The following is a 144179-nucleotide window of genomic DNA, read 5'->3' as shown; positions in this document are numbered from 1 at the left end:
CCAGCCCAGACCTTTACAGAGTGCTGCAGAAAATGTGTACAGCAGTGTCTGCAGAGACGGGGAAGCCACAACCCAAGCTTTCAGTGAGGGATGAGGAGGGGCTGGCCTCGGCCCAGGATATCAGGGAGACCTCCTGGAGGAGGTGACTTTTATTTAAACTGAGACCTGAAGGAATTAGTCAGGCACAAGGGGTGAGTGGGGAGAGCACTGCTGTCTTAGGCTAGAGCGTATGTCAGAAGTAACAAGAAGGAGTCCCCTGGAGGCTCAGTGGTAAAGAATCCCCCTGCCAACACAGGAGGCACAGGTTTGATCCCTGATCTGGGAAGATCCCACATGCCTTGGAGCAACTAGGCCTGTGAGCCACAACTACTGAGCCTGTGCTCTGGAGCCTGGGGACCGCAACTACTGAAGCCCACGTGCCCTAGAGCCTGTGCCCTGCAACCAGAGCAAAACCCGGGCAGCAACAGAGACTCCCACAGCCAAAAATAAATAACTTTATTTTTGTTTATTTTAAAAAAGAAGTAACAAGAAGACCAGTTTGTTTAGAATATACCGTTCCCTCAGGGGGAGGGGATGAGTGGACGAGGTGGTCATGGGGCAGGTTGATCCAGAAGGGGTGCAGTGAACATGGCATGTCCAAATATATCACCCAAACTCCAAGTCTTAACCTGAACGGTTAGACGACACTGAGAAAAGAGGACCCAGGTTTTTTTTTGTTTTTACCATATTCAGTGTTATTAATTAACATATACTAACTTCACATAGTCTAAATAAAGCCTTTTACAATCCATTCTGTGATCCTTGATCAAAATACAGATTATAAGCATACAGAAAGATTGTCATTCCTCTGATGTAATGATCTGAGAATTGTGACTTCTGTGGTTTACAAAATAGAGGCTAATCATTTAGTAAATATGAACATAAATTAATTATATGATTTTCCCAGGAAGGGTTTTTTATACTTTTCTTGGGTGTTAATGAATATGTCTTTATTTCAATCAAGTCAACTAATATTCATGACTTCTCTCTGTTGATATTATAAAGATACGTCAGGAGTTTAGTGAACTCTCCTTGTTTTATCCTTAGAAAGCAAGTGATGTAACTATTTAGAATTTAGAACAAACCTCTGCCCAGTCTTTGTCTGAAAGTCACAGTCTTCATTCTCAGGGAAGAAGCTCCAATTTCTGGCTATGAGAGACTGATCATAACATTAGCTGTTTATGAAGCTCTTGTGATGTGCCCAGGCCCGTGGTAAATGCCTTCTGTATTACCTTGTTTCAACCTGACAATAGCCCTATCAGGTAACTATGGCAAGCTTGTTCCCAGGTGAGGAAACTGAGTGACTACAGAAAATGGCCAAGGCCCCGGGAATGTAAGAGGCAGGAGCAGGATTTGGCTCCAAAGTTGAGCCCCTGATCCCTCCATCAAACCGCCTCTAAAGAAAACCAAAAGCATTAGAAATATTGTAAAATTCCAACAGCTCAGCAATATCACCCTCCCTGCATGGTACTTTGACAGAAAGTCAGTTTACAATGATATTCCTTTTCCTTAATGTGGAAGGTGAAGGGGAAACTCCAGGGACCCTTTTATTTTCTTTCCCATTCATATCTGGGCTTTATGCCCCTGCTGTTTTGAATTCCATTTCAAATGAAAAAATAACTAAAAACCACACTCAGCCAAGCTATTTGGATTTAAAACAGACCGGCAGAAACCTGGAAGGAGTCAGGATTCTCCCTAATATATCAAATGTAGCAGCCAGCGCCGATCTGAGAGACTCTGCTCTATTCTGTAAAGAGAACAGGCCGCATTTTGAAAATGGATGAGTTGAGTTCACTGTTGTGACTTGTCTGAAGGTCTGGAGGCCAGGTCTGGTTTTGATCTGACAGGCCTGGGTCTCCAAACAAGGGTTATTCCCTTGCAAAGACTCTGAGAGTCGGCACGTTTGCCAGGTACAGACCTGGAACAGTGTCCCTTTGAAGACTTCCCGGGTGGATCTTAAATGGGATTTGGTGCCCATTGTGGAATCACAGTAATGAGCTGAAAAACAATGTTTTTCATTATGCTGGCAAATCAGTTAGCTCCTCTGTTTGCTCAGGTGTGTGGCTGTGTGCCCCATGCCCTGATCTCTATATAGTAAGAAAATAAATATTTTTAAAGGGAGAAAGGATTGAAGATGAAAGAATGTCACAACTGGTGGGGTGGGAAAAGTGAGAGAGAGGAGACTCTAGTCTCTTTAAAGTAAGGTAATGTATTTGACATCACTACAGACAGTGACTGCAGCCATGAAATTAAAAGATGCTTGCTCCTTGGAAGAAAAGGTATGAAGAAGCTAAACACCATATTAAAAAGCAGAGATATCACTTTGCAACAAAGGTTCGTCTAGTCAAAGTTATGGTTTGACCAGACTGCTAGGTCCAGTACTAGGTCATGGATGTGACAGTTTTACCCTAAAGAAGGCTGAGTGCTGAAGAATTGATACTTTCAAACTGTGGTGCTGCAGAAGACTCTCTAGAGTTCCTTGGACTGCAAGGGGATCAAACCAGTCAATCCTCAAGGAATTCAACCCTAAATATTCATTGGCAAGACTGATACTGAAGCTGAAACTCCAATAGTTTGGTCACCTAATGTGAACAACCAGCTTATTAGAAAAGACCATGATGTTGGGAAAGATTGAAGGCAGGAGGAGAAGGGGGCGACAGAGAATGAGATGGTTGGATGGCATCACCGACTCAAGGGACGTGAGTTTGAGCAAACTCCGGGAGACAGTGAAGGACAGGGAAGCCTGGCTTGCTGCCTCCGTGGAGTCGCAAAGAGTTGGACACGACTGAGCAAATTCAGACTTAAACTGAAGAAAGTAGGGAAAACCACTAGACCATTCAGGTATGACCTAAATCAAATCCCCTATGATTATACAGTGGAAGCGAGAAATAGATTTAAGGGACTGGATCTGATAGACAGAGTGCCTGATGAACTATGGACGGAGGTTCGTGACATTGTACAGGAGACAGGGATCAAGATCATCGCCATGGAAAAGAAATGCAAAAAAGCAAAATGGCTGTCTGAGAAGGCCTTACAAATAGCTGTGAAAAGAAGAGAAGGGAAAAGCAAAGGAGAAAATGAAAGATATTCCCATTTGAATGCAGAGTTCCAAAGAATAGCAAGGAGAGATAAAAAAGCCTTCCTCAGTGATCAATGCAAAGAAATAGAGGAAAACAACACAATGGGAAAGACTAGAAATCTCTTCAAGAAAATTAGAGATACCAAGGGAACATTTCATGCAAAAATGGGCTCAATAAAGGACAGAAATGGTATGGACCTAACAGAAGCAGAAGATGTTAAGAAGAGGTGGCAAGAATACACAGAAGAACTGTACAAAAAAAGATCTTCACGACCCAGATAATCACGATGGTGTGATCACTCACCTAGAGCCAGACATCCTGGAATGTGAAGTCAAGTGGGCCTTAGAAAGCATCACTGTGAACAAAGCTAGTGGCGGTGATGGAATTCCAGTTGAGCTATTTCAAATCCTGAAAGATGATGCTGTGAAAGTGTTGCACTCAATATGCCAGCAAATTTGGAAAACTCAGCAGTGGCCACAGGACTGGAAAAGGTCAGTTTTCATTCCAATCCCAAAGAAAGGCAATGCCAAAGGATGCTCAAACTACTGCACAACTGCACTCACCTCACACGCTAGTAAAGTAATGCTCAAAATTCTCCAAGCCAGGCTTCAGCAATACGTGAACCGTGAACTTCCAGATGTTCAAGCTGGTTTTAGAAAAGGCAGAGGAACCAGAGATCAAATTGTCAACATCTGCTGGATCATGGAAAAAGCAAGGGAGTTCCAGAAAAAACATCTATTTCTGCTTTATTGACTATGCCAAAGCCTTTGACTGTGTGGATCACAATAAACTGTGGAAAACTCTGAAAGAGGTGGGAATACCAGACCATCTGACCTGTCTCTTGAGAAACATGTATGCAGGTCAGGAAGCAACAGTTAGAACTGGACATGGAACAACAGACTGGTTCCGAATAGGAAAAGGAGTACGTCAAGGCTGTATATTGTCACCCTGCTTATTTAACTTAAATGCAGAGTACATCACGAGAAACGCTGGGCTGGAAGAAGCACAAGCTGGAATCAAGATTGCCGGGAGAAGTATCAATAACCTCAGAGATGCAGACGACACCACTCTTATGGCAGAAAGTGAAGAGGAACTAAAAAGCCTCTTGATGAAAGTGAAAGAGGAGAGTGAAAAAATTGGCTTAAAGCTCCACATTCAGAAAACTAAGATCATGGCATCCAGTCCCATCACTTCATGGGAAATAAATGGGGAAACAGTGGAAATAGTGTCAAACTTTATTTTTTGGGGCTCCAAAATCACTGCAGATGGTGATTGCAGCCATGAAATTAAAAGATGCTTACTCCTTGGAAGGAAAGTTATGACCACCCTGGACAGCATATTTAAAAGCAGAGACATTACTTTGCCAACAAAGGTCTGTCTAGTCAAGGCTATGGTTTTTCCAGTGGTCATGTATGGATGTGAGAGTTGGACTGTGAAGAAAGCTGAGCGCCGAAGAATTGATGCTTTTGAACTGTGGTGTTGGAGGAGACTCTTGAGAGTCCCTTGAACTGTAAGGAGATCCAACTAGTCCATCCTAAAGGAGATCAGTCCTGGGTGTTCATTGAAAGGACTGATGTTGAAGCTGAAACTGCAATACTTTGGCCACCTCATGCGAAGAGTTGACTCATTGGAAAAGACCCTGATGCTGGGAAGGATTGGGGACAGGAGGAGAAGGGAAAGACAGAGGATGAGATGGCTTGATGGCATCACCGACTCGATGGACATGAGTTTGGGTAGACTCCGGGAGTTGGTGATGGAGGCCTGGCGTGCTGCGGTTCATGGGGTCGCAAAGAGTCAGACACGACTGAGCGACTGAACTGAACTGAACTGAACTGAACTAAGCAACTGAGTAACAACAATGTATTTTATATCTGCTCTCTTTACTAATTGGTCACCGTCTAATCCGTGTAGGAAAAAGGAATCTGCTAATGCAGTAGCAAGATTCATTATATTAGTTACTGAATATATCACGACTCCTCTCGGAGACGCCGTCAGACTCTCAACAGTGCCAGTAGATGGCGCCAAAGGGCACGCGCAGTGCTCTGCTTCTCAGGGTGTTTAGATTAGAAAAAGCCCAGGCAGCAAATTTGGCTGAGACAAAAGTAAGGGCATCGTTTTCCTTCGGGGGGACCAAGCATAAACACAGTTTTACAGAATAGGGAAGCATGTGCACTTAAAATGTTCTTACACCACCAGCCGGAGTCCAGGAAGTAAGCAGCAGATATTGTTTACAGGGCAGCTCTTATTTCAAAATCAGTAAGAAGGCTCAGCAGGTAGCGAGCCCTTGAGGATGAGCACCGAATTTCTAAGAAGCCCAAGCCGCCTTGGAGCTGCAGAGGGCTTGGCTCAGGGGATTCACTGGATTAGACAGCAGAGGTTGTAGAAATAAACCCATCTGTCTTATTAGAGAGACCAGATTGGTATACTGGGGGGGAAAGTTCTGGAGTTGGACAAAAATGAGTTAAAAATCCTACTTGTGTGACCTTAGGCAAGGCTCTTTCCCTTACTGAAAAACAGTTTACTCATCCTTGGAATAGATGTAATAGTTGTAAAGCATGGTTGGGGAAGGGGTGTGGAGAGTTGATTTATGGAAACCACTTAACACAACATTCACTATTCAGCAATCTCTGAAAAATTCTTCCAGCAGTGGCACTAACCCGTTCACGTGGGAACCCAGACCATTCCAGGTAGACAAGACAACTTTCCCATTTGTGTTATCACGGTGTCGATACACCCTGATTCCCTGTGGGCTTATCACGCTATTTTTGCCTCTTATTTATTTATATAGATCATTAGATTGTGTACTGCTTTAAAGCAAGGGGTGTTGTAAAAAATGCACCTTGAATTCCCAGAACCTATCAGGGCCTCTGCAACATAACATCTGTTGAATACATGAGTTTTTCTTATGAGCAAGTTGTTCCAACCCACCAAGTTGAGTGATTCAGTTACAGTGATATAACCACATCTCACTTTTTTTCTTTATTGTGCTCGGGGAAGAAAACAGAAAACACTACAAACTCAGTGATGAAAATAAATTTTGAGGGTTTTTTTGTTTTGTTTTAGCCAAAGACCAAATAGAAGCCAGATGCTAAGCGGCCATTTTCAGTATTGGCCAACTCAACCAGCCAAGACTCAAATTCCAAGACAGAATTACAATATGAGGTGTAATTCTATGATTTACTGTCATAGCTTAAGACTTGGACATGCAGATTGCAGTTTGTCTAGGCCAAAGAGAGATGCAGAGGGATGGGAGGAACAACCTGGATGGAACCAAATGACAGGAAGCCAGCAGGATGAGAAATACCATGGTGGCCAGTACCAAAGCAGATATGCAGACCACAGAATTTGGCTTTTGTGAGTCGGATAGACTTGGTCACTAAGTAGCCCCTTTGATTAGGGCAAGTTACTTAAATTCTGAAAGATTCAGTTTTTTTATTTATAAAATAGGGTACCTTAATCAGGATAGGTTAGCCTACAGTATAATAACAAACTCTGAAATCTCACTGACTTCGCAAAACAAATCTCTCATTCACCCAAAGTCTCGCAAAAGGTAGGTTAATGGAAGCTAGTCTACATCTGGAGACTCAGGGACCCCATTTTTTTCTGTCTTGTGACCCTACCACCCCATTTCATTGTGTGGCTTCCAATGATGCTGTGATAGGGAAGAGAGCGCTGGAGAGGGCACACTGGCTCTTAAATGACACATGTCATTTCTGCTCAGAGCCCATTGGCCAAAATTAGACACGTCCAACCCAGCTGCAAGGTAAACGGAGAGGTAGAGGAGCATAGAGGAAATTGGAAAGCACTGTCTGTGTCTGCCTCATGAGATGATTATTAAGAGAATTAAAGCAATCAGGATTAGGTCCTACTGAGTAAAACAGAACAGTCAAATAACAGAGACTTTAAAAATGCTAGACATCTATTTCCTCTGTTGCATAAAAAAAGAGAGACGGTGTGGCCGCTCTCAGTCTTCAGAAGTATGGGTTCCTCGGTGCTCCCCTGTTGTTTGCACATGGCTTCCACCCTAAAGTCACTTCATGGCGATAAGGTGCTCACCAGCTCTCAAGCCCCCATTCCCACCAAGACAGAGGAAACTATCAGGGCAATAGAAGGCACCCTACTAGCTTTAAAGAGCTTTCTCAGAAGCTCACCTAGCAATTTCCATGTGTATTTCATTGTCCACTTCTAACTGCGAGGAAGTTTGGGAAATACAGTCTTTAACGTTTGTGAATGGGTGAATGAGCACTGGGTAGGCATCTATCAGTCTATGCCAAAATAATAATATTCAATGCGTAGGATAATAGTGAGCACTTCACAAAAGATCTTTGCCCATAATCTGGCCATTAAATGTAAGTGTCCAATAAATGTTAGCTATTTGCAATGCATATATGCTAATTCGCTTCCATCCTGTCCAACTCTTTGCGACCCTATGGACTGTACCCCACCCCCCAAGACTTATCTGTCCATGGGATTCTCCAGGCAAGAATACTGGAGTGGGTTGCCATGCCCTCCTCCAGGGGATCTTCCTGACCCAGGGATCGAATCTGCATCTCTTCAGTCTCCTGCATTGGCTGGTGTGTTCTTTACCACTAACACCACCTAGGAAGCCCCAGTCAGCTATATATTCTAGTACAAAAGAAAGAGATTTTTTTAAAAGGACTGAATCAACCTATTAATACATGATCACCATGTGAGAATAAATGGTCTTAGTCAGAGATTTAAGAACTACTTTCTTTGATATTAACTATGAGATGTAAGATTAAAAAAAAACTTTCTGAAGTCTCCATTCCACAGCACCCCTGCTAGTTTAAGAGCTAGCTTTGATTGTTAGCTGGCATGAAAGTGAAAAACCCTTCTAAAATACTGCACCCTCCCGTCTGCTTTCCAAGCAGGCAGTCTTGTTTATATATCATTTCTCCCAGATGAATCATTTGTAGCAAGAGTACAGCTTCCACTTGTCCATGAGAAATTGTTCAAAACAATCCTTCCCACTCCGCACAAAACTTGAAGAGTAACAATAGATGTTCAAAATAAGACTATTTGTCAGCCTCTCAAAGTCAGGGAACAAATGAAAGTACTATGTGCCATCAAGAATCATTTTGAAAGAAAAAACGAAACCCTCCTGGTGATTGCTTATTTTTTTTTTGAGCTCCCACCCTCTACCTTCTCCAAAGTTAGCTTTTATGTTATACTTCCTGCAGAAGCCTTCCAGTTCCTTTTGTTTCAGGTTTCAAGGTGTTATTTTCACATGAAACTTTATGAAATCCGTGCAGACTTATCATGGGGGTGGGGGGAAGGAGCAGGCTGGTTTAGGAGCCAGAGTTTAATTGCCCTTTGCATCTTAGGGATCTGAATCCGCAAATCAAGGTTAGGTGGAAATGTAGAGTCATTTCTCAATACGGTGTTTTTCAGCATATCTGATATGCTGAATTTATGTAGTGCTGTACAAAGACCTTACAAAGAAATACATTTTCTGCAAATCCTTGTCAAGCTCTCAGGAACAGAGAAGGGGTAGTTGAGGAGACAAGGGCTAGAGAAGATACCAGAAGTGGAGAATGGTGTCTGGACCATGGCGTGTGCATAGATACTGTCCCAGAGGCTTTATGTTAATTCTCACAAACCTCTTCAAAGTGAGTGTTTTTATCTCCATCTTACGGGTAGAGAAAGTGAAGCTCAGAGAGATTAAGTAACTTGCCCAAGATCACACAGTAGAGAAATGGCAAGTGGGGCCCCAAATCTAGGTTGACACTGCCTAGCACCTGTGTTCTCTAGGTGTGCCTCGCTGCCTGCAAGAGCTCAGTTTCTTTCTTGTTAGAGGGACAATCGGCAAGACGTGGGGAGTAAGGAGAGAGAGGATCTAGCCCCAGCATGGCGCCATGGGACAAAGCATACCGTCCTCCTGGGCTTTAGCATTCTCAGCTCTGGGCTAGAGAAAGTAGAACTAGATGGTTCTCAAACGGCTTCTGCTTTCTGCTAGTCTGGGCTTTCATATCTACTTTCATCAAAGGCATCCAACAAAAGCATCAAAATAACAGGAAGGGTGAGCCACAGGCAGGATCCCTCCCTGGGGGTCAGGAGTCCAGGAAAGGCCAGAGACAGCCACTGCAGAATAAACAAACGGAGCCTGGTGCTCCTTGCAGCCTCTCGTTTTCTCACCAACTTCCCCAGCCCCTTCCCCCACCATCCAGGTACTCTACTCCTGGCTTTACCACCTCTAACTCGCCACCGCCCCACCCCACCCCCCAACTTATGGCACCCCAGCCAGGTTTGCCTGAATGCCTGCAACGCTGAGTTAAAAGGTCTAGTTCTTTTTAGTGTTGCCAAATGAATGGCTTCTTTTTGCAAATTTTAAGAAAATCCTCCTCCAAACTGGGTCAACATAGCCCTGAATCGGGATGTGCAGCTTAATGTTCAGAGTACAGGCTGACTCCCATTGCCTGCCTTTCCCACTCAGCCAGAGGCCTTGTGCAGTGTACAACTCACACAGCTGTCTGTGGCAGCCCTGAGGCAAGGCCAACTGTTGATTCATTTCAGTGAATGATATTCCATCCATCCAATTATGCTGGGCAGAGAGGAACCTCAGACATATCCTGGATGCTCAAATTCATTTCCCATGTTCTATCAACCATGTTATTGATTTAACTCCAGCTAATCTCTCCATCGTCACCACCACCTTAGTCGACAAAACACAGCCTTTCTTCTGAACTACAACACTAAGTTCCAACAGTCCTCCCCCTTATCTATAAAATACTGCCTTTATTCACATTGTCACAGCCAGAACGTATATAAACTCAACTAGTCCAACACTGAGGTCTTGAAAACTGGAGGATCTTTTTAAAATATAAATTTGATCATTCCCTTCCCTGCTTGAAATTGTCAGTGGCTTCTCCCGACTCTTTTTTTTTTTTCATTTATTTTTATTAGTTGGAGGCTAATTACTTTACAATATTGTAGTGGTTTTTGTCATACATTGAGATGAATCAGCCATGGATTTACATGTATTCCCCATCCCGATCCCCCCTCCCACCTCTCTCTCCACCCGATTAGGAGAAAGACAGAATTCTATGGCTAGGGCTCCAGCATGATCAATCCCCTCCCTATGGATCTAGCTTCAGTTTGCCTCACTTTCCTTTCAGATCTCTCTCCAGCGCCTCTGGAAAGTAGCTCAGGTGCAGGCTATTGCCGCTACCTAGAGCACTGGTCCTTCCCCTTCATCCCTATGAACTCCTGTTCACACTTTAAGCATGTCAAAGTTTAAATGTCAGCAAGACCTTCCCTGGCCCCCCTCTTGATCAGCTCCCTTTATGATAAGTTCCTTAGGAACAAAGGCATTCTCCCCTTCTCTACACTCATCAATTACAATTTCATGTGTATCCGTGAGATCATCTGACACCATCTCTTGTCTTTCCAGCCACCTGTAAGCTACATAACAAGCACACTGCCTGGGCTCATTATTGTATTTCTGACTCCTTAGCATCATGTCTGGCACACAGTTTATAGCTGATAAATATGTGTTGAATGAGTGCAGGTTTGTCTGGCTTGGAGAAACCAACATTTAGCAATGACTGGTTTTGATAATCCCTCAAGAAATTTGCAAGTTTAACTTCCCCAGACTGATGGTGTAAACGGAAGAGGAAGAAGAGCAAATCACAGAAAATTAGTAATTGACAAACAGCTCCCTCATAGCTAGGCAACTCTGAAGCCACCGTCTGTGACGCATTGTGGTTAACTGGTTTCTAGCAAATATTTGTTGAATTGATGGATAAAATCCAATCATTCAAGGCCCAGACTAGATGCTACATCTGCTAAGGAATCATGTCTAATGTGTACCAGTCTCCAGAAGTAATCTCTCTGTTTCCTATATGTTCAGAGCATTTCATCATTCCCCCCAATGATAGTTTTTATCTTGCATTAGAGTTATCTGAGTATCTGTCTCATCTCTTAGAACACATCATTGTGACTGTCTAACTTATTTCCACTCTGACCCTCCAGCCCCCAAAACAGTGTCTATCTATAGTAGTGCTCAAATCAAGTTTGGTGAATGAATGAATGAATGCACAAATGGATTATAAATAATGCTTGAACTAGTGCTCTGTTTCAGGGATACAGACTGCTAGTTTGAGTGTGTTCTGACTTTCCTGATCTTGTATTCTCTTCAAAAAAAAAAAAACTGGGAGAAAGGATTGCTTAGGATACTTCCAATTACTTTAATTGTCTATCATTTATTAAGATTCCCTTCTGAGAATCAGGTTTTCATTTCCCTTCTCCCAATTAAGCATCTTCTATTAAGGTGATCTTGACAGTTTTCTAATTTAAATCAGAGAACTTCCAGTTTCAGATAGGTGCTCCAAACACTCCTAAGGTTCAAAATCCAGTGTGGGAGAGCTCAGTACCCACCATATAACCATCTAGGTAAATGTCCTTATGGTATGGAAATTCCATTCAATAACTGTCAGTGCTTCCCTTGAGTCTCTTATTTGTACCAGTTGGAACCATGCATTGATACATAGAAAATTTACCCTCTTTACATATCTCCCAATTGAAAGGCAGTTTAGATGATTTGTCGGGGTGGTGAGAGTCTCTTTCCTAACCATGAGTTATCATTAGGATTCAAATATGTGTACAGCAGTATATTGATACCTTAGAGTTATCAAGTTTCAAAGCAGAGAGAAACCTAAGGGATTATTTAATCTAAACATCTATTTTACAGGTGATGAAACTTAAGTCCAAGGAGAGGAAGTGACTGGTCAAGTGGCTTCTGGAGTTGAGATTCAAACTCAGGTTTTTGGAGTCAAAATATGTTTTATATCCCAATGAGGTGCCAAACTTTCTAATACTTTATCACTAGTTATCTCTAACCACATCCCAAGAAAGGTGTATCACTCACATTTTACAGATGAGGAAACTAGGCTCAGAAAGCTGAAATGACTTATCTCAAGGTTTTCTGGCTAATAAGAAGTCCTCTAAATAACAAAGTTGGAATTGAAACTCAGGTCTCTTTAAATCTGAAGATAGAGTGTGTTCCACCACATTACAGTGGCAAAGGTCATCAGAGCTTTGTGAAGAGCACCTTGCTACTGAGTGATGGATCTGAGACTAAAGAATACAAATTCCAGACTAGAAAATTCAAGACTAGAGATACCATATGCTCCTGTGTCTCCCAACCCCACCCTCACTACACAGCACCACCAGCTCCCGGGATACCTGCACCAATATATTCGTATCTTTATTATGTGTGCAGAGCACCTGGGCATCTTTAAAAAATGCGGGCTATGATTGAATAGGTCTTGAGTGAGCCCTGACTTTCTGCAGATTCTGAGATGCTCGGGGGAAGCAAATGCCCCTTGTTCTGGACCCATACCTTGTGTCACAAGCCTCCTAAAGATATGACTCCATCCTCAGAGGCTGTATCTCCAGACTGCCAAGCAGCAAAATTCAAAAGGTCAAGGCAGGGCAGCTGTGGTCAAGTAGTCGAAAGGGCACAATGTTTGCGTACTTGTCACTTGTTGAACATCTTACTGTATGCTGGGCATGATGCTAAGGACTTCACAAGTCTAATCGCATTTAATCCCCACTGTCATCCTCTGAGTAGCTATCGACATCTGTATTTTACAGAAGAGGAAGCAGACTCAGAGTTTAAGCAACTTCTCCAAATTCACATGGTTCTGTCTGGTTTAACAGCTCATGCTCTTAACCACAGTGCAAACGTCCTCCACAGTGAGTGTTTTCCTTTACACCCAGAGCAAATCTGAATGGCTCTTTCAAGGAGGAAGGAGTCTTTGAGTAGATATTAAAGAGCTGATGTGGACATCACAAACCCAACCCCAAGGTGCCAAAGCGTCTCTTAGACCAGATATTGGTCAACTTGCTAGAGAAATGTGCAAAGGATTCATTCACAGACAGGCATAAGTAGCTTGAGTGAAAAACTAAAAATAACTTGCATGCTCAACAAAGAGGAATGGCTAAATAAAACAGTCTATTAGGCAATGAGCCTGCTTATCATGCAATGGGTATACAGATTGCAGATAATACATTTGTTACTACAGCATGACCTGAATTTTATTGGAAAAAAAGATGTGTGTGTATGTTTATACATAGGAAAAGATTGAAATGACAGATTCCAAGAAACTAGTATCAGTAACCTTTGAATAGTGTTAATATTCATTTAAAAAAATTTTATTTTTATACTTAATCTGTACTTCTCAGTTTTCTATAAAATGGCATAGCATATGTATTTTTTTAAAGAAAAAGTAAATATACAAGACAGGAAAAAGCTGAAAAAGGATAAGAAAAGTAGTTATACACTAAAATATATTATTTTTATATTAAAACATTTATTTTATATGTTAAAATGCATTATAAAGTTATAAATATTAAAACAATTTGGAATTGGGAAATAGTAGAATAAAAAATCAGTGGAAGACAATAGAAAACAAAGTAAAAGATTCACACACATAATAATTTATTTTTTCTCTTGTAGTGAGAACACTTTCCTAAAACTAATACAGAACTATGTTATGCCCCCCCAAATATGATATATGCAGGCAATAGATAATTGACAGGGTAGGAAAAATATCTCTAACACAGAGAAACATATTTCTAACACATATGATAAGTAAATAAGACTAATTTTCCTCAAATAACTTTCTGTAGACAAATTTAATAATTTGTCTTTTAGAGCACTGATAGATAAAATGTTCTTATAACTGAAGTGAAAAATTGGCAAAAAACATGAACAACTATTCAAAAAAGAGAGAAAAGAGTGTGAGAATGAATGCCAGTTACAGGAGCATTTATAGAAGGGCACTGTTCATGCCATTGTTCACCCCGCTGATTAAAGTTTTTATGTAATAATCAAAGTAGAAATTCAAATCAAACCAGAACAAGAACAACCCCATCAGAACAAGAACAATCTGAACACTAAGGGCTTCATCAGTAGCTTAGTGACAGAGGGATAGGAAATGAATACCCAGCTCCTACTGTGCACGATTCATAGTCCGTTGTATATAATTAGGCTTATACTGACTGCATAATAAAACATAGCAGTAAGGAAAGTGAGACGGCATGAGGAATGAAAAAGAGACTGATGAGGGACTACAATCCCAGCTCTTCTAGCTGTGAGTATCCTGGAACAACCTCGGTAAACCTTCCTTCCATCATCTCTATAAAATGGATACAATAAATCCTATTTCACATATGTAAAGCACTTAGCACCCTCAGTGAGCACTGAATACAGTAGTAACTGTTATTACATCACCAGGATTATTAGTAGCACCCATGCCCCAGATGGCTCAGTGGTAAATAATTCACCTGCCAAGTAAGAGACACCTGCCAAGCAGGAGACACAGGTTTGATCCCTGGGGTGGGAAGATCCCCTGGGGAAGGAAATGGCAACCCACCCCAGTATTCTTGCCCAGAGAATCCCATGGACAGAGGAGGCTAGTAGGCTACAGTCCATGGGGTTGCAGAGAGTCAGACATGACTTACTGATTAAACAGCAGCAGGGCAGAAATAGGGCCCTATGGTACTGAGCACAGAGCAAGTCCTTGTGATGGCTGAGTTGGAGGCTGGTTTGGGGACGACAGAGGATGAGATGGTTGGATGGCATCACCATCTCGGTGGACACGAGTTTGAGCAAACTCTGGATGTTGGTGACGGACAGGGAAGCCTGGCATGCTGCAGTCCATGGGGTCATAAAGAGTCGGACATGACTGAGCAACTGAACTGATTCATGGAGTGCTTTCTGTGTTCTGAGAATGATACTAAGTATTTCACCTGCATTGTTTCAATAAATCTTCACACTAGATTTATGAGAGATAAGGAGATACTCATCCCCTTTCTACAGATGGGGAGACTGAAGAGTACGAAAGGTAACTATAGAAGTTAAGGAATTTATGGTTTATAAATGATGGTGTAGAGCCTGGAACCCAAGTCTGTCTAACTAGGATCTTGGCTACCATGTTGCCTCTCTTGAAATGATTTTGCAGATGTGTATCAAGAAGTGAGGGCTTCCCAGCTGACTCAGTGGTAAAGAATCTGCCTGCCAGTGCAGGAGAAGTGGGTTTGATCCTGGCATCAGGAAGATCCTTGGAGTTGGTAAGAATACCCACTCCAGGATTCTTGCCTGGGAAATCCCATGGACAGAGGAGGCTGGCGGGCTATAGCCATGGGGTCGCAAAGAGTTGGACATGACTTAATGACTAAACAACAGCCCAAGAAGTGAAGTGACCTACCCAGGATCACAGAGCTTCTGCTGCTGCTGCTGCTAAGTTGCTTCACTCGTGTCCGACTCTGTGCGACCCCAGAGACGGCAGCCCACCAGGTTCCTCTGTCCCTGGGATTCTCCAGGCAAGAATCCTGGAGTGGGTTGCCATTGCCTTCTCCAGATCACACAGCTAGTAGGTACCAATACTGAGACTGGAATTGACAGTTTTCCAAGTGCAAAGTCACGTGCTCCCATGACACCACACTGCCTTCCCCAATCCTGTAAAGACTAGCTTCTATCTAAGTGCCTCTTCTCTGAGCCCAGAGCCTACTGCTGACCCTGCCCATTGGTTGGTGTCCTGGAACCATGCCTGACTTTTCTCAGCTCCTTTCCCTGGGGACTGGGTTCTGGAGTCTGTCCTTGCTGGTCGACACCTCCTGCATGTGGACAGATCTTCCCCAAAGGTGGCAAATTCCTATCTGGTTCCAGAGAATGCAAACTGGAGTTCCCTCTCCAGACACACCCACCTTTGAGAAAGAATGTAAATGGGTTAGAAGCAAACTAACCCACTCCCTTGCCTTCTCTGTTTGGTCGCCTCGGTTGCCTTGCTCCTAAGCTGGCTTGAGTGGGGCTGAGAGGTCAATCCCCCCGTCTTGCCTTCTCCCTATTTCATCTTCCTGTTCACTCAGTCGTGCTAGGTATCCATAGCGCCTTGTACTCCAGCCTGACTGTGACAACTGTGAGCTGTTGCTTTTCATTATGTTGCTCATCTCCAATTATAAAAGCAACATGCTCATTGTGTCATTTCCCACTGTTATGACAAACCGTTCCTCTCCACAGCAAATGCTGCAGAAGCATCAAGGGAGGACTTACACTTGAAGTTTTATAACCGACATAAGTACTAATTAAAAATCCAAGGTGTTCAAAGGATGCTACCACCGGATCAATTTACAACAGATTCAACAGAGGAAAAGCAGACTAAGAAATAGAACATTTAAACCCTGCAAATCATTTCCTTGGAAAAGTTTTCTGTATCTTGTCAGAGAAGCGAGTCATCTTCCTGCATGAAGTGTTCATACTCACTTCCGCTGAGTCATGAGAGGGGCATTCAGGTCTGGACACAGCCATTATGCACGTGGTGGAGCCCACGGCACTCCGGCTTCCTTTTCGGAAAGCAGAGGTGCTGCCTCCAGGGCCCCATTGCTCCTGGCTTTTCTCCAGGCTTCAAAACAGCCAGAGTTTCCGAGGGGCACCTGCTGGTGGCATCTGCCAGCTCTCCATCCAGTGCATCGTGGTGTCTGTGACTGAAAGCAAGTTCCTACCGGAAGCCATTGCCCTGTGTCTCTGTGTTGGCTGAAATTCATGCCAGCCCCAGGAAAGCCCTGTGATGCTGGCAGGCAGCAATCACGAGCAAAGGAGGGCTGCAAGGACCCAGCCTTAGCCTGGGCTGCAGTGGCACCTAAGGGCAAAAATACAAACCGACACAAACTGATTCATGTGATGAATGGGTCAGTCTATTCGGTAAGCTGGAAAACATGTACCACAGATCTGGTGGAGAATGCAAACACATGCCACACACAGAGAAGGCTGTATGTTATCTAGGTCAAGCACGGTATTTCCAAAGAGATAAGGAAGGAAAAGAACCCATTGCTTGGAACAGTAGATGAAGCAGGACAACGGGAGACTTGATGGGTTAGAAACTCCCATCCTGCCTCTAATTTAGGTTAATCATAAAACCTTCAAATGACCCTATAGAAACAGCCTGGGAGGGCAGTTTTGTCCCCTCCATCCTTCAAAACTCATTTTGTTCTGATAGATTTTTATCAAAAACCACCTGTATGCAGTACCCAAGCTTGGAGCAGACATCCTCATGAGATGTTGAATGAAAGAAAAAAAGAAAGGGAGAGAAGATGCCCCACCATTTTTGCTTTCCAAGTGTGTGACCTTGAAAGTGAAAGTCAGTCAGTCACGTCTGACTCTTTGCAACCCCATGGACTATACAGTCCATGGAATTCTCCAGGCCAGAATATTGGAGAGACCCACTGCATGCCTTTCCCTTCTCCAGGAGATCTTCCCAACCCAGGGATTAAACCCAGGTCTCCCACATTGCAGGTGGATTCTTTACCAGCTGAGCCACCAGAGAAGCCCAAGAATACTGGAGTAGGTAGCCTATCCCTTCTCCAGCAGATCTTCTCGACCCAGGAATCAAACAGGGGTCTCCTGCATTGCAGGTGGATTCTTTACCAACTGAGCTATCAGGAAAGATCTTGAGCAAGTTGCAAATAACCTGCCACCACTCTTGGGTATCCTGTGATGCACAGGGAACCATGGGGAGGGTGGAACCAGATCTTGACCTGACTCCATGAGCAACCAGAAGGGGGAGGGACATCCAGGGGGTCACCAGGCCCCTCTGGCCTCCAGTTGTTCACTTGTAAAACAGTGGACTTATCCATAAGGACTCTTCCACCTCTGACATGGTTTTATTTTATAGTCGAGAGGTTGAAATTAGATTATTGTAAAAATCTAATTTTTGTTGTAAGATCCCCATCATCTCAGATTTTCTCCATAGATGCGGTGATAGACTAAAGACGTTACCATGATGTAAGAGATTGCCCCCTTAACACCCAACACTTCACAGCTGGGCAGGATGGCCGCCTCTCCCTCCTTTGCTGCTCTGGCGTTTCCTGAAGTCCTGGGTGGTGTCTCCTCCAGCTGGGTTAACACACAAAGCCACTCTCACCAAGGCCACTCAGATTGCTGCAATTTTTGAATCAAGGCCCATCTCTGATCTTTAAGGAATTACAGCAATATATGTAGGGAATTCTATGGGAGTAACATCTGTGTCTGTTATCCAGCTCCTAGCCTGTGTGTAGCAAATGCTACTACTGCTGCTGCTAATACTACTACTAGTAATAGTAATACTCCTATTACTGGCCCAAAGCATGGCAAATCTGCTGCTAATACTACTACTAGTAATAGTAATACTCCTATTACTGGCCCAAAGCACGGCAAATCTGCTGCTAATACTACTACTAGTAATGGTAATACTCCTATTACTGGCCCAAAGCACGGCAAATCTGCTGCTAATACTACTACTAGTAATGGTAATACTCCTATTACTGGCCCAAAGCACGGCAAATCTGCTGCTAATACTACTACTAGTAATGGTAATACTCCTATTACTGGCCCAAAGCACGGCAAATCTGCTGCTAATACTACTACTAGTAATGGTAATACTCCTATTACTGGCCCAAAGCACGGCAAATCTGCTGCTAATACTACTACTAGTAATGGTAATACTCCTATTACTGGCCCAAAGCACGGCAAATCTGCTGCTAATACTACTACTAGTAATGGTAATACTCCTATTACTGGCCCAAAGCACGGCAAATCTGCTGCTAATACTACTACTAGTAATGGTAATACTCCTATTACTGGCCCAAAGCACGGCAAATCTGCTGCTAATACTACTACTAGTTACTGGCCCAATGCACGGCAAATCTGCTGCTAATACTACTACTAGTAATAGTAATACTCCTATTACTGGCCCAAAGCACGGCAAATCTGCTGCTAATACTACTACTAGTAATAGTAATACTCCTATTACTGGCCCAATGCACGGCAAATCTGCTGCTAATACTACTACTAGTAATAGTAATACTCCTATTACTGGCCCAAAGCATGGCAAATCTGCTGCTAATACTACTACTGCTATTACTCCTATGCTGCCGCCGCCACTCCTACTACTGCTGGTTCAGTGCATGGCAAAGACTACTGCTAGTAACTTCGACTGCTGTTACTACTGCTACTATTGACCCAGTGCATGGCAAATACCACTACTACTACTAGTAATAATAATAACAATAACAACAGCATCAGCAACAACGGATTTAGAGTTCAATAAGCACATATTAGGGCTTCCTGGGTGGCGCTCGTGGTAAAGAACCCACCTCCTAATGCAGGAGACAGAAGAAACACAAGTTCACTCCGTGTGTCGGGAAGAGCCCCTGGAGGAGGCCGTGGTAATCCACTCCAGTATTCTTGCCTGGAGAATTCCATGGACAGAAAAGCCTGGAAGGTTACAGTCCATAGGGTCACAAAGAGTCAGACATGACCGAAGCAACTTAGCATGCACACATGCCCACTAGCATGCAAGCACGTATTAAATGCCAGCCTTTATGCTACTTGCTTTATATGCATCATCTCACATATTCTCCTTCAACAACTCTTGGAGGGAGGTACCATTATCATCCTGGCTTTACAGATGAAGGAATAGAGGTATGAAAAGGTTAAAATGCCTGCTCAGAGTTACACATCATCAAGTGGCAGAGTTGAGATTCAAACCCAGAGAGCCTGACTGCCAAGCTTGTCCACCTAGCCTCCAATGACACTGAGCTACATTTTGAATAAACAAGTGAATGTGGGCAAGGATGGGGGGAGGGTAGGACACAGGCTTAGAAGGCACGCAGTCCTGGGGTTTGAACGTCAGCCCTGTTACTTACTAGCTAGGACTGAAATACAAGTCTCTGTTGCAGCAAACTTTGGAAGCACTTCTCCTTTTCTACAGTTTTTGTTTGAAGTCCCTTTCCAAATCTGCCTCTTCTCAGCTAAAGGCAAGTTTACAAACACGTATGATATGCCCACCAATGTTGAGTATGGCCCTGGGCCCTGGGGAGAGATGCGCAAGTGAATGGGACAGAGTCCTTGCCCTCCAAGAGCACAAGCATCTCAGGTGTGAACACGGAAACAGCCATTCACCAGGCACGTGGGGTCCACTGTGCAGGACATGGGTGCAGAGGAAGGGCTGATTAACACTCAAGGCTCCATCTTTGGACCACAGCTGCCTTCTGGAATTACATCTTGGGTCCTTTGGGCTTACACGACATTGTTGGGTGATTTATTATAGAATTTAGAGTGAGAAAATTTTGAGACCATTCTAATCCAATCTTTCATTTCACAGGTGAGAAAACTGAGAGAGAGGTGAAAGTCATAAGTAGGAAGGGACAGGAAGGATCTGGTTCAGACCCAGACCTCTCGACTTGCCTGTCTTGCTAAGTTTCAGCAGTTATGAGATGCCCCAATCTTCCTCTCATTTATCCTTCCTCCTGCATTCATACTGTCCAACCTCATTCAACTGGGTGTGATCATGAAGGACAGGGACTGAATACATATAACATTTCTCAGTGGGATACTTGAAATTAAATAAACATTATTTTTTGGACTCATTTCCAGAAATCTTTCCAGCAAGGACCTTTATTTATCTAACTGAAGTGCCAAAGACTCAGTTAACATTAAAATCTGCCTCAGATAAATCTTGTTTGTAAAATGTAGTAGATGGAAAAAGTCCTGATCCAGGATTTGGGAAGCCCAGATTCTAAGGTCAACTCTGCCAGGAGGTGGCCCAAGGCCGTAGGCACATTACTCAGCTCCTGGAATCTCCAGCAGTTTAGGAGCAACCTAAACCAAATGGAAGCTCCATGAGGTTGGGGACTTGGTCCAATTTATTGTCTCTCCAGGGCCCAGAGCCATCTCTGGCATATGGTAGGGACTTAACACATACTTCTTTAACATGTGGACTATCTTCAAAGTCTCTAACTTTTGGTAAATAGGAATCCATAAAATCACTTCCAAAATCTAAAGTTCATCTTTTTGTTTTTTCCCACCCCAACCCAGTCTCTTAGCAACAACGGGAAAGAGTTGCCGGTTCTGGAGCAGTTCTCAAGTTGTGTGACCTGGCAGCTGGGAGTTATTCTGTGGACTCATATTATCATATTGGCATCACTCCCCAGGCCTCCTGCTCAAAACCACCCATTCAGCGCGGGGTGCAAATCCCAAATTTGAAACCGTAAGCATTTCCTTGCATCTTCCATGTGTCAGTTGATTGCACACCAGATTAAACATTTTTTAAAGCAACTAATCATCACAACCATTTACCCAGCACCTACTATGTGTCAAGCAGATTCACACACTCCTTCCTGCTTAATCTTCTCAATAAGCCTGGAAGCATCCCCTCTTACAAATGAGAGAGTGGAGGCTCAGAAATGTCAATGAACTTCTCAAGATCATACCGTGAGCAAAGGCTGTGACCAATATGGGACCTCGGTCTTCTGTCTGATTCCAACCTTCTAGGTTTTAAAATCTGGTTTAGAAGAACCTGGAAAGTGTTCTAAAAGGCCCAGGAGAACAACCCAGTGAAAAAGAAACAAAATGGCATTTACAGACCATCCAGTTCTTTCTCCACCCACTTTAGTTCCACTCCTAAAGCTGAAATAACTTGTTTTCTCTCGCTCCAGTATCCAGCGTTGACACTAAGAGTTGGGAGTTAGGCTCAAGAGAGTTCAACTTGGAATGAATCTTTTAGCCCATTCAGTCTAGCCCCAGTATTTTAAACTGTAGCCCAGAGAGCTTAAGAAGATCACCCATTTAATCAGGCAGAGTCAGCCTTGTTTCTACCAAATACTAAGCTTTTTATCTGGAAGGGGGCAATAACACCTGTATATTAAGCTGTGACTATGAAGACCAAGTGAGATAGTGTCTTCAAAGGGCTCAGCCTGGTGCCTCAGCAGGAAAGAACCCACCTGCCAACCAGGAGACACGGGTTTGACCCCTGGCTCAGGAAGAGCCCCTGGAAGAGGAAATGGCAACCCATTTCTGCCAGGAGTATTGGCAACTCCAGTATTCCTACCCGGGAAATCCCATGGACAGTGGAACCTGGTGGGCTTCAGTCCATGGAGTCACAAAAGAGTCGGACACAACTTAGTGACTAAAAACAAAGCGCTTAGCAAGGTTGGGGCCTGGCCCTTGGTAAGTCCGGCAAATGGTAGATGCCACTGACCCTGATCCTCTCTGAACCTCAGATTCTTTGTCTGTAACTGGGGCTGGCGAGGGCCCCTAACTCATACATTAGTGAAGGAAATCCAGTGAGCTCTTGGATGTGGCAGAACTTTGCTGTGTTTGCTTCATAAACGCTAGCTTCAGTCTTCCCGGCGCTGTTGGGTAAATGTTGTCACATGTTTCTAGATGATGTCCCAGGTGGACAACATCAAAGTCTGGTTGACAGCATCTGCCCCAGCCTCTGATGATTCTGGATGATGATGAAACCGGAGAAAGGAAAGACAGGAACAATCTTAAAATTTGTATCCCCATATAAATTTTACCTTCTCAATCTTCTCTACTTGGCATTGCTTAGATTTCAGCAAAACCCCAGGGGGTTGCAAGGAAGGCACTGAACTGAAAAGGCATGGAGGGATTGGCACTGTCTGTACTAGCACCAGATAGTTTGATAAAGCTTGATAAAAGCTTGATAAAAGTTTGATAAAAGCACCAGATGGCTTGATAGAAGAAGTCAGGTGCTGCCACATAAAAGGCTCATGATGCAGGAGGGAGCTGTGTGCAAGTGAGTCATGAGCCTAGAGAACTTATGGGTTTTGCCCACCACGTGAGCTTGGATTGCACGGAGGGCCAGCAGGGACTGGGCCACCATGGTCTTTATCATCTCCTCCTCTTTCTAGACCTGCCTTGGCACTTTTTCAGGATCACCCCTGCCTGCCCTTGTGTCTTTCACCTGGCTTCTTCCAAGTTCCCAATAGTCAACCTACTTTTTAAAGGCTACACCATCAGGAGGAGTGAATGGGAGATGGGGAAGGAGTCATAGGTTGTGTAGACAAATACACTAAGGAGTTTGATGATAGAAAGATGGAAAGAAAATGAATGGCTCTTGGGGAGTGTTGGATTAAAGCTGTTTTCTTTTTTAATGAAGTGGTGTTTTTTCTCAGGTGAAAGAGACAGGAGCCCATTTAAATGTTTTTGGAGAGGAGCCAGTGGAGAGGAAAAGGCTGAAGGGACAGGGGCTAAATCAATAGCACAAGGTCCCTGAAAAGAGGGGAAGGGGTTCAGAGCTTAGGGGCAGCCACCAAGGAGAGAGCACGCTCCTCCGTGGCAATAGGAAGGGAGGAGGGAAATAGGGAGTGAAGGGAGGCACCCTCAGTCCAGACATCCAGACACACACGGTCCAGAGCTCAGCACAGTCTTCCTTCTCTCTTTGCACAGCTGTGGCCTCCCACCGGGTGCCATCTCTGGTGCTCTGAGGGCCTGAATTGACCTCAGCACAATCTGCAAAGTAGGCACTTCTAACCCCCGTTGTATAAGCGTGCACATCACGTCTCAGAGAGCACATGAAATTGCCTAAACTTACACAACTAGTATTCTTAATGAAAGCAGTGCTGAGGGGCTTCCCTGGTGGCTCAGTGGTAAAGAATCTCCCTGCCCATGCAGGAGACGTGGGTTCGATCCCTGATCTGGGAAGATTCCACATGCCGTGGAACTGAGCCCATGTGCCACAACTACCGAGCCTGTGTCCTAGAGCCCGGGAGACACACTACTGAAGACTGCATGCCTAGAGCCCACGCTCTGCGACAAGAGCAGCCACCATGATGAGAAGCTCACGCACCACAGCTAGCCCATGGCCCCGCTCTCCCCAACTAGGAAAAAAGCCTTGCAGCAGTGAAGACCCCGCACAGCCAAAAGTAAACACATATTTAAAAAAAATACTGCTGACACCAATACAGTCCTAGGTATGTGTCACATTCCCTTCCAAGTCCTTTATATTCATTAACCTATTTAATCCTATGAAGTAGTTCCTATTACTATCCTGATTTACAGATGAATAAATTAAGACACTGGAAGATGAGGAGGGTTTTTGCCCAAAGTCAAGCAACTTTAAAAACTGAACCCAGTCCATCCGCCTTCCGGGTCAGTAGTGTGGACCGTGTTGATTACAGGACACACAGAAATGGCGATTAAACTCAAACCCTCTTTTGTCTGACTCCCAAGGCCATACTTTTCTCATTATGTCAATGCATGAGGCTAGGTAAAGAGGAATCAGCCTTTTTTTTTTTCGGTTTGGCCATAAATTAGTTTCCTGACCAAGCATTGATTGAATCCATGCTCTTGGCATTGAAAGCACAGAGGCCTAACCACTGGATTGCCAGAAATCAGCCTTTAGAATCGAATATTCTGTATCAAGAGCCAGTTAGGACTCCTGAGGACAACTAAAAGACACACAAGTACCTCCATCAGACTTCCCCCAATTTCTCATTGGCCAAAACTGGGTGATAGGAATCTCCCAAATTCCCTAATAGCTGAGGCTGTCTCTATGGTGGCAGCAGATGAGTGGTAGGTTGAAACTGGCATACCTTTAACCAAGCCAGTGTCTGCCACAACCATGCAGGGAGATAGGTGTTTTACTTAAGGCTTCATTCATTCATTCAGTAAATCATTGATTAACCATAAATTCTGCGCAGCACTGTGCCAGCACTGGGCATACAGAAGGGGGAGCTCCTGGTTCTCACTTTTTAAGGATCTTAAAGACTCTAAGACTGATACTTAGGGTGGATACATGAGTAGACTCATCCACCTCATCGTGTGGCAGCATCCTATAGCGAGCTGTGTGCAATGGGTGCTGGAAAGGGGCGATACTCTGTCTGTCCAGAGGAGGGGGTAAGAGACAGGCTTCACAAAGAAGCCACCACTATTAAGAAAAAAAAGTTTGCCGGATGAACAAGGGAAATGAGGACTTGTGACTCAGGCTGAGGGGACACATGTGCACAGTCACGGAAGCAGGGAGAAGGATGCAAATTCTAGAAGCTTGGAAGGGTGAAGTATGGCTTTAGCAGAGATACCAGCTTTGGGGGAAGGGAGAGTGTGAGGTGTAGCTGGAGAGGCAGGCAGGAGCTAGACTATGTCACAATGGGTACTGTGTACCACATATAGGAATTTAATCTCTAATTCTTACTACCACCCTGGGAAGCTTGTCTATTCCTACTTCCAACTTCAGATAAGAAAATGTCTTCTGTCCACAGCTGATAAGAACTAAGGCCAGGATTTGAATCAGGCCGGCCTGAAGCAAAGCCCACACTCTTTCCCCTACATCGTAAGGAATGAGGCTTCTAAAGCTATTGCACCCTATTATGTAGCCAAAAATAAATAAATAAATGAAAGCCTTTTTGCTACAGTGGCAGTGGCCACGTCATTCCAGAGACTAAGATTTGTTCGCTTACAAATGAGGGGTCAGTGTATTTTTTCCCTCTGCTCATTATAAAGGCCTGCTTCCTACCAGAATGAATAATGAGGTTGTAGCTGTCTGCATTCAGCCAAAGGAAGACGCATAATTGTATTTCTTCCCTGATGGAAGAAGCAGCTGTGGCACTAATAAAAATGACTGCTTTTCAATTCTTTCAACAGAGTAAATAAAACTCCCTTGTGATTAACAGCAAATTGGTTTCCTACAGAGTTGTCAAACCTGAAGGGATGTGATAAGGGGGGGAGGAAGAAGATGGGGGAACGCTTGGTTAGTGTGCTTTCTTTGAGTACATGTTCCAAAGGTGCTTTGAGTTGGAAAGATACTTTTAACTTCTTTCAGGAAATTCCCAAGCCTGGCAAAATAATGGCAGGGGGACCAAAGCGGAAAGGGGGGTCTCAGTTGTTAACAACTACAGTTTCTAAGGCTTTGAAATGTGGGGAACCAACTCTTCCCCATTCATTTATTCTATTGAATATTTATGAAGTGCTTCCTAGTATTTTATTCAATAACTGAATATTTACTGAGTGCCTGCTATACCTAGGCACAATGCTGTGCTTCCAGGGAAGAAAGGTGAAGAAAATCCAGTTCCTGCCCTCAAGGAGTTCACAGTCTAATGAAAAGAGAGATGCGCATTGCTAGGATTCTAGTGATAAGATCTACATACTGGAAATAAAAATAGTGGATTTTCATAGTTTTTTCTGTCTCTTGACAAATAAGGTAAAGAAGCTGTTTTGCCCCCAGTTTCATGTGAAAGAGTTACAAACCAAGGCCAGTGAAAGATCAATCAGAAATGAAGATAATATAGCTTTGAAATGGTAACAGAAGGAAATGTTATTCTGTGTGTACAATACTGGTGGATGAGAACAGCATACTTTGAGGAAGTTAGGAGTGAGTGGGATGTAGGAGACCCATAGGGGCTCTGCAGGTACCACCAGGGCTAGTAGTTGATATCACCCCAGCTCTTGGTACCACCCCAGGTCCAAAAGAATAAGGGAGGGAATTGACTACAGGGATCTGGAAGGGAAAGAGTTGTGTAGAGAAGATGACCTTGAGAGGAATAGTGACTGAGAGTTGAGAGTCAAATCTAGACTAAGGCAACCAAACAGGAAAAGTGTCAGGGAAACAAACACCTAATCTCATTCTCCTCCATCCCAAGATTTTTTTCAATCTTGGTCAGGAAAGGCTTCCTGTAGTGGAGACAGCACTTGAGCTGGATCTTGACAGATGAATGAGAATTCGGTATGTGATGAGCAGAGTGAAAAAAAACCTCAAGTCAGAAAATATAGTCAGAGTAAAAGTAGGAAGTTGGGAGGTAGACTGAAACCAGATCCTGAGAGGGACTTTTATTTTATGAGCAGAAGTTTGACTTTTGTACCCAGAGCATTGGAGAGCAATTGAATAATTTCAAACCATGATCATATTTGCAGTTATCTAAAAATTTTCTTGGCTGTAGCATGGAGGATGGATTGCAGAAGGGTAAATATTGGAGAAGAGACAAGCTGGTACAGTAAACAGCAGATAAGAGGTGAGAGACTTCCCTGGTGGTCCAGTGGATAAGACTCTGCACATCCAATGCAGAGGATATGAGTTCAATCCCTGGTCGGGGAACTAAGACAGTAGTCACATATGGATGTGAGAGTTGGATCATAAAGAAGGCTGAGTGCCAAAGAATTGATCCTTTTGAACTGTGGTGTTGGAGAAGACTCTTGAGAGTCCCTTGGACAGCAAGGAGATCAAACTACTCAATCCTAAAGGAAATCTACCCTGAATATTCATCAGAAGGACTAATGCTGAAGCTGAAGCTCCAATACTCTGGACTCCTGATGCAAAGAGCTGACTCATTGGAAAAGACCCTGATGCTGGGAAACATTGAGGACAGGAGGAGAAGGGGGTAACAGAGGATGAGATGGTTGGATGTCATCACCAACTCGATGGACATGAGTTTGAGCAAGCTCCAGGAGATGGTGAAAGACAGAGAAGCCTGGTATGCTGCAGTCCATGGGGTTGCAAAGAGTCAGAGACAACTGAGCAGCTAAACAACAACAGCAGCAAAGGGGTGAGAGCCTGGACCAACACCAAACTCATGGAGACAGAGAGACGCGGATAGTTTTGAAACAAACGAGGACGTAGAAATGATGGTTGGTGGAATGGGAGAAGTCTATGCAGCACAGAGAGGCATAAAGATTGACTCTCAGTGCCAATGGATGGCATGCTTACTTGGGGTAGAAACAAAAGCAGAACAGGTTTGGGGGAGGCAACAAGATGGCTTTGGTCTAAGACATATTGTTTCACAAGCCTGCAGGACACCTAGGTGGAGAAGCCCAAGGTGACTCAAGCTCAGGAGAGGGAGAGAGCTGGGCCCAAGGAGAGACACAGCCACGTGATCACTGTGCTGATTAGGCCACAGACACACACAGGGAGAACCTGAGAGCATGGGGAGAGAGAAAGGAGAGCGCTCACAGGCTAGATGAGCTCCCACTCTCATCTATAGGATGAAAATGAGCATGCCTGCTTTCTTGGGTTGTTGTGACACTGAAAGGGAAGACGTATGTGAACGTGCCTTGGGCAGAGCAAAGACTAAATACATTTGCAAAAGCAGAAAAAAGTACAGATGCTGAGAAATTAGATTTTATACTGTGTTCAGAGAACAAAGCAACAGCTTCCTTATGCTTAATGAACATCACAATATGATCTCTGTTCTTACTTCCTGACATTATCTGTCCCTCCTTGCCGCTTGGACAGTAAGGGAAGGGCGGTGAGGTCCCAGAGCTGTTTGTATCTCACATTCACCTAAGCATTTGTAAAACAACTAGCACATCATAGGTATCCACTAAATGCAGAAATGTGGCTGATTGATTGTCTGGCAGGGAAAGCAAACAGAAAAAAATAAAAATGAGAGAGACCACAAGCCAAATATAGTCCCAATCACCCCAGCACGTCTCCATAACTGATAAACCACTCGCTCTCAGGGTCCTGTCCCTCCCCCACTGGGGACACATGATTAATGCCCTTTCTCTGTTGGAGAGTGGTGGTCCGAAGATTAATGAAGTCAGAATCCCTTAGAGATACTTGAGTAAGAAATGGGGCGTATTGTTGTCGTGTTTTAATTAATTTGAAAATTATCCTATATTGTTCAAATGGCAACTGACTCATCAAAAGTGGGTGTTTGGAAGTGATAAATGGAAAGTCTGAGGATTTTCTCATTAATTAATTTGGCTGTGAAAATAAGCACTGGCCCACATTCCCAGTGAAATAAAAACAGACCAAAAGGTAACCAAGAAGCCGGGCTAGTGTGGAATGGCATCAATTCTGCCCCGAGGCATAGACTCACACTTTAAGCAGCCAAGAAATAATTTTACATATGTAAGATGTAATACATGATTTTTAGTATTTTCCAAATTTTTTGCAATGTGCATATGTCATTTTACAATACAAGCTTAATTAAAAAAACATTAAAATAAAAATATTCATCATACATATGTAGCATATAGAATACATATCTCATATGCAATAAGTAAAGTAATATAGAGTAAATTCTACATTTGCTTTTCTCTTTGTATATGCTTTGAGACTTTTTAAAGTTAACACTCCACAGTGTGATCTGGTCCTTTATTCTGTTTACTGTTTAGATAAACCAGGAATCTTTACTCATATGCAACAGAAACTGCATTTGATGGATACATACCAAAAGTCACTGGAGAGAAGAATGTGAGGAAATGCAACATTTCAAAAGGAAAACAGAGGAACCAGGCTTAGGAAGAGGAAGCAAGTAGTTCGGGGAGCTCGTCAGGAACTACACACGGCTCTTCCAGGAGCTCCTGTGACAACCAGTTAGCTCAAAACCACTCACGTGACCAATTAGGAAGGGAAGACCTGGTCAGCTCAGCAAAGGCCATGCTTCTGCCTGTGGCTAGAGGAGAGGAGGGCCCTTTGCTAACTGTCCTAGCCAGCCTATACTCAAAGGACTTTGATCATGCTCCCAAGTGAATCATAATCCTGGAGCCAAAGGAAATGGCATGGGTATTGGAGAAACAAAAGCAGATGCCCGTCACATTGGTAATAGCTCCCTCTCCCCATCCCAGTTTTTTAAGGTATAATCTACATAAAAACAATGATCATTCAAATCGAACACTGCCCCATTGCTGAATAGCTCTGATTGTTGGAAAATCCTTCTGAGGTGTTGACTCCACTGCTGTTTTCCCATATCAGAGAGGAGTCCGGATGGTGGTAAAACTGAAAACTGTCTTGTTTGAGGATCGGTCGAGAAAGCTGGGGGAGAGGGGAGTTTGGAGGCAACAGGAAGACACAGGGGTGAAATGAGCTGTCATCACTATGCTGCCAAAGGGCTGGCTGCCGTGAAGCAAAAGAATGAGGGCTGTTCTCTCTTTTCCTGAAGATCACGGTTAGAACCAAGAGTTAGAAGTTCAGGGGAGGCAGATGTCATCTCAACAAACGGTTTTAACTTTTAGGAATTAGAACTGCCCCTCTCTGGAAGGTAGGAAGTCCAGTATCTCAAGAAGTAGGCAAGCAGGAAGTCCAGCCCAGGCTGGGGTTGGGTTATATGATTTCTAAAGGAGTCATTGAACCGTAAGACTCTATGCTCCTTTATTATTTGCAAACCTAGTGAGTCCTTCTGAAAGGCTTCCTCACCTTTCACAGCTACTCGGTCATATCCATGCCTCAGGTGGGCCTCGCTTCTCCTTTTCAGTCAGTTTGCTTGCAAACCTGCGTTTGTGGAAGAATTCCCCACGCACTACTCACTGTGGGGAATGTTGGGATTCTCACCTGGGCATGGCAAGCGGGAGAGGAGAGGAAAAGCACAAATGGTAAATTAGAAGTAACTCTGAGATTTCAATTCCAGCTCTACCACTTAAATATTGTGGGATCTTGGGCAAATCACTGGACTTTGTGACTTTCACTTTATTCATATGTAAAAAGTGGATGATGATACAACAATAATAATAGCCTGCCTTTACAGAGCTGATTTTAAAAATAGGTAACACCTGGTTTTCATAGTATCCTAATGTTGTGCTAGATTACTTAGATACATTGTTTTCTTTAATCCTTCCAACAGTCCCATGAAGTGTAGATTCCATTATTCTTACTTCCCAGATGAGAAAACTGAGGTTTAGAGTGTGTAAAGCCTTTCCTTAAATGTTGGAGCTAAAATGAAAATCAACAGGTCTAACTCCGTAGGCTGAGTACTTTGAAATGCCAGCCCACGATTGTCAGAAGGACATGAAATAGCACATATCATACTGGATTTATTAGAGGATCTGTTATCCTGATAAGAAAACCAAGGCTCAGAGGGGTTTAATTAATCTGAATCTGTCCAGAGTTTGAGGACAGGGGTAGGGCTGTAGGAAGGAAAATGCAAATGCGGGGTAGATCTCGAGGAAAGAAAAGGCTCAGGACTGTGGCAGGGTAGGGGAAGATTCCAGACCATGGTTTTTCACCTGCACTGCACGTTGGACTGACAGAGGTCACTTGAAACAGCACTGATGACTGGATCCCACCCCTCGAAATTCTGTTCACTCAGTCTAGCAGGCAGTCTGGGCATCGGGATTCACAAAAGCACTCCAGGGTATTTTAATGTGCAGCCAATGTAAAAACAACTGATTTAGGACAAGAGCTATTGGAATGTGGAGGGATTGAGGCCACTCCAGGCATAGGTAGCAAAGACCCTATATGTCTGTTTTTCCTCAATAATGCCATCATCTTTGCAGGATGTTTCATGTTCCAGGCATAACTGTGCCCTCAGCACTAACATCTAGTAGGCAGTCGCCATGGAACGGGATGCTCTACTCAGAGAATGAATAACTTGCATACAACCTCCACCAGGTAATAGTGCTTCCATTAGACAGATGGGGAAACAAAGGCCCAGAAATTTTCAGGAACTAAATCTCTCTGGCTTTGTACTTTCAAGTTCTGTCTATCTGCCCAAACAATCGGGAATCTGAGAAACAAATCGGGGGCCTTTCCTCTCTCCTTCCTCCCTCCAAAGCATTGCCTTGCCTCTTACTGTTTCCACCCTTCTGTGGCCCCTCCGCCTGCTTGGGAACATCAGCCTCCCAAGAGAGAGGAGAAAAGGGCTGAAGCTTCCTGACTGAAGTGTGGGCAGGAGTCAGGACGAATTGCCATTTTTGAGAAACCCTATAACCCTGTAAATTGGGTTTCTAGCTTGGTCTCAGAGCCTCACTCTACTGTGAATTTGAGTAAGCACTTCTTGTATCTAGGGCCTTTTCTTCTCTGCTGTAACATGCAGAAGGTGGACCAGAATCTGCAGGTCAAAAACTAAAGTACTTTGGGGTCTTAGGTAGATGATGTACATCCATGGGGCAGGCTCGATGGGGGCCCTGGGGAAGCAGCAAGCATATGCCTTGTCTGAAGGGGTCAGGATTTATTGAACTCCAGCCAGCTGTCACCACATAGGCATGTAGGCTCAGAGGTGCCTACATGTAGGCATGAGGTCTGATTTGTTACTAAAGAAATGCTAAGAAATCTTTATTTATGTGCAATCTCCTGCTTAATCTAATGTTAGTCTAACAATAGTAGTAGTAGTAATGCATAGAAAAGAAAACGTGAATGTGGACTGAATCTAGCCCACAGACGGCTTCTTTGTGACCCGAGGGTTAGATAGTCTGAAAGACTGTCAAGTTCTGTGATTTCTAAACAAGGGGACCTGACCCAATATTACAGATCACAAAAATTGGCATTTCTGCACTAGTTGAAAGTTCTCTTTAGGAAGTAAACCTAAATGGCATCCTCCTTATTATTAATTCCTAATACTTTGGCATGCATTTATTTTTGTGACCCTTGGGAAATTGTTCTTCCTCCAAAATCTGACAACCTGTGTGTTTGAAAGAGAAGGACCACCGGCTTTATAGAGAAACAGTGCCCTCTGCTGGGAGAGTAAAGCAGAAATCGCCTTTGGCTCTGAGGTCACCTAATACTTGAAAGATTTGTTTGTTTTCACTTGAGATAGATTTAATGAAGAATAATAAATAAAAATCTAAATGCATATTTATGGATGGTTTGATGGATGTTAGGCAGAAATTGAGCTTTCATGTATCCATTTGGGAGTAATTACTCTTAATCTATTTTTTTTAAAAAAAGTCCAGGATTAGAGAAAGGAAGAAAACATTTGTTACATCAACTGACAACAATCTGGAATGCACAGACAAGGAGAGGAAATTGGAGTCTAGGTCTCCAGACTATGTTCTGGAAAATCAGAGCCTTTACAATAATGTATTGCAAATTTATGGGTTTCTCACCGCAGCCGCTTAATAAATCCTCCCAATAACGCTCCAAGGCCGGTATTATTGTCCTCATTTGACAGATAAGGAAAATGAAGCACAGAGAGTCTGAGGGAGCAGCTGGGAACTTTTTATCAATTAAATGATAGAAACAAGCTTAGGCTAGTTGAGTAGCCCCTCTAAGCCTCAATTGCCCTATTTGTGAAACGTGGATAAAAATACCATCTATGTTTGCAACAAAGATTAAATGCAAAATACGGTGAGGCACTGAACACAGTGCTTGCCCCAGACTTAGCCTGGTGCCCAGCGCTAGCGACTCACTGCAATGATCAGAGGCAAGATCATTTATTTATTTACTTTTGGCTGTGCTGGGTCTTCATTGCTGCCTGCAGGCTTTCCTTAGTTTCAGCGAGCAGGGGCTCCTCTCTAGTTGTGGTGCCCAGACTTCTCATGGTAGTGGCTTCTCCTGTTGCGGAGCACCGGCTCTAGGGCTTAGGCTCAGCAGTTGTGGCACACACGCTTAGTTGCTCTGTGGTGCGTGGGATCTTCCCAGACCAGGGATCGAACCTGTGTTCCCTACATTGACAGGCAGATTCTTTTTGTTTTTAAGATAATTCAAGTTGTCTTTTTTCAGCTTTTTTTTTTTTTTGAGTGTTTTTTTTTTAACCAGAGGAAATTTGCTTTATAATGTTGTGTTGTTTCTGCTGTACAACCATGCAAAACAATCATAATTATATATATATCTCCCCTCCCTCTTGAAACTTTCTCCCCTCCCCCTCACCCCACCCTTCTCAATCATTACAGAGTACCAGACTGGGCTCCCTGTGTTATATAGCAGTTTCCCACGAGCTATCTATTTTACACAGACGTAGAGAATGGACTTGTGGCAGGTGGATTCTTAATCACTGGATCACGGGGGAAGACCCAGAAGCCCAGATCTTTTAACTGCTAGTCCTGTGACTTGCCCACTATGTTCCACACTGTCTTGTATGATCAAAATAGTGACCACAGTGCTGCTGAGATCTATAACACTGGCCCCAAACCCTAAAAACATAGCCCAGATTTTTTTTTAACGTAAATGGCTTTGTCAACAGCTATGAAGATCTTTATTTGCATCATAAAGATAGAGTATTCTAAGTGAGGGGTGTTGTGTTTCCTGTGAATTGTTCTCCTATGTCCAACGACTGGTCTGGTAGATTCCTGAGCTCTGCATTTGAATAGGAATATTATTATGTTGGATTTCCTAGGTGGTGCTAGTGATTAAGAACCAACTTGCCAATGCAGGAGACATAAGAGATGCCAGTTTGATCCCTGGGTCAGGAAGATCTCCTGGAGGAAGGCATGGCAACCCACTCCAGTATTCTTGTCTGGAAAATCCCATGGACAGAGGAGCCTGGTGGGCTACAGTCCATGGGGTCGCAAAGACTCAGACACAATTGAAATGACTGAGCACATTATCGTGTTGAAGTGAAGCTCAGTTGTGTCCAATCCTTTGCGACTCCATGGACTGTCCATGGAATTTTCCAGGTCAGAATGCTGGAGTGGGTAGCCTTTCCCTTCTCCAGGGGATCTTCCCAACCCAGAGATCGAATCCAGGTCTCCCACATTGCAGGCGGATTCTTTACCAGCTGAGCCAGAGGGGGAGCCCATTATCATGTTGGATGATACCCAAAAGAAAGGGGTGAGGGGTCCAGGACCCTCATCAAAAAGGAAACATTTCTCCACTCATCCCTTCACTTGTTTACTTATTCTTCAACATTTATTGGGTGCTTGTTTTGCCATGTGCTAAGGATAGGTGCGTACATGCTAAGTCACTTCAGTCCTGCCCAATTCTTTGCAACCTTATGGACTGTAACCTACCAGGCTCCTCTGTCCATGGGATTCTCCAGGCACAAATACTAGAGTGGGTTGCCATGCCCTCTTCCAGGAGATCTTCCTGACCCAGGGATTGAACTTGCATCTCCTGCATTGGCAGGCAGGTTCTTTACCACCAGCCCACCTGCGAAGCCCAAGGATACAGCCAGGAGCAAAACAAACATAACCTCCGGTCTAATGAACCCAAATCTAGAGAGGATTCCTATGGTCAAAGAGTAATGGAGGGCATCATGTGAAGAATGGATTTGGGCCAAGGATTTGGGCAGAACTTTTTTAACTGACTGGAGGGGCAGATGGGAGGCAACTGGTTCAAATGTGTGAACTCCTTATTGATCAGCATTCCCAGGAGGAGTCTAGAAAGCTCCTGGGAGGTGTTAGAGGAGATTCAAGATGGAAGTGAGTTGGAGCAGGGTTTGGCCACTTTGATTTCTCTCAAACCTAGCTAGACACCATGGAGATGTCAACATTGACCAGTGTGTTCTGGAAAAGTTCCCAGGAGCTGCCTCCATAGTGGAGGAGAAAAACAAGGCCCTGAGTCCTTGGACTTTGGCTTTCTCTCCTGAACCTCCATCTTCTTGATGGTTCAGATCTTTCTTGGTCATAGAGAATTCTTCTGAAGTATGTCCCTCAACAGAGCACAAGGGTTTTGTGCTTGCTAAGTCACTTCAGTCATGTCTGATTCTTTGCCGACCCCATGGACTGCAGTCTACAAGGCTCCTCTGTCCATGGGATTCTCCAGGCAAGAACACTGGAGTTGCCATTCCCTCCCCCAGGGGATCTCCCTAACCCATGGATCAAACCTGTGTTTCCTGCATTGCAGGCAGATTCTTTTTACCACTGAGCCACTGGTAAAGCCCAAACACAAGGGAATTGGCAACAAAAGTCCTTAGTGCAGGACAAAGATGTTTCTCAAAAGCCCACAATGGGGCAAATTCATTTTCATTGTTTATTATGATGTAAAATATAAGCAACAAGAGTGAGGGGGGAAAATCACCCAAAGATAACCACAGCTAAGAGGACTTCTATTTTTTCCTTCTGTTTAGTATTCTATTTTTTTTTTTTCAGTACATAAAATCACACCAAATCCTGCTTTTTCACTTACCAACATTCAAAAGGACTATTTCTTTAACATTTTTATAAGTTCTTCATTATAATCATATATTGAATTGTGTAATTATTATTCCATTATTTTTATTAATATATAATGTTACACAGAATAAATATGCCATCATTTACTTATTCATTCTTCTATCATTGGCCACTTCCCATTTTTGACCCTATTCTGGTACTACGGTAGAAGTTCATACAGGACACAGATTTGGGGGAATAAAGGCAGAAATAGTGTGCTCAGTGGGGAGAAAGCAGGTTGGCCTTGGGTGGAGGGTAAGAGAGCTGATAAACAGAAACGGAGGAAGTGACATAGACTTAAAGATCTGTGGCTGTTCCCCTGTGTAGATGTTCCTGGTGAGGGAAGTGAATGTGCAGTCAGGTATACAATGATAAGACATCCTCCTTGGAGATCAGTCCCACACCAGTGACCAGCTAGGGACCTCAGGAAAGGACCTCTGAGCCTCACACGATGGCCGTAAGAATCACAATGAACTGGTAGATACGAGGGTTGTAGAAAATGAGATGATGTGCAAAGGGCTCAGTGCCATGCCTCGTCCTCAGCATGTGCCCAGCAGAGGCCAGTTGTGCCAGAGAGTCTCTTGGTGACTCAGAGCCACTAGTCCTTGTAAGTTCTCCCTTATACCATGGGGGCTGGAAACCTGGCAACTGTGCTTTTATAAAGTACCTGATCCCCGAGTGTGTTAGTTTGCCAGGGCTGCCATAACAGAGAATCGCAGACTTAACAACAGAAATGTATCTTCTCACAGTCCTGGAGGCTGGAAGCCTGAGATAAAGAGAGGCCTCTCTCAGAGTGTGAAGAAAAGGGATCCCTTCCTACACTGTTGGTGTGAATGTAAACTGGTGCCATCACTATGGAAAACAGTATGGTGGTTTTTTAAAAACGTAAAGTAGAATTGCCATGTGATCTAGGAATCCCACTCCTGGACATATATCCAGAAAAGACAAAGACTCTAATTTGAAAAGATATGCCCCAACATTCATTGCAACACTATTTATGATAGCCAAGACATGGCAGCAACACAAGTGTTCATAAATAGATGAATGGATAAGGAAAATATGACATAGGAATATATACACACACACAATGGGATATTACTCAGCCATAAGAAGAATGAAATAACACCATTTGTGGAAATACGGGTGGACCTAGAGATGATTTTACCAAGTGAAGTAAATCAGAGAAAAACAAATATATGATATCACTTATATGTGGACTCTAAAAAATAGTACAAATGAACTTATTTGCAAAACAGAAACAGGCTCACAGAAATAGAAACCACACTTACAACTACTGAAGGGGAAGGGGTCGGGGAGTGATAAATTAGGATTAACAAGTACACATTACCATATATAAAACAGATAAACAATGAGGATTTACTGTATAGCACAGGGAACTATATTCAATGTCTTATAATAACCTATAATGGAAAAGAATTGAGAAAGAGAATATATATATATACACACATATGATTGAATCATTTTGCTATACATCTGAAACTAGCACAATATTTGTGTATTGTAAATCAACTATACTTCACTAAAGTAAAGGGATAACCCTCTCTCCTTGGCTTGCAGTTGGCCACCTTCTCCCCGTGTCTTCACATGATCTTCCTTCAGTGTGTGTCTTAATTTTTTCCTGCAAAAAGACAACAGTCACATTGTTTAAGTTCCACCCATACCTTAAATATCTCTTTAATGACCTTATCTGCTATCACTCACATTCTACTGAGGGTTAGGACTGCAACATATGAATTGGAGGCAGGGGATTCATAGTTCAGCCTCTATCCCAGAATATGGGTTAGAGACATAGGTAGTATTTGGAAGACAGAAGAGAAGCAAAAGACATTTTCTTGGTCTTTGGTTGGCATAAGATTTCTCCAGTGTCTGCAGCTTCCAAGAATCTTCTTGAAAATCACCCATTTTCTGCTGCAGACAGCCCAAATCATTAGCAATGGGTTCCTACAGTTTCTGCACCACTGCTGTCTTGAACACTGGCAGTGGTTTCTTCTAATAGCTTTGGAGGCATCTAATTTCCTGTACAAATTCATTTCTATTTGAGATACCTACAGTGGTCTTTGATTTATTGACTGAATCTTGAAGGCTACAGTAACTATTATTTTAAACGGGGTGGGATGGTTGGTGAGTAGAGTTTCAAGGAAACCATTAAAAAGAAGACAGTGGCAAGTCAGACATGAATAGATCCTGGAGAAATTGAAGATAGGATATTTGGAATTCATTCTACGGTCTAGGACACTATAGATTTTTCTCACTGAAACATCCCTAATAGCAGAAAGCATAAGCCGCCATGGATTCTGACAGCAACTGCTACAAGTAAGAAAATTCTTTGAAATCTTTAAAACTCACCCCAATTTTTCATATGTTCATTTGTTTTAATGTAAAATAATATTTTTAATTATTAACCATCAAATAAAATGAACATTCTAGAGTGATGCCACGTTTATCCTATGGTTTTGAATACTGTCCAGACCTGGTCACTAACCACAGCTTGAGAGCACAGCCCAAGGCAATATGGAATCACTGAATGGTTCTAGGAAGCAAAGTAAAATAAAGCAATTGCTTTTGAATGGTCTCTGTGCTGCTGTGTGGAGGGTGGAAGGAGACAAGCATGGGAACAGGGAGATATGTTAGAGCCTGTTGTAACAATCCAAGTGAAAATGTCAAGACACCAAAATAAGGCTCTGGAGCCAAGGTACCTAAGAGAGTTTGTGCAGGTCACTGTCACCTCTGACTTCAGCAGAAAAAAAAAAAAAAGCAGGTCAAGACATGTGACAGCCAAGGTCCTTCCCAGTCCAAAGGTGTTGGGATTTCTTTCTGCTTCTCTTCACCTCGTGCTCACCTCTTAATCCATTATTAATTTGCATAGTTTGTTTCCTGCAAAGGTCAGGCTCACTTAAAGAGAACTTTTGCTGCTAGTTTGCTAATGAGACGAATATCTGTAGACTTGTTTGTTTTAAAGCGGAAGAGGAAGTTCTAGATCTAAGAAAAATTGATCTTTTGACAGAGGTGTCTAGTAATTTCTAATTCTACTTTGACGTATAGAATATGCCATACATACCTGGCACGTAGGAGGTGCTCAATAAATACCTGTTGAATTACCAAGTGAATGAATAAATGACAAGTTCCAATGCATTCACATGCATCTTATCACAAGTCTTCCCTTATGCTATCCTGTGTATCTTACATTATCTTGGCACTTCAGCCCACAGTTTAAGGCCTTGTTCATATATGTGCTGCTTCCTCTGCTTACAATGTCTTTTGCCTCTTAATCCATCTGGAAAATGTCTGCTCACTTGTCACAACTCAGCTTAAATATCACATTGTCAAAGAAGAGAATAGATTTGTAAGTTGAACACACACATTTAGAGTCACACAGACCTTGATTCAGATCCAGGCTTTAAGATATATATAGTGAGAGGTGTTCCAATAATCTTTTCTCATAAACTTTTGGTTTCTTAAAATGTAAGAAAAATGAGAAAGAAAAATCATTTTGCCAGATCCAGACATCATTTTCCATGGCTGTGAACCATAGTTCTACAGGCAGCCCAACTTGGTAATAGTACCAAGCTTCATGTCTTCTTTTGCTGAATGTCTCAAACTTCTGCCCACATGGAAACATGGCCATAGGCTGGATAGCAAATATATCTGATGACACAAAATCTCAGACATATACTAAAAGTACCAGATCTTTAACTCCATCCTCAATTTGACTTGGGTCAAAAACATTCCTGATGCTTGTGCACTATATGCCCAGAGGATTGCATGCTTTGGGGTTGACCGAGGCTGGCCAGTGCTCCTCAGAAAACTTGAAAACTGTTGTTATTCATATGTGGTTATTCAGGGTTCCATGTGGAATTCATGACAAGACTGTAGGGAATCAATTGAAAACGTAGAACTCTTTCTTCTTCCACCAAATCCACACCTTTGCGTTGCACCTGAGTCCACCTGGATGACCCACCAAACAGGGCTCATGGTGTGTTTTACCCACTGTCAACCTGTGGGTTTTGGGGCTCAGAGGTATGTCACAGGTATGCCTAGCTACAACCTTCACTCTCAAGCTTGTTTTCCATAAGAAACCCTGAAGTACTTAAATTGTACTTCTGTCATCACACATCCAGAGGCCTAAACAAAATGAAATGTATTTAGAAGGCAGGAAACCATGGGTAGCTTGAAATAAACTTCAAAGTGACACCAAACCCATTAATATACAACTTGACTTTCACATCGCAAACTAGCATCAATATCATCCTTCACAACAAAATAAGTTTTGAGACTTGCTAGATTTCTGCCCTTAGGCAAGTTTCCCAAACTCTCTTAGTTTCAGTTTTCTTATTATAAATTGTGAGTAATAATTCCCATTGTGAGACTTCAGTACAGTGTATTAACAAACCTGGCACACAGGAGATGTTTAGTCAACAGCGTCTGTAATTATGTCTCCAAAAACTCTTTCGTTCATGGGCTGTGTTTCCTTTCTCAGTACCGTGAATACAGAATTTCCTCACCTATTGACTGGGTAAAATAATACCAAAGTTATAGGACTGTTAGGGCTTAAGTAGATAAGACACATAAGATTTACCATCTCATCACAATTCTAATTTGCATTATCCTAAAATTGAACATGCTTCCACTAGAGTCTTTGACTGTTTCATGTATGTCTTTGGGAAGGATGGGTGAATACCATGTGTTGGGTGCCTACCACAGGCCAGGCGTGTATAATATGCTTTTGATACATTATCTCCTTGGATCTATCCCCAGACTCTGTAAGGAGAAATTGAACCCCCATTACAAGAGGAGAATATAGATGCTATGGAAAGGCTGAGGAACTCACCAGGTGTGATGCCATGTTCTTCGCATCATTCTACAGCTTAACTGAGGCCAAAGCAGATGATCCATAAGTGTCAAAGAATGCTCCCACGGATGATGAGACCCCTCCTCTGAGGCCAAATGGTCACTGAAGTTCAGCACTTGAGAGCACCTTGGGGCCAAATTGCCTTGGCTCTGTCGCTTTCCAACACTCTAACTTTGGATACATTCTTAACCACTCTGTGCCTCAGTTTCAATCAACTGTAAAATGGAAATCACAATAGCATCTACTTTATATTAGTGTGTTTTTTTGAGAATAAATGCACTAGTGTTTGTAGATTATTTTGCATAGTGCCCGGCACATAGTAAGTTCTCAGTTAATGCCTCTCCTAAATAGATAGGTCTCAGAGCCCCTTCAGTAGCACTGCTGGAATGACTCAAGAAACCACCCACCAAGCTGTGGTAGGTCTGGGCCTTGGGAGCCTGCAGACACTTGGATGCTGTTGCTGGTAGGAAGCGGGGCCCATTTCCAGCTGTAACAGCCTCACAGTTGACAAAGGGATGGTGTTCATTTCCTTCAAAAGTTGTTTGGCTCTCTTTCCAAGGCTTTAGGGCAACTGCTGTTTCAATAGGAAGCTCTCTGAAGCTGTGAGTCAACAGTCGCTCATCCTGGGAGGTGATTCACACGCCAGAGTGTGCGGTCCACAAATGGTGTGGGGGTGGTACCTCTGGGGGAGAGATTGACATGCCCCCAAATGAGTTGTTTGTGATCACAGGCTGCTCATGAGCAGACATGAGAACAGATGCACCAATTAATTTCTTGTCGTGTCCCCTGCACACTCCTTCAGGAGGGGCACAAATGTTGCTCAAAAAGATGTCTAACTTGGACATGAGAACAGTCATTCCCCCACCTCACAGTCCTTTACAAAATGAGGGCTGTTTAAAGAGTCAGAGTGAGGAATGAGAGCTTTGGGTCGTTCCAAGATTTATGTTATTCATTTTGAGGTAAGACAGGTGAATTCCTGAGAAACTGGAGAAGGACTTTGAAGCTGAAGGCAGTTTCAGTGGGGTGAGAGTTTTGCTCCTAGTTTTTTACTTGATAATGAAAACTTTAAGATAAAAAAATAATTAACCTATTACTTACCTGTCAGTTTCCTCCAATAGACTGTGTGCACTCCAGGGGTCCTAATCTTAGATTCAGGACTGGGAGTCCTGCATTGGCCATGTGCCAATAAACCTGGATCTAAATCTGAGTTCTAGACAAGTTACTTAACTTCTCAGGGCCTCAGTTTTCTTCTCTATAATATGGAGACTCAGAATAATACAAACCTGGTAGAGTTGTTAAGAACATTCATTGATCTAATACAGTTCTACTCAAAATGGGATCCATGGACCAGAGCTCATCTATCAACTGTTACCAGCCCTTGGTCAGGTACATACAAAAAGTGAACATAATCTTTTGGGACCCACTACAGCAATTGCACATTACAGCAATAATTTTATTATATTCAGTGAAAGTATCAGCTCATAGTAGATAAAATTTTAAAAAACAAACTGGTCCTTCATCACAATGAAAACTATTAATAGTTAAATGTAGATATATTTAAGCATCTCCTTTTTAAAATACATATTGTTTTATTATAAGTATCTTCCTTTTATTTTTTCTTTGTGGTTTCTTTTGAGCTTTATGGGTAGGTAGTATGGTTTCCATTTCAGGATTTTTAAAGAGAAATTTTAAATATTTATTATTAAAAGTGGGTATCATAGACTTAAGGACACTAATTAAAGAACTTAGTAAGCATAAGGATTTTGGATTTGATTCTAAGATGGTTCGAGAGAGTTGGGGTTCTAAGTGGGAACCCTGGGAGCATAGTGAGGGAGGGGCTTCTGTGAAATCCCATTCTTCAGCAGTGTGGTTCATGGTAGACTCTCCTCCTTGGTTCTGCTGTTGGAAAAGCCTTCTTGATGAGCTCTTGGTTGACAGCAGTCCTTCCCACCTTATAGTGCATTCCACAAGATAGAGGATGAGTTTTGCTTAATATCAACTCATTTAATATTGGGCAAGAACAAATACTGGGCCACTATAACTGCCATAAAAGTGATTCTTTTGAAATCTGCCAGTTCACAGGCATTTAAGGTGCTCTTGATGTGCTTCATAAAGAGAGATGAATGACAGCACTGTTGTTGTTCAGTCACTAAGTCTTGTCTGACTCTCTGTGACCGCACGGACTGCAGCACACCAGGCTCCTCTGTCCTTCACTATTTCCCAGAGTTTGCTCAAATTCACGTCCATTGAGTCAGTGATGCTATCTAACCATCTCATCCTCTGTCTTCCCCTTCTCTTTTTGCCTTCAGTCTTTCCCAGCATCAGGGTCTTTTCCAATGACAGCATAATGTAGCAAAAAGAACAAAAACTTTGGAATCAGGCATAACTGGGTTTGATTTTTAACTCTGCCACCTGGTGTCCAGCAAGTTACCTAATTTCTGGACCTCAGCTGCCTCACTAGTAAAATGGGGGTTATAATCCTAATTATTCTTTGTAAGAATCAGCAGTGGTATTTGCAGTGTGCTCCTGACATAGAATATTTCAATAATTGTTAGCTTCTATCTCCCCCATTTTTCCATGAAAAAACTTCCATGAATAAACTAATTTCAGTTCAGTTCAGTCGCTCAGTCATGTTCAACTCTTTGTGACCCCATGGACTGCAGCATGCACGTTTCCCTGTCCACCATCTCCCAAAGCTTGCTCAAACTCACGTCCATTGAGTCAGCGATGCCATCCAACCATCCCGTCCTCCATTGTCCCCTTCTCCTGCTGCCTTCAGTCTTTCTCAGGGTCTTTTCTAATCAGCTGGCTCTTCAAATCAGGTGGCCCAAGTATTGGAGCTTCAGAGACGGCCACAAATTTTGTACTATTCCTCTCAATGAAGCGGAGTTTAATTTGCCTCCCCTCAATCAGAGCGGGATTCATCTCTTATTTGACTATGGAATGTAGCAGAGTCATGTTCTAGGACTTATAAAACTAGGTTGCAAGAAATCTTGCAGTTTTCACCTGGGCCTCTTAAAAATTTTTCAATGCCATCTGCTATGTGAAGTGAAAGTGAAAGTCGCTCAGTTGACTCCGAATCTTTGCAACCCCATGGAATTCTCCAGGCCAGAATACTGGAGTGGGTAAACTTTCCCTTGTCCAGGGGATCTTCCCAACCTAGGTCTCCTGAATTACAGGCAGATTCTTTACCAGCTGAGCCACAAGGGGAGGCCAAGAATACTGGAGTGGGTAGCCTATTGCTTCTCCAGAGGACCTTCCCAATCCAGGAATTGAACTGGGATCTCCTGCATTGCAGGCAGTTTCTTTATCAACTGAGCTATCAGGAAAGCCATCTGCTCTGCCAGTATCCCTTCCATGCTGTGAAGAAGCCCAAGCCAGAAAAGCCGAGGAGGCAATGGATGAAGTGTCCCATCATTCTCCCGCTGGACCACTCATCCCAGCCCAGGTGAATTAAAGAGGTCTTCAGATGACCCCAGCACTAACTGCCATCTCTAATGATAACCAAGTGAAAGACTGTGTGAGAACCACTCAGCTAAGGCTATCCATTTGATAGACTTCTAAGAGAAAATCCTGTATTGTTGTTTTAGCCACTACATTTCAGGGTGGTGTGTCAAGCAGCCATAGATAGCCAGAACATTCTGCTAGAGTATAATTTCTGGTCTTTCTACGCCTTACTAACTTATCAGTCAGTGATTGGTGCTTTGTCAATAGTTTAACCTCCATTAGTCTGTCTACAATCCTGTACTGACCAAGGTTAAGGTATTCAAGGTTGCTGTTCACACATGGCCAGCCCTGTTTCCTTTTATAGTAACCTGTGAGCATTTTCCTCCTTCTCTTCTGTGAAGTGAGTAGGTTCTTGGTGGGGAGGGCTGCTTGCCTTGCTGATCTTACCTGTGATTTGGCTGATAAGTAAAGAGGAGTCTATTTGGTTGGCCAAAAATTTCGTTTGGGTTTTTTCCCATACCATGTTACAGAAAAATCTGAACAAACTTTTTTGGCCAACCTAATAAATTGAGTCTATTTTCTCCAGTCCAGATCTGATATTTTCATTGCCTTCTTTTTGACTCAACTGGTTTAGAACCAATAGTGGGGAGTGTTGGGACTGGCATTGCAGAGAGGATCCAAGCTCTCTAACAGTACTGATGTTCAGAAGAGTAAATGATTAGGTACTAAGTAGGTTCCCAACTTGCCCTGTACTCTTACTGATATGGAATTCTTGCTCATGTTGCTAATAATGTATTTAATATCCTCAAACTTAGAAACAAGCTAAAGCACTTATTATCATTGTTGGCAAATTGCTGGTTTTCTCTTGACATGTTTGATGGTTTGCTTACATTACTTCTCTCTAAAATCAAGACAACTTTCAGCCAAAGCCAAGCTAATAACAAAACCCGAGAGAATGCCATCATATCCTCTATACAACTCAAACACGACTTCTAATTTCCTTGGCCCCTGGGAAGCTGACAGTGTGTATATGCTTTATTGAATTTGTTGGGCCTCTTTTTTTTTTTTTTTTGGTTACTGTTGTGTTGATTCCAGTTATCCTTGCAGCTCAAGACATAGATAGAGGACATTCTGTTAAGGTGACAAATGCAGTGTTTCCCACCTCTTCCTCATGATTATTTTAACTCATTTATACCTCATCCCTCAAGTCATTCATTCCACATGTCTTTATTGGGAGCTGTCTCTGAATCAGGACCTGTTCTAGGTCCTGGACATACAACTATAAATGAAGCACTTTCAGACCCTTGCCTCATAAGCAGTGTGTTGAACGATGGAGCAACGGAGCAAGCAACTGGAATGCTATTGTAGAGTGCTCCCATGAAGAAATACATAGGGTTCTGAGGAAAGAAAGCAGACGTACCAAGGACACAATTTTCTGATAACTGTCTTCATTGAACATTCAAACGCAAAATTTGAAAAAACTTTCTGTCTTAGCTTATGGGTGAATTTTGCCATTGCATTTGGTATTCCTCCATTGCCTTATTAATAAAATCTTAGGCAAAAGAATTGCTGAAGATGGAAAATGAATGTCTAGTAATATATATTAATGTAGATTGCAATATACATTATCTTAGTTAAGCCCCACCACCTCCTTGTGAAGGGACCTATCGTCTCTGTTTTACGGAGGAGGCTGAGACTTCTACAGGTTAAATAACTTGCCTAAGGTCACACAGCTGGTATAAGGTAGAGACAAGGTATAAAGATAGGTCTGTGTAAGTTCAATTTCATCCTCTCACTACCATATTGCATAATAGGAAAATATCTAGAGAAATCATACTCACCCATAACATTTTGCTGTTAATTGTGAACATGTTCATTTGACATTTGATCTGAATGTTTCTGAGAAATGAGGTTATATCTGTACATTAATTTGTAAATCAAGATTCTGTTCAGAAATCCTGTTTGAAGTGGATTAAACCAAAAATCTAGGGGTGGCGATTACTGGCTAAACCCCAGAAAGGAGAGGAATGAGTCTGATCACAGGAAAGACTGCAGCCACAGATGCAAACCTCATCAGTGCTGTCTCTCTCTGTCTCTCACCCCCATGGGATGACGTCATGTTTTCTGATCAGCATTCTAGGTGGTGTATTCACATTCTAGCAGCTCCATAGCCAGAGGTTGAAGGGCTACTTCCCCAAAGCATGTTTGAAAACGCTCCAGAGAAGGACTCCTACTGATTCTGTTAGGGTTGTTCTGACCATGAGGATGGACTACAATGATTGGTTCTGCTTGTAACTGACATAGATAGTCATTGATGAGCTAGATCAAGAAAAAAAGTCCATTTATAGAGTGCAAATCACTTTTACAAGGAGCTCTAGGACCGGTCACCAGGAACCAAGATAATAGCAAGGAAGAAAAGTGAAATGCTATTTGCTTATCAGCCTCAGGGACAAAGCAAGTGAAATGGAAACAATTATATTAATCATGAGAGCACCATAAATACAAACATAACCATAAGGACATAGCCATTAAAGTAGACTTCAGACTGTAAATATTTAGAATGGCAGAAAAAAACCACTGAAAATGACCTAAAATGTCCAACAATGTGAAAGTCATTAGGTAAACTCTAGTTTATATTGCCTGCTGATGTTATGCAAAAATATGTTTACACAGAATTTTGAATAATAGAGACAAACCTGTACACAAATGTTGAGAGAAGCATTTTTTATAAGAACCAAAAAATGGAAACAATTCAAATGCCCATCAACTGAAGAATGAGTAAGCAAACTAATACAATGGAATGTGCGTGTGTGCTAGGCAAGAACCCTGGAGTGGGATACCATGTCCTCTTCCAGGGGATCCTCCCAACCCAGAGATCGAACCCACTTCTCCTGTCTCTTGCATTGGCAGGAGGGTTCTTTACCACCAGCACCACCTAGGATGCCCATACAATGAAATATTGTTTGACAATAAAAAATAATGAAGTACTGATTCATGCTACAACATGAATGAACCTAGAAAACATTATGCTAAATGAAAGAAGTCAGTTACAAAGGACCACATATTGCACCATTCCGCATATATGAATCCATATATATGAAATACCAAGCATAGACAAATCTGTAGAAACAGGAAGTAGATTAGTGGTAGTCTAGGGCTGCTTCCCAGGTGGTGCAGGAATAAAGAATCCACCTGCAATGTAGGAGACACAGGAGACGGGGGTTCAATCCCTGGGTCAGGAAGGTTCCCTAGAATAAGAAATGGCAACCCACTCCCAATATTCTTGCCTGGCGAATCCCTTGGACAGAGGAGCCTTGTGGGCTACAATCCATAGGATCGCAAAGAGTTGGATACAGCTGAGAACACACACACACACACACACACACACACACACACACATGCAGGGTTGGGAAGAGGAAACAAATGGTAAATGATTGCTGCTGGATGTGGGGTTTCTTTTTGAGATGAAGAAAATGTCCTAAAATTAGATAGTGGTATAACCGCAAGCAAAAGAATGAAATTTGTCTCTTATTTTAAACCACTCACGAAAACTAACTCAAAATGGATTAAAGAGTTAAGCATAAGACCTCAAACTGCAGAACTCCTAGAGGAAAACATAGAGAAAATTCCTGGCAGCAATTTCCTGACGTGACACTGAAAGCGCAAATAACAAAGGCAAAAATAGATACGCTGGACTATATCAAACGAAAAGTCTCTGCCCAATAAAAGAAATGATCTACAAAATAAAAATTCATAAGATCAGCAAGTTCTGGGGACCTATGATTACAGCTAATAATACTGTATTATATTTTTCTTACCACAAAAAAAGAAATAGTAGCTTTTTGATGGGGTAGAAGGGTTACTGTGATGATAATTAATTTGCCGTAATGTATCAAAGCATCAAGTTGTACACCTTGTACAATACTGTTTATCAATTATATCTCAATGAAGTGGAAAAAACAAAAAAGTAAGAATCCTTACTGGATCTTAAAGCTAAATATACATAAATAAATAAAATCAGTGATGATGCTTACACATTCTACGACTTTGATAAAAACACCTTAAAGAGTGAATTTTATTGTATGCAAAATATGTCTCAGTAAGATTATCATTAAAATAAGTAAAACTCTTATTGGAGAAACAATGACAAAAAATAATGAGAAGAATGTTAATGGTCTAATAACACTGAGACAAAAAGCAGATGACATGGACTGAATGCTAGTGTCTCCCTTCCCATTTTTTGCTGAAGCCCTAGTTTTCAATGTGATGGCATTTGAGTGGAGCCTTTGGGAGGTGATTAGGTTTACATTGGGTCCTGAGGGTGGAACCTTCATAATGGGATTGAAAACTGAAGTGAAAGTGCAGTCACTCAGTCATGTCCAACTCTTCAGGAACCCATGGAGTGTACCCCACCAGGATCCTCTGTCCATGGGGATTCTCCAGGCAAGAATACTGGAGTGGGTTGCCATTTCCTTCTCCAGGGGATCCTCCCGACCCAGGGATCAAACCCAGGTCTCCCGCATTGCAGGCAGACACTTTATCCTCTGAGCCACCAGGGAAACCATCATGAGATTAGTGTCTTTATAAAAGGGGTTTCCAAAGTGGTGCTAGTGATAAAGAATCCATCTGCTGATGCAGGAGATGCAGAAGATGGGGATTGTGTCTCTGGTTCAGGAAGATCCCCTGGAGAAGGACATGGAACCCATTCCAGTGTTCATGTTTGGAGAATCCCACGGAGAGAGGAGCCTGGCAGGCTAGGTCGCAAAGAGTCTGAAGCAACTTAGCACACATGCACACATTTATAAGAAGAGGAAGAAGCTCCATCTCCCTCTCCAGGAACATGCATGGAGGAAAGGCCATGTAAGGACACAGCAACAAAATGGCTGTCTGCAAGCCAGAAAGTGACCCTTACTAGGCACCTTGATCTTGGATTTCTCAGCCTCCAGAACTGTGAGAAATAAATTTCTGTTGTTTAAACTATCCAGCTTCTCATATTTTGTTATAGCATCCCAAGCAGACTAAATAAAACAGCAGAATACAAAATTCAATATAACCGTAACTATATAAGACAAATGTACAGAACAGAAAACACATGGGGAAAAGATATGTTTGCTCTATTCTAAGTGATACTTCTTTCAAATTTTTCTATCTTTTTTAGGATGTTTTGCAAAAAACTCATTTGAGCTCCAAGTGCTCACAGGCCAATATTTATTGAGCATTTACTCCTTGCCAGGATCCATGATTTTAGTTGGTCTTTATAACAATCTTATGAGGCAGGAACTATAAATTCCTCCATAGTTGACCCTCTCTACCCCTGTGTTTCACATCTGCAGATTCAACCAACTTCAAATAAAAAATAATTGAAAAAATTTTCAGAAATTTCCAAAACGCAAAACTTGAATTCGCTGCACTCACAACTATTTACATAACATTTACATTGTACTTGAAATTATTTACATTCATTGTGTTAGGTATTATAAGTCATCTAGAGATAATTTAAACAATACTGGAGGACATGTATAAATTCTGGGCCTCCCTGGGTGGCTCAGACTGTAAAGAATCTGCCTGCAGGGTGGGAGACCCAGGTTCTATCCCTGGGTTGGGAAGATCCCCTAGAAGAGGGCAAGGCAACCCTCTCCAGTATTCTTGCCTGGAGAATCTCATGGACAGAGGAGCCTGGCGGGCTATGGTCCATAGGGTCGCGAAAAGTCAGACAGGACTGAAGCAACTTAGCACACACAGAACAGTACCGTCTTTCCTTCTCCCTCATGGAAAAGGAATTTTAAGGTGCTGCAATAAATGGGTTGTCCAATTTATTCAAGAAGCATCTTGCATCAGGTTGCCTCTGACTGAGGGCTTCTTCCTCAACCTGCTCCAGCTCATCTTCACATCTCAGCAGCTAGCACCTGCATCCCTTGCATTACTCAAGCAGAAAACTTGGGAGTTATTCTTGTTGCCTCCCTCTTCCTCACTCCCACAGCCCATCTGTCACAAAATCCTGTTGATTATACCTCCAAAATATATCTCAGTTTCATCTGCTACTCTCTGTTGCCACTACCCGTGTCCAAACAACTATTAGATCTCATCTGGATCCCTGATCTCTCCCACTTTCACAGTACTCTCCCCAAAATACACACACACACACACACACACACACACACACAAAATCCATTAACCACCCATTACCCAAAGTGGTCTTTTAGAAAAATACGCAAGATCATGTCACTTTCCTGCTTAAAACCCATAAATGGTTTTTCTATTGTCCTCAGAATATTACTAAAAATCTTCCCTGATGCTTTCATAGCCCTCCTATGATCTGGCCTCTAGCCACCTCTTGGCTCCATCTCACACATTCTCCATATTATTCATCACGTTTCAACATCAACAGAGAGCTTTCAAGGTCTGACTGCTCTAGGGCTTCCATCAGCTACTAGCCTAGAATGTTCTCCCTGCACTGCCCACCTTCCTCCCTGATCCTAGTTTGGCCAGTTCCTATTTATCCTTCACGTGTCAGCTTAAATGTCACTTCCTTAGAGAAGTCTTCCATGATTTCCCAATCTATATCAGCTCTCTCTGGAGGCCAGGGATGTTTTCTTGCAAAAAAAAAAAAAAAGTCCAACTCTATTTGATTTAGTTAAATAAACAAGTTTTTATCAGATAAAATTTTTAAGTGAATCTGTTGACTTCTGGAACATAGAAGTCTAACATTGGTCTTGTTTCAGGCACAGTGGATCCAACACTCAAATTTCAGAACTGGGTTCGATTCCATCTCTTCATTCAATCTTATGTTCAACAAATATTTATTGTCTCTTAAGTACCAGGCACTGTACTAGATGCTGGAATGTATCAATTATAAAAATCCTTGTGTTCATGGAGCTGTCTTTGTAGCAAAGCAAGATACACAAGAACAATAAAGATATTAAATAAGTAAAGTTTACCAAATATTAGAAAATGTAGCTAATATGAAAAATACACATAAGGCAAAGTAATAGTACAGAGGAAGGAAATGGGACTTGCAATTTTAAATAGGGTAGTCATGGTAAATCCCTGGGTTTCCCAGGTGGCGCTAGTGGTAAAGAAACCTTCCTGCCAATGCAGGAGATGTGAAAAACGGTGTTCAATCCCTGGGTAGGAAAGATCCTCTGGAGGATGGCATGGAAATCCATTCCAGTATTCTTGCCTGGAGAATCCCATGAACAGAAGAGCCTGACAGGCTAGGGTCCATAGCGTTTCAAAGAGTCAGACACAACTGAGGCAATTTAGCATGCATGCACAGTAAACCCTTATGAGAAAGTGACTTTTGAGCATAGTTTTAAAGGAGGTGAGGAAGCCACATAAATATCTGAGTTAGAGGAACCTCCAGGCTGAGGGAATGGCCAGTAAAAAGCATCCTACAACGGTGTGCCTGCCACCTAGAGGACCAGAAAAGGAGCAAGTGAGGCTGGAGTGGGTGGGGGAAGAGGGGAGAAGGTCACAGCTAACAGGAATCTCATCCTGGAGAGTTTCGCCAGCCCCTGGAGAGTTTTGAGTAAAAAAGCTAAAAATCTTACTTCTAAAAGAATCATTCTGTGTTGAGTGTAGATTTCAAGGGGGAGAGCAAGAATAGAAGCAAGAAAGCTGGTTAGATGCTATTGTAGTCATCCAAAGGAGAATGATGGTGGCTTGGTCCCTAGTAAGGGCAGGGAAATGGTGAGAAGAGGCTGAATTCTGGACACATCTGACAGATCCCATATGAGGTGGGACAGTGGCCCAGGATGAAGACTTCTTTTCCCAGCCTCCCCTGAAATTAGGCAAAGTCATCTAATTCTAAATTTTGGCTCTTGGAATATAAGCAGAAGGACATGGGCAATTTTTCAAAGGGAAGGGGTGCGCTCTACTATTTGCCCCTTCTGTCTGCCTTGCTGGCTGACATTTGGCTATAATGCTGGTGGCTGCCTTGGGTGCTGCCATGTTGGATCACCCCAAGAAGGGAAATATCTTAGGAAGCCACTGAGTGACCCAAGGAAGAGTGGCCACATCAGCCATGGTCTGCCAATGCACGGCTTGTTACATGAGAAAGAAAGATACTTCTGCAGTATTTAAGCCTTTTTACTTTATGCCTCTGCAGGAGATGTCAAATGTCCATCATACCTAACATAATGGCCATGTGTTCTTTATCTCACAAGTTCCAATGTGATTTTATCCTGCAATAAGCCTAGGTCAGCCCAAGGAGATATTTTGATGGCAGAAATTATGTCTTTTAAATGTATCGAAAAAGTGCCATGTGTTCATATCTTACTTTTCATCATGAACTATTCAGCTCATAAAATACTTAACATTATTTTATTTAATTCTTGAGATAGCACTATGAGTTGAGTATCATCCTCTAGTGTGATCACCAGGGGGTATGGATCATATTTTAATCATCTTTGTATCCACATCCCCTGTGTCTTCACTTCAGGGCCTGGCATCCAAAGGTATTTACTAGATATCTGATTAAGTTGATTTATAAATGCTTGAATACATGAGAAATACAGTTCTTGTAATTTCAAGATACTTTAAAAAAGATTCAAAGCTGTTAAGTGATTTGCTCCAGGTCACACAGTTCATAACAAGTGAAGACAGAGAGCTATGCCCTCTGAGTTGACACTTGGCTTCAGATTTTTACTCAAAGAGGGGAGGCAGGAGAAAGATGGTGAACGGGGGAAAGAAAGTGGAGAGAAAATAAAGAAAGAGGGAAGATAAGGGGTACTAAGCAGAGACCCTCTCCTTTGCTGGGATATATTGTCTGAAGGGTAAAAGACAAATGTTCAAAGGAATTTCTTTATTTCCAGGTCCTCGGATGGAGCATTGCAATACAGTAAAATCACATTAAAAGTCCAGCCTCTCTCTGAGGCCAGTGTACAGGGCAGGCCTTTGAGCTCCCAGCCATCTGAACTCCAGAGCATCTGCCAGTCACTTTCCCTCTGGCACATTCCTGACCCAGATACTCTCTCTGGGCAACAGATTCTTCTGTAAGTAAAGATCATTTAAGAAAACGAGACTAGCTAAGCATTAGCTGCTTGTGTTTGCCAAGAACAGAAATGAATGCGTTTTTTCCCTTGTATCATTCTTGTGTGATTTTAAGCCTTCTTGCTTGCGCAATCTGAAGGGGAATCATCAGACCCCAGATTTTGTGTTTAAATCATTCGATAGCTTTAGAGTCTGTCTGTCCTACTCATTTAGCCAGGAGGACATGGGCAGGGCCGTATGATCTCGGATATAATATAGATTGTGATAGTCATCTCAAGCTGCTGCTGCTGCTGCTAAGTCACTTCAGTCGTGTCCGACTCTATGTGACCCCATAGAAGGCAACCCACCGGGCTCCACCGTCCCTGGGATTCTCCAGGCAAGAATACTGGAGTGGGGTGCCATTGCCTTCTCCGATCCCAAGCTGCAACTGATAGCAGAGGGCCATGATGACCAGGAATCACACAGATCTCCTCCTCAGGCAGGCACCAAAGCCCTGATCCCTGGTTACATTCTCAGCTGTACCTCACAAGCAAGCCAGTACCCATGTAAAGGAGCAACTGTTTTGAACACAGACCTACAGCAGATGTTATGGTCAAAACTAGACACCGTGTGTTTGCAGCACAGCCGTAGCCAAGAACGACAGTTGCCTGAGGCAGCATAACATTTGTTAAGTACCTACTATGTGTCATACCCTGGGCTAAGCCTTCCCTCCTCCATTATCTTTATTTCAATTTGTTTTGTATCATTTCATCCTTCCAGTAGCCCTCCAAGGTAGGGATCCTTACCCACCATTACAGATGATGAAACAGACACTCAGAGAGGACAAGGACTTTTCAAATGCACTACACCAGTAAATGCAAAGCCAGAATTCCCTCCTGTTCACTTTTCACTCCCTCATTCACTGTTCATTCTGGCAAACATCACCTTTTCCATTCAGAGAATCCACCTAGGCTCTGAAGTCAGGACAAGCTGTGAGCAGACAAAATATAAATAAAGATGAAATCCCTGCAGCAGGAGTATGGGGGTGGGTGAGTGTCTGTTTGTACTCTCCTGGGAAGCACTTCAGATGACGGTACTGTCTTCCCAGGGCATGGGCAGTCTATTCCCTGGGCCAGGAGGGAAGGTGTAGACCACAAGGGCAAGGGGGAAAAGGAGCCCCTGCTCTGGGACTAATGAGGTGTAACCATTGCATCCCAGGCATCAGAGCCTTCCAACATTCCCAGCTCCTTTTATGCCAGGTCCAAATTAAGGCTGAAAAATCCTAGTGGTCATAGTCTATTTTCAAAGGCTTAGTCGGATCCGTCAGAAGAATGCTCCAGAATCTTCACTAATGTGATGAGGTCTGTTTCCAAGACATGGGGCTTAGATGCCAAGAATCTTACTAAATATCATCTGGGCTGCTTAACAGAGGAAAATCACAGCAAGTTCAAGGTGTCTGTGACTGAGATGGAAATGAGCTTCGGTGAGCATGAAATTAAATCAAATAAAAGCGTGGAAAACCCTGAAAAATCCCTTCCTGCCTCAAATGAAAACCACAGAAAATGTATATGAATAACTCCTTGATGTCCAGTTTTTTTCTAAGTAAATCCTTTCAAAAGGTTAGAATAGTTAAGGACAGCATGTGGCCTTCTGAACACATCCTCCCATATAAACAATTAACACAATATCTGTACTTCCAAATTAACTTTTACTATCACCTGATTTGGAAGGATCCCCTAGAGAAGGAAAGGGCAAACCACTCCAGTATTCTTGCCTGGAAAATCCCGTGGACGGAGAAGCCTGGCAGGTTACAGTCCATGATGTCGCAAAGAGTCAGACGTGACTGAGCAGCTTAAAAAAAAAAACCATGTATAAACTAATTTTTCTAAAGAGGGCCTTGGTTTTCTTACAACATGATAGAATATGATCTGTGACATGGAGACATACATAAAACACACTGTGGAAAATCTTCAAACACTTTGACTTCTCAAACCAGTATAAATAAAAAGATGGTAACATAATATTTTTGTTGATACTGACTAGTAGCAGGTCTATTTTATTACATTATGCAGGGTTCTGAGATGGATAATGAAATTCTCAAGTGAAGAAGAACTAAAGAGACTCTTGATGAAAGTGGAAGAGGAGAGTGAAAAAGTTGGCTTAAAGCTCAACATTCAGAAAACTAAGATCATGGCATCCAGTCCCATCACTTCATAGGAAATAGATGGGGAAACAGTAGAAACAGTGGCTGACTTTATTTTTTGGGGCTCCAAAATCACTGCAGATGGTGATTGCAGCCTTGAAATTAAAAGATGCTTGCTCCTTGGGAGGAAAGTTATGACCAACCTAGATAGCATATTAAAAAGCAAAGACATTACTTTGCCAACAAAGTTCTGTCTAGTCAAGGCTATGGTTTTTCCAGTAGTACATGTATGGATGTAAGAATTGGACTATAAAGAAAGCTGAGCGCCGGTAATTGATGCTTTTGAACTGTGGTGTTGGAGAAGACTCTTGAGAGTCCCTTGGACTACAAGGAGATCCAACCAGTCCATCCTAAAGGAGATCAGACCTGGGTGTTCATTGGAGGGACTAATGTTGAAGCTGAAACTCCAACACTTTGGCTACCTGATGTGGAGAGCTGACTCATTTGAAAAGACCTTGATGATGGAAAAGATTGAGGGCAGGAGGAGAAGGGGACAACAGAGGATGAGATGGCTGGATGGCATCACTGACTCAATGAACATGGGTTTGGGTGGACTCCAGGAGTTGGTGATGGACAGGGAGGCCTGGCGTGCTGCGGTTCATGGGGTAGCAAAGAGTCGGACAAAGAGTGACTCAACTGAACTGAACATCCTAAGAAATGCCCTAGTCTGAGGCAGGACGTTAAAAGCTATGTCAACCAGGGTAAAGATAGATAGAGATCTGCTCAGATTAATTCAGAAAACATTTGTTAAACATATATCAACTATACACATACCAGGAATTGTACCAGTGGGACAAAATGTCAAAGTTGAACAAGTTAAATTCCCACCTCCCCCAGAACTCACAGTCAGGCAAAGGAAATGAAGTGCAGGCATCTAATTCAAGTTGCCCATTTTCTCAAATCTCTGAAATTAGGATGCATCTTACAATTGACAACATGTCTCAATGTAATTGGCAGTGCTTTTTCATTCCTAATAGCACATAAAATAAGGAAATAACTCACTATCTGTTATAATGAAGTTAAGATTTGATGCAATGTGGTCATTACTGTATAAATCAGAATATAATACTAAAATAAAGAGGTCCAAAATTTCTTTTCAAATGTACCACCCCTCCCTGAAGAGTATTTATAGTTGAGGAATTTAAGTCCTAATGGGTACATAAAAATAAGTAAGGTAGGAATAATTACACAAAAGCACTTGTAAAACATTTTTATTCATAATAATAAAGCAATGAAAATTCACTGCTATTTACTAATTAATAATAATGCATATACACAATTCATTTCCATTTACTTTACCTCCCTGACATTTTTCAGGATCCCCTCTTTTGGTCACAATAAGATGATTGTAAATTGTTTTACACACCTGAAGATAATATTCACACTAAGAACAGTTTTAGTTTCCAGAATTTGGTCTTCCATCCACATATTCAATTTTGTCTTCAACTTTCAGCATGGTTTGCCAGAGATGAAGAGCAATGTAGGTGCTTATGATAAAAAATGAACAACAAACAAAATTTTCTGGGGGGGGGGATTTTTTCAGTATTCTCAGCTGAATATATCTGATAAGTATGTCTTAATCAACAAACCTTCCCACTGGTAATTTCCTCTCCCTCATCCTCTGCATACACCAGGGCTTCAGCCACAGCAAGTCATTGCAAATCCCCAGTTGTGTCTTACCCTGTTTGTGCCTTCTTGTCTTTGCTCCTCCCTTTTCCTTTTGCCTGCAATGCACTCTCCTTGTCTCTATACTTGGAAAACTCATGCTCGACTTTTAAAACCCAGGTCTAACACTGCTGTCTTAGCCTGGACTTCTCCAGGAAAAAAAGACTTGAGACCAGGACTTGAAGAGGGTAATTTAACCGAGGGCCAAAGGTTATAAATGAGGACTGGAAAGAATTTAACGATGAAGAAGACAAAGATAGTAGAAAAGTTTGTTATTGCTTTGTTCCTTTCTGTGGGCAAGTGGGGCTCCATCAGATCATTTGAGGATCTGCACAGGATGCACTTCAGAATTATTACCTGTAGGATGGAACAGAAGGGCATCAAATCCTGCTCCCCATTGGTCATTATTGGTCATTATGGGATGTTAACATCCTTGCTTTTTCAGACTGTGCATGCATCAGAGAAGTCCTGGTACAGAAAATGAGATACTAAATAATCTGTAGTGCTATCAGATTATACCTGAATGATGCTGGTTGCCATGGCAACAGCTGGAGTAAAAGGTGGGCTAAGAGAATGAGGCCATGAAGAAGAGGTCTTGCTTTCCCAGCATGTACAGAATTTGTCTTTCCCCATCAGACCTTCACAGTACCAAGCACAGGCCTCTGCCTCGTGGCATTTGCCCTGTTAATTTTATAATGAACAGTTTCTATATTGGATGAACTTCTTATCAGTGCTGGCAAGATGAATCCAGCACAGCAACCAGCATAAACCATATAGACTTAGCCCCCAGCCCCCGATAGAGTCAAAACACACATGTTGTTTTGTTTTATTTAATTTTTTTCTCTTGGGTATTTTTTCTTCTAGTTTTATTGAGATATAATTGACTTTACAACACTGTTAAAGATGTATAACTTCATGATTTGACTCATATACGTAGTCGCTCAGTCTTGTTTCTCTTTGCGTCCCTATGGACTATAGCCAGCCGGGCTCCTCTGTCCATGTGATCTTTCAGGCAAGAATACTGGACAGGGTTGTTATTTCCTACTCAAGATTTGACTCACATACATGATAAAATTATCACAGTAAGTTTAGAGAACAACCATCATCTCATATAGAAACATAATTAAAAAAGAGTACACGAAAATTTTTTCCTTGTGATGAGAACTCAGAGGATTTACTCTCTTAACTTTCACATATTAACATAACATACAGCAGTGTTAATTATATGTGTCATGTTGTCCATTACATCCCTAGTATTATTTATCTTATAACTGCAAGTTTATACCTTTTCACTACCTTTATTCAAATCCCCTTCTCCCTCACCATCTCCCTGCCTCTGGTAACCACAAATTTGACCTCTTTTTCTATGAATTTAAAACATACATTTTCTTTTATTTTTTAATTAGTTAACTTATTTTAATTGGAGGATAATTACTTTACAATATTGTGATGGTTTTTGCCATACATCAACATGAATAGGCCACAGGTATACTTGTGTCCCCCGCATCCTGACACCCCCTGCAACCCCATCCCTCTGGGCTGTCCCAGAGCACCCTGCTTCATGCATCGAACTTGCACTGTTCATCTATTTTACATACGGTAATGTACATGTTTCAATGCTATTCTCTTAAATCATCCCACCCTTACCTTCTCCCACTGAGTCCAAAAGTCTGTTCTTTACGTCTGTGTCTCCTTTGCTGCCCTGCATGTAGGATCATTGGTATCATCATTCAAAATTCCATATATATGTGTTAATATACAGTATTTGTCTTTTTCTTTCTGACTCACTTCACTCTGTGTAATAGGCTTCAGTTTCACCCGCCTCATTAGAACTGACCCAAACGCATTCCTTTTTATAGCTGAGTAATAGTCCATTGTGTATATGTACCACAACTTCCTTATCCATTTTCTTCCAGTGAACATCTAGGTTGCTTCCATGTCCTAGCTATTGCAAATAGTGCTGCAATGAACTTTGGGGTACATGTGTCTCTTTCAATTCTGGTTTCCTCAGGGAATATGCCCAACAGCGAGATTGCTGGGTTGTATGGCAGTTCTATTTCCAACTTTTCAAGGAATCTCCACACTGTTCTCCATAGTGGCTGTACCAATTTGCATTCCCACCAACAGTGTAAGAGGGTTCCCTTTTCTCCACACCCTCTCCAGCATCCACTGTTTGTAGACTTTTTATGATGGCCCTTCTGACTAGTGTGAGATGATATCTCATTGTGGTTTTGATTTGCATTTCTCCAATAATGAGTGATATAAAACACACATTTGAAATTAATGGGAAATTTTATAGTAGTTGGTCTTTCAAGCAGTTGACATGACTGCTCAAAAAAGACCTTATGATGTAGTGGGAAAAAAAGTCAGGTAGACTGAAAACAAAGTCAGCAGAGACAAAAATGTGATGACATGATCCTGGGGAAAAGGAGTCATTTTGACAGAAGCATCAGTTACATTTCGTGGGATTTTTTCCTGAAGAAATATGACATGTGTCATATGATTCTTAAGAAACAAAACGTATTTTCAACCATTCAATAAATAATCTTAAATGAATTTCAGTGTATTCATACTGCTGAAATCTAGCTTTAATCTCATTAGCTCCCTGCAATGACTCCCAGATTCACTAAGCGTAAGAACTAATGTTTTTATAATGACACCTAAAACTCTACAAAAGGTATTACTAGTCTGGCTTCTTCTCTAAATACTCTCCTGTTTGCTCAGTTTCCTCCATGCTGGCCTCTACCAGGCACACTCTCACCTGGAGTCTTTGCACTGGTTGTTTCTCTCACCTGAAGCCTTTCTCCTGACATCAGGGGGGCACTTCCCTCACCCTTGCAAGACTCTGCTCAAACTCTAGCTTTCTAATAAAGCCTACCCACAGCCCCCTCTAATCCTGCGGCACTCCGCCACTCTGAACCTTTGAGCCTCTTATCCTGCTCTCCATTGTTCCTTTTTTCTTAGCATTCTATCACCTATCACTTCTAACAAACATACAATTAATTAATTTGTTTATTGTTTATTTTCTTTCCCTCTCTGCTAGGATGTGAGTTCTCCCAAGATAGGGAACTTTGTCTTTGTTATTCATTGTCATATCCCAAGCAGTCTGAACAATGCCAGACTTATAATAGGTGCTCAATAAACACTTTATTGGATTGAACTGAATATCTTGAAGCTCTGGAGATAATATGCTTCCTCATGCAGAAAACATGTCATTGATGAAATTCTCCAAACTTTGACTGTACACTCACTAAGTGCTAGGCATGGATAACCTAGACATGATCCCCATCCTAAAAAAGGTCCCAGGCTACTGTGGACACAGGCACAGTCACAGACAATTACAGGCCAGAGAGATGGCACCCTGACACAAGTATGCACATTGGCTGTAGGATTGAAGAGAAGGGGATGTTTGTATATGAGTGATCAGGAAGGTGTTAAGTGAGGAGACAACACTAAAGCTGACTTTTCACATAGAAATGGAGCTACCATGATGATTAAGGGAAGGACATTGGACTGGACTTTGTGCACATGAATTCTATCACATGTGAGTTAAAGAAACAAGAGTCAGTGTGGATGTTGATCTTCAACAATCCTTTAGGATCAACGCATGGTAAACTATTTCCCGCAGTTTAATTATCTTCTGCCTCCCCTCATTTCCCCCTAAAAGTATAGACTGTAAAATAAATAGTCAGGCAGTAGAACTTCGTGTGTTTCTCCCTCAGTAATGAAAAGGGACTTTGGGAATCTGTTTAGGTTTATAGTTTTCCCCTTCTCTATTGGGTTTTGCACTTTTGGTTAGGATCATAATTCAATTACTACATGTATTTCTCATTTAAAGTATCCATTGATTATGTGTTTATAAAGTTTTTTGTTTCCAATTAAAACAAAACTCTGGCCTTATTCTTTCCACTTGATTCACCCATCCATTCAACGATTTTTAAGTGCCTACTATGTACAGGCATTGTGCTAGATGTCAGGGAGAAGAAGACCAGAAGCATTTTTCCTTCCCTTAAGAAGACTTTAATAGCAGGATAGGCAAATGTGAAGCAAAGAGAAAGAACACTGAAGCCTCACACGTTGTGTGAGAGAAGGATTTAGGGCAATGATCACAGACTGCAGGTCAGATGTAGCCCACTCAAGTGTTTGTTTGGTTCAACAGTGTTGATTTTTTGTTCTGTTTTGTTTTTAAAATAAATAAATAAATAAAATAAAACCTGAATTGCTTTTCACAAATTAATCTTGATTTCTGGCTGGTCTTAAAAGAAAAATCAGATCTGGCAATTCCAAGCCAGAGCTTCAAAAGGGCAACAGAAGACCAGAGTTCAGAGAGGGCCAGCCCCTTCAGAGGGAGTGGTGAAGCGAGGGCAGGAGGGAGAGAGGCAGAGCGCCCTTGAGAATGTGGATGGGCTGGGAAAGGGGAAGAGATGCAGATTTAAAACGCAGGTCATATTTTGTCTGTGGTCCAGTGAACTATGTATAAACCTATGTGAACTCCAACACTGCCCATGACAACGTTTAATAAATGTCTCTGAGATGAGTAAGAACATGATCAAAGAATTTTACCCTATAAGAGATTATTTCATAGGTCATTTTACAAATGAAGAAGCAGGAGTCTAGAGAGGCTGAATCATTTGCCAGAGGCCATGTTAACATGAGCCTGTGGTTCACAGATTGTATCAAAGGCTGGAGGAAACAGAGGGGAAGTGCAACAAGAAACGTACAGAGGATATCTGCTGTTTTACCTATCCAGCATCCATTTCTCCTCTCTCTGGAAATGGGACCCTTATTTTGCTTGGGGAGCCACCATTTCTCCTATTCCATGTGATGCTGGTGGAACTGAGCCTACCTGGCTTCTGGAGTGGCATGTGAGTCAAGCCTGGCCAGCCACACTGGAGTTGCTGAGAAAAAGGCATAGTTCTTCCATAGGGAACTGCTGAGAAGAAAAGATGCAGTTCTGAATGATGCTAATAGTACCCAACGTGAGATAGAAAATGAAGAAGAAATAAAGAGCCTCTTGAGGAAAGTGAAAGAGGCGAGTGAAAGGCTTAAAGCTCAACATTCAGAAAACTAAGATCATGGCATCTAGTCCCATCACTTCATGGCAAATAGATGGGGAAACAGTGGAAACAGTGGCTGACTTTATTTTTGGGGGCTCCAAAATCAGTGCAGATGGTGACTGCAGCCATGAAATTAAAAGACGTTTACTCCTTGGAAGGAAAGTTATGACCAAACTAGATAGCATATTAAAAAGCAGAGACATTACTTTGTCAACAAAGGTCCGTCTAGTCAAGGCTATGGTTTTTCCAGTAGTCAGGTATAGATGTAAGAGTTGGACTGTAAAGAAAACTGAGCACCAAAGAATTGATGCTTTTGAACTGTGGTGTTGGAGAAGACTCTGAGAGTCCCTTGGGCTGCAAGGAGATCCAACCAGTCCTTCCTAAAGGAGATCAGGCCTGGATGTCCATTGGAAGGACTGATGTTGAGGCAGAAACTCCAATACTTTGGCCACCTGATGGGAAGAGCTGACTCATTTGAAAAGACCCTGATGTTGGGAAAGATTGAGGGCAGGAGGAGAAGGGGACGACAGAGGATGAGATGGTTAGATGGCATCACCGACTCAGTTGACATGAGTTTGGGTGAACTCCGGGAGTTGGTGATGGACAGGGAGGCCTGGCGTGCTGCGGTTCATGGGGTAGCAAAGAGTTGGACATGACTGAGTGACTGAACTGAACTGAACTGAGATAGCTTCCTTGGTGGCTCAAATGGTAAAGAATCTGCCCACAATGCAGGAGACCCGGGTTCGATCCCTGGGTCAGAAAGATCCCCTGGAGGGGGAAAAGGCAACCCACTCCAGTATCCTTGCCCGGGAAATCCCTTGGACAGAGGAGCATGATGGGCTTCAGCCCATGGGGTCGCAAAGAGTTGGACACGCCTGAGCAACTAACATTTTGAGACAGCATGACACAATGAAAAGATGATAAGCTATATTTCCTGGATAAATTGCTTAACTATTCTGAACCTTAGTTACCACATCTGTAAATGGAAATAACCATTTCCTTACCTCAAAGGGCTGTAAAGAAAGAATGCATGTAAAATGCCTGGCACACAGTAGGAGCTCATTAGTGTTGGCATCTTTTCTTTTCCTTCCAAATAATGTCAGATGGATGTAACACTACTGTAATTAAAGTGGAAGAAGTGCATTGGCAGACTTTCCTTACAACATATTGGGAACAGCTTTTTCAGTAGCTATCTTATGTGATTTCAGGGAATTGGGGAGGGAAAATAAAATAAAATGCAGCCTGCTTTCCTGGAATAATTCAAGCCATATCTAATGCTTGCCAAGTGTAGCCTATAATTCTATGTCTGCATTCATCTATTATCTCACCTCTATTTAGATAAAGTGGTTTTCCTCCCCACTAACTGCCCATTTTATTTTTAAAATGGGAGCTCTTTTGAATCCCTGGCAATCATTTAGCTGACAGTTTGGATCATAATGTAATAATAACATTAGTGAGCAGTTGTATGACACTTCCCGCTTTTAAAGCACTTTACAAATCTGAGCTAATTAGCATGGATATTAACATGCCAGCTTTTTTTGTGGCTTAATATTGCCATTATACTCTGCTTTTTCAATAAAAAATGCAGTAATCTTTTTTCACCAGAAATGAGGGAAAAGGAAATGAATAAGCTGCCTCTCCAATGGACTCAAACACAATGTAGTGGAGATATGAGACAGACAGTTAATTGACTGAAAGTTCAGGAGGATTTACAAGCATGGTACCTCCTGCTAATTCTGTTTTAGGATCAACAAAGGGAATAGAGTGTATTAATGGGGGACAGAAAATTTGTAAACCCAAGACAGGTTTCCAGCCTTCAGAACACTCTTTCTAGTCATTTCTAGGCCTAAACACCTAAAAGAAGAACCTGATTGTGATTTATTCTTAAACCAAATGAGGAAAATATCAATTCACATAATATTGCAAAATACCCTATTCTTTCTGTTGTAAATGGGAAGGTAACAAAGTTAGTGTAGAGTGAGAGACTTGGCTTGGAATCCCAGCTCTGGTACTCAGCTATGTAACTGTATCTGAATCTTGGTTTCCTCATCTCTAAAATGAAAGTGACCGTACTTATTTTGCAGGATTCCTATGAGGTCTAAAAAAGATCCTGCCTTTCGCACTCTTCGGGGTAAATAGGTTGTCATGTTAGCTTTGATTCACTGTCTGTCTGTAACTCATCTTCCTCCCTTTCCCCATCTAAAATTACTTTGACATTCATTCAGTTTATAGGAAAGCAGAGAGTCATGATAAATTAAAATGTTCTTTCCTATATTCATGTTACGTATTTTTAAACAAATAATTAAAATTTAAAGGGACCAGGAATAAATGAGTTCATTTTGATGGGAAAAATCTGAACATGATTACTTGAAAGCTTTTCTTTTAACATACTATGAAAATGTAGAGATATCTCAGTTAAATTTGATCATTTCATCCTGTGCTCTTTTCTCTCTTTCTCTCTCTCTCTCTTTTTTTTGGCCATGCTGCGAGGCCTCTGGGACATTAATTCCCTGACCAGGGATCAAACCTAGACCCTCCGCAGTGGAAGAGCAGAGTCCTAACCACTGGATCACCAGGGTATTCCCCCAGAGTGTGTTCTTTGTATGAAATTAGTAAAAAGTGATGCAAAGAGGTGCAAGAGTGGGAAGGCTGCTTGGGACAGTTTTACCTGTCAAAGCTTCCTTGAGCCCACTTCAATGTCTGGCTTATCTTCTCAATGTGCAGAGTGGTCAGACCTGAGAAGTTGGCTCACATTACTAGGAAGGCTTGCAAGATTGATGTGGCCACCGGTCTGGGTAATTGTTCCTTCCGTTGAACAATTTATAGACTGTTGCACATCTATAAATCTCACATCAGCATAATCAATCCAAATCTCTTGTTTCTGTGGGAAGATCATTCACAAAAGCTGAAGGTTGCTATCTGAGAGGAGAGTTAAGTATGTTTTCAATGTAATGGTTTTGTACTATTAGTCATGGCCTTGTGTGACCATTTACTCAACAGAAAATAAATGCCTGTAAACCTTTTCCTTTTATTGCTTAAGAAAATGATACAAATAACAAATAAACAAATTTTCATTGTTAATGTTCAAACTTTGTTTTGTTATTGTAGTGATTATTTTAGGGTTTATGCTATACAACCTTAATATGTAACAATGACAGAATATTCAAGTGATATTATATCACTTTATAAAATAACTTCACAATAATATACAGACAGACTTCATTCTATTGCACTTCACAAGCATTGTATTTTTTACAAATTGAGGGTTTGTGTCAAGGCTGTGTCAAGCAAATCTATCTGTACCATTTTTCCAATAGCATTTGCTCACTTCATTTCTCTGTCACATTTTGATAATTCTCACAATATTTCAAACTTTTCAGTATTATTATACATTTATTATAGTGATCAGTGATCTTTGATGTTACTATTGTAATAGTTTTTTGTTTTGTATTTTTTAAATTATGTATTTTTAGACATAAAGCTATCACACACTTAATAGGCTACCATATGGTATAAGCATAATTTATGTGCACTGGAAAACCAAAAAATTTGTGTACTCGCTTCATGTAATATTCTCTTTATTGTGGTGGTCTGGTACAGAACATGCAGTATCTTTGAGGTATGCCTGCACTTGTATCTCTCCCTTTTGAGATTTTATATTATTGTTCTCATATATTTCACTCATATATATGCTATTAATCTCACATTACATTGTAATTACTTTTGTTTAAACAGTCAATTCTCTTTTAAAGAGATTTAAATACTGATAAACAGACTGAAGGGACAAAACAGGCAATTAAATAGTTAATCCCACTAATGGATTATAAGTAGAAAAATACAGGAGATCCCTGTAAGTTAATAATTACTCAAGAAAGCAGATTTGCTTAACCACAAAACCAAGCAGGCTTGCGTAGCAACAAAACCTTGCAACAGAAGCATAGGACATGCCCCCAAACAATAAAACAATGGTTGCGTGAGACCCACATGCTGTCCAGTGAGCTCAGTACATTAATGATCCCTAGAACATGCTCCCCACACACATAAAAAACAGTAATTTGTGGACCTAGCTTGACCACAACGGGACAAGAAAACTCCCCTTCTCAACCTGGAGGAGGAGCTGATGATGAAAACATTCAGTTCAGTTCAGTCGCTCTGCTGCTGCTGCTAAGTCACGTCAGTCGTGTCCGACTCTGTGCGACCCCATAGACGGCAGCCCACCAGGCTCCCGTCCCTGGGATTCTCCAGGCAAGAATACTGGAGTGGGCTGCCATTTCCTTCTCCAGTGCATGAAAGTGAAAAGTGAAAGTGAAGTCGCTCAGTCGTGTCTGACTCTTCGCGACCCCATGGACTGCAGCATGCCAGGCCTCCCTGTCCATACCAACTCCCAGAGTTTACTCAAACTCATGTCCATTGAGTTGGTGATGCCATCCAGTCATCTCATCCTCTGTCGTCCCCTTCTCCTCCCGCCTTCAATCTTTCCTGCATCAGGGTCTTTTTCAATGAGTCAGTTCTTCACATCAGGTGGCAAAAGTATTGGAGTTTCAGCTTCAACATCATTCCTTCCAATGAATATTCTGGGTTAATCTCCTTTAGCATGGATTGGTTGAATCTCCTTGCAGTCCAAGGGACTCTCAAGAGTCTTCTCCAACACCACAGTTCAAAAGCATCAATTCGACACTCAGCTTTCTTTATAGTCCAACTCTCACATCCATACATGACTGCTGGAAAAACCATAGCCTTGACTAGACGGACCTTTGTTGGCAAAGTAATGTCTCTGCTTTTTAATATGTTGTCTAAGTTGGTCATAGCTTTTCTTCCAAGGAGTAAGCGTCTTTTAATTTCATGGCTGCAGTTGCCATATGCAATGATTTTGGAGCACCCCAAAAAAGAAAGATAAAGAAGGTCAAGAAAGACAAAGAAGGTCTTCTGCCTCTCTTTACTTTTTCTTTGATTGTAAAACTGTAGCCCAGTAAGTTCTCAGGGTGTGGCATTTCTAGCCACCCACGTGTAAGCCTTACAAGCTTCCTGTTCTAGTAAATCACTTTTTATCTACCTCTTTGCTCTCACTGAATTCTTCTCTGTGCTGAGATATAAAGACTAGGGTATCAGAGCTCTTCAGAGACCCCTGAAATGACACTAGTGGTTTTGATACTAAGAAAAAAAATCTTATACATTTACCATGTCTTTACCATTCCCTATACTCTTCCTTCTTTTACATGGATTCAGATTTCCAACTATCATTTCTTTCTGCCATATCACTTCATTTCTTTCTAACATGTCTTTCTTTAACATTTTTTGTAGTAGATAGGTTGATGATGTGTTCTTTCAGATTTTGTATCTCGAAAGGGCTTAACACTGCCTTAATTTTTAAAAGACATTTTTACTAGATATACAGTTCTCTAAGTTGCCTCTTTCCTTTCAGTAATTTTAAAATGTTGGCTTACTCTCTTCCTGCTTCCATTGTTTCTGACAAGAAATTTATTGTCATTCTTATGTTTTTTCCTTCATAGGGAATGTGCCTTTATTCTCTGAAAAGTTTGCTTTTCTATCACTGGTTTTGAGCAATTTGATTACAGTGGGCCTTAGTATAGTTTCCTTATGTTTTTTAACACCTAGAATTCTTTGATTTTCTTGGATATGTGAGTTTATAGTTTTCCTGAAATTTGGAAAATTTTTCCTTTTTTTCCTTCAAATACTTTTCCTGATCCCTACCATCCATTTTTCAGAGCCTCCAACTGAGCGTGAAGTTATCCTACAGCTCATTGACTTTTCTGCTTATTTAAAAGTGCTTTCATTTCTCTGTATGCTTCATTTTGGATAGCTCTTTGATTATATGCTCAAGTTCAGTAATCCTTTATTTTGCAATGTCTAATTGTTACCTGTTTGATATCTAGTACTGTGTGTATGCCAACCTCCTAATTTATCCCTCCCCAACCATTCTGACTTGGTAACCATAGTTTGTTTTCTGTGTTTGTCTTTTTCTGTTTTTTAAATAGGTTCATTTATATCTTTTTTAAAATTCCACATATAAGCGATATCATATGATATTTGTTTTTGTCTGGCTTACTTATTTTTGTATCCTTATAAGTACTCCTGAGCTTTTTTGTTGGGGGAAAGGAAGATATAGTTAAATTTACCAGAAACAGTTTCATCATTTCAGATCCTATCTTTAAGCTCTGTGTGAGTATCAATTTCTTCTAATTTTTTCCTATTGGTTCTTTCTCCACATTAGCACAGGGTCTTCTATTTTGTCGTCCCTAGAATCTAGGGCAATCCTTTCAAATTTTAACTAATCAATGTCCTCAAAAATGTGGTATAGGAGAGTATTTATTCTGGGATAAGTGTCACCCCCTGTGATCCTAGAAGGATGGAGAATGTATTAATAGAACTTATTACATCATCTTGAAATTGCATGTTTGGTAGATTTTATGAGAGCAGTGAATGAGTCCATCTTGTTCAATGCCATTTCTCTAAAACTGAATACAGTGGGAATATAAGTATTTGTGAATTCTGAATTTTTTATTCTATTTTCAAATGGGTGAGAAAATAGGTCTTTAAACAAGTTGCAGAGGTTTTTGTTTTTTGTTTTTGCAGAACTCTAGAACAAGGAATTTTAAATAATAGATGGGGCCTCAGGAATCCACTGAGGTTACATGTGGGGTTATAGCTGTATCTTTGTAGGTGCATGCATGAGTGCTAAGTTGCTTCAGTCGTGTCTGACTCTTTGCGACCCCATGGACTGTAGCCCACCAGGCTCCTCTTTCAGTGGGATTCTCCAGGCAAGAATACTGGAGTGGGTTGCCATGCCCTTCTCTAGGAGATCTTCTGGACACATGGATCAAACTCATGTCTCCTGAAGCTCCTGAATTGCAGGTGGATTCTTTGGGGTTGGGCTAAAGCCTCATAGAGCCTGTTTCACATAAGTCAGCAAAGCAGGAGCATAGTGTGGGTTATGTGTGGGAGGCTTCAGGCTAGTCCCCCTATTTAGGGGGCCTTGGGGCATGTTCGTGTTCTGTGCAGGACTTCCTTCCCTTCTTTCCACATATGTTTTAATGCCTACTGATGGTGGCACTGGGCCAGAAAGCCTTCAGTTCCCTGTTGCAAGAGATGCTGTTCTCATGGTGTTCTGTGTCATGGTCTACGTCATTTGATACCATGGGTATCCAAGGTTCCCATCTGGCCTGCTATGTAAAGATTGATAAAAGGCATCTATATTCTTTTGATTATCTGGGTATGCCCATCTTTCTAACTTACGGTAAATCACATCCAGCAAATACCTCAGAATGCCTACTCTGTTACAAGCGTGCCAGCTACCACTAGAACTGGTCATTGGATAAGTCCTTTGGCAACAGGTAAAGCATCCTCGCATGAAGATGACACCACCCTTATGGCAGAAAGAGAAGAGGAACTAAAGAACCTCTTGATGAAGGTGAAAGAGGAGAGTGGAAAAAACTGGCCTAAAACTCAACATTCAAAAGAGAAGATCATGGCATCCGGTTCCATCACTTCATAGCAAATAGATGGGGAAATAATGGAAACAGTGACAGACTTTATTTTCTTGGGCTCCAAAATCACTGCAGATGGTGATGGCAGCCATGAAATTAAAAAACGCTTGCTCTTTGGAGGAAAAGCCATGACAAATCTACACAGCATATTAAAAAGCAGAGACATCACTTTGCTGACAAAGGTCCATCTAGTCAGAGCTGTGGTTTTTCCAGTAGTCATGTATGGATGTGAGAGTTGGACATAAAGAAGACTGAGCGCCAAAAAACTGATGCTTTTGAACTGTGGTGTTGGAGAAGACTCTTGAGAGTCCCTTGGACTGCAAGGAGATCAAACCAGTCAATCCTAAAGGAAATCAGTCCTGAGTATTCATTGGAAGGACTGATGCTGAAGCTGAAGCTCCAATATTTTGGCCACCTGAGGTGAAGAGTCAACTCATTAGAAAAGACCCTGATGCTGGGAAAGAGTGAAGGCAGGAGGAGAAGGGGACAACAGAGGACGAGATTGTTGGATGGCATCACTGACTCAATGGACATGAGTTCGCGCAAGCTCCAGGATGTAGTGAAGGACAGGGAAGCCCGCCATGCAAAAGTCCATGGGGTCGCAAAGAGTTGGACATCTCTGAGCGACTAAACAACAAAAACAACAACAAAGCATCTGCAGGTTGACCAAAGGATGGGGCACTATACAGTTTCAGAGCACTGGACACCGGATCTCCCTCTTTGAAAAATTTTCCCTCCATCTTCTGTTGTCACATTCATAATACAGCTCATCTATGGCTTGAGCATAAAGAAAAGTAAGATGGAAAAAACTCACGACAGTGTCGGAAGAGGACTCATTCCATGAATTGATTGACTCATTCATCAGTATAATATTTATTGAGCACCTACTGTGTGTCAGACACTTTGTTGAATGATGATAGGATAAGGACTAGTGCAAAGACTAGCAGATACAGTGCTGTCCTTAGTGATTTCATCAACCAACAGTGGAGGCAGACAAGTGAATGAACAGCTACAATAATGGAAGTGATAGATGGTAAGGGAGAATAAAACATAAGGCCAATATCTAATTTCTTGTGAAACCATAAATTCTTTGAGAGAAATGGCATTTGTCTTTCACTGTTCCCAACTAAATGATGTATAGAGAGTAAGCACTCAGGAAAGAGTCAAAAGGCCTAGATTCTGGTCCCAGCTGTCTTTGACCAGCTATCTATCCTTTCCATTAGTCACTTCAGTTTTCTGAGCCTCAGTTTCCTCATCTGTAGAACTGTGACTGATAATATCAGTACTGATTAACTCACTGTGTAATTGTGAAGATCAATGGTCATGAGAATGATATTTTGATTAATTGTAAAGATCTCTACAAAATAAAATATGCAATCATAAGTTATATCCTTAATTTTTTTGATAAAACAGATGTTCAGCACTTCAATAAGTACTGAATAATTCCTTAAAAAAGAAGAAAAAAGAAAGGAAAGAAAACCAGCAGGTAAGGATCACTGTTGCCACCTTCACAGTTCAAAGTAGGTCTAATTTGATATTTTCAGCACTCTAGATAAAAATTTTAGGTCTTCCCTGGTGGCTCTGACAGTAAAGAAGATCCCCTGGAGGAGGGCATGGCAACCCACTCCAGTATTCTTGCCTGGAGAATCCCCATGGACTGTAGCCCACCAGGCTCCTCTGTCCATGGGGTCGCAAAGAGTCAGACATAACTGAGGGACTAAGCAGCAGCAGATTATTATCTTTACATTTTACAAATCAGAGAAGTGAGGCGCCAAAGAATTTATGCAAGAGCACAATCTCTTCAAAACCCAAGCCTGGGCTGCTTGCCAAGACTTTTGTTGAAGCTTAGTCTTTAAGTTGTGCCTGACTATTTCGGGTGACCCCATGGACTGTATGTAGCCTGCCAGTTTCATCTGTCTACGGGATTTCTCAGCAAGAACACTGAAGTGGGTTGCCATTTCCTACTCCAGAGGATCCAATGTAGGGATCGAACTGGCCTATCGCAACCGGATTCTTTAGCACTGAGCTACTCCTCAACAAAAGCCAAAAGGATCGAACTCCAGAACTCCTTAGCATCTTTTCTCTGAAACCCCGCTTCCACAGCGTGGAAGGAGCCGGCCTAGGCGTCGACTCCGCCCCATGACGTACATGGCCCCGCCTTCAGGCCCTCCACCTCTCGCGGGATCTGTCGGGAGGACGGCTGGGGTCAGGTCCCATCATGGCGGCTGAAGAGGCGGATGTGGATATCGAGGGGGACGTAGTGCCAGCGGCGGCACAGTCTGGGTGAGCGGTAGAGACTGGGCTTGCAGAGACGAGGGTGGGCACGGCTGTGAGGAGGTACCCTATAAAGGTCGCGGTTCCGGCAAGGGCCGGGGGAGTGGAAAACCATCCTCTGGGCCAGGGTCTCCTGCCGGCCAGAGAGGCGCGCCTCGCCCATCCCGTTTGTTGGCTCCTCTTGAACCCAGAGGGCGGGTACCGTATAGACTAGCGTGGGACAGCCCTTTTAGCTGGATCCTGTGAGGGCGCTGACCGCGCGCCTAGCACATTAGATTGCTTCTTCCGTTACTGCCACCCCAGAACCCGCCCCCTTGCCACCGCCCAAAAAATAATTAGAACAAGGGCGGTCCCTGGACGGAACCGAGCTTAGGAATTCTTGTTCCCTCGCTTACAGGCCGTGTGACCTTGGGCTTGTCGTTTTATCCCTACTAGCCTCTGGTTTCCTCATTTACGTAGGGATAGTTGTGAAAAACTTCCCGACAGGCAGCGTGATCTAAAAGAAAGGGGTGGGACTTAAGAGTTGGACAGCTGTGTATTGACCCTGCTAGTTACTAGCAGTGTGACTTCGGGCCTCAGACAACTCATGTGTAAGCTGACTATCATGTTATGTACCTCATACGGTTATTGTGAAGATCAAATGAAATAATTTGGGGATGTGCTCTAGTGTAAGAGGTGCTCTGTAAGTGTTGTGTTCTTTACCGTCCCACCCACGGATGGTATTTTGAGGACCCAGTAAGAGGTCACCATTTAGTACTAGTTCCTGGAGAGCAAGCCAGTGTGATTTTTAGAAAGCAGCCTCCAGCTTGAGACATCTAGCTGTTTGACTCCTTGCTTGCAGAGAAAGAAATAGATACATGCGGTTTTAAAGATGTGCTTTCAGAATTCAGAATTCTATTACTAAAAAGTAATAGAAGAGGCCTACATTGGTCAGGATCAGAAGACCTCAGTTCTCAACTCAGCCAGCTATGTTGCTTATAATTATGAACAGATTCATTAGAAGTCTCTACATTGAGCCAGGTAAAATTGTGAGGCTTAGACCATTTTTGACCTGTAAAATAACAATTTCACATGATCCAACCTAATAATAGCACCTTTGTAAATTTGTGAAGAAGAGCACCAACCCTGCCCATGAGGGACTGAAATACAGCCCTTTAAAGTTTTCCTGAACTTAAAACACTATAAAAATGAGAAGTAACTAAGTCTCCTTCAGATGTTAAGCAAAACAGTACATGTCTATACAAATGAACAGAAAGCCTTTGATAACAATCTTTCACATTGGTGTAGATTAAGTTAATCTTGACCAAGTGCTTTTGCATGCAAGGTTTGGTTTACTTTCCACAATAAGTGTATGAAATAAGTGTGAGGGATTCTTACCTGAAGTTCAAGAGAGATGAGTTTCCCTTGGAAACACTAAAGGTTATCTGAGAGCACTGACTCTTCCCCTTTTTCCAAGGGTTTTTCTTTATTTTTACGATTGTGTTTTTTTTTTCTCTTTTTCTTTTTTCTTTCCTTTCTCTTATTATTCTCTCTGAGCTCAAAGTCTACTGGTGGCACTTATAGTCACATTAGTCTCATGAAACCAGTAACCAGTTGTTGGTTCCTCATGGTTGTCGTCATTGTCTCACACAGTTCTGTAGAGCAGCATGAACATTACAGTCTAGTGACAGTTGCTTCCTAGTGTTGGTACTCTAATCATGTGGAATTTGGTGTGAGTAAACACTTAGATGCCCCTCTGAATTGTTCAGTTATAGCTGATCATGATATCTTGAAGATTAATTGAAAACACACTTTTAAGTCCTTGGTAAGTGCTGGTTACCAAGGTTAGAAGATGCATTGAAATGTTTTGTTTCCCTTCTACCATTCTTTCTTATCCTCTGTTTCTTCTACTTGTTTTTTAAATCATAGTATTCCAAGGAATTTTTGTCGTAAGACTCCTACTAACCATACAATCCATCTCTCAAGACTTAAATTTCTGTTAAGTTGGACCATATGAAATTTTCCCAATGTTCCGCCAATTTTGACCCACACAAATGAGAGTTAATCTTAAATTCCACCTAATAACAGGCTGATATTGCCCAAATGTGTCTCTCCTGATCTTTAGATCCATTTATCCATTTTCCTGAATCTATTTTCCCTTGGGTGATCCACGAGCTCCTCAGTCTCACTTTATAGAAACTTTCCTTACCCAGCCTGCCTCTTCAAGTTCCCTAGTTCAGTAAATGGCACCATGCACCCAGTCATGCAGGGGAGAGACCTGGATTTTAACCTTTTTCCTCACCTCTCTCCTCTCAGAGAGTCTGTTGATTCTGAGTATCCTCTCAGATGTGTTCACTTCTTTCTATTCACACTGCTTGTGTTTTAGGTCTAAGTTACTGTCACTTCTCTAGTATCTATGTAATCACTCCCTCTTAACTGCTTCTTGTCTCTTTGACCCTCTTCTAGTCTTTTCTGAGGTCTTTTCTTAGATCCAGATCTGATGATGTTACTCTCAACTCCCTAGAGACCTGTGTGATCCATACCCCACCTACCTGTTCATTCAATCATTCAACAAATATTGATTATCATTTATATGCCTAGCTCCGGGTTTATAGCACTCATCCAAACTAAGTCCTTGCTCTTATGGAACTCACATTCTTAATGGATGAAACAGACAATAAATTTTGTATTATAGCAGTTTGTAAGAGGTATAGCAGTTTGTAAGAAGTATAGACTGGGAAAAGTCACTAACTAGGAAACTTTTATAACTTCAAAACATACAGAAGCAAATTAAATTTAATTATATCACAGATTGGGCCTCCTCAAACTTAACTATTCATATGAAGTGAACAGTGTGACTTTCAGTTCAATTGCTCAGTCATGTCTGACTCTTTGTGACCCCATGGACTGTAGCACGCCAGGATTCCCTGTCCATCACCAACTCCCGGAGCTTATTCAAACTCAAGTCCGTCGAGTCAGTGATGCCATCCAACCATCTCATCCTCTGTTGTCCCCGTCTCCTCCCACCTTCAATCTTTCCCAGCAACAGGGTCTTTTCCAATGAGTCAGGTCTTTTCATCAGGTGGCCAAAGTATTGGAGTTTCAGCTTCAGCATCAGTCCTTCCAATGAATATTCAGGACTGATTTCCTTTAGGATGGACTGGTTGGATCTCCTTGCAGTCCAAGGGACTCTCAAGAGTTTTCTCCGATACCGCAGTTCAAAAGCATCAGTTCTTCGGCGCTCCGTTTTCTTCATAGTCCAACTCTCACATCCATACATGACTACTGCAAAAATCATAGCTTTGACTAGATGGACCTTTGTTGGCAAAGTAATGTCTCTGCTTTTTAATATGCTGTCTGGATTGGTCATAGCTTTTCTTCAAAGGAGCAAGGGTCTTTTAATTTCATGGCTGTGGTCATAATCTGCAGTGATTTTGGAGCCCCCCAAACTTAAGTCTCTCACTTGTTCCATTGTTTCCCCATCTAAATGGTGGAAGTAACTGACTCTCTTAAGTGTGACTTTAGAGAGTTCTAATTAGTTAAAAGGCTGAGAATTAACAAAGTTGAGTCCCTCATGGACATAGAGAAGTCCCCAGATAACTCAAGTTTTGTTATGTGAGTTAAAACATCAGATTTCTTAGCTCTCTCACTGTACTGTCCTCCTTCAAGTATTTTCTTTTGTCTCTTCTATTTTATCTTGCTTTTTCTTCCATTTTGAGAGTGATGCTGTTAATGGGTGGCTTTCATGCTTTCAGTTCAGTTCAGTTCAGTCACTCAGTTGTGTCCGACTCTTTGCAACCCCCTGAATCGCAGCACGCCAGGATTCCCTGTCCATCACCAACTTCCAGAGTTTACTCAAACCGTCGAGTCGGTGATGCCATCCAGTCATCTTATCCTCTGTCATCCCCTTCTCCCCCTGCCCCCAATCCTTCCCAGCATCAGGGTCTTTTCCAATGAGTCAACTCTTCCCATGAAGTGGCCAAAGTATTGGAGTTTCAGCTTCAGCTTCAGTCCTTCCAATGAATACCCAGGACTGATCTCCTTTAGGATGGACTGGTTGGATCTCCTTGCAGTCCAAGGGACTCTCAAGAATCTTCTCCAACACCACAGTTCAAAAGCATCAATTTTTTGGCTCTCAGCTTTCTTCACAGTCCAATTCTCATATCCATACATGACCACTGGAGAAACCATAGCCTTTACTAGATGGACCTTTGTTGGCAAGGTAATGCCTCTGCTTTTTAATATGCTATCTAGGTTGGTCATAACTTTCCTTCCAAGGAGTAAGCGTCTTTTAATTTCATGGCTGCAGTCACCATCTGCAGTAATTTTGGAGCCCCCCAAAATAAAGTCTGACACTGCTTCCACTGTTTCCCCATCTATTTCCCTTGAGGTGATGTGACCAGATGCCATGATCTTAGTTTTCTGAATTTTGAGAGCTTTAAGCCAACTTTTTCACTCTCCTCTTTCACTTTCATCAAGAGGCTTTTTAGTTCCTCTTCACTTTTCTGCCATAAGGGTGGTGTCATCTGCATATCTGAGGTTATTGATATTTCTCCCGGCAGTCTTGATTCCAGCTTGTGCTTCTTCCAGCCCAGTGTTTCTCATGATGTACTCTGCATATAAGTTAAATAAGCAGGGTGACAGTATACAGCCTTGACATAACCAAAAGAGTCAGAAAGTTGAATTCCTGTATAGTTGTGCATATTCATCAAAAGAAATCTGAAGTGTTGGTTCATAGCCACAGAATATGTTGTGTCTGGTTGCTGTTTGGAGGTAGTTTTTTCCTTATGGAGTTGTTTATTCTTGAGAAACAGAAGTAAACAAATGATGTTTAGCAATTGAAATAGGATGGAGAAAGGAACTAAATATTTGTTTAACATATGAAAGCTGTCAGTCACTGTGCTGTGTAAATTATATTCATTAACTGGTATAATTTCACTTTCATACTTATTTTCTCAATTATTACAGAAGTGATGAAAATACAGCATCTGTTTTACAAGATCATTATCTTGATTCATCATGGAGAACTGAGAATGGTCTTATTGTAAGTATTTTATGGAAATATCTGGTATATTAAGCTGTTACTCAGTGCCCAGAGTATCTCTTTTTTTATTTTTTTTTTAACTTGGTGCTAGTTCTCAGTGGTCACAGAGGTAATATAGTGAAACCTTTTTCTTAACTTAAAAATAGAAGGAATTTATTCTTTTTTCTTTTGACTGAAAAAAATGGCCTTCTGGGAAACAACTTTGGAGCCAGCTAGATTTCGGTACAAATTGGTGCTCTACCAGTTTTCAGATTTGTGAACCTCAGTTTCTTCATCTAAAATATGGGGATTGTTGCCTGGTTCATTTCTTCATTTAACAGTTATTTATCGAGTACTTGGGCTTCCCAGGTGACTCGGTAAAGAACCCCCTGCCATTGTAGGAGATGCGGGTTTGATCCCTGGGCAGGAAGATCCCCTGGAGGAGGAAATGGCGACCCACTCCAGTATTCTTGCTCGGGAAAGCCCATGGACAGAGGAGCTTGGCGGGCTACAGTCCGTGGGTTCACAAGAGTCAGACACGACTTAGTGACTGAACAACTATTGAGTACTTACTATATGCCAGACACCAAGCCAGGTTTTGGGGAATACAACGATAATCAAGATAGACAGGGTGAGGGAAACTGAAAAGGTGACATTTAAGTTGAAAATAGGAGTAGGAATGTGAAGAGTAGAGGAAAAATACTATATGCAGAAAGAACAGCAGCACAAAGGCTGTTGTTGAAACCCAGTATCTAGAATATAGTAGGAAAGGGGGAGAGGTGACAGCTGTGACAAGGTTGGGGAGGCAAATGATGGCCCTGTCATACTAGTAGGAAGCAGGAAGAAAATAAAAAAGACTAGTTAGGAAACATTTCTAGGGATCTAAGCAAGATTTGTTGATGGCTTGGCCTCAGGTTGTGGCAGAAGTTGACAGATTTGAATTATGTTTTGGTGGTAGAAATTCTTATTGTATTAGGTTTGGGGATTGAGGGAAAAGGAAAGAATCCAGGATGATTCCTGGGTTTCAGGCTGGAATAGCTTGGTGACTAGTCATGCTGCTTACAGAATTGGGAGGGCAGGAGAGAAGCTGGTGAAAGTTATGTTTTGGTAAATTTTGTTTTGACTATGTGAAGTTTAAGAAGCCTGTTAGGTATCCAAGTGGAAATTTTGAGTGGGTAGTTAGTTATAACAGTCTAAATAGAGCTTGGAAAAGAGACTTGGCTGAAAATGTTTACATTTTAAGAGTTAAAAAGAAGTATGGAGAGATTGTGGCTTAAGGGGAAAAAAGGAATTGTGGTGAGTTTTGGAAATATTAACAGGTGAGGTATCTAGCAAAATCTTAATAGTATCTTAATAGTTTCTCATACTGGATAGCCATTATTACTTTATCATGAGTAGGAGCCAGAACCTAGGAATCTAAGGCTCAAGTCTCTTCTTTCCCTCTTGAAACGTTAGTGAGTGCTTCTATCAATGCATCTGTGAAATAGTGATGCCTATCTCATATCAAGTATCATGGGAGTCCAAAGATATGTCTGCGTGCTCAGTAAATGGTAGCTTTATTGTTTGTAATCATTTTATTGTATATTTTCATTTAACAAAACAGAAGTTGGTTTCAAAAAGCAGTAAATAAAAAAAATTATTCTTCCTTTTTTTAATAGCCTTGGACTCTGGATAGCACCATCAGTGAAGAGAACAGAGCTGTCATTGAGAAAATGTTGTTGGAAGAAGAGTATCCTTTATTGACTATGAGGAAAGTAAAGATTTCAGCGTTAAAAATCCATTAATGCAAAACTTATCTAGCACTGTTAGTTGCTAGATACAATTCTAGTATATAATGTTACACCTACCTATTCTGTTTTACCACTAAGTCTGAGATCTGACCCAATACTTTTGAGTTTCTGTTGTCAACCAACTCTTTTTATTACCTTAATATTGAACAGATATTACAGAGTTTTTTTTGTTGTTGTTGTTTTGTTTTTATTTTTTATCTTTTTGCCATGCCACATGACTTGTGGGATCTTAGTTCCCAGATCAGGGGTTGAATCCATTTCCTCTTGAAGTGTGGAGTCCTAACCGTGGAGCATCAGAGAGTTCCCATAGAGTGCTTTAAATCAGCTAGAATCCTTAGTTGGAGTCCAGATTTTCTAGTCCAGACCTCCCGTTTTCAGTTATATGAGATACTAATTCGTCCAAAGACTCAGAATATGTAAAAGTTATCACTTCTTATTCTACCAATTTATAGGTGTTATTGGGAGCAATCTAAGTAAAAAGCACAAAACTATAGAATGAAGATTTTTTTTCTCCTAGAAGTTGTAGGTCATTATTCACAGTTCAGCCACTGGCTTCTTGCCCTATTTCTTTCATCTGTTTGTGATATTTACAACTTAAATTTTGGGGAACTCATATATTTTTTACATGTAAAATAAAAGGATTGAATAAAAAGTTTTCTGATTTTCTGATTTATAAAGATTATTAATATAACTCTAATAAGTAGTGAGTGGTTTGTTTTCAACTCATCTGTGTTTCATGGATTTTTATCTCCTTTTTTTTTTAAATCTCCTTTTTAAGCCAGAATTTCTGTTCCTTTTACTCCCAGTTATTGCTGTGTTGTTTTCAGGGTGTCTGTGAACCTTTAATTATCATAGGTAAACCCCTTTTAGGCTTTCTTATTCTCCAACTCTCCCCAATCATTACAGCTATAGTCTGGATCATTGCTTTTCAGTAGAAAAATAGTGCAAGTCACATATGTCGTTTACAGTTTTCTAGTAGCCGTGTTTAGAACGGGAAATTAATTATAATAACATTTTATTTGACCCAGTATATTTAAAATATGTTTCAACATTTAATATGTAAACATTGAGATGTTTTGCAATCTTTGTTTTATACTCTTTGAAACCCAGCGTGTGTTTTATATACTTAGAGTACATCTCAGTTTGTGCTAACCACATTTCAGGTATTCAGTAGCTACACATGTGGCTGTTGGCCAATGTGTTGAACAGTGTCATTCTAGATTAATGAATATTTAGGTAGTCAGTGGTTCACTTCCAGACTTGGGAACAAAATAATGATAGTAAAAGCTATGTGAGCTCTTGGATAAACAAGGATAATGTTTTCTTCTATCCTTCAGCACCTAGTATCTACCATGGTGCCTCATGTACATGATACACAGTCAATATTTGTTAAGTGAAGAATCTAAAAGTATAACAGTATAGGCTAGGTTTAATAAGTCTGAGAGGTAAATTTGACCCAGACATTCGTTTTATTTGTTAGGGTAGAGAACAACCCTAAACTCTTCTCTATTACCCTCAGAAACATGAAAGCAGATACTCCTGAATTATCCTGGGTGACCAATCAGATTCATCTGTTAATTCTCCATGTGTGTTAGGAAGAAAAGATTTAAATAAAACATTGAGGATATATCTTTTCTTAGCCACTTGTAATAGGGAAGAACGAGAAACTAGCATTTAGGTAGTACACATTTTGTGCAGGTACTGTGTATGTGTGACTTCACATGTAATATTTAATCCAGATAAAACCCTATAAGATATAAACATTTTTGTTATAATTATTACACACCTGGAAAATTCTTTGAGAAGAATTGGTTTCACGTGAATTTAAGTGTGACTTTCTGGATATGTGAGTGCCTGCTTTATACAGATTGCATAAGAACTTATAGGACTTTATTGTTGTTTTAAAAGTTTCTTTAATAATTATACAGATATTACTTATCCAGTAAGTCACTTCCAGGAAAATTCTGGCTTGATCAAAAGGAAGATGACAAAAAATACTTGAAGAGGTAAAATCAATTTATAATACTTTTAAAAGTCTGAATTGTATTTTTAAAAACTTCACAAGCTTCCTTATTTTCTTTTTTCATGTGGTGCAGTCTGCAGAAAACAGCAAAAATCATGTATGTACTTATGTTTTATACTTTAAAATCTTCTTGATTAGTTAAAAATGGGAAAATTAAACAAGAAGTTATAGTTGGCCTGTGGAAAAATCCTCTTGACCTTGGATTTACAAAAATATAAAATCAAAATTTCTTCTACAAATGTTGGAATGTTACAAGATAATTTTGTTATATTATTTTTTTGTCAGAATCTTTATGGCCCTACATAGGCAATTTTATTAAACTATGGAAAAGGTGGTTTTGTAGGGATTTGTGGGGAAATTTTTTTAAGCTGCCCTCTCATAAATTATGAATTGACTTGACTTCTGTTGCCCTGTCAGTTAATTTTCAGTTGTTTCAAATAAAACTTTAATTTGAATTTGTAGTTTTTAAAAATTATCTAGAGAAATTAAGTAGTAACTGTTTTATAAACATCCTTTCCCTATAATTGAAGAAGGCTTGATGTTATTCAGTGTTTCTAAGTTTGCATGTTTATAATCCCTTAGAGGGTAGACTTGTAATTACCGAGAGTTTGAGCACTGAACAGACTTTGGCTTTTGCATTTTGCTGAACAAGCAACAACAACTAAAAACTGAAGTTAAAAGATTAATGGTTCACGTCAGTTAAATTAGTTGGCTTCATCTCAATTTTATTTTTAATTTCTTAATGTCCTGCATTTCAAAAGCAATAATTATAATGTCATAGTACTTTTACCTCCTTTCCAGCTTGATATTTACATAGATTTACATAGAAGAATCAGATGATATTTCTGGAGCCGGTTTTATCTCTGACAAGCCTCTCAGGTTTTGGAGATGTGTTAACATTTGCTGCTTTGTGTCCAATCTAAAGAAGCCTATTTGTTATCACATTGACTTCCTTTGATGTCTTTTAGTGTTATCTTCACTCGGAGCCAAGGATTATGTCTTTGGGGGCTCCTGTCCTGAGCTAGAGAAGTATGTAAGACAGGGTAAATCTGGTCCCCCAGGTGGAGGCTGTGGCCTGCTTTTTCTTCTTTTTAATTCTTAGACTCAAAAAGTATTAAGTTTAGCCCATGGCTATCTATAACCTTTAGCTGCATAAATATGGAATGTTCCATTTCAGAAATTTTTTTGCAATTCCTCTTTTTCCCCTCAGGGTACACTCTCCTACAAAACCAGCCAGTTACTCAGTAAAGTGGACGATAGAAGAAAAAGAGCTGTTTGAACAAGGGCTGGTAAATAGAGCAATTTTTAATTTATAGTGAAATAATTCTAGAAGCAAATATTGATAGAATTATAAGGTTAAATTAATTTATAGAGACCGAAAATTTCATTTTAATTACAGTAATCACATTTATAGTTTTTCTGTAGTTAAATGATGTAGTTAGTTAGAATGATTATGTTTGTAGTGTAATACGAGAGAATTCCTTTTAACTCATACTTAAGTTACTAAAATATTAAAATATTGATAGACTTGACTCAATATTTTAGATAATTTTTCACCCCTTTTTTGGTACTAATAAAACCCAAGAAATTGTACTGTATCTTTATACGTTTTACCAACCACCTGGATTGAAAGGCAAACTTACTTAATTACCTGATCTTTTCTCTTGGGGGAAAAACTTGTATATTTGGAACAGTCTGGGTGATCAGCTGAGGTTTTTTCAATTCCGATTTTGACACTTGTGCACACAATCTAAATATTTTAGTGGATATAGTTAAAGACCAGAAACATTCCTTTTGCATGAATGTTTCACTGAGATCTATTTAAATGTCCACAGTTGCATAATGGAAAAAAAAAATATACACAAGTTTCTAATTATGAGAAAGTGCCTTAATATAATGAAACTTAACAAAATATGCAGGAATTTTTTTAACTGTCTATAGTAGATTATATTTTTTTCTTTAAGGTACATATTACCCAATATTATATTAATTAATTTTGAAATTATATATATTTATATATTATATATGTAGAATATGTGATATTATGTAGTATTCATGAATGCAAATTGAAACATAGTTTAAAAACTACAGAAACTATTTTGAGGGTTATATCTCCTGAGATTTTTCTCCTTTACTTTTGATGCTTTCTATACTGATATTTTAGTCTGTTGTGTGATTATCATTTCTATAATCTGATTAACCAGTCATATATTTAAGATTGCTGACAACTTTGGTATTTGGACCATTATCAAAGATCAGAATATACACACAAATGGATTATGAATTTTGGGGTTGTTATTATTGATATTGGTGGTAGTTATAGAGGCTTAGCTCCATGGTTCAAAACTCAAATGGCACCTAAAGTTGTAGGCTGTTAAGTCTCCTTCTGACTCCTATCTCACCTTTAGTTTTCTTTGCCTGTCACCTGTTCTTGTGAATCCTTCCACAGATAATTTGTCCCTATAAAAGCAAGTGTCTTTATTTAGGTACATACGTAGATATCTATATCTATCTGTGTATATATAAAGAGATATTTTTAACCTAAAATATTTTCCCACAAAAATACATGGAACCATTGGTTGTATTTTCAGCCTTGGTAACCCATTAGTAACATTTGCTTGTAATCTGAATTCTCTCAGGCTTGAGAGTAGGAAATTATGTGGTACTGAATGATGGAAGATTTTTTCCTTCTTGTCCCTTTGCTCTATTTTTAAATTGGTGAATGTTTTCTTTGCTTCTCTTGTTAGTGTCCCCTCTCCAATTTTCATAGTGCCCGAGCCCCTAGAATCCTAACTAGTCACACATTATCCAGATCTTTCCTGTTTCCAAAAGTGCTTCATGCTACCAAATTACACGTTTGCCTTCATTACACAGTGTGTGCTCAGTCACTCAGCTGTGTCCGACTCTTTGCGACCCAGTGGACTGTAGCCCGCCAGGCTTCTCTGTCCATGGGATTTTTCAGGCAACAGTACTGGAGCAGGCTGCCGTTTCCTTCTCCAGGAGATCTTCCTGACCCAGGATCAAATCCGCTTCTCTTGTACCTCCTGCATTGGCAAGCAGATAGTTCACCACTGCGCCACCTTGGGAAGCCCTTAGCACATAATACAGATGACTAAATCTTCAGGAAGTTGATCTCAGGTGTTAGTTAAGAACTGTCATAAGTTATTAATTTATACTTACTGATTTTCTCAGAAGTACTTTCTGAGAAGAAAGAAGTTTTAAGAAATTGTCCATATGTCAGATTTTCTATTGAATACCAGAAATAAGTATGTAGGTTAAGGTTTATCATTTAGGTCAGGACAATTTATTGCCATTAGTCATGACTCTCTGGCATGTAAATCTAGCCCTGAGATCAACTTCTCTGAGTTGTTATATTTTTGTTTTTGTTTTTTTTTCTTTAGACAGTTTTAGGAAATCTCAAAAAAGATTGTTGAGCTTCTTTGGGAAATGGAGAGTTTCTTGTGTTAGAGATAATGTAAAGGAAATTTATGTATCAAATGATAGCCTTGATAATTAAAAATACTGTCTAGCTTTAAAATTACACCACATTCCTGTCTGTACTTGAAAACACACCAGAGCTCCCTCAAGTTCTCAGTTTTTCCCTTCACAGCTTCGATGTTAGTAGGTGCACAGCCTTTGGAAAGTGAAGGGATGTAGGGAGGTGTTGGTTGAAGATCACTTTATTTGTGATTCAGTCTTTTAAGTCAGTTTACTGTGATATCTGAACAGTGTAAAAGTTAGAATATGTAATAGATATTTTAATATGGAATCTGAGTAAGAAAATTTTTTTGAAATTAGTGTTGGAACATAGTCAATTGATTCTATAATTGGAAAATAGAAAATACAACCCATCTCCCTTTCAATGCACTTTCTTGTTGAGTTATCCTTAATTTTGGAACATCATAATGTATAATACTAATACATACTGTAGGAGTACATAGAAGTGATGGATCTTCATTTAGGTAGCTATAAAAAGAAATTTCTGAATCATCTGGCTTTCAGAAGGCAAGATTCAAAGAGAAGATTGTGGGCTTTGATTTTAAGAGTCTTAACTATATATGAGACTTGTGTGCTTTAGAAAACAAAAATAGATCATTTTAGTTTTTTTTTTAATATGGCAGTAATTTGGAACATTAATTAAGCTAATCAAAAGCAATTTCTTTTCCATTTTGATAACATAGGCTAAATTTGGCCGAAGGTGGACCAAAATTGCAAAGCTAATTGGAAGTCGCACTGTTTTACAAGTGAAGAGTTATGCCAGACAGTACTTTAAAAATAAGGTAAGCAGGATATAAATATCCTAGTGATCATATTTAAAATAAAATTAATAAGCATAAATAGTTCTTTAATTCAGGCATACTTGCGTATATGCTAAGTCGCTTCAGTCATGTCCAACTCTTTGTGAACCTATAAACTGTAGTCCACCAGCCTCGTCTATCTGTGGGGATTCTCCAGGCAAGAATACTGGAGTGAGTTCCTCCAGGGGATCTTCCCAACCCAGGGACTGAACCCATGTCTCATATCTCCTGCATTGGCAGACGAGTTCTTTTCCACTGGTGCCACCTGGCATTAAAGTCTTAATGTTCAGAGTATTTATAGTGAAAATATTTTATACCCATAAAGTACCCTGTAAATGTTCATCTTCAAAAATCTCAAAGCATATCTTCAGTGTATTGAGTATTCCTGTTAAATTGGTATTATTATGTTACTCCACTTAATTTCATGCAGTTAAGTAGGGCAAATTTTAGTTGCTCAAAAACATCCTACAAAGCAAATAGTATTCCAAAGAGAACACCTTAGAGGTCATTGCTTCCTGGAAAATTTTTTTCCTTTTTAAATATTTGCATTAAACTTTTAGGAATTATTAGAACTTAGGGGCCAAAAATGCTAACATGATTCTAAAATCTTTTTAATAGCAATGAAACTTGTACAATTATTATGAAGAACTGTCTGAAAACTCTAATAAACTGCAGTGTTCGAAAATGGACAGTTACGGTCTAGTTCCTTAGTCTTGAAAGTAATTTGTGCTGTATTCAACCATGTACTTCTGATGTTTAGAATGTCTCTAATATGTTCTGCTTGAGTACTGAAAGCATAATTATATAGAATTTGAAAGTGTCTTAAGTGAAATTTGGTGCTTTCTTTTCATGTAAATTGGGTTGACCCTTGAACAAAACAGGCTTGAACTGAGCTGATCCACTTATGTGTGGATTTTTTTCAATAGTCAGTAATACAGCACTGCACAATCCACTGAGGTGGAATCGCAGATGTGGAACTGCAGATACTAAGGAACTGCAAAAAGGAAGGCCAACTTTAAGGTACATGCAGATTTTCAACTGCATGGAGGGTTGGTGCCCCTAACCCTCTGTTGTTCAAGGGTCAGCTGTATTGGGTTTTACCTTGTATACAAGACTTATCTAATTTAGTGTCATTTGGTCATAGGAAGTAAGTAATGGAATGAATTCATTGTAAGTCAATCAGTCTGCTCCCTCTTTTAATCAGCAAAAGCATTTTCCAGACAGCCTACTAAGGTCAAGGTATTACGAGACAGAATGAGCCTAATTTAGTTACTCTTACCCATGCTTCTCAGGCTGGTATGTGCAGGACTTCTTGCAGTGTCAGTTTTACTCCGAGGCTTGAGATGAAAGGGTACATTTTAATATTAAAAGAAATATTAATATATAATGAAATAACAATGCAAAATTTTGTCTGAAATTTTAAGCTAAAAACAAGAGACTTCAAATAAATAGCCAGGTTGTTAAAGGCTATTTCAGTCTAAATGTCCAAATTTCCTTTTCCCTCCTGCTACCCTTTCCTTTTCCTCTACGTAGTAAGCCAGTTAACTACAAATACAGTATCCTCAGAGTCTGTTGTGATAAAGGATCTATACATAATCTCTTTTTAGGAGCTGTTATATTTTGGGTTAGTCATTTGCATGATTTTTCAAAATTATATGTAAAAAAGATTTTACTTCAAATCATATGTACTCGTTAGCATTCATTTTCTTTTCCTTATTGCATTACAACATATTTATGTTTATAATAGCAGATACGATAGTTTCATGTCTTAAATTATAAGCTCTATAATATTAGAGCTATGTTAAATGAACATGCAAAAGCCAATTTGTTTCTATTTGTATTTAAATGAAAGATGATTTTAATTTACTCAATAAATATGTGTGAGTTTAACTAAAAGGAGTTTTTAGCATTATAAAAAATGATCTGCTGAGGTATCAGATATTCTGAGAAATAAGCCTTTGCAATATCTTAAAAATACCTTGTATGATGGTTTTTGGTTAATTCTCTATGGTTGATCTGAGCCAGATTCCCATTTTAAACTTCATACTGAAAATTAAGTATTAATAGTAGGTCATAATTATTTGATTAATCAAAGTCACCAGACCATGATTGAGTAAGTATATTTATGGAAATTTGAAGTGATGATCTTTTACATTTAAAATGTAGTTGTAACCCCTTCAGAAAAAGCACAGTAATGATATACCATTGACATGTACTCAGTTTAATAACTTTGTATCTTATTTTTTTTGTGTGCCAGTGATGACATTTTAAAAATGTTAATATTATGGAGATTTTATCTTGATTTTTAATAAGGTAAAATTAGATGGTCCAGAAAAGGAAACACCAAATCAGAAGAATAGCAGTGGCTTCCAGATGAAAAATGAAGATGAAGGCACAAAGGCGTGCACACCATCAGGTTTAAGGGGACGTGCTGATCCCAACTTGAATGCTGTAAAAATTGAAAAGTTATCCGATGATGAAGAAGTAGACATCACAGATGAGACTGATGAGTTGACTTCACAAGGTCCCCAAAAGGATCTTAGCAGTGATCTCTTGTTAGACATCTCTAATAATAAAAGATCTGAAACCAGTAAAGGACTGGTTTCTGACAGCCAAGAAGATCCCATTTCTAAATCTTCCACGGAGTATCTTCAGAATATAAAGCAAGGTGAGATGGAAACACTTTCAAGCTCAGGAATTAGACTTTGGGCTGAAAATTACACCAGTGACCAAAAATTAGCTGAATTAAATGATGAGAAATGTGATAAGCTGATGAAGAACTGTGATAAACATGATGGGAATGGAATACTAGATGATGCCAGACAGTTGCCTTCTCCAGAGCCTTGTGAAATTCAGAAAGACTTGAGTGATAATGAATTGCTTTTTCATTCTTCCTGCCAAATGGAGGAGGAGAGCCAAGAGGAAGAAGAGCTTAAGCCACCAGAACAAGAAATAGAAGTTGATAGAAATATCATTCAAGAAGAAGAAAAACAAGCAATTCCTGAGTTTTTTGATGGGCGCCAAGCTAAAACACCAGAACGCTATTTGAAAATTAGGAATTATATTTTGGATCAGTGGTAAGGAAAAATTGTATTTTAGATGCTATTTTAAAGCTTATGATACTCTAAAGTATGTACGTGTGCCTGTGCAGAATTTAGTATTTTCCAGTCGTAGTGTTCCAGAGAGCTTTAACATATTAATACATTTCAGTAGGCAAGATTTGGTTTCTCATAGTGAAACCGTTTGAAAGTTTTGGGAAATGTTGTCATCTATAGCTGTCTTAACCCATCTGTTACTTCATTCAAGTCAGTGGTCCTAAAAGAAAAGGGATAAATCATTACCTTAAAAAGCAGTTTCGTAGGACAATGTTAGGAAGATATAGAAAACACTACTGAAGTGGAAGAGGGGAAGAATGTCTGTCTTAGTTTATGGTTTACTTTGAAGTACAAAGAGAAAACTTTGGTGTCAAGGATAGTATCATTTAATGTGGCTTGTTTTCAGAAACTATTCTAAAAATCTGCCTTAAATGCTTTTGACTTTGAACTTGTGACATAATGTGTTAATAATTCCTTTATCAGAATATAGGAATTTTTTTATATATTCAGTGTACCCTCTAAATTGTCAGTACCTTTTATTTGAGTTACTTAGTGAGGGATGGGGAACAAGCCAAAAAACTTCCCACCTTATTGGCTTAAGTGCTCTGAAAGTGATTTGCATTTTTCGTAATAGTTTAATTAAGACATTATCAAACATTCATGATTGTTACTGCTTCAGGAGCTATAAAATTGTGTAGAGCCATTACAGAGGGCTTCTGTTCTGACCTAGGAAGATTACCAAAGGAAAAAAACAGTAACTTTCATTTTACCCACATAATATTAAGCATGTTGACATCTAAAGAAAACCCTATTCTAAAAGAAAAAAAATTTTTTTTCTTACTCTTAACTCTTGGTTATTTTGCAACTGATTGAGGTTGGGAAGATGCTAAGTGAGGGTGGTATCAAAGTAAAAGAATACCTATAAGGAACCACTCCTGACATTTACATAGTGTTTTATAGTTTACAGAGAGCTTTTCTGTATCTGAGTGCTCACAACAATCCTGTAAACTAGGCAGGTGGTGTTTTCTCTCTAATAGAATGAGCTTGAGATCAGGAGAGGTTTAGGGACTGCCTTGGATTATACAGACCGGTTGTTGACAAAAGAAGGACTTCAACGCAAGTCTCAACTCTGTAAATCACTCTTTCCATTATTCTACATTACCTAGTTGACACTTAAAACAGACAAATTAAATTAAATCTCCCCTGGTATCTAATTTTGTTTTTGGAAATAAGAGCATGAATGGCCAAAATTGAAGTACTTGAAAATAATGACTAAATCAAAAAAGTGTCTGTAAATTATCAAAGACAATTTAATGTTACTTTAATCAAATTTCATTTGTTACTTTGAATTTTGGATTTACAAGGCAGAATAATTTATATGGGTAGCATAAATTATATGGCAGGAGTTTCCTAATGTCATTGCCTTAGTTGTGAAACCAGTTAAATATTGCTGTTTCAGTACAGTGATTTAGCTGAACAGTATGAAAGCAAAAAGAAATGTTTTGAACAGGAACTCAAACCTATTCTCTTCAGAAATAGAACAGAGTATTTAGAGACTGGAGGCGGTGTTAAAAAAAAAAATTGAAGTGTTCAAGTTTTAAAGATAAAAAAAGCCCTGCTAGATTTGTTTGTAGCTAGAAGATCCTTTCCATAAAAGCACATGCAATTGACTCCCTGTTTAGGGGGCTATTTTATTAAAATAGTAACCAGTATCATTGAATACTTACTAAATGCCCGACATTGTATTTATCTCTAGTCCTGTTTGACAGCCTTGTTCTCATGTTACAGATGAGAGAAATGAAGTTGAGAGAGGGAACAGAGCTTGTTCCAGGTCACATTAGGTGGAGGTGATTCCAGAGAATGCAGTCTTGTCCCATTATTTTCACACTTACCACTCTGGGCCTTGACTGACTTTTCACACTGCCTGGAATGCTTTTCCCCACTGGATTTTGGTGAATCTCACTTCCTCTTCTCTTTCAGTTCTGCTCAAGGGAGATTAGACGCCGCCTTTCTCTACCCTGTGTCTGCAGTAGCTCACATATCTCCTCCCTCTCATTCTCTTACCCTGTATTTTATATATCTTATAGAACTTTCTTACCAGTGAAAATATTATATTTTTATTTGTGTTTTGTCTCGCCTCTCCCCACCCCCCATGATAAATGTAGGCTCCATGTTCATTGTTAATTGTTTTGTCCCTCCTGCTTAGAACAATGCTTGGAATACAGAGATAGATTGAAAGAATGAATCATCATTATAAACAGATATTTCTAGAGGCCTTACCATTTGTTCAGTGTTGTACTAATACTAAGCTCTTTGTTGAAAGCCTTTTGATTTGTGTAATATTAATTAGACCAGTATGGTTTATAGATTCATGGTTTTTTGGTAGCTAGTATACCCTGCCCATTCCAGCTTTCCTGCCTTGTGTTTACTTTTCATTCAGGACACACTGAAGTCCCACCTTATTAATGGAACTTCTGATATCCTCCCACATCCCAGATGATCAGTACTTTTACCCTCACTGACCTTCAGAATTTATGATTTTAAACTTGGTTTCTGCTTAGGTCTTTCCTGACCACCCTATCTAAAATAGTCTGTACCTCTCTGCCCTACTGTATCCTCTTATCCTTCTTCTTCTGTCTTGCTAGCACTGTTGCTACCTGACAATACAGTATATGTTGTTCATTCATTTATTGACTTACTAGAATGTAAGGTCTGAAACTTCAGATTCATCTCTGTATCTGTGCCTAGAACAGTGCCTGATATGTAGGACACAAAATATATATTTGTAGCATAAAGATTGATTGAGGAATTCTATGTTATGTAATATATCTGAACACTCAGTTTATAAAGTCTGTGTTTGAATCCTGTCATTCCTTAACAAAGTGCTTTCATTTCTGTTACCTTCTTATTTCTTCATCTCAAAAGTGAGAATAATAACAATCTACTTTGTAGAGTTGTATATAACCCTGAGTCTGGCATCTGTTATAAGTACTCAGTAATTGTTTGCTACTCTTACTAAGTTCCATTACTATGACTTTATGTTGTACCATCTAGCGTGGTGTTTTAGTTGTTATTCAGTCGCTCAGTCGTGTCCAACTCTTTGCAACCCCATGGACTGCAGCATGCCAGGCTTCCCTGTCCTTCACCATCTCCTGGAGCTTGCTCAGACTCATGTCCATTGAGTCGGTGATGCCATCCAACCATCTTGTCCTTTGACCCCTTCTACTGCCTTCAGTCTTTCCCAGCATCAGTGAGGAATGTGAAAGTGAAAGTCACTCAGTTGAATCCAACTCTTTGTGACCCCGTGGACTGTATACTGTATACAGGCCAGAATACTGGAGTGGATAGCCTTTCTGTTCTCCAGCGGATCTTCCCGACCCAGGAATCAAACTGGGGTCTCATGCTTTGCAGGCATGTTCTTTCCCAACTGAGCTATCTGGGAAGCCCTCCCAGCATCAGGGTCTTTTCTAATAAATCTCCTCTTCATATCAGGTGACCAAAGTATTTAGTAATTGTTTTATTATGTAAGCCTCTTCTTTCTTTCAGTCTTTGGGCATTTCTTGATTCTTTAGCATGGAATATCGTATCTTTTCCACTGAGAGCACTTAACATGACTGGCATAATGATTAAAACTAATATATAACTTTTAAGCATTTATAATGTAGCTTGTAATTAAAAGATGCTGTCCAGCAAAGTTAAAGTAGATGAGCCTAAGCAATGTATTAAAAATTGGAATGTCTAATACTAAGCATTTTCAACATATTATAAATGTGCCCTTTTTATTCAAAGATTGAGGCTTGCATTTGGAGTTTAATGTTGGGGAAGAAATGATACTTGTAAAAGTCACACTGTACTTGTTAATGAGTGTATCATTGAAAAGTATTTTGTTTCAAAAAAAGTACACTTGGGTATTATGTATTAGCGTTGTATTTACTACACATTTATTACATATTGAGAAGGGGGTACATTTTTAAAATATTTCAAGTAATAAAAGTTTCCCCCAGAAGTCTTCTTTTATGTTTTTATTTATCCAAAATAATTGTACTTCCATCTCTTAGGGAGATATGCAAACCGAAATACTTAAATAAGACCTCAGTACGTCCTGGCCTGAAGAACTGTGGGGATGTTAATTGTATTGGACGGATTCATACATACCTCGAGTTGATAGGAGCAATCAATTTTGGATGTGGTAAAAATAAAAACCCAACAACATCTTTTTACTCAACGTTTTTTATCCTTACAGCACCCATTAATTTCTTTTGATAGTCAGTATTCAAGTAGATTTAGTATTGTTAGAGAGTACAGAAAGGTGCTATAGAATAAATGTGTTTTTATACACATTTATAGAATGTGTATAAAGGTGTTATAGAACAAATGTATTGAGATTTTGTTTTAAAACAGATTTCTGTTGATAAACTATATTTCCTTTTAACCTGCAGTCAAAATTGGTGATTTTAAAGGAAAAATATTAAGTTTAAGTAGTAGAAATGATTTATGGATGCACTTCTTTGTCAGGTAAAGAAAATTTTATGAAAAGTCCAATCAAAGCCCATTTAATTTGGAAATACTATATTAATGCTAGACATATTGTCTGGTGGTATTTAAATAAAATAATTTATGTGCCTTTTTACTTAAATGTAATAAAAGTGCCAAAATATTTTTTGTGGTAGAAAGTTTCTTTCACCCTAGTTTTTCTCAAATGTAAAATCATGCATATTTTTAATGTATTCTGCCCTTTTATTGAATTAACATGACATAATTTTGAAGAAAGATAATAGTTATAATAGTTGGAAAGTGATGTTAATTAGAATGTTGTAATCCATGGTTTGAGTGGAGTATATTCTGTGTTCTGTGTCTATGAAAAGACAACCAGAAAACTTCGTACCAGAGATTATTTCATTTCATGTAGAGATAGATAGAATTTACAGTCTGCCCTGGGATCTGTTCTTCATTTCAGTGTCTTTTCTTGCCAAAAGCAAGGTACCAGGAATGGCTTTATAGGAAAACTAAGATGTCATAGCTTCCCTAGCCACGAAAAGAAAAGTGAAATCAGTTTACTGTATTAGAATACCAAAATTAGCAAAGTGGGCTTAGCACTCATTTAAGCAGAAATTAAACAACTGACCCATTTCCTGAATGTTTCATTTTATTGATATTTCCTTGTGGCAACAGCATTACTTTCATGTGAGAACTACCAAGAAGCACATCAGATGTGTATTGTGGAATAAGATAGAAACACAGATACTTTAAAAAAACTTAGAAATTGGCTTACAATTGTAGATGTGTCTTCCCATTGGACAAATAATTCTATAAAATAATAGATTATTGTGTTTTTTTCTGGATTCCAATAGAACAGGCTGTGTATAACAGGCCACAACCAGTTGACAAAGTACGAGTCAGAGACAGAAAAGACACTGTAGAAGCGTACCAACTTGCCCAGCGTCTGCAGTCTATGGTAAGCAGTCCCGTGTCTCCCTAAATGATGGCTGAGTAAGGTGTGCCTACTTCTCTTCACCTGTTTAACAAATGGCCATCTAGTAGAAGATGTTTTCTTTCACCCAGACCATTCACTTTTCTGTTTTCATTCAGTTTCATGTTAATTTGTAGGCAAAAAACAAACCCCCCAAATCTGAAAATCATTCACAAACTTTACACAAAAGTATGATGTTTTGCTTAAAGTGGTCTTAGACTGCTTCATTTTGATATCCGTATCTAACATATCTTTTAAAACCATACATTTAAGCTTTTTTTTTTTTTAAGCTCTTTTTTTCTTTCCATTTTCTTTTTGTTTGCTTAAAATTCTTGCCATAAGATTTAGCTTTTTGGAGAGCTGTTCAAAATATTTTAGTCTTTTTTAATTCTTGAGGTTAATGAGTTTTACAGGCTCCCATGGTGGTTCAGTGGTCAAGAATCCGCCTGCCAGTGCAGGAGCTGCGGATTCAATGCCTGGGCCAGGAAGATTCCCCTGGAGAAGGAAATGGCAACCCACTCCAGCATTCTTGCCTGGGAAATTCCATCGACAGAGAATCCTGGTGGGCTGCAGTCTGTGAGGTCACAGAAAAGTCAGACATGACTGAGCAGCTGAACAGCAATGAGTTTTACAGTGTTTTAAAATGCATGCATCTTATTTTAAAAATAGGTGATCCAACAAGTCTCCCAAAGGCAGAATCATGCTGTGGTCTTGTTGGCTTTTACTAATTGTTGCTGTTGTTTCGCTGGTAAGTCGTGTCTGACTCTTCTGCAACCCTATGTACTCTAACCTACCAGGCTCCTCTGTGGGATTTCCCAGGCAGGAATACTGGAATGGGTTGCCATTTCCTTCTCCAGGGCTTTACTAATAAAATAGGTGAAATTGGTAATAGGTAAGGTAAATAGAAAAGAATAGAAGATGAAAGAGCAGGTTTTTTTCCTCGGAGTATTTAGGCTATAAAACATGTCTACCCTAGATTGTTTGTTTTTGTTTGTTTGTTTGTTTTTTTTTTAAAGAAAGAAGGTTTTCATGTATAGTTGCTGGAGTTGGTGCTAGTCATACATATTCCTAAGTCTGAGATACAATTATTTTGCTTCTAGTTTTTATTATTATACCTCTAGCTGTGTGCTCTTGCTAGTTTTCTACTATGAAGTCATTTTTGTGGTGGTTCTTCTTGGCCCTAAAAAATATTCTTTTCCTATAGTGTAACTCCAATATGGTGAAAGGAAATGAAAATTAAAGGAGAAATCAGAACAAAATTTCAAAAATCATCACTTACTTATTTTTGAGCAGAATGCTAACGTTGAACATAATATAGTCAGGCATTGCTGATCAGGGATTACAATAATTTAATGGAGAAATTGATGTTTAGAAAATTATCATTTTGGTTTTATATATTAATGTGCTGTGATTTCTCCAAGCTAATCTTGTTCACTTTTGCTTTATTTTTAATTTCACAACAGCGCACAAGGAGACGCAGAGTCCGAGACCCTTGGGGAAATTGGTGTGATGCAAAAGACTTGGAAGGACAGACGTTTGAGGTAACTTTGATCCCTTCAGATGACTCAGAAGTAAAAATTGTTTTGTCAGTATACATTTGTGTATCTTTAATGTCACATATTACACTTGTTTTATATGTCTCCATGTATAGGTCTCTTTCCCATATTAATTTGTTTGTCTAAAAGTCATCAATAAACAACAAAGAAAAAGATATTGAGGATGTAGTTAACTAGAAGTTTGACTGATTTTCAGAACTGTCATTATCTGTCCCAGTATTCTGGTCTTTAGCTCCAGAATATCTGTCAACATGCCAGGGAGTTGTGCCCTGTTCATTTCAGTGAACAGTTCTTGAATGATGTTCTGATATACCAATTAAAATGTCGTTCCGAGCATTAGACATAAATTGAATTACAAATATTGAAGTATTATATCTACTAACAAAACTTATGGTTCTATAAAGAAACATAGGCAGTGAATTATGTGTATACATGCGTGCACACACACACACCTTCTATGACTATATAATCTGTTTGTGTACAGCCAGTGCACGTTAAATTGGAAGAATGTATGAATGTGTACTACTGGCTTTGTTACATTGGGTAACTGCATTGAACCTCAGGGTTTCATTTATAATCCCCTCAAAGGTTGAATTAAATAAAATGTATGAAGGTCCTAATACTCAGTATCAGTAAGTCTTACATATACCTGGTATTCCATAAATGTTAGTTCTCTTCTTTCTCTCTTCCCCATTCCCTGCCCCCAGCCTCACACCTGAGCATTATTCCAGGTACAGCAATTAGTCACACATGGTCCTTGCCTTGAAGGAATTTACATTTCTAGTAGGAAAGATAAAACCTTTGGTGAGTTCCAACAAATTGGTTCCAAGAAATAAAAATCGACTTAACAGGTATGATCAGGGTAGGTTTCACAGAAGAAGTGATGTTTCATCTGTTACTTAGGGAATGAGCAAGAGAATCTCAAAATGTGTAAATGTAGATGAGGGACTCTCGGCTGAAAGAGACATCTAAGTAAGGGTATAGACATGTACCAGACATGGGAAAATACCAGGTATAGTCTGGAAAAGGTATGTAGTTCACATGGGCTGGAGTATAAGACTGATACATGAGTGTGTGTTGGTCGCTTCAGTCGTGTCCGACTTTGCGACCCCGTGGACTCTACCCTACCAGGCTCTTCTGTCCATGGGTTGCTATGACCTGCTCCAGGAGATCTTCCCAGCCCAGGATCAAACCCATGACTCTCATCTCCTGCACTGGCGGGCGGGTTCTGTACCACTAGTGCCACCTGGGAAACCCAATAAGACTGGTAGTAGATATGAAATGAGAGTTATTTTATTTTATATTTTCGTAGGATTTACTATGTTAGACACTACTGTCAGTGTTTCACAAACATTAATTCATTTAGTCTTCACAGTAACATCATAGTGGTGTTACTATTATTGTTCACATTTTAAAGATGAGGAAAACAAACACAGAAAGCTTCAGGAACTTGACCAGAGTCACCCAGCTAGTGTGAGGCAGAGCCAGGCATTGTCTCTGCAGAATATGTGCACATTAGCTTTATGCTGTGATGTCTCTTTATTAATTCTCCCTTCAGTGGTTGATGGATGCTTTGATCAAATGGTGGGGGTTTTTTTTTAGCATCTCTCTGCTGAGGAGTTGGCAAGAAGAAGAGAAGAGGATAAATGCAAACCTGGTAAACCTTCAAAAGTACCAAGACCAACAAAAAGGTATAATGTGACAATATGCAAGTGTGATTTTGTTAATAATCATAAATGATTAGAAAACATATGGAAGGACTCTCTGATGTTGCAACATTATTTTGTTCACTTATTAAGTTTAAAAATACTGCTGAAATTTAAGAATTTTTTTATTTCACTGATTGTTAATTTGGGAGACCATAAGCAAAAGTTTTAATTTGTTCATGTTCAGTAAATATAGGATCCAACATATGTTGTGAAGGCCTTGTTTATGACAGGTGGTTATTTAACTCCTTAGACATTATAAACCAGTAACCTCATGAAATGACTAGTTCCCTCTTTGGTTGGTGCTGAATGTTAGTGAGGGTCTTTTTTTTTTTTTTTTAAGATAAAATATGTAGCTTGTAACATTAAGGGTCGCTGTATAAATTAAATGCCTTGATTTTCTAGACCCTCACTTCCTGCAGATGACCCATGAAACAGACTGTAGTTTTGTCAGTGTCCCTTTTAAAACAAGATATCCAGGAACATCTCTTGGTTATTTTCAGTGGAAAGAGCCCTAATACTCAGCAGTTAGATGTTCCTGGGTAAGTTACATAATGCCTTTATAAGCCTAAGGTCCTCATTTATAAAATAATAACTTTAACAATTAGCACTGTTAGCTATGTTTTAAGCATATCATATATATTAACTCATTTAATCTTCATAATAACCCTATGAAGTAGTTAATATAATCATTCCCATTTTATAAATGAGGAAACTGAGAGGCACAGAGAGGTTATATAACTTGCCCATGCTTGTTAATGGTGGTGGTGTGATTTAACCCAGGCATTAAGGCTTAAGAATCTGTGCTCCTAACCATTACATTATATATCACCTCTCTAAAATTAAAGTCAAACTTTAGAATTGTTGTGAGAATAAATTAAATGAGATAAACTACAGTCATCCATAAACTAGGACTCCTCATCTCATGTCCAGACACTTGATTTTCTGAATCTAAATGTGAAACATACTTACTGTAATTTTCAAGTCATTCTTCCAGTTAGGATCTTTTTGAATCCAGATCCACTTTTTTCATATTAGTCTTCATAACTTTGAGTCATCAACATTTCAGTAAGCTTGCCTTTTCCACCATTGATCACTGATTAAAATGTTTAACTGAAATAATGCAAACCTCAGACATCATTGTTGAATCAGCTATATATTACCACTTAACCCAATTAACTCATTCTTCATCTTATACAGAAGAATAATCATAGCAGATGTCTTGCTTACATTTAATAACTGAGTCTTTATGAGTCTGCTAGTTTCTAGCACATCATTGCTATCAAAAGTGAAATTTAGGTGTACCTATCATGACTTCTGTTTTCATGAACCCATTATTCTTAGTCACCTCTTCACTTGCTAAAGGCTTGCAAAGCAGTTGTTAAATAACCTTTTCTAGAATTTTCCTCTGCTTCTTTTTTGGTGTTTTGAAAACAGGCCCAGTAATTGCCTATTCCTGGTCCTCCAGTAATTTTCCATTCTCTGCAGTGCCTCAAAAAGGGTTGACGGTGGTTTCAGACGATGGTTCTTCAAAGTGCTCTGGGATGTAAATGCTTTGTTTCTATTTTCCTAATTCTCTTGACCTTTTTTTTTTCTCTCTTCATTTTATTTGCATTGATTAAGCACTTTCTAATTTGAACATCTTCCTCCTTCAGCAAACACTTTTTAAATGCCTACTGTTCTCAGTATTTGGAATACAGTATTCAGCAAAACAAAGTATCTCATCTAGCACTAAGTCTCTGGTAGAATAGGAACTAAATAGTTCTGCTCTTTTCCGGTTGTTAACATGAACATATTCCTTGTGTATTTGCTTTCCCTGGGTGTAGCCTAAGAGTTTTTATTTTTCTCAAACCTCAGTTCTTTATTGGTCAAAGCCTTTCTAATATTTCTCTTATATTTACACGTTTTTTTTATCTAGCTTTGGTTAGGTGGCCCTTTTTCCATCTTTTATACTTCAGCTTAAAAGATGAGTTTACCACAGAACTTTGTATAGACATTAATTTCTTTAACAGAATTGTCATTTATTCATTCAGCAAAGATTTAGTGAGCGCTTCCTTTATCCTGAACACATTGTACTGACAGAAATGTTTCTGAGAAACGTCTGTCTTTGAACTTCCTTTCCTATCTTATGTCAGAGTTAGGTTTTCATTGAAACCTGCTTTCAGTGTAGGACACGTCTGGCCATTTATAATGTTCTCTTTGGGTGTTAAAAGAAATTAAGACAACAAAATTACTTTCTCAAAGGTCCTGTTGTTTCTCAAATTTTTAGTCAAGTCCAAAAGAACCATGCTTCTTTCCAAAGGGTTATCATCATAAATTCTCCTAGTTTATTATTTTTCCACTTGGACAGAATTTAGGTTTAGATTATTGGTATACATTTTTAAATTTGTAAATAAATTATGTTATTGATATTATATTAGGAATGATTTTCTTTTCTTTTTCCTTTTCCAGCTCATTTGATCCCTTCCAACTGATACCTTGTCATTTTTTCAGTGAAGAAAAGCAGGTACTATTCATTCATCACAGAATGACCATAAATAATACCCTCCTCTCTGACATGAAATATTCTTTTTCTATGTGTGCAAGGCATGTGTATATGAAAGGTTGGATAAGGCAGGGTACACTAAGGGTCAGATGAGTGATACAGGTGGAAAATGAGAAAGAATTTCTCCATGCTAGGGCTTTGAATTATACATCTATTTCTTTAAAAGTCTGATTTGTGCTGAGCCTTGGTTGGTAGTGAGAACTTGGTGTGATAGATAAAGGAGAAAAGGATGGACATTCCAGTTAGAATAAAATCTCTATTTTTATGCTCCCCCATTTTTTTTTTCTTATATTTCAGGAGCCATTTCAGGTGAAAGTAGCTTCAGAAGCACTTTTAATAATGGATTTGGTAAGGATATTATGTTGTGTTTACTTAGTTATTCTGATTTCCATTCTTGTGTATTTTTATTGCAGGCATAAGAGAGAGTATGGAAGACGTGTATTTTGGATCTTAACTATCCTCTTTTACAAGGAATCTAAAAATAAGTCTTTTCTTTTGGAGAAAAGCCAAACAATTGCATGTTTCCATATTTTAGAGAAAATAAATTAATGTGAGTTTTTGCAGACTGTTTCTCATCATTAACCCTATTTTAATTTCCTAGTATCCTTGTCTGCTGCCTTCTAGATAACTGCAACAAAGCACAACTCATAATTTGGAGGCTCCTTGTTTTGCACTAAACTACTGAGATCTCCAATAGTTGTGTGTGTGTTCATGGTATTTTTCTATAGGAAGACCCAGAGTAGTTTTACTTTGTATCCTTATGATACCTTTCCTGTGTAGGGAGAGCAAAACAGTATCTTCATTTTGTAAATGTAAAAAATGGCATCTTGGAGTGTTTGAATGTTTGGTTCAGTTTCTCAGCCAGCAGTAAAGATAGGTCTTAAATCCTAAGTCTGTGTATGCTGAGCCTAGCATCTGGTTCCTCTACTGTGTTAATTCATTTTAGAAAAGTATAATTATCATACTTATAAATGACTCTCCTATGATAAGTGAGATTTGTTCTGGTATTTTGTCAGATGGATTTAGTTTGTATGTTTGGACTAAGTCTATCTTGTATTTCTTTTAGCATGCTCATGTTTCTATGGCAGAAGTGATTGGTCTGTTAGGAGGAAGATATTCAGAAGCTGATAAAATAGTTGAGGTAAGTTTTCTCTTAAAATTTTAAAAATTATTTAGTCTTGCTGCTATACCAAGTGTTTTTATAGATTTCAGTGGATATAATTAACATATAAACTTTATGATATAAATGAGAATATGCAAATGTAGAAAGTTATTTCCTCCCTGGGACTTCCCTGGTGACCCAGTGGTTAAGAATCTGCGTTGCAATGCAGGGGATGCAGGTTCGATCCGGCATGCCGCGGGACAGCTAAGCCTATGCGCTGCGCCACGCACAGCCACGAAAGAGCCTGTGTGCCACAGCTAAGACCTGATGCAGCCAAATAAGTAAATATTTTTTTTTAAAGGAGAAAGAAAGTTATGTGTTCCTGGAGGTGACTGAACATTCCATGTATTGAGCACCTGTTTCCCTTCTCCACCGAGAAGGAGGGAACTGCCAGGCCTTGGTTCCATATTGCCTTCACCAGTAAAAGCTTCAGCTCCTAAGAGGCCGCCTTATTGAAACTCAGTATACATCATTTGCTAGAAATTACCATAAATAATAGGGGTCATTGAATGACTTTTTACAAACATTAATATGAGCTGACCAACACTTCACTTGTCTGAGTAGAAAAATGGATTTTGAGTTCCTAGCATATAGTCACACTTTTGGAGAGTAATTCATTTGCAAGTTAAAGGCTGCCTATGATAGAGACAAATAAAAGACTTGGCTTTAAAAAGTTTCTGTTCCTGTGTATGAATTCTGTGTAGAATTAACAGGATTTCAGTATAATCATTTAAGGATTAATCCTTTATAGGTCTGTGCAGCAGAACCATGTAACAGTCTGAGTACGGGACTGCAGTGTGAGATGGATCCTGTCTCACAAACACAAGCCTCGGAAACCTTGGCTGTCAGGGGCTATAGTGTTATTGGATGGTATCATTCTCACCCTGCCTTTGACCCTAATCCTTCCTTACGAGATATTGACACTCAAGCCAAATACCAGGTGTGTTTATAGGTCTTCGTGTGTATAGTCTGTAAATAATTGCACATTCTCTCCCCTCTCATTGTTTTCTATTAATTAAATACGCTTTTAACATTTCTAGCAAAGTAATTACAAGAGTAATATATGTATTTTGTTTAATACAGACAAACCATCACAGTAATGGTGTTAATTCTTCCCAGAGCCTTTAAAAATGATGGGGCTGACTAGAACAGAGACTGGATACAACTGAAATAATTGGAAATATCATGTATTTTGCATGTCTGGGAAAAAGTTTTGTTTTATTCTGCAGTTTTGTTTGCTATCTGGGTGTTTTTGCTGTTGGCAACTGATTATAACTTGTTACCATTTTGGTAAAGATTACAGCTGAAGGGTAGTGAATTTAATTTATAAATGTATTCATGGAAAATGTAGATTATGTAAGCCAGGTGATCTTTTCGGGTTGGGTTGGACATGTTTTGGCCCGCAAAGTTTAGGGTATGGAATAAACTTCATCTAGTTGCTGTTTGGAAGTGAAGTTTCTAACACACCTTTGCATTCCCCTTGTCCTCTATTGGGTATGTAAAATGTTGGTATGGATAAATACTGACTTTTAAGTTTATGTAGTTGAAACTAATTATACTTTTTTTTTTTTTTTTAATTGTAGAGTTACTTCTCCAGAGGCGGTGCAAAGTTCATTGGGATGATTGTTAGTCCTTATAATCGAAATAATCCTTTACCTTATTCTCAGATTACCTGCCTGGTTATAAGTGATGAAATTAGCCCAGATGGCTCTTATCGTAAGTTTTCAACAAAAACAGTTCTACTTGTACTTTCATTTTTTTGAATCTTACAAATCACAGAATTTATACCTAGGCAGAGCAATTTGATGGAAAAATTTGTGTCCTCAGCTAGGGAATCACTGTTCACATACCATGTAGTACAGCCACCCTCTTTCCTTTTATGATTTCCTTCTACAGTAAAGTCCCCACTGTGTTACCGTGGCCACTGGGCAAAAACATTACAATATAAAGATAACTTATGGCCAAGTAGTGTGTATATGAGGTCCTAGAGACATTGCAGTAAGCAAAACAGACAAAATCTCTTCTGTTTTCTTGAACATTTTTTGATAAATACACTTTCTTTCTCTGCAATGGCAGTCAAATGAATAAAAAGATAAAAAGAACAGTGGCCACCCTACCACAAGTTCTCCATGACCTCCCAGTTTAGGCTCAACAGTGCTTATTTTTATATCTATCTCAAGAAAGAATTTGGTTGGTTTAGCCCATCATGACTTGGTTCCTTTGGGGCTTATGTCCACTGCTCTTCCAATCAGTTCTGGCTGGATAGGGAATTAGACCAAGAAAGTAGGAATGTTTAAGATGGGAATGCAGATAGAAGTGAAAGATTAGAGGAAACAATTAACTTTTAGAGCATATTCTCTTTTCATCCTGATACCACTGCTCTAGTTGACTATACTCTGTGGATGCTGTCACTCTACATTGTTTTCTTTCCCATTAGCTCATGAGCCCCTTGAAGATAGATACTATATATATATATATATATTTTTTTTTTAGACGAAAGCCGTTTAATTGACAGTATACAACTTTCCAAAATATATTTTTGTAAGAAAATGGCAATAAGTAATAATTTTTACAAACAGGTTTCTTAGTAAATTCCAGTGTACTTTAGACTCCTATCCACTAAGACACAGCTCCCCCAGTCTCCTGAGCAAATTCTTTTAACATTCACTAATTTTTTAAAAAAGATGTGGAGCAAATAGTAATCCCCTCCTGTGACTCAGGGTAGGGTTTTCACCAAACTTGAGTTAATCAGCTAATGACAGTGATGAAAACCATTGCTTTACTTTTGCCCCCTCTGCCTTTCCATCTTATTCCCTTTGATCCTTAGCCCTCTATGTAGAAACTATTCAAAACTATTCTTGGCAGAACACAATTGTTCATTTAAGTCTTAGACCTAAATAAGCCACAGACCAGTAAGGTTCCTGTTTTTGTCTTCATGCTCTCCCTACCCTTGCTGCAGATCTGTCCTTGGTATCACTTTGCTGCCTGCCCTTAATTAGCAGGCCTTAATTTGTTGGTTTCTTCCTGAGGCACACAGCACTGGACAGTTTTCCAGTCCAGGTTTTAAGCCTGTTTTCTGTCACTAAATATGTGAGTTTCGCCAGGTCACTTTATCTTTCTGGGCTTCAGACTCTTCTTCTGTTAAAAAAATAAAGATTGGACTGGGTTCTAAAACCCCTCTTCCCAACCAGGTTGCATATTGACTACAACCCTTATTGTAACATGCTGGGACTTTACAGGGAGGGGATGAGGACCATATTTAAAAATAAAAATGCCCAGTCTGCAACACAAATACTTCATCATCAGCCTATCTCGTATTTAGTTTTTCATTAAAGAAAAACAAAAGCTTGTTATTTCTAGTAAAATAGACATTTACATTCCTGTTTAGAGGGAAAAAAGCCTTCTCTCTTAACAAAGGTTTTTTCTAAGTATATTCACTCAAAGCAGTGCAGGGTGGATTAACATGTGGCTGTTGTATTTACATTATCAAAAAATACATATGTGTGTATCAGCTGGAACTGGAAGTTTCTCCAGTATATTGTCAAAAAGATAAAAGCTCAAGAAGTGATTTAAATAAACTTTCTGCTAGCTTTCCTTATCAAGAAGGGAAAGAACAGTCTCGTGTCTAGATTAAACCCGTATCTTGTCCTATGACGCAAAAGAATATTCTGTGCCCCCTTCATAAGCATTGCTGCGTCTGTCCCCCCTGACATGACAGTGTGCTTCCCCCTGGATTTCGTCCAGTCATCAGATTCGTGGTTTCTGGCCTTTCATGAAGTTTAGGGAAACCAGTGTGCCACCGAAATAAAAGAGTTTATAATCTCTGGCACAACTTGTTTCAAGTCAATGCTGAATTCTCAGCTTTCTTCTCTCTTCTCAGCCCCAGAATCTGAATTAACCAGATAGCATCAGAGACCAGCAGAGATGTGGGAAGAAGGTGACCACTACAGATGCATGGTGATATGGTGTTTGACATAGGTGGCAAGAGCAAGCCAGGGCAAGTTGCCCAGAAGGCTAGAACGATACAGTTCAGATGCACTCAAAGAAGGAGCCTCTGAGCCAGCCCAGAGCTTGTCAAGGCTGACTCTGGACAGAGCCACAGTCATTCCTCTTGATCAAGCCTCATTTTTACTCTCTGGTCCTTGCCAGTGACCTTCTCGCTCCCCAAGAGGCCTGTGGGTTATGGCCTTTGATTAGTTTCCAGAATGTATTTGCTGTCTCTGTCTAAACCTGGCTGGTGAAATGAGACCCAGAATCAGCAAAGGAGTAATCCAGGCTGGCCTGTCCCACGGTGGCCATGATAGAAACCCACTGGGTAGAAAGAACCAAATGTTGGGTAGGAAAGAAGCAAACAGATCTTTTCCCAGTGAGACAGCATTTTCCTCTGCTGCTGCTGCTAAGTCACTTCAGTCATGTCCGACTCTGTGTGATCCCATAGATGGCAGCCCACCAGGCTCCCCGTCCCTGGGATCCTCCAGGCAAGAACACTGGAGTGGGTTGCCATTTCCTTCCCCGATAGATACTATATTGTACTCATTTTTCTACTCTCAGTTTCTAGCCCAGCGCCTGGCGTAATGTAGATTTAACAAATTAGTTTCTTCATTCTTAATGATGTCACTCAGATGCCCTCTCTCTGGTAAAGACCCCAGCACCACTACCCTCTATCTCATTTACTATTAGTTTCTGTTCTTTATGCACCTGCAACACTTGTTTCCTGCCTTCATGGTTATTTTCATCTTTTATTATAATTTATTTAGCCTGTCTCACTAAACTGTGAGCCTCAAAGAGGAGGAACTACATCTTCGTGTCTCCTGTAACACCTAATCACTTGCCTTACATGTAAGGCGTGGTCAATGCTCTATATAGTTTTATTGAATGAGTGATACTGACATTAACTTTTTCCAAAATGCCCATTTTGAACATAGCGCGTGTGTGCACGCGCACACACACACACGTGTGTATATATATATATATATCATTCTTTACCCCAGCATAATTTTACAAAAAGTTACAAAAGGAAGAATCACAGTAAAATTGTTCTCAGTTTAAATCATGTCTTAATATCGTATACTACTAGATTTGGGGAGTGAATCTCTACTGTGCTGTCTAATACATTCACCTGTGGCCTACATATGATGGCTTAAATTAATTAAATTAATTAGAATTAAATGAAATTTAAAATTTAGTTCCTAGAATCCTACTTCTGGGCAAAATGAAGTAACAAGGACCTGTCTGATAGAACTGAAAAACTGGACAAAATATAGAAAACAATGGGATTTATAATATCAAGCAGTGAAGGATGTGATTGCTGAGAGATGGGAGGCATAAAAGTGAGCCCAAGTGACCCTGGCTTATTAACTTAAAAGAACTTCCAGGTATGGCACAAGGAGGAGAAACTCACCCAGAGTCTAGCTGACTCTGAGTTGACATGATTGAGATAAGACTAAGGAGACCAGGGCAACTAAATTTGTAGGACAGAGTACCAGAGAGGAGAATGCCACCTGGAGAAACTCCAGAGATGTGTAGAAGGTTCAAATTTAGTATTTAACAAGATAAAGACCAATGTATGTGTGTGAAGAAACTACCCCAAATGAGAAGGAATCACCCAAAAGATTAGCAGGCCCAGTGCTGGAGGCTCACATAAGCTAGTCAGACAGCACACAAGTGTCCATGTAAACATCACTGCAAGAAGTTCTCTTGAGTAGAGCCGCCTCTTCCATTGTTAACACTGCTTATTAGGTCTTAATCCTTGGTCCTTTGCTCCTCTTTGAAACTTTCTGGTTCAAGAGTTAATTAAAATTTCTCACAAGCCATGGGATACCTTGTATTACATTACTTTGAACTGGGTGCTTGACATATTTATTTGTTTATTCATGTATTCATTAATTTACCTCTAATGGCTAATCATTTTCTCTACTTGTAATAGGCAGGAAATATACTTAGTAATTAGTTTTATTCTGACACTTAAGTGGATAAAAATAATCAGTGCATATATGTGTAATTGGATCATTTTGCTGTATACTTGAAAATAGCACATTATAAATTAATTATACCTCAATTTAAAAAAATAATAAGCCTATCAAAAGTAATCAGTACAAAAGGAAATTTTTACTGGTTTAGTGCCTTTTTTTAACTTATAAAATACTCATTACCTAATAGAGATGTATAATGTGTGTGTGTGTATTTTCTTTTTTATGAGCACAGACTGAAAATGCATTTATTTATTTGCCTTTATTTTAGTCTCATTTTTTACTTCCATTAAGAATAAGAGTTGCTTTACCTGGATTCAGATCCCAGCTCTGATATGTTTTTGTTATTTTACCTAGGGAAGGTTACTTAATATTGCTCATTCTCCTTTGCCACATCTGTAGAATGAGAAAAAATTATTACCTTGCTTACGGGGCATTGTAGAGACTGTCAGTAATGCATGTAAGTGCTTAGTAAATAATAGGTCTAAAGTAGGTAGGTAAAATTATTGCTGTAGCCTGTGCTTACTAGGTAATGAAAACATATCAAGTAAATGATTGTTATCACAAAAGGAGTTTGGGTAGTAGCTTATGTACTATAATGTGTCACTCTTCTTAAGTTCTTGGAGGGGGAAAATGAAATGGAAGAGAATTGAGAAATGAAAAAAATCAGCTATCATCATGCTGTTCCCTTCTCTCCTTCCATACACCTGGAAAAAAAATGGGGAGAAAAAGCCATTTTAGAGCATACTGACAAATTATGTTTACATTGTATGGAAGTATAGTTATGATTTTTTTTCCCTAGTACCTTCTGATTTGCTGGCATTTTATTTACTTGAAAAGCTTTATGATGGCAAAAATGCAAGTTGAGAGGCAGTATGATGTAAAGGTTAAGAACATAAGCTTGAGCCAAACTGCCTGACTTCAAATCCTGGCTCTCTCTCTTGCTAGTTATGTATTAATAAGTCCAAGAACAGATTATTTAATAGCCTCTCTGTGGCTCAGTGTCATAAAAAAGGGACTAATACTGGTAGCTAGTTCATGTGATGTTGGTATTAGTCGCTCATTCATGTCCGACTCTGCAATCCCATGGACTGTAGCCTGCCAGGCTCCTCTGTCCATAGATTCTCCAGGCAAGAATACTGGAGTGGGTTGCCATTCCCTTCTCCAAGCTAGTTCATGTAAGTGGCCTTTATTGTTGTTATTTAGTCGCTAAGTCAAGTCTGGCTCTTTGTGACCAGGTTCCGCTGTTCTCCATTGTCTCTCAGAGTTTGCTCAAATTCCTGTCCATTGAGTTAGTAATGCTATCTAACCTTCTCATACTCTGCCACCCCCTTCTCCTATTGCCTTCAGTCTTTCCCAGCATCATGGTCTTTTCCATTGAGTCAGTTCTTTGCATCAGGTGGCCAAAGTATTGGAGCTTCAACTTCAGCTCAGTCCTTCCAGTGAATATTCAGGACTTATTTCCTTTACAATTGGCTGGTTGGATCTCCTTGCAGTCCAAGGGACTCTCAAGAGTCTCCTCCAGGACCACAGTTCGAAAGCATCAGTTCTTTGGTGCTCAACCTTCTTTATGGTCCAGCTCTCATTTCCATACATGACTACTGGAAAAACCATAGCTTTGACTAGACTGACCTTTGTTGGCAAAGTGATGTCTCTGCTTTTGAATACGCTGTCTAGGTTTGTCATAGCTTTCCTTCCAAGGAGCAGGCATCGTCTGATTTCATGGCTGCAGTCAACATTTTCAGTGATTTGGGAGCCGAAGAAAAGGAAATCTGTTACTGCTTTCACTTTTTCCCCTTCTATTTGCCATAAAGAAAGGGGACCAGATGCCATGATTTTCATTTGAATGTCGAGTTTCAAGCCAGCCTTTTCACTCTCCTCTTTCACCTTCATCAAGAGGCTCTTTAGTTCCTCTTCACTTTGTGCCTAGTATGGTATCATCTGCATATCTGAGGTTGTTGAAATTTCTCCCGGCTGTCTTGATTCCAGCTTGTGATTTATCCTGCCCAGGATTTTGCATGGTATACTCTGCACATAAGTAAAATAAGCAGGGTGACAGTATTTAGCCTTGTCATACTCCTTTTCCAATTTGGAACCAGTCCATTGTTCCATGTCCAGTTTTAACTATTCCTTCTTGACCCACATGAAGGTTTCTCTGGAGGAAGGTAGGGTTTTCTGGTACTCCTATCTCTTTAAGAATTTTCCACAATTTGTTGTGATCCACATAGTCAAAGACTTTAGTGTAGTCAATGAAGCAGAAGTATGTATTTTTCTGGAACTCGCTTGCTTTCTCCATGATCCTATGCATGTTGGCAATTTGATCTTTCATTCTCTGCCTCTTTGAAACCCAGTTTATACATCTGGAAGTTCTCGGTTTGTGTACTACTGAAATCTAGCTTGAAGGATTTTGAGCATAACCTTGCTAGCTTGTGAAATGGGCACAATTGTACAGTAGCTTAAACATTCTTTGGCATTGCCTTTCTTAGGGATTGGAATGAAAACTGACCTTTTCTAGTCCTGTAGCCACTGTTGTGTAAGTAGCCTTACATCCATACAAAGTGTACCTCTAGGGACTTTTCTGGTGGTCCAGTGGCCAGAACTCCATGCTCCCAATGTAGGGGGCTCAGTTCCAATCCCTTGTCAGGGAACTATATCTTGCATGCCATAGCTAAGACCCAGTACAGCCAAATTAATTAATTAATTAATTAATTATAATACCTTTATGTAAAGCCTGGCACATAGTAAGCATTATACTAGTGTTACTATTATTGTATTGGCCTTTGGTAACGAATCACCTGAGCTTTTTAAATATACCACAAATATAACTACACGGGGATTTTGAAGGATATATGAGAAATTTCTAAGTAGGCTCATCTCTTGGTATTTTTTCCTTTCTAACTTATGTAAGTGATATCTACCCTTTGGACTTGTTTCCTCCAGAGTTTATTGCGACTCGAGTGTAGTTACTGCCTCTCCATAATTAAATCTAGTCCCTCCCTGCCTAGTCTTAGGTCAGCACACACAGTCAGGCAAGAATGCTGGAGGTTGAAGTCCAAGCTCTTCGCTTTACTAGAAGAAACAGCTTGTTCAACCCATCTCAGCCTCAGTTTTATGTGTTAAATAGGAATAATGCTACCTATCTTATAGCACTGTGTTGATAACCTGTGTTTTAAGTCAGTGGGATGGAACATAGCTTGGTTTGCCTAGGTCAATTCCTATTTAAGCCTGTGGTTCTGGCACAAGTGTATATAAGTGCCCGCTTCCACTCCAGAAGCCTCGTGGTTTGGATGATGATTTATATGATCATCTTACCTGTCACAGTTCCTTGCATAGAATTGTCATGCAAATGGCACTATTACTTTTCTTTATTAATTGTTTGGCATTAATAGGGTTTATGGACCAAGTTCACCCAGGCAGTGCATAATTAATGAATGCCTCTTATGTTTAAAGTGCTGCTTAGCTGGTATGCCAAATTGCGGTTGTGAGAACACTGATGGGAATTGTAAGTAATTAAAAGGAGATTGGAGATTCAAGGAATAGTTGGTAAAAATATGCTTCTTTATGCTTTTCTAGGTTTACCTTATAAATTTGAAGTACAACAGATGTTAGAAGAACCTCGGTGGGAGTTAGTGTTTGAAAAGACAAGATGGATAATAGAAAAATACAGGCTATCCCGGAGGTATGTGCTGTGGTTTGAGAGGGTTGCACATCTGCAGTGTTCTCATTAAACTATGTTTTAGGGAAAGCCCAAGTTAAATATAAAATTGTGATGTATGGCATCAGTGATAGTTTATTACAAAACTAATGTGTTTATAGTATTTGTTTCATTGGTTTGTTTTCATATTTCTTCCAACAGCAGTGTCCCCATGGATAAAATCTTTCGCCGAGATTCTGACCTGACTTGTTTGCAGAAAGTAAGCTTTCTTCAGTTTAATTGGTTTCATTGTTCATAGATTCTAAAGCTATTCATCTTGATGTGTTTTCCCATGATGCCTGATGCTTTGTGGATACATTTTCTGTGTGTTTCTTTTATTGCTTTTTCCTTTCTAAAGTTAATTTCTAGGAGATAATTAGTAATGTGTTTTGTTGCCCACGCTTGCATATAGAAATAATATTGTTTTAGAACAAAATTTGTCAATGTTGTCTGATTATTATTGTACGCAATGGAGAGCATTTTTCTTATTTTATTAAATTCAAAAGCACCATGTTTCCATTTAGCTTTAACAATTGATCATTTTTAAAAGTGGTAGTGTAAATCTAACAAATTTAAATGGTCATTTTACTTAACTTCTGGTAGAAAATAAGAGTCTTGAATTATTTTACTTCACTTCTAGTTTTGTTTCTATGAGTGTATTGAGAGATTGGCAAGATTGGTCTTTCTTTTTTTTCTTTTGGTAACAATTTGGAAATAGAAAATTTTAACTTATAAGTTTCTTCTTTAATATTTTTTACCCCCTCCTATTGTAGTCCCTTTCTCTTTGTTCTATCAGAAGATTAATATACACATTTCCCAGGAATTAGACTCTAGCATCCTGTTTTTGAAATGGTAGAATCTTGTATTTTAATGTACATAGATTTTTATCCCATAGGATTCTTTGCTTTGTAAATAAAACTACTTTAAAAAGCAAATCCACAAGTTTGTAGAAAGCATGATACATACAGGCTCAAGTTTATCTCCTTATATAAAATCAGAAGGAACTAACCTAAGCATTCCTCAACAATGGTTTCCTACACTTCAGCTATATGATTATTAAACACAAATTTATCCTCAGCCTCTTTTGAGGAGAATGTTTCTAATTTAAGCACTATAAAATAGGAGATTTGGAAAGGGATAAAATGATAGTAATGCAAACCCTCTTCTTGTACTTCTGTGTATTTAAATATAAAACTTTTCTTTTCAACTAGCTTTTGGAGTGTCTGAGGAAAACTCTGAGCAAAGTGACTAATTGCTTCATTGCTGAAGAATTCTTGACTCAAATAGAAAATTTATTCCTTTCCAATTACCAAAGCAAGCCAGAGAATGGAGTGGCTGAAGAGAACTGTACTGTGGGACAAAAGGAATTGTTAATGTAATTATCTTAAAGAAAGATATTTTAGTCTTGACATAGTAGATCCTACTTTCAGAGTTACAACCTTGAAATTATTGTTTAACTGTGGTACAGTTTGGTTTTTTTTTTTTTTGCTAGTTCATGAAATCCAAACTTGGCCACATACACCATGTGGCAAGAGAGAGAGCTGGACTTGTTTTCGTGTGTGGTGCTCAGAGTGTTGTGTGAGGGGGGGGGCGGCCGGCACGCTCAGTCCTCCACGGCCAGTCAGGGCCTGAACTAGAGGCCGCCTCCCTGCTGTCTGCAGGTTGAGAAATGGATTGTGTCTCGAATTTTTGCCTCCCCTGAACTAGTCGTTCCAGTTTTGCTGTCTCACGTCTCACCAGGAGCAGTTCCATTCTCTTCGTGTGTTTCGTGAGGCTTGTTTATGGTTGCAGAGGAGATCCGGGTGGGTGGTCCCTAAACTGATGAACACGGTTGAGAACTGCTGGTTTAATGAGTCTAACAACATGCTGTGCGAGGCCAGGGGAGGCCTGGGGAAGGGACCTAAAGGAGAGAATCAGGTTACCAGCTTTTTAATTACAGATTTGCTTCCATTTTACTTTATAACCGCACTGCTATAGGATATGCCATTTTATCAGCTGTAACATTTTGTCAGGCTTTCAGATACATAATATAATTAGCTTCAAATATAGGTGCCACTTATACTAGTGTTTGTGATAAAACTTAGTTAACTAGAACACAGGTAATCATAACCCTTAAACTAGATTTTTTATATTTCCTCTTACTACCTGCTATGAGGAGAAAGAGGCAAATTACAATAAAGCTTAAATAAATCAGATTTGATTTTAAAAACAAAAAATCCTTCCAGGACATATTATGTATTCAGCCCAGTTTTGTATACTTGCTGAATCCAGAACAGGGGTCAGTGGACCTTTTATGTAAAGGGGCAGTTAATAACAGGCTTGGCAGACTACATACCATCTCTGTCGGTCATTCTTCTTTATATTTTTTAACAACTCTTTCAAAATGTAAAATCATTTTTAATTCACGAGCCTCACAAAAGACAGGTTGCTGGCTGTTGTCTTCCAAACCCTGCTCCAGAGGATTGCAGATATTTAGAATTTATTTTCAAGTGCATGAGCCTGAGCCACTGAAAGGTCTTGCGTCATCTTCATCAGTTTTATTGCATCTAATCTGGGTATGATTCTGTAATTTTGCCTTTTTTTGGTTTAATGAATATCCAGGGAAAATAAGTCAGTATTGGAAGGAGCAGTGAGCCAGTTTTAGATGATCTGGGCCTTGACTCAGTCTTGTGAATTGGGGGAATATAGTCTGCCTTCTCTGGGCCTAAATTCATGTGTAACTGAGGTCTAAATTATCTTCCCTGCATCCTCCCAGGTCTAAAATCTTGTGATTCATTCTAATTGTGGGACTTACAAACCTGGAGCTTATATTTTGAGGTGGTACAGTTCCAAAATTAATTTTAAATGTTTTTTTAAGGAAAGTGGTAGTATTTTCCATTTTTCTATATGCCTTTAGGATAAACAGTGAAACATAACTTACAAAGCAGTTACTTTGGGGACCAGGGATATTAGAACTGTAGACCAAAAATAGGAAACCTGAATTCTTACCTAATTCTCTTACCAGCTTTGTCATGTGACAATCATGTAACCTTCTGAACCTCAGGCTCCTCACCTGTAGTTCAGGGGCAGAAAGTGCGCTTCTGTAACAGGTGGTGGTTCATTCCTTCGTGCTTTTCCTTCTGACATGTCTTCTTCATTATACCTCAGGAACAGATCCTAGAAAGTGGTATTAATTAGCTTTCTTAATTGACATTTCCCTGTTATATTGATGAATTGGGGTTGGAAAATAGTGAAAATTAAGAATTCTGTTCTCAGTCTGGGTCCTCTGCATGCTTGTGGGTTACTACATTTAGTAACCTAAGCCATACTATGAGGAACTCAACATGGTACTGTTCACAGTTTAATGCTTTGAGAGCACAGTTTTTTTAAGTAATACTTACTGTTTTTTTCTGATGGTAAGAGTACATTTATCTTTTTAGAAGATAATTTTTAAAAAACAGAAACCATAGTTAACATTGTAGTATAAACCTTTCATTTTTTTTTAACATCATGTAATTTTGATTATAGTCTGTGATATTTTCCTCCCCTCCTCCCTCATTCATTCCTTTACATTTTTCTTATGATAGTCTTAAAACATTTTTGCAGCTCTCGGTGCCCACATTCCTATCACTGCCAACCTTGGCCTGCTGAGGGCAGTAGGAGTCAAGCCTTGAGAAGCACAGGAAGGCTCAGCCTGAGTGGCAGTGTGGAAGTTTAAGAGGCAGGGTCTCAGAGGGAAACCTACCTCTGGCAGTGTTTACAGAGTGGAGATAGGACTTGAAAACATCAGAGTCTCTTCATCCTGATTTGGTCCTTACTTTTGTGCAAAGACAATAAAATGATGAGCTTAGTTTTGTTTTGTTTTATTTTTTTCTTTTTCCAGCTTGCCTACTGGAAATTGACATTACAATTACTTCTCTTTTACAGTTTCATCCCAAAATAATATTCAAAAAAAGAAAAATCAGTGAAATAAGATCCACAAGATCAGAGGCTGTCCCCTTTGTAATTTCAGCCTTGGGCCATTGGCCCTCAGTGCTGTATTATAACTTTCGTGGACCTTAGACACTTTTGCCTTTTTGACCCTCTTCTTCCACAAAAAAACTACTAAAAATTAATGTTACAGCTGCATTTGTATAAAATGAATTTAATATTGTATATGCATACATCCTTCCATCTGAAAGTGTTTTTTGTGTTATAAATTTAAAAGAAATTAAAACATTTGGGAGGGCCTCTAAATGTATTATAAACATGAGACCTGGTGCCTAATAGCTCAGTTGGCCCTGCCTATATTCTGTTACCCCTCCCCTATAAACCGACCTCACAAACCCTAGCAGAGCTTTGCCACACAGCCAGAAACCCTGCAGTTCCTGTGGCTTTAGATCCACAGACATGAACTTTGGTCTTTACTGACTCCATCAACACTCAGGACTTAGTTGGAACCATTCATCCCCCAAAGAAAGATGGGCTGCAGTGGCTAATCTTAGGTTTCAGGTGGATATTTTGTTCTGATTCTTAATACTTAGTAAGAGCCACGGCTCCTGCCACCTTTTTTTTCTTCCTGCATTTCCCTCAGGCTCTTTTTTTTCCATCCCCACTCCCTCACTTGTCACCTGTCGGTGTGTAGGTATGAGATCCTTCATTGTCATGTGTTGAAAGCAAGGTCTGAAGAACAGAATTGAACAGAAGCATTCTTGCTTCCCAGAAGCTGACTTGTGCTGCCCCAGCCTTCTCTCCGTAACTTTCCTCCCCCACAGGAGTGGGGCAAGGGCTGTGATGCGCAGATTGTTTGGGCAGCGAGGAGCCTGTGGCCTCGGCCGCCACCCTGAGTGGGCCTCCTGCTCCGCAGTTTACCTTCTTCCTGCTTGTCTTGCTGGGTCCTCTTGAACTGAGCTGGAGGACCTGGAGAAACTGATACAGGCAGGAGGCCCTAGGACTGATGCTTTCTCTGTCCCTACACCACCTGGAAGGCAGCTCCCATCTCAGGACATACACAGTTGGTGTTACCTATACTCTTCTCTACCCAGAGCTAGAGGCTAAATCTAGAGTCACACATTATGACATTTAGGAAAACTTACTTCACACAAGCACAAAGATAAAAAGACATACATTTGTGTCATCATCTGTTCCATCAGAGTTAATACAGCATTTAACAAAGAAATTTGATCATTTCCAGTTTACAGTAGTTTAATAGCTTTCTTACAAATTAATATCATATTTTGCAATATTTCCAGAAAACCACTGTGGAGAATAATGTAATATGCTTTAGTTTAAATCCTTACCTTTTCTTAAATGGTTTTAAGCATGCTATTCCCCCAAACTCTGTTTTTTCATTTAACCTATAATTTGGGCTTTCTGGTATTTTATAAATCTTTTCTTTTAAGCTTCCTTAAATCTTTTCTAGAGCAAGGCAAAGAGTAAGTATGTTATCCCAGCTAAGTCAGGAGAAAGTCAAATATCCCAGAGAAACTGTGATTATGCAGGGGCTCTATACCAAACCAAATTTGAGAAGGTAAAATTAATTCATGATGTGTGGGTTGTTTTATTCCTTTGACTATATTTATGAATATATTCATAAGAACTCCTAATTTCTGCCAAAAAAAGAAGCCAGATCTTCCATCTTTGAGGTTTCCTGGAGTACTATCTTAGGAATTAAGAAGTATGTTAACTATGATCTTATAGTTTGTATTCCTGTTTCATAGGTTACCACAGAACATTTGTTTCATATGAATTATAAAATAATATTTAGATTCTAGCATGATTTAAATAGATGGGTCACATATATCTTTAAATTTATGGATTTGATGTGTAAATTGTATATTATGTATAAGTTTACTATGATTATTGATAACCCTGTTGCTGTTGTTTTCCCCAAATGTTATTAATATCAGTGTTTATGGAATTTCTTTTATTAGTTTGAATCTTGGAATGTTCTGTACTAAAATATAATTTAAACCATTTTGTACATTTAAATATGATGTCATGTTGTGTATATCTGTATTAAAGAATATTGTAAATATTAATGTTTGTACAATTATGAAAGCTTTTCCTCCAAATAAGTGAATTCTCCACCTTGTACTTAAATTGTGACATAAAATATCTGGTTTTAAACTTTGGGGTTTTATCTTATAAAAATTTAAGGGAAACATTGTAAAGATTCTATATAAATAAAATTTTGAAAATAAAGTGGTGAATCATTTGGTCTCTGTCTAAATTATTAGCAGCATGGATGCTGATTACAAACAGTGCCCCCATTAATTCAGCAAATATTTGTTGAGCCTTTTAGGGACACAAAGGTGAATAAGGTCTTGGTTCCTTTCCACAAGAATCCTACTACCTAATTCTACTACCTGAAAAATGAGAAACATACAGAACCTGACATAAGTAGGTAAGACACTAAGATAAAAACTGGAACTGATTATAAATGCCTGTAAGATTTCAAGGAAGGGTAAGAGGTGTGTAGATAAATGAGAATTCTTTAGAATGTAAGCAGTGAGATTGATTGCCTGGAAGAGATCACCTTTAAACCTTAATGATATTTGGGGAAGATGTTCCAGGGAGAAGATGTTTCGGAGATAAGTGACCTTGGAGCATAGACATGGAGGTAAAGAATGAGAGAGTTAAGAGAATGTTGAGTCTTGGGTTTAAGAGAAAAGTCTCACTGCGGAATTAACTCATTAACTAATCCTTAAATTTCCCAGTTCGTTCTTTCTGCAAAACCTATCAATTTGAAAAACGGAACAACAAGGTCAGACTTGTGTATTCAGTACATACATCTATCTTCAATGTCTGTCCTTTTCTTGAGGACTTCTTTCCATCTCAGCACATACACATCTACTCATTCTTTGCAAGCAGTGCATAGCACTCTATGTACAAGTTTGCCGTTACCAGTTTTGAACTGATAAACTTCAAATGTTCCCATTTTTCTATGAAAAGTTATCTAAAACTTCTCTGAATAGATTCCTAGATACTTCACTGCTAGATGAAGATCTGTATACCCTTTATATTTTGTTAGTAATAGAAAATTTTCAATTTCTACAAGTGAATTTTTCTCATAGTAGTTCAGTTCATTATCTTGTTTACAAAACCAATTTGAATTCAGGCTCCTAAATGAAAATAATTTAGGTGGCGAAGTATAATCTTAGGAGTTCTAATTCCATGAGGCATTTATTTCATCGGACGTTCATTCCTGTGTACAGCTGTTACGGATTCCTGCTAATCAAGCATTTGCTATAGTTTTGATTGGCCAGCATCACAGTCTGTGTATGGCTCCAGACCAGGATTGTCCACAGACCTGTTCTGTAATAATGGTTTTTCTAACTGTTGCTGATGAGTTTCTACATCACTGATTCCCAATTATCTTCCCATAGAATGCTAGCTTAAAAGAAAATAGTATTTGCAGCTGCTGCTGCTAAGTCACTTCAGTTGTCGTGTCCGAGTCTGTGCGACCCCATAGACGGCAGCCCACCAGGCTCCCCCGTCCCTGGGATTCTCCAGGCAAGAACACTGGAGTGGGTTGCCATTTCCTTCTCCAATGCATGAAAGTGAAAAGTGAAAGCAAGTTGCTCAGTTGTGTCTGGCTCGTAGCGACCCCATGGACTGCAGCCTACCAGGCTCCTCCATCCATGGGATTTTCCAGGCAAGAGTACTGGAGTGGGTTGCCATTGCCTTCTAGTGTTTGCAGAGTTACAACTGAAAAAAAAAAACAAAACAGCTTTTGTCTTCTGTATTTTTTCTGCTATCAAAAACAAGCTTTATCAGTTAATAACTCTGATACCTGTTACCAGGTATAATCAAGGATTCCTTGCCCACCTTCCTCCATTAACAAGTTAACCTCAAAATGTAGAATTGGATAGTTCTGAAAGCAAGTTAACTGCTTAGATTATTTCACCCAGATTAGTGATTACTGAACTTTCTTGTGTTCCAAAACACCTGTTAGCTAGAACTCAATAGTAATTATGGTATCTTTAACCATCAATAGGCTTCCCTGGTGGCTCAGATGGTAAAGAATCTGCCTGCAATGAGGGAGACTGGGATTCGATCCCTGGGTTGAGAAGATCCCCTGGAGAAGGAAATGGCAACCCACTCTAGTCTTCTTGCCTGGAGAATTCTATGGACGAAGGCTACAGTCCATGGGGTCGCAAAGACTGAACTTTGAACCATCGATAAATAGGAGATTGTCCACATCAGGCTCCCTTTGTGTAACAAAATAGTTTAAAGGAAATCTTGGTAAGATGGTTTTCTAGAACAGAATTATCTTCCCAATCACAAAAAATGAGTGGACTAATCTTCCCTGCCTCTCCTCAAACACACACCCTCCCCTAGAGATAGTTTCCTTTTGTGTAAAATCTAATTAGATTGCAACACAATAGAGTTGGAGGGTATGTTAGGAAAATTAAAACTAGCTATTGTAACATCCTCCCTCCTAATTTTCAGTGTCTTAACACAGTAGGTTTATTTCTCACACTGCAGGTTCTCTGCCTGGCTCCCCTGGGCAGCTCCCCTCCCATGGGTAATTCAGGTACCCAGATTCTTTCACATGTGGCTCTGTCCTGTGACTGTAAGTAGCCCAGGTGTCTTCCATTTGGGGACAAGTGGATAAGAAAGAGAGTCACACACGATAATTTACCTTGGCTTGGAGTATCCACATCATTTTTGCTTTCAGTTTTTTGATAAGAACTAGTCATATGGTTAGGTAGCTCAGACGGTAAAGCGTCTGCCTACAATGCGGGAGACCCGGGTTCGATCCCTGGGTTGGGAAGATACCCTGGAGAAGGAAATGGCAACCCACTCCAGTAGTCTTGCCTGGAAAATCCCATGGACTGAGGATTCTGGTAGGCTACAGTCCATGGGGTCACAAAGAGTCAGACACAACTGAACACTTTATTCACTTTAGTCATGTGGTCCCATCCTGACACCAAGAGGGGCTGCTCAGTAGAGGCCTGACTCTGCCGCTGCTTCACAAAATTCTACACTGTGGAAGGAGAACACGAAGCTTTGTTAGTGACTAGCCATTTCTCTTACTCATGGCTAGGGTTGGTATTTTAAAACATTATGAATCCATCTTCAAATGGGCTCTGAATTACCGTGCCAGAGCCCTAATATTAAAGTCGAGGGCATTACCTGGTGGTCCAATGGTTAGGGTTCTGGGCTTCCACTGCAGGGACAGCGGGTTTGATCCCCAGTCAGGCAACTATGATCCCACAAGCTCTGTGACATGGCCAAAAAATAGAGAGGGAGGGAGGGAGGAAGGAGGAAAAGAAATGGATGACTTACCCCCCTCAGATCAAAGTTCTTAAAAGTTAGAAAGGACCTTGGAAATGTTTGGGCTTAGATTCCTACTTCTAATATGAATAAACCAAAGTTCACAGAAATGAAGCAACCTGTCCAGTCACACTGGTCAAGTTTGCAGCAAGGTTATTTCTAGAAAAACTCCAGTTTTGCTATTGCACCATCCTTTTGAGTGATTCCAAATTATTTTTAATTTCACAGCATAAAGTACTATTCTGAAGATTTTATGTGCAATTTAAATGTTCAATATAATTTATGTTTTAATTTAAAATATAATTTTGTCTTTTAGAACGGCAAGTTCTAATAAACGCCCAGAATGTGAATTTTATGGAAAAGTTGACTAAAGAATTACTATTAGAAGTGATATAATTAATGATACTTTACTGGCTTTATGTAAGATTAGCTTTATTAACTTTATCTAAGATTAAAGAACACCAAATCTTTGCTGTTTGCTTATAATCCAGAAAGCTACGTTTGTTCCGTCATTTTAATGAAAATGTTAATATCTAAAACCACTAGAGGGCGCTCCACCACAGTCTATGAACTCAACAATCTCGGTCCTGTAGTGTTGATTGGCTTTGCAAAGTCAGGGAAAGTTGCACATCTGGCTAAACTTACAAACAGTGTAAAACATTCACTTGTCTAGCACCTTGATCCTGTGTGATCTTGGGGTGAGTGTCCTTGTTTCATGATATCTCCAAGTAGCCATTTTCATTTTTGAAGTTTTCATTTTGAAGGTATTACAGTAATAGCTTGCATCCTTCTAAATGCTGTACATATAATATCACATTTATTCCCCACAACATCCCTGCAAGAAGTTTTATTATTCCCATTTTAAACTTAACTTTAGGAAATTCCCTGGCGGTCCAGTGGTTAGATGGAGAAGGAAATGGCAACCCACTCCAATATTCTTGCCTGGAAAATCCCATGAACAGAAGAGCCTGGTGGGCTACAGTCTATGGGGTCACAAAGAGTCAGACACGACTGAGCACACACACATGCCAGTGGTTATGACTTGGCGCTTTCATGGTCAAAGGCCTGAGTTCAAACCCTAGGCAGGGAACTAAAATCCCACAAGCCAAAAATAAATAAATAATAAACTTAGCTTTAGAGTGTTTAGGTAACTTATGCAAGGTCTTGCAATGAGAAGTAGCAAAAACAGAATTCACACTGTTCAAAATCAGCTAACCAAACTATCGTGTTACTGGTTTCAGAGCTGCAAGAAACCTAAGAAACAATTTAGTTCTTAATGAAGAATTAAATTTAGTTCTTTAGTTTTAGATGAGAGAAATAATACCCGAAGATGAGGAGTAACTTGTTCAAGTCACAGATTCAGTCAAGGCCAGATTGAGAAATCAAGGTCTTCCCATTGTCAGGGTTCCTGGATCACATCATATGGGAATCCCTGCCTTCTCTAGGGCAGTCAAAGAAATCCTGTGCTCACAGACGCTGCACCATGCTGCACCCGAACTTGGCAGATGAAGTCATTGGATTAAACATACAATTGTCTGTTGCCTAGACAATAGGGCTTCCCAGGTAGCTAAAGAATCTACCTGCAATTCAGGAGACTCGGGTTTGATCCTGGGTTGAGAAGCTCCCCTGGAGAAGGAAAAAGCAACCCCCTCCAGTATTCTTGCCTAGAGAATCCTATGTGCAGAGGAGCCTGGCAGGCTATGGTCCATGGGGTTGCAAAAGAGTCAGACATGACTTAGTAACTAAACAACAACCTAGACAAAAGAAATGGACCTCATGGATAGAAATTTGCTCTAGCGTGGTTCCCTGTCTTTCCTATTACAGCCAAGTCTGTAAGAAGCAAATTCATAAAAACACCTTGCATTTTTAAAAGTAATTAATCTCTCTGCCTCCAATAGGTCCCCCTACCTCCTCCGCACTCCAGAAGGATTTTCTTTTTCATGAAGCATGAATCTGAAGCATGTCCTTTCTCTGCTGAAAATTCTCCAGTGGCTCACCGAGGTTTCTGCACCAAGTCCAGCTCAGAAGACCCTTATCCATCTCACCTCTTACCAGTCCTCCTGCCCTTCCAGTCCAACACACACACACACAGACACACAGACACACACACACACTCGCACTCTTTGCTGTAGTCATACTGAAGTGAAGTGAAGTGAAGTCACTCAGTCATGTCCGACTCTTTGCGACCCCGTGGACTGTAGCCTACCAGGCTCCTCCGTCCATGGGATTCTCCAGGCAAGAATACTGGAGTGGGTTGCCATTGCCTTCTCCAAGTCATACTGAACTATTGGATAAATCCATATATGCGCCAGCTCCCCTTGCCGCCTGTCCATGCCGTTGTGTGGGACACCTGCCCCTGGTCCCACCGTTGTCTTACTTCTGTGAAAACTTCAAACTCAGACACCACTCCTGCCTAGATACCTGTTCTTCACTCTTCTACTCTTCCCTCCAGACTGGGCTGATCCTGTCCCCTGAGCCCCTCTGACATCCTGTTCTTACCCAGGCACGCTGGACCTCACTTGTCTCTGTACTTTTCTGCCACCTTCGCTGGCCTGTGAGCTTCTGAATAGCATGGACTTAACTTTTAAAACATTTTATCCCCAGTGCCTATTACGATACATAATATGGATTAGCAAGGTACTGAGTGGCAGTCTGATGGATGAATAAATGAGTGAATGAATGAAAGAAAACCAAAAGCAAAAAAGGAAGGCAGATCTCTTGGTCGGGGGTGGAGGGGGAATCAGTTCTTTAACACTCAGATACCAGGTGTTTTTGTTTCCTACTATAAGGAGGGGGAAAGAACAGGCAGGACTGTTTGTTCTGAAAAATGAGCCCCAGAATGGAGTTGGGGTTGGGGGTGGGGGGAGGAGCTGAGTGCCTGGGAGAAGCAGCATGTCTTCATTAGCCTAAGTGGCGCTGAGAGCTTCTGGAGACAAGAATCAACTGATTAGCGAGGGCCGCTTGCTCCAGAAGATGTATCCTCCTGCAGTTTCCTCAGAAACACAAAGACAGGTGAGATTATAACGCTATAAACATAATTGCATTTTCTAATCAAAAGTGCAACAGAACTCGGGTAATTATGAGCCTTCAGTAACTTAACCATTTTACATTCTGGGTATTTTCATCACTGAAAGCTGCTGGAGTGGGGTGGGGGGAGGTGGGATGGTGCTCAGGCATTTTGATCCATTGCTTTGTGTTCTTTTCTGCGGCATCTCCATGGAGGAAACAACTCACAGGGGAAGAGCCAGCAACGAGGTAGCAACCATTTCAAGATGACAAAAGCGCCTGGGTGACTCGAGGCCAAGCAGTGAAGTGGGCTCCATGTTCTGGGGGCAACTGGTGTTTCTCTGTTGGGCAAATGGGGGGCATAAGGGCATCGTCTCAGGCCGTATGAGCGGAGCAGGAGAGGCGGTGCCCGCTAACATCCAAGCCCTTTCTTCACCTTGACAGAAGCCCTTTAACAGAAGTATCTTCCCATCCAGGGACTCAGCACAGCGCTGGCAACAAATGGAGGGTGGAGTGTGCTCTGGGCAGACCCAGAATGGACTGATCTCTCCTCTGCTGGAGAGAGAAGGGTGACAACAAAAACCAGAAAAACAAAAACACAAAACAGGCCTTTGTGGAACTGGAAGCCTCTTTTGATGGCTGTAGAAGGAAAAGAAAAGCATCCTGCTGAACTTTGCTGGTGGTCCAGTCGTTAAGACTCCATGCTGCCACTGCAGGGGGCATTGGTTTGATCCCTGGTCTGGCAACTGAGAGTCCATGTGCTGTGGGGTGTGGCCAAAAGATTTTTTATAAAGAAGAAGAAAAATACCCTGCCAAGCCCAACTCCTCTCCCCAAGGTTTAGGTATGCAACAGCACCTCCTCCTGGCCCTCAGACACAGGACCCAACTGTGAGTCTTGCAAGGCTCCGCATAGCAGGCATTTTTTTGGCTTTGCAGAGAGGCAGGGCCACATGGAGGGAACCCTGGAATTCCAATGAGATTTCTCTGTAAAACGGAGCACAGTCAGAGAAAGCCATTCTGGGCAGAAGGTACTGGGGCAGCAGTGACATGGTGATAAAGAAGATAGTGCCATGTGGGGTGATGTGATGGTTCCATGCAGTTAGTACACACAGTATGTAGGGCCATGACCCAAGATGTGGAAACGGGGTCATGTCTTGAGGTTGTCAGGTGCCATCCTAGAGAGAGGTGTATCTGTGATCCTCGTGAGAAAAGATTCAGGCTGTCAACAGTCACCATCTTCAAATCCCAAAATGAAAGGGTTCCGCTAAGTCAGTAGTGTTCAGGCTTTTTTTTTTTTAGGTGGAGATGTTAAAATTTTCAGCCTTTCCAGGTGACTCAGTGGTAAAGAATCCACCTGCTAATGCAGGAGATGCAGGTTCGATCCCCAGGTCAGGAAGATCCTCTGGAGAATGAAACGGCAACCCACTCCAGTATTCTTGCCTGGAGAATTCCATGGACAGAGGAGCCTGGCAGGCTACAGTCCAGGGGGTCACAAAGTTGGACATGACTGAGGCAGTGAGCACACACACATTTGAAGGCTTACATAAAAACCAAGCTCTTGTGACAGATGATAAAACAATATTATATGTAAAACAGATAATAGCTCAAAAGTAGAAATAATCAATTGGCCATCCACTGGAAAATGGATAAACAAAATGTGGTCAATCCATACAATGAAATGATATTCAGCTATATAAAGGAACAAGATATCAGTAGACAGTACAGCAGAGATAAGCCTTGAGAACATTGTGTTCAGTGAAAGAAGCCCATCACATTCATGCATATGAAATGTCCAGAAAAGGTCAATAACAGAAAGAGAAAGTAGATAGATGGCTGCTATGGGCTCCAGGGAGGAAGGAATGGGGAATGGCTGTAATGGACACAGGGTTTCTTTCTGGAGTAATGAAAATGTTCTGGAATTAGATGGTGGTGATGATGATGATGGTTGAAGAACCTTGTGAATTTACTAAGAACCACTGAATGTACTAAATCCCGTACTGTAAGATGGTGAATTGTATGGTACGTGAATTTTTGTCTCAAAACCAAAACAAAACAAAAGCCAGATAAAGCGGGACTGGTGTGGGGGGAGGAGGACAGCCTGTAGCCTTCACAGCTGCTTTGACTATTTTGTGTCTCTGCCCATCTCCCATCTAGAGCTTTCAAGCCTGGCTTTCAGCGCCCTGGGGAACAAAGTAGGGGGAAAAGTGGGACTTGTAAAATTGAGAAAGGAAACTTTCACTTAATTTTCCTGTTTTCCTCCAATCCAAAGAAGTTCTGGTTACCTAGTCTGCTTTCTCCAGATGCCAAACAGGCAGTGACCTAGTAGGGCTGCAGAGGGTCAGTTGCCCACTGAGGAGGTTGCAGGAAGGCACCAACGGGTAACTCTTCTTAAAAGGCTTCTTCTTTTTATTTTTTTTTTAAGCTGGAGTGGATTCCCATTTCCCCCTCCAGGGGATCTTCCTGACCCAGGGAATGAATCCCTGTCTCCTGCATCTTCTGCATTGGCAGGCAGATTCTTCACCACTGAGCCACCTGGGAAGCCCCCTTAAACTGCTTCTTGAACTTCTCTGGTACTTCCTCCCTTCTCTTCTTAGCAGCCCTCCCACTTTTAGCCCCATCTCCATCCCCAATTCCAGGTGTGCTGGGTGCTGTAGATTCCTGACCGTTGAGGGTCAGAGAAGTTCTCCAGGTAAATGGGTTACTTCTTGCCTTTCTCTGACTTTCCCTGGTCTGCTAAGTCAGGCTTCTCCTATTTATCTTCTACATCACACCTGTCGGTACAAACCAACCACCACCCCTTTGCTGTTCCTGATGTTCCAGGGGAGATCAGAGATTAACTGTGCACAGTCACACTTTCATCTTTAACCCAGAGTTAAAGCCATGGCTTTCCATATTTCTTAAAGTCCCTTCAATTAGCACACAACTTTATAGTTGAAAAAAAGAGAGAGGAGAAAGGTGAACATTTTGGAGGTCAATTTGAAAGCACTTGGAAACTGCAAACAGATTTGAGGGTGAGGCAGGAGTCCAGAGAGACAGGAAGGCAGAGGTACCATTAGCAGAGATGTGGAGTCAGATTCCAGAAACAGGTTTGATGCGATGAATCCGAGTTATGTTTCTCTGATCTTAAAGGAGGGATCCATTTTTGAGCTTTGACCACAGGACACATGGGGAAAGACCAGCTTTCCAGAAAAAGCACTTGGGTGTGCAGTGTCACCAGGGTCTGACCCAATGCCCCAGCTACCCCTGACCTTGAAAGTTGGAGCCGTGTGACACCCTATAACCTTGAACCCATGCTTGTCTGTTCCCTATATTCTGGAACTAGTTCTAACTCTAGTGGGGGTGGGTGAAATACAGGCCATCCTGGGCTCTGGAGCATTTAGCATCCGGGAAACCCAGCCACAAATTCCCCTCCGAAAGTGAAGTAACTCAGTCATGTTCGACTCTTTGTGACCCCATGGACTATATATAGCCTACCAGGTTCTTCCATCCAAGGGATTTTCCAGGCAAGAATACTGGAGTGGTTGCCATTTCCTTCTCCACCTCCAACTCACACCTCAACTCTAATAACCACCCAGTGGAAAAGGCCCCAGCTCACAGCCCAGTTCTAGCACCAGCCTACCCAAACATATTTCCAAATCTATGTTATCTGGGCCTGCTACCAAGACCTAAAATCAAAGCCAGAACATACACCCTGTAGCTAGATCCTTGTTAACCTGCGGTCAATAGTCTCTGACACGCCCTTTGACGATTCTCAAGACCTCCTACCCAGCTCCCATCCAGAATCAAATGCTGCTTCACCCAGGCATGTTCATGATCAGCAAGGCAGTTAAAGTAGCCAACATCATCTTCACCCCTGAAGCCTTGAGGTCAAGACTCAGGAGTAAGAGAAAGAAGCAAGTCTTATCTCAGTCAGCTGCTCCAGGCTTACCCTCAAGTGGATCTCAACCCTTGGGCTAAGTCCAGACCTGGCTTGTCTTTCCAGAGCTTTCTGGAGCACTTAAAAGCTTCATGATTAAAAGAAGCTCATTATTAGAGAAATACAAATCAAAACAACAATGAAGTATCACCTCAAACCAGTCAGAATGGTCATCAGCAAAAAATCTACAAACAATAAATGCTAGAGAGGGTGTGGAGAAAAGGGAACCCTCCTACACTGTTGGTGGAAATGCAAATTGATACAACTCTGGAGAACAGTGTGGAGGTTCCTTAAAAAAATAAAACTACCATAAGACACAGCAATCCCACTGCTGGTCACATACCCTGAGAAAACCATCATTCAAAAAGCACATGTATCCCCAGTGTCCATTGCAGCACTATTTACAATAGCCAGGACATGGAAGCAACGTAGATGTCCACTGACAGATGAATGAATGAATGAAGAAGTTGTGATACATATATAGAATGGTATATTACTCCACTGTAAGAAAGAATGAATTTGAGTCAGTTCTAGTGAGGTAGATGAACCTGGAGCCTGTTATACAGAGCGAAGTAAGTCAGAAAGAGAAAAACAAATATCATATATTAATGCATATATATATATGGGATCTAGAAAACTGGTACTGCTGAACCTATTTGCAGGGGAGGAAGAGAGGTGCAGACGTAGAGAATGGACTTGAGGACACAGAAGGGGAATGAGAGGGCGGGACGAATTGGGAGAGTAACAGTGACATCTATACACTACCACGTGTAAAATAGATAGCCAGTGGGAAGCCGTTGTGTAGCCCAGGAAGCTCCGCTTAGTGCTCCGTGACGACCTGGGGTGGGGTGGGGCTGTCTGAGGAAGGCTCACGAGGGAGGGACTTGGGTACACACGGCTGATTCACAGCATAGTACAGTAGCAACTGACACAATATAGTAAAGCAATTATATTCCAATAAAAAAAAACAGATTCAATAGATTTAAAAAGGAAAAAGAAAAAAAAGCTTCATGATTTCTTCCCAATGACAATAGATATATTTTCTTGTTGCCCAGTTTAGACTTGGGAAGATCCCATCTAGAGCCTGCTCAGCCAGTTTTGCAATGTAAATTCAGAGGAAAGACTACACAGGAACCATAATAATAAGATTGCATTTTCTATTATAATCGGATTTTACTGGTTCTCCACTAGTAATTACAATAAGTGCTTTTTAAATGGTTAAAGCCATGAGGGGTCAGGGAGTCCTGGGATCAAGTGCAAGAAACAGACAAGATATCTCAGAAAGACATCTTCCTGGCTATTGTCATTTTAAGGCAGTGCACAGGTTTAAATTCATGCCATCACTCACTATGTGTGTGGCCCTGGGCAATCACTCTGCATCTCAGTCACCTATACTGCCGGACTCAAATGGTTGTTGCAAGGAAGAAATGAGTTAACACATGCAAAACACTTAGAACAATTCCTAGGATGAGGCAGGAGCTCCATAAATATTAGTGATCATCATTATTGATTTTATCATTCATATTATGATTATAAATGATGGTATTATTTAAATACAATTATTTCTTTATTGTGTGTGCTAAGTCACTTCAGTCACATCTGTCTCTTTGCAACCCCATGGACTGTAGCCCACCTAGCTCCTCTGTCCATGGGATTCTCCAGGCAATAACACTGGAGTGGGTTCCCATGCCCTCCTCCAGGGGATCCTCTTGACCCAGGGATCAAACTTGCCTTTTATGTCTCCTGCAGTGGCCTCTTTATCACTAGTGCCATTATTATTATTCAAATCACTCAAGTTTCAGTGTGGGAAACAGAAACCACTGTAGGTGTTTCATGCAAGAGGGGATTTAACACAGTAAGTTAGATGCTTACAAAGCTACTGGAAAAGAGCTGAAGGTGTAGGCGACAGCCAAGGCCTCCAGGAATGACCACCAGGTGATGGTCAAGGTTGCTAGAACCTCTGAGGCTGCCCCTGGAGCCTGCTGGAATTAAAATCCCACTACTACTGCTTCTGCTGTCTCTGAGTGCTGGGAGGTCTTGTCAGTCACCACCCAGAGGATAGGACGCTGGTGAAGGAGCCCTTGTCAGCAACTGATGGACAGACAGATGGTAGATGCACAGAAAACTCTCATCTCTATACTTGCAGCGAAAACATCCCAAAGATGCAGGAAGATGGCTTTCCCCTCACGTCTACCTACCAGGTCTCCTGAAAGAATGTCCAAATGACAGGACCTGATTAGCCTGTGGAACTCTAAGGGTCTGGAAGTGAGGTTGTTTGTTTTCCAATTGTTCCAATGAGAAGGAACAGGAACAGAGGTAGGGAGAGACATCCAGGCAGGCAGGCAGGCAAATGAGAAGAGTGTCCTAAGCAGAAGGCACCCCTCTGTCCAGAAAGTGGTCCTCACCTGAAGGGGGAGGCCATTCCTAGCATTGGTGCATCAAGCCAGATGAGGAGGGAGTCCTGTGGCAGTCCAGTGGTTAAGACTCCCCACTTCCACTGTAGCAGGGACAGGTTCGATCCCTGGTTGGGGAACTGAGATTCTACATGCCATGTAGCATGGCCAAAATTAAAAAAAAATTCAAAAGGGAACCCTCTTACACTGTTGGTAGGAATGCAAACTAGTACAGCCTCTATGGAGAACAGTGTGGAGATTCCTTAAAAAACTGGAAATAGAACTGCCATACGACCCAGCAATCCCAGTGCTGGGCATACACACTGAGGAAACCAGATCTGAAAGAGACACGTGGACCCCAGTGTTCATCGCAGCACTGTTTATAACAGCCAGGACATGGAAGCAACCTAGATGCCCATCAGCAGATGAATGGATAAGGAAGCTGTGGTACATACACACAATGGAATATTACTCAACAATTAAAAAGAATGCATTTGAATCAGTTCTAATGAGGTGGATGAAACTGGAGCCTATTATACAGAGTGAAGTAAGTCAGAAAGAAAAACACCAATACAGTATATTAATGCATATATGTGGAATTTAGAAAGATGGTAATGATGACCCTATAGACAAGACAGCAAAAGAGACACAGATGTAAAGAACAAAGCTTTGGACTCTGTGGGCGAAGGTGAGGGTGGGATGATTTGAGAGAATAGCATCGAAATATGTATATTACCATATGTGAAACAGATGACCAGGCCAGGTTTGATGCATAAAACAGGGTGCTCAGGGCTGGTGCACTGGGATGAGCCTGAAGGATGGGATGGGGAGGGAGGTGGGAGTGGGGTTCAGGATCCAGAACACATGTACACCCATGGCTGATTCATGTCAGTGTATGGCAAAAACCACAATATTGTAATTAGCCTCCAGTTAAAAATAACTAAATTAATTTTTAAAAAGACACCTACAGATGAGGATAGAGAAAACATGTAGGTATGAACAGAGGGGGTCTCAGTCTCCTGGCCTTTACCATGAAGTTGGATCTGTCATGAGTAGAAATATTATCGCCCAAGAAAACACAGGAGAATGTTCTTGGAACACTTGCCTTTCAGGCAAAGCACAAAATTCAGAAGCCACAGAAAAAAGGCTGACCTATTCAACCAAAGAAAAAACCTAAAATAGAAAGACAAGCAAAAGTTTGAGGGGAAGTATTTACAATTAAAATAAACAGTTAATATCCACACTATATCAAGAGCTCCCATAAGACAATAGGATTCAAAAATTTGACTGGAGCAGGTCACCGAAAAGCTTTTCATAGGTTGGTGGGTTGTGTAGGCTGTGTCCTCTGTCAAGAGTACCTCTTCCCCCTACCCACCTGGAAAAATCTCTATTACTATTCAGACACTAATAATATCCCCTCTCCTTGACTTATTACCTGACTTGTCCTCTGTAGCGGATACCACGGTGCACAGCCAGATTCCCTTCAGAATGGAGGCATCGTTGTCCTCAGCTACAGGGTAGCTGAGTCTTATACAGGAATTGCTCTTGGCAGAAAGAAGTTGCCCTCCCAAGTCCACATCACTGGCCTGGGGGCAGCCTGTATCCAAGATACATCCATGTATCCAGAGCCCTCGGACACTAAGACAAGCAGGAGAAACGTGTGAGCTCCAGAGATGCCCAGAGGGAAAGCTAAGGCTTCCGTTCCTATTTCTTATGTCCAGCCAACTCTGCCTCACTCACCCCTCACAAGTACTGGTCCAGGGAGCACTTCCCAATAAACCTCTCACACACAAATCTAAGAGAATTGGGATCTGTTTCCCTGGGAATCTGATCTCTGACAATCTCCTATTGATGGCTTATGGATGTTTCCATAGTGATACGTGTTGATTTGCTTTAATCCATCTTAATAGCATTTTGTTGTCCAAACATACCACAATTTAGTTATTCTTCTCTTTTTATGGGTATGTAGTTCATTTCCATTTTTTTGCCATTACAAGCAGTGCTTCTATTAATATCTTTTTATGTATCTCCATGATCACTTGCAAGTGTCTCTGGGATGCACACTGGAGAGGTGGAGCTGTAAAATCAGAAATACATGAAGTTTCAAGTTTAGAGATATCACCAAGTTCTCTGCAAAGTTGTTAATATCCACTGACACTCCTACCAGCCTTGCATCAGAGCTCCTACTTCTCCACACCTACCCAGGTGTTGTCAGACTTTTACATGTTTGCCAGTCAAATGGGAGGGAAAGGGCATTTCATTGTTGCTTGAATTATAATTTCCTTGTGACTAGTGAGCTGGAGCATCTTTTTGTGGAGGGTGGTGGCATAGTCCTCTCTAGGAATTACTTGTTCATACCTTTGACCTGTTTTCATATGAAGTTGTTTGGTTTTCTTACTGATTTTTTAAGAGTTCTTGAATACTTAGGCTAAATAGGGACCATTTGTTGGTCAAAGGCATGACAAAGTTACCTCCTTCTCTAGATTCTCCATTAGTTTCTTAGACCTATTCACATATATAATTTTTTCCAGTTCAAACTGCAATTCTGCACTCCAGGCCCTGTTCCAGACATCTGGCATGACCCACAAGCCTTCCAAATATCCTGTCTCCAGAAAGGAACTCAGTGAGCTCCCATTCCCCACTGATCAAAATCAGAACCTGCTCATCCTCCAGAATTGCCCATCTCAGTTCACGGCACCACCACCTACCTAGTCAGCGAGGCAGAAACTTGCATGACAGGCTGCACTCCTCTCCCTCCTTCTCACATACCTTTTGTCTATGTAGTTTCCTTGCAATGCCATATCTCTCAGATCCTCTTCTCCAAACCTCTTCTTGCTGTGTTAAGTCAGGCCCTCATCACATTCCTGGGCTAGTGTGTTAACATGGGTGCTATTTCGACCTCCTGTCTTCTCAATCACACTCCTACCCTGTCCCAGCTATAGTTCTCCTCCCTTCTAGACTACACATTGGTCTCTATAAACACCAATTTAATGGTATCCCTGTTCTCCTTTAAACCATTCAATGTCTCATTATTATAAGGACAAATTCCAAATTCCTTTAGCTTATCTTGACTCCTGTTTTCAACTCAGCTCTCCTAACTTGCAGGCTTGATCCCAATCTTACTCAGCTATTCATGGCTCATTAATGTGTTGCATCTCTCAAGAGTCCATCCTTATTGCTATTTTGTTCTTTATGCCTGAAATTTTGTTCCTGCTCTTTATACCTGACTGATTTGGCATCATCTTCTCCACCAAGTTTCACCTGTTTTCCCTGGTCCCAACACAGGACTAAGACCTGTGGCATGTTTGACTGAGTTCCAGTGCTTACTGCTTGGATATGAATTGTTGCTTTGTCTCTTTTCCACTAGAGGGTTTGTCCTTGGTGACTGAAATTGCTCACCCCCATCTCTAGGGTCTAGTAGAGTGGTTGGGTAGATGGGTGGATGGAAGGATGAATAGGTCCCCTGTTCAAGATGGCATAGTCAGCAGATAAAATGATAAAGCCCCAAACCAAATCTTTTCATATTCTTACTTCTGTACTGCCTATCTTTAAAACCTGTTCATCAACTTTCCAGTTTTCCCAAATTACACCTTCCATTGCAGGCTGCTACAAACGACGATGATATGCCCTAAGAGCTCCAGTTGTTCAGACGAAGGGCTCTGTGCCCAGTGAGTACAAGGTGGTAATTTGTCCAATGGGCTTCTGATGTGCTGGACTGAATGTTGAAGAACCAGCTAATGAAACCTACATTGTAATTAGGCAAAATATTCCTGCAGCAGGTTGGAGAGATAATTACTGCCTAATTGTATTTTCCCCCAGTATTTTAGCCCAATGGTCTAGAAAAAATAATTTAGAATCATGATTTTTATAATTATCTTTTTTGAGAGGTCTGTCCAGAATTGTAATTAGTTTCTAACAGGTTTGAGAGCTAGCTATGGTTTAGGCACTAAAGGCCTGTCTAGTCAAAACTATGGTTTTTCTAGTAGTCATGTATGGATGTGAGAGTTGGACTATAAAGAAAGCTGAGCACTGAAGAATTGATACTTTTGAACTGTGGTGTTGGGAAGATTCTTGAGACCCTTGGACTGCAAGGAGATCAAATTAGTCCATCCTAAAGGAAATCAGTCCTAAATATTCATTGGAAGGACTGATGCTGAAACTGAAACTCCAATACTTTGGCCACCTGATGTGAAGAACTGACTCATTGGAAAAGAACCTGATGCTGGGAAAGATTGAAGGCAGGGGGAGAAGGGGACGACAGAGGATGAGATGGTTGGATGGCCATCACTGACTTGGTGGACATGAGTTTGAGCAAGCTCCAGGAGTTGGTGATGGACAGAGAAGCCTGGTGTGCTGCAGTCCATGGGGTCACAAAGAGTTGGACACGACTGAGCGACTGAATTGAACAGAACTAAACTAAGTGTTTAAATGTATTGCCTCATTTGATTATCTCTAAAGCTCCATCGGGTTGGTCCTATTTGCCTTATTTTACAGACGAGAAATTTGAGGTTAAGAGGGGTCAAGGGTAACTTGCCTGAAGTTACCCTTGGTAACTGGGTTTCACTAGAATCATTTGCTGCCAAAGAACATGATCTTATCCACTTCTCTCTGCTTCACAGTTCCCAAAGAATGCCTTTATTGAATTAATTTAGAAATTCTTTATCATTAAACAGCGGCAGGTCCTATTTTAGGTGCTAGAGATACAACAGGGAGCAAAACAAAGTCTGTATTTACATGGAGCATATGCTCTAGGGATGGAGGAAGGCAAATAATGAATAAATAAATGTATGGTATATTATATATTGGTAAATGCTATGTGAATAAACTCAGGGACTCTGTGGCCTCCACTGGAAACTACAAAGTTTAGTGTTTATGCTTTTGTGCACAGCTGTATTTATTTGAGGAGAAAACCCACCACTTTTCTCAGATGTGGGACTCCACAATTCAAAATAGATTAGAACTACTGGACTAGCTGTCTTGGAAACTCATTTCCAACTTTAACATCCTTTGATGTTCTTAATTTGGGTTGTCATTTTTGTGCCTCAAATGTTATCTCTTTAGATTGTCTTTTATGACCAAATGTTATTTATTTCAGGTGCCTTTTTAATGCAAATATTATCTATTAGATTATGTTTTTCTCCTTACCCTCAAAGCGTTACATGCTCATCATTGACAAAAAAGAGAAAAGTGGGAATTTCCTGGTGTTACAGTGGTTAGGTTTGGATTGGCATTTCCACTACTGCAGTTCTGGGTTTGATCCCTGATCTGGGAACTAAGATCCCACAAGCTATTCAGCACAGTCAAAAAGAGAAAGAGAGAGAGGGAAAAGCATACAAACTTAAGAGAAAGTTAGGTTTTTCTACTGATGTATTCAGCAATTCTAGGTGCATAATCCACATAAGTGGGAAGGACAGGAACTGTGCTTTATAATCCTTTCCTGTAATTATCCATATGTTTCTATGATATTTATTCAATATATTTGCATTGAGCCCCTGCTTGGCAGCCATAACTGTGTGGACTGTGAGCTCCTGAGAGTCAGGGGTTAGCTGCCATCTGTCTTTTATCCTCCCGGCCTGGTACAGGCATGGTACATGGTGGGCACTCAGAGGGTTTGGAATGAATTAACAATGGATGACTGACTGGCTGAATGGATGGTGAATGGATATACAGGAAACCAGTCACGTGGGTGGGAAAAGGAGGTGCCGGGTCCCGAGCAGGTTGGTTCTGTTGGCTCCCAGTTGCCTTCTAATCAGCAGACTCTGTGTTCTTAGAGAAGCTGTTGAGGGGAGACCTCATTTTCCCATCAGTCATGATTTGAAAGGTTATAGCTGAAGTTTAGCTGACAGAGCCAGGACTTCCCACATGAATCCAAAGAAATGAGTCCAATTTCTTGCATCCTACTTAGGCCAGAGGAACAATGAGGCCCTTTGTCTTGGACCCATACATCCCCACACTAGAGAACAACGAGATCTCCTCTGTCCTGCCTGTACTTTCTCCTTCAACTTCTGAACTTTTCCCTTGTTCCACTCCTCCTCGCCTCTACTTCCGTCCCTGGTGTGAGTCTAGTGACTCACAACTGCTGAGAGCATACTCAGCTCCCGGGACAGACATTTGCAAATGATACATCCTCTGATAAGGGGTTAATACCCAAAACATACAAAGAAAGTCAACATAAAAAAATTGAAAAATGGGCAGAGGATCTGAATAGACATTTTTACAAAGAAGATATATAAATGGTCAACTGATACATGGAAAGATGCTCCATATCACTGACATCAGGGAAATTCAAATCAAAATCACAATGAGATGTCACTTCACATCAGTCAGAATGGATACTGTCAAAAAGATGACAATTGTTGGCAAGGATGTGAAGGAGAGACCCTGTGCACTGTCAGTGGGATTTTAAACTGGTACAACCACTTATGGAAAGCCAAATGGAGCCACCTCAAAAAATTAAAAATAGAACTACAACATAATCCAATAGTTTTACTTCTGGGTATTTACCCAAAGAAAACAAAAACGCTATTAAAAAGATATGTTTTCCAATGTTCATTGCATTATTTACAATAGCCAAGATATAGAGGCAACCTAAGTGTCCATGGATATGAACATGGACACTTAGTGAATGGATAAAGAAAATATGTTTTTTTTTTTTTTTAGAAAATATGTTTTATATACATATAATATAGGTATATACACAATGGAATATTACTCAGCCATAAAAAAGAATGAAACTTGCCATTTTTAACAAAATAGATGGACCTGATGGGTGTTATACTAAATGAAACAAGTCACACAGAGAAAGAAAACTGCATAGCCTCACCTATGTGGAATCTAAAAATATAAAAAAAACAGGGACTCCCTGGCAGCCCAATAGTTAAGAGTCTATGTTCCCAATGCAGAGTTCAATCCCTGGTCCAGAAACTAAGATCCCACCTGCAGAGCCAAAAAAAATTACAAAAAAATTAAAACAAAACAGAAAACCCAGTGAAAATGGACTCATAGAATCAGAGAATAAGCAAGTCATTGCCTGAAGTGGGGGAGAGGGGCAGGTGAATAAAATAGATACATGGGATTAAGTGGTACAAACCTCCAGTTACATATTAAGTCATGGGGATATAATATATGGCATAAGAAACAATACTATAATAACTTTGTATGGGGACAGATTACTAGATTTATCATGGTGATCATTTCATTGTGTATGCAAATATAAAATCATTATGTATGTGAATGTAAAATCATTATGTAATATAGTTGAAACTAACATAATATTGCATGTCAACTATATTTCAATTAAAATTTTTTTAAAAAGACAAATAGGCAGGGAGGAGCAGAAGTACAGACAACAGAGAAGACTGGGTACTGGAAGCTGTAGAAAGGACAGCACAAGAGCCAAGAAGAGCATCTACTGCTAGGAAAAGCAGAAGGTTCTGTCCTGCTCTCTGACTTTGGCCACCAACGTGCTCTCGGCTGGACTTTCTTCACCTGCGCAGTACTGGTAATGTCTTATCTGTTTTTCTAAAAGGGTGAATTCAGCCAAGATGTCAGAGTGCAAAATTGTCCGCTGTTGGATAAAATCAAAGCCATATCCTTACTTGGATTCAGTTGAGGGACAACTTGTTTTAAGTACTTTTTAAAATGTAGATCATTCTTTATTGAATTTGTTATAACACTGCTTCTGTTTCATGTTTTGGTTTTTTGGTCCTGAGGCATGTGGGATCTTAGCTCCCAAACCAGCGGTCGAACTCACACCCCCTGCATTGGAATGCAAAGTCCCACTGGACAGCCAGGGGAGTCCCTGAGAGACGGTTTTGATGCCTTCATTTCGCAGCTGTGGAAGAACAAGAGGTTGGGATGTAGTTTGAACTCGTACATTAAGTGTGGTGGAGTTGAAAACCTGTGGGTTTGGGAAATTCACATGCTCTATAGCAGCTCGGTGTAACACAAAGAGCATAATCTCAGAGCCAGAAGAATGTGAATTCCAGCCTTGCCGTTTACTGTTTATGTATTCTTGGGAAAGTGCCCTTTTGCCTGAGTTTTCATAAGTAAGAATACCAGAACGTATCTCATTTAGATGTTGCAGGGATAAAGATAACACATGTTGAGAAGTTGATCATGACAGTCTCTCAATGAACATATGTAAATCCATGGCTGATTCATGTCAATGTATGGCAAAAACCACTACAATATTGTAAATTAATTAGCCTCCAACTAATAAAAATAAATGAAAAAATAAACAAATTGCCAATTTTATAAACACTGCTCAGAAATCATGTGTTCCTAGAAAAGAGGAAATTGGTAGCTGAGTAAGGGACAGTTTGAATTACACCCACCTTCCTCATCAAAGAAGTAGAGAGGTTAGACAACAGGAACAAGCCCTCCTCACAGCTTCCCAGGGATCCTCTGCTGGCAGCAACCCAGTTACATGACATCATTTGCTGAACTGGACCACTGATGGAAACATCACAACCCAGGGGGTGAGGCTGGCACAGAGGCAAGGATGAGGGAGGAGGGATGTCTCTCCTAGACAAAGGCAAGGGAACAGGCAGAAAGAGATGGGAGGAGAACTGGGGGACAGAAGAGCTGGCTTCAAATACATACCTGGGGAACCATGAAGTGGAGGGTGAAAATCATTTACTCTGTAGTGCTCTGAGAATGGAAATTTGGAACAGCCTGTGAAAATTACAGAGGAATAGAATTTTCCTAAATATGATGAGGAACTTTCTCATAAAGATTCTCAGGGCTGGAATGAGTTGTCTTGTGGGGGAGAATGGATGATTCACCAGCCCAGGTAATGCTTAAGCACCTGTTTGGGATTTGGAGAAGAGATTTCTCTCTTTGGGTGGGAGACTGGGATAAATGACCTCTGAAATCCTTTTCAATAATTCTAAGAAGCATCACTTGGACCAGGCTTGCCCAGAAAGGCAGGTTAGTGTGGGGGTGAGACCTCACACCACCTGCCCCACCTCTGGAACAGCTAGAAGTGCTAAGAAACAGCATACACCTGCATTGCCCTCTATGAGGAATCACACATCACCTGGCCAGCTCAAGGAAAGGAAACACCAACACCGTGATTCATAAATGTGGGGTCTGGGAAACCTGGCTGCCTGGGGAATGTTGTGACAACATTGCCCAATCTCTCCTCATTTGTTGCCAAGTCTCTCCGGAAACTGATGCACTCAAAAGCCAGTGAGATTAACTACACAGTTACTAAACATAGAACAACCATATGACCGAGCAATTTTACTCCTGGGCACATACCTTGAGAAAACCATGATTCAAAAGGACACATGCACCCCTACATTCATAGCAGCACTGTTTACAACAGCCAGGAGATGGAAGCAACCTAAATGTCTACTGGCAGATGATGGATACAGAAGATGGGATACATATATACAAGGGACTACTACTCAGCCACTGAAAGGAACAAAATAGGGTCATTTGCAGAGATGTGGATGAACCTAGACTGTCATACAGAGTGAAGTAAGTCAGAAGGAGAAAAACAAGTATCTTATATTGATACACAGGTGTGGAATCTAGGGAAATAGTAGAGATGAACCTATTTCCAAGGCAGGAACACAGATGAAGACATAGAGAATCAACATGTGGACACTGGGTGGGAAGGGGAGGGAGGGATGAATTGGGAAACTGTGATTGACATATATACATACCATGTGTGAAATAGCTAGTGGGAGCCTGCTATAAAGCACAGGAGGATCAGCTCAGTGCCCTGTGAAGATCTAGATAGGTGGGATGGAAAGGGGCTGGGAGGGGTAGGAGGGAGATTCAAGAGAAGGGGATAAATGTATACACATAGCTGATTCACTTCACTGTACAGCAGAAACTACAACTTTGGAAAGCAAATACATTCCAATTAAAAAAAAAGTTACTAGGTGGCTTTTCTCCAGTGCTAAGGCCCTGGGGGAAGAAGTCAGCTACCTCTAGAAGAAGAGACCAGAATGAAATGGGAGCCACTTAGGGTTTGTAATTTGTGTCATGGAAATCATGACAAGATCATGAAAAGAAGATGGTGAGCAGCAGATACGGAAATGACTATGACACAGAGTTTTCGGGTGAGGATGCAGTCAAAAACCAAGCAGAACCACAGATGTCACAGCCAACCTCTCTTTTAAAAAAAGGAGTTAAGCCCCACCCAGATGAGCACACGCAAACAGAGAAATATGTTGTCTTGCCAGAAAAGTGAGAAATCAGATTCTGTTCCCTAGGCAGCTGGGTCCCAAAACACACTCAGTTCGCTAGCCCAACATCTTCAAACTACTCTCACTCCTTCAAGACTTCAGAAAGAGACCAAACTGTGCCATGGAAAAGTGCAGATCGTGTTCAGACCCCTCCCCTACTGATTCCTCGCTGAGTGACCTTAAGCCTCAGCTTCCTGATCAGATGAATGGGGACAAGAATAGTTCATAGAATTGTTGGGGGGATTATATGGAACTTACTTATAAATAATAAATAAAAGCATTAAAGTGCCTGACACAATGTTGGTGATAAATAAGTGCCAGTTCATATGAATGAGAAAAACTATGGAAATGGAAAAAAAAACAAGTAGAAGCAAAAACAGAAAACCTTACTCCAAATATTTCCTCCAAAACTTAATTTGAGGGATTAACTAGATTTAAAATTTTTTGTTATAAACATTTTCACAATAGCAAGCAAGAAAATACAGAGTTCCCACTGCCTGGCTCTTTTGAATTCTAATAGTCTGCAATACTTGAGTTGCATTTTTAAAGAAATGAAGCATTGAAGATAGAGTCCTGTCCCTCTTGTCTATTTGATTCTCTGCACTTGTCCCCCACCCCTGGGATGACTTCCTGTTCTTTCTATGGTTTGTTTCTTGGAGCCTCTGTCCTCTTTCTACCCAATGATCATCACAGCCGCCTTCTCTCTGTAGTTTCTGCATTCTGGCTGACAGGACCACTTGATTCCTCCAGGACTCCCAAGCTCCCTCTGCGGAATTAAAGGAACCCTGACCAACCTTCAGGCACTGTCCACCATTTCAATGGCTGCTCCTGATGGAGCCTAAAGCGGACCCTGGTCAGGCCAGAAAGAAGAGTGAGGGCTCTTCCCAACAAGGCATTAGGCAGTTCCACAGACTTACACCACTGAATCCTCACATCTCTAAGACGCAACCATTATCCCTGTTCTATAAGGGAAAAACAAGCTGAAGCACCTGCTCATAGCCCGGCAGCCCGGAATTCAAATGGAGGCTGCTTTTTCAGCAAAGCAGAGACATCAGGGACCACTTTCACTCCAGTGTGGGAGGAACGAGTGATTAGTGGCCTAAGCCCTAGCGTTTCCAGGTGTGAGCTCACTGGTGCGCCCTATACAGTTTTAATAGTTATTTTGTGCTCTTCACAAAATCAGAACTTTCTACAAAGTGTTTGTATAATTAAGGGAAAGAAAAATAATAAAAGACAACCCAAGGAACATGAGATGAGATTCTAACCCCTTCATGCTTTCAATTCCCTTCCATCTTAATTAATTGACATGTACCTCTGTAGTCAGGAGACCTGGATTCTAGACCTGGCCTCTCTACCTATGAGCATGTGACCATGAACAAGCCCTCTTCCCCTCCACAGGTCTCTGTTTCCACATCAGTAAAATGGGGATAATAATATCTTCTCTACCTACCCCTAGGGTGTTGTAAGTATTCCAACAGAAAATGGGAGTAGAAATGCTAACACATTCTAGATCCTCTCTAGATACTCTCCGTATTCCTGCATCCGGTGGGGGCGGGGGAATGATAAGGGTTCTTGGGCAGCTCCCCTCCCTAACACCCAGCTCCATGGATGGTCCTGTCAGCAATCCGCACAATCACCAGCTTTGTGCTTTTATGATCTCAAAGCATCCTCACATTCCTGAGAGGGCTGATAATAATAGCTAAGATTAATTCCCCCTAGAATATGCTAAACACTCTGTTGGTTTTTTTTATATTCTTTATCTTGAATCATTAAAATAATTATGGATGGTATTTTTTTAGTCAAACACACTTTTATTTTTGTGTTTTGTTTTTGTGAATCACCTCCCTGAATATAAAACTGATGTGTTGGTATTGGTCTAATACCAAGGAAAACCAGAACATCAACAACAGATTAGAAAACAGAATACAAGAATAGATGAAGTATGAATTTCAGTGGAACAGCATGTTCTCAATAAGATGGGAAATCACCCTTTTCCCAGATGTTGGGGAAATGTAGGCATTATTATCCCTATTTTATAACTAAGGAAATTGAGACTCAGGGAGGTGAAGTAACACACACAGTAAGTGATGTAAAACCAGAATTGGAGGCAAAGTCTTACTAGAGCCAAAGCTCATTTTCTTTCAACCATTCTACACTGATTGCCTCCAGAATCCTTGTCTATTCTAACCCTCATCAGACTACAACCTTCCTTCCTACAGTTATTAAAAGTCTGAAAGTAAAGCCGCTCAGTCGTGTCCGACTCTTTGTGACCCATGGACTGGGGCCTGCCATGCTCCTCCATCCATGGGATTCTCCAGGCAAGAATACTGGAGTGGGTTGCCATTTCCTTCTCCAGGAGATCTTCCCAACCCAGGGTTGGAACCCGGGTCCCCCGCAGTGCAGGCAGACTCCTTGCCATCTGAGCCACCAGGGAAGTGTATTAAAAGCCTGGGATAAGAGCAAAAATAACACTCAGGTATCATTACCTGGTCTTCCTTGAAATGAGGTGCTAGGAAGGTGGGTTATGGTGGGAATAGAGGTTTGTGGCTGCAGTAGGTGATGAGAATTGGTCCAGAAGGGAAATACTGAAATGGTCAACAGGAACATTCCTAGGAGTATATGTTGATACTACAATACTCTGGGCACAACTCAATATTAATTAAGCCAATAAATACATTACTGAATACCTAACACATGCTGGCGCTGGGGCCACAGTGCTCAGATGTGGTTCCTGCCCTGATATACTCTTGTGAATCCTGAATTCATGGAACTCTTTTGTTAAATATTGAAAAATCAAAAAAGAAAAAACAGAACTGAAGCTAACACACGGTATTTTGCAGACCTAGGTGGGAAACAAAGAAAGAAGTGGGTATCAGAGCTGGGGCTTCTCTTAATAAACCCATCTTGGTATTTGTGTGCCTGTTAGGAAAAATCTGCCAGAACCACAGAATTTAAGAAAGTGTGTGTGTGGGGTGGAATAGGACAGGGGGCAAGCCATCTTTGCTTCTCTCCATCTTCCACAGAAGTTACTGAGGATGGACTCCCGTTTATCCCCTTCTTTCCAACACATAACACGGCTGGAAAAGCCAGAGGTTTGGAGATGAAGCACTAGCCCAAATAAGGCCCAGGCATTGGGGCTGTCCTAGCTAAGTAGACAGCATTGTATACATTCCTCAGCTCTGAGACCCTTTTCCTATCAGCTTTCCTTTTGCCAGTCTGGGACACATTGGAATATCAAGCAGGCGGCTTTCAGTTATAGGGGATTGTGGCTACCTAGTCAGTAGTTGGAAGAGTAAGAAGATAGATATTTAAATACTAAAATGGCAACCTACTATTTTTATAGTGTCTTACAGCTTATAAAGCTTCAGCAACTACCATCTCATCTATTTACACCGGATCCTCAGGATGATTTATGAAGTAGAGAATTGCTATTATCTCCACTTTAGCAGGGGGATCACCAAGCCCAGAAAAGTTGGTGTTGTCATTCTGGTGTTAGAGGAATTGGGAAAGCACAGAGAAGGGGCATCATCCTGACTGCAACAAGAGGATCCATCGGGGAAGGCTTCCTGGAGGTGACCCAAGAGCAGAGTGTAAAGAAAAAATCCACAAAATAGGTGGAGTCAAGGTAGATAACTTCACAAAGGTTTGAAAATATGACAAAGCCTGGAGTGGCAAGACAAAGAAAAAGATGGTGATGGTGGCGACCATGACAATAGCTAAGACCTGTCTACGATTACCAAGTTTGGATACTGTTAGAACTCACACTGTCCTAAGAGGTTTATTTAGGCTTATTTACATTAATTCTCACACCTATCTTGTTAGGTAGATACTTTTATTATCCCATTTTATTTACAGATGAGGATAGGAAACGAAGGCACAGAGAAGTTGCATAATATAACTCAAGAAATATGGCCCAAATCACATGATCTTGTGTGCTAACTTAAGAAGTATGAGTTTCATCCTAAGAGCCAAGGGCACCTCCCACTCTGTGCGTGAAAGATTCTCAGCAGAGAGAAGATGGGCACAGATTTGTGATGTAGAAAGCCTTCTCTGGTTCAGGGTAGACTGGGTGTTGGGAGGGGAGAACTGAGTAGGCTCTGGTTCAAGAACCTACATAGAGACAGTGTGAGTAGAGAGCAGAATGCCAGTTTCTTGTGGGTAAGAAACTGACCCCCACATGTTTCTGCTTTCGCTGCCTGTAAAGGTAGAATAATACATATCCACCTACCCGCCTCAGGAATTGCTAGAAAATTAATGGGGTAGAAACCTGACTGGCTTTCATGTGCTAAACAACACCCTGAACCACTGCTGGCGTTCTTTAAATGCTGAGCATATAAAATGTGCTCTGACCGGAGGAGCCGGAAATAATTATAGCTTGCTAATCATTGTTAATTTTACCACAGCTTTGAAATCCTGAACTTTCTCAATGATTCAAAAAAGAGATGGCAACTCTTCCATCCCATCCCAGTAGCCACACAGAAGCAGACAAGTAATTTCCCACAAGCTCCATTCGTTCATTATTTGCAGTGGTTCAGCTACTTACATGGGGGCATAGTGAAAGAAAAGCAATGATTTGCTCTTTTAGAATAAAATTGTACAAGGAACTCCTTATAGTCTTGCTGGTTCTTTGAAAGAATGTGTTCCTTTTCATCTCTCTATATAGAGTACGTGCATAAATATTCCCAGTTTGCCCCTGTTTGAAGGAGAAGGGGGAAAGTGTTTAACAAAACTTCTAATATCCTGGCCACCAGGACACTTGGGTTTTAACAGTGATATGGTAACCCGTTTCTAAACCTTCCTTCAGATTCGGCACCACTATTGCCATAAGCACTTATTTAAGGTCTCAGAACAGCCAAGCAGAGTTGCAAAGGCATCTCCAAGGAATCTGAGGAAACTGTTGGTCCGGCGACTTTAAATTATCTAAGCCTCACCTACACCACCCATGGAATGGGTCTGATAAACAGTGAATACCTGTCAGGACCTGACATGAGGATGAGATAATGTTTGTGTACTGTAAACCATATAAATCCATGATATTAAGGGAACTGTAAGACTGAAGGGGGTTTGATCCCTGCGTAGGGAAGAACCCCTGGAGGAGGGCATGGCAACCCACTCCAGTATTCTTGCCTGGAGAGTCCCATGGACAGAGGAGCCTGGTGGGCTCCAGTCTACAGAGCTGCAAAAAGTAGGACGCGACTGAAGCGACTTAGCACGCAAGCAAGCGACTGAGAAAAGCGAGGAAGTGAAAGAACTTAAAGCTGGGACAAGGGCTGGAACAAAACCTGACAGTCCCACGCCATCCTTCTCAAAACAATTTCTGGGCACTCCAGCCGCGGAGAGCAGCCTGGACGCCCAAGGTCCTCGGCTGGAGGCCGCGCCTAGGGCGGGTCCCTTCTCGGGTGGGGCCCGGCGGGCCGGGGGCGGTACCCCGTCCCCCGCCCTCAGCCGAGTATCGGT

At 40.6% G+C, this 144179-nt stretch overlaps 1 protein-coding gene across 2 annotated transcripts; it reads left to right on the top strand.

The window, feature by feature from the left end:
* The first annotated feature begins 71553 nt into the window (after positions 1-71553).
* MYSM1 (Myb like, SWIRM and MPN domains 1) lies at positions 71554-116135 on the top strand. Of its 2 annotated transcripts, XM_043461157.1 has the most exons (20): positions 71554-71664; positions 76603-76678; positions 78316-78386; positions 80376-80453; positions 80544-80567; positions 81681-81759; positions 84652-84750; positions 87082-87845; positions 91922-92052; positions 93215-93318; positions 94797-94874; positions 96492-96580; positions 99047-99101; positions 99438-99488; positions 100207-100281; positions 101054-101242; positions 101886-102018; positions 109845-109950; positions 110128-110185; positions 111177-116135. In XM_043461157.1, exons 1-20 carry the CDS (start codon positions 71600-71602, stop codon positions 111342-111344), a joined length of 2493 nt encoding a protein of 830 aa, XP_043317092.1. In that variant the 5' UTR covers positions 71554-71599; the 3' UTR covers positions 111345-116135. The 2 variants fall into 2 exon arrangements, with proteins under 2 accessions (XP_043317092.1, XP_043317093.1); XM_043461158.1 differs by lacking the exon at positions 80544-80567.
* The last annotated feature ends 28044 nt before the right edge of the window (positions 116136-144179 follow it).

This window comes from Cervus canadensis, chromosome 2 (genome assembly GCF_019320065.1).
Source record: "Cervus canadensis isolate Bull #8, Minnesota chromosome 2, ASM1932006v1, whole genome shotgun sequence".
In the NCBI taxonomy this organism is placed as follows: Eukaryota; Metazoa; Chordata; class Mammalia; order Artiodactyla; family Cervidae; genus Cervus; species Cervus canadensis.
The sequence above is the reverse complement of the archived record's forward strand: the minus strand, read 5'-3'. Positions and strand labels throughout refer to the sequence as shown.

What these genes read in the sequence shown, in the direction of transcription:
- MYSM1 (XM_043461157.1), top strand. Translation starts at nt 71,600, where the DNA reads ATGGCGGCTGAAGAGGCGGATGTGGATATCGAGGGGGACGTAGTGCCA. An exon ending in AAAATGTTGTTGGAAGAAGA is followed by an intron (nt 78,387 to 80,375) that starts GTATCCTTTATT and finishes ATAATTATACAG; the next exon opens with ATATTACTTATCCAGTAAGT. An exon ending in AAGCTGATAAAATAGTTGAG is followed by an intron (nt 100,282 to 101,053) that starts GTAAGTTTTCTC and finishes AATCCTTTATAG; the next exon opens with GTCTGTGCAGCAGAACCATG.